The 144,179-nt window shown below is 42.3% G+C and overlaps 1 protein-coding gene across 5 annotated transcripts; it reads left to right on the forward strand.

The window, feature by feature from the left end:
* The first annotated feature begins 1,141 nt into the window (after positions 1 to 1,141).
* Positions 1,142 to 116,864, forward strand: SEMA6A (semaphorin 6A). 5 transcript variants are annotated; one of them, XM_064439178.1, is made up of 20 exons: positions 1,142 to 1,695; positions 51,994 to 52,131; positions 54,806 to 54,923; positions 60,066 to 60,126; positions 61,591 to 61,653; positions 62,509 to 62,610; positions 65,393 to 65,483; positions 68,437 to 68,556; positions 69,590 to 69,678; positions 70,583 to 70,800; positions 73,672 to 73,803; positions 76,627 to 76,782; positions 78,201 to 78,377; positions 79,093 to 79,233; positions 79,327 to 79,407; positions 81,125 to 81,183; positions 82,995 to 83,015; positions 83,146 to 83,196; positions 90,149 to 90,313; positions 112,774 to 116,864. In XM_064439178.1, the coding sequence occupies exons 2-20, from the start codon at positions 52,032 to 52,034 to the stop codon at positions 113,961 to 113,963; spliced, it is 3,135 nt and encodes a 1,044-aa protein (XP_064295248.1). In that variant the 5' UTR covers positions 1,142 to 1,695; positions 51,994 to 52,031; the 3' UTR covers positions 113,964 to 116,864. The 5 variants fall into 5 exon arrangements, with proteins under 5 accessions (XP_064295248.1, XP_064295251.1, XP_064295252.1 ...); XM_064439180.1 differs by lacking the exon at positions 1,142 to 1,695 and adding an exon at positions 2,578 to 2,596; XM_064439179.1 differs by lacking the exon at positions 1,142 to 1,695 and adding an exon at positions 3,340 to 3,431.
* Positions 116,865 to 144,179: the final 27,315 nt, after the last annotated feature.

Below are 144,179 nucleotides of genomic sequence, written 5' to 3' on the forward strand. Positions count from 1 at the left end.
TTGTCCGGCCGAACCCCCGGCGCTCCGAGAGGTCAGCGGGCGCGGGGGGCGCCCCACTGGCGATCGGGTGGGACCCCAGGGCGGCCGCGCCCGCCGGCAGGGGCTGAGCACCGGGGTCCCGTGAGCCCGGCGCCCCCGCAGCAACCCCCGCTCCCGGGGCCGCGGCGGCAGCGGGGCTGGGGTGGGGCGCGGGAGCCGGGTCGGGCGGCTCAGCCCCCGTGGGCAGCGGATGCGGAGCGGCCCCCGGCGCGGCCCCCGCATCGCCCCGCCGCGCCGGGGCCGGGGTACTACCGGCCACGGGGCCGGGTAGAGGGGGATTAATATATTAGCGCCGGTTGCTCCTTCCCTGCCTGGGCCCGCTCCGAGAGAGGGATTAGGGCAGCAAGCGACCACCGAATCGGGATTTGGGCGGAGGGAAGGGGGAAAGGAAGACAACGGGATGGCCGAGAGCTGCGCCAGCCGCCCGCCACAGCCCCAGTCCCCGCTGCCCCCGGGGACGCCCCCGGGGATGCGCCCGGTCTGTACGGCCCGGCCCTGCCGCGCGCCCTCTGCCAGGCGGCGGTGTGCGGGGCCCCCCCCGCCTCGGGCTCCGCAGCGGTCCCTGCTGCCGCGCCCGCAGCCGCCGGGGAGCCGCGCATCCCCCCGGGGCCGACGGCGGCTGCTCGGCACCGGCGGCTGCCCCGGCTGCTCAATCCGCTCTGGGGCTTTGCGACCCCCCGCCGCCTCCCCCGCGCCCCCGGGGCGCGGACCGGCTGTGACGGCTGGAGGCGGCCGTGGCGGCAGCAGCTCCGGGGGGCCGGGGCGGCGCATCCCCTCCGCTTGCACCTGCTCGGCATTAAGCCCGGTAAAGCTCAGCACCGGGCAGGCGCCGTCAGCAGGGAGCACCGGAACGAGAAGCTGCGCCCCCTCCCGCAAGGACGCGCGGCGCCCCGAGACCCCACCCCTCCCCGCCAGCACCGCCCCCCCCGAGGCACCGCCCGGCGGGGCGGGGCAGGGCGGGGCAAGGGGCGGTGCCCGAGGCGCGGCCGCCCGCCCGCCCGCCGCCGTCCAGTCCGGGCTTTGTCTCCGCCTTCCTCCGCCGGCGGAGCCGCGTCCCAGGGGCAGGGAGGCTGGCGGCGGGCGCCCAGGGGAGGCAGGCAGCGGCAGGCAGCGGCAGGCAGCGGCTCCCCAGTCCTCGCCGCGCACAGTCCAATGCCCGGCAGCTCGGGGCGAGGAGCGACTGCGGCTTCCTGCTGTGGCACGGCGAGTGCCTCCAGCCTAGGAGTTTTCCTGAAGCAGCCGTCACACCGGGAGCACTTTTGGTAGAGAGGGAGCAGGAGGAGACCCCGAAATGACTTACCTCCCGAGGCGCGACTGAAGGGGACTTAACTGGAGTGGAACCGTAGTGGAATTTGAGTCTGGAGAGGAGTTGCTTACGCTTTTTTTTTTAATTATTATTATTTTTTTTCCTTCTTCGCCCTGTTCCCTCCCCTCTTTTCGCCCATCATTGGAAATGAACAAATTGCATTTGCGATTCAGAAAGTAGAAATATTAAATATTCCATCCCCCGGGAAGCACACATGTAGTAATGACAAAGGATTGCAAAGGAGAGAGTGGCTCCAGTTTCCCAGAGAGATCCCCTTAAATGGATTACTAAATGGGACACTACATCAGCTAGTTCTGTCCTCTAGCTGCCTAGATACATGCACCGAAAAGGTACAGTACTCCCCCGTCCGTATCCCTATCTGATGTTTTGGGGTCGTTCGGAAAGGAAGGCTCCCGGGTCGCCCCGGCAGGCTCGGGAGGAGCGAGGATGGTGTGTCGTTTAAGGCTGGCTGCTGCTTTCTGTCTCGACAGCGTTCGCAGCGCCTCGGAAGAGGAGGAGAGCCGCCTGCAAGTGCACACGCAGGGCTTGCTGTTGCCACTTTCCAGGCATCTTGTGGCTTCGCCTTTCTTTTCTTTTTTCTTCTTTTTCTCCCCCGCACCCGCCTCAACTGCCTAACGTGCTAGCCTTCCTCCCGAGCCCCTTGGCACGGCTTGCATGCGCGGCGCTCGGGCTCACCTCCCCCTCCACACCCCCGAGCCCTGTTCGCAGCGGGCCGGCGGCAGGGGGTCGCGCCCGCCGGGGACAGGGGCCGCCGCCCGCTCACCCCGGGGCCGCCGGGCATCGTGTGGGGCTGGGGCGCGGGGGTGTCTTTGTTACAGGGACAATGTGGGCGCTCCGTGCAGAGGCGTAACCCTGCGGTCTCCGCTCTTCCATGCAGGGTAGTTGCGTTGCGGTTGATTTTTTTATTTTTATTATTTTTATTTTTTTCCAAGGCTGGGGTTGCGTTTTGGGGGAAGGGGCCAGGAACCCAGGAAACTTCTTCCGCCTCACAGCCGCTGCCTCGGGCTTTGTTCGCGATGGTGGGCTGGGGCCGCCGGTTCCCCTCCCCGCGGGCCGCAGCGGCTTTACCTCCGCCTCCCCTGCTCGGCGGAGCGGGGTCCCGCGGCCGTCCCGCAGCCCCCTGGGAGAAGGGCGGCTCTCGGGCAGGGCAGCTCCCCGCCCCCTTCTGCCGGGCGCCGTCAGCCTGTGCCCTGCGGGCTGGTGGCTCCAGCAGCCGCTTCGCGGCGGCCGGTGAGCGCAGGCAGGCGGGCCGGCCCCGCCGCCGAGCCTGGGGGAGACCGGACCCCTCAGGGCGGCCCGGCGGGCGGGAGGGGAGGCGGGGGGCACGTCGGCGCAGCCCAGCTCCTCTCCTTCCTCCCGCGCCCTCGCCCTGCCGCTCCTTCAGCCCCTCTCCTCCCCCCGGCCCAGGGGGGGAAAAAAGGAAAGTTTTTCTAAGGGGGAATAACAGGGCCGGCCGGCACAAAGGAGTTCTTGTTCGGGCAGCCTTCCCAGAGGGGCTGCGGGGAGCGCCGGGGCCGGGAAGGGGGTGCTTTCCCGCCGCTGGTGCCGAGCTGTGGAGGGATGCCGCGTAGGGGACAGGATGCTGAGGAGGGGAGGGATTTCCCCCTGAAGACGTACGCACCCGTCCCCGCGGGCAGGGAAGGCTCCCAGCTGAGGGCGAGGTGCTTTAGGAGCCGCGGCCGCCGCTCGGCACGAGCGGAATCCCGGACGCCCCCGGGCTGCGCTCCTCCGGCGGGGCCGAGGGGCGGCGGGGCTCGGGCAGACCCCGGGGCCGGCTGGGGGCCAGCGCCGCCCCGCGCTTCGAAAAGTTTGGGTCTCCTTCATCTATCACGCGTGGATAAAGTACCTGCTTCTTGCTAGGGCTCGGTTGTCCCACCGCCCCTTCCTTCCTTTTTTCCTTCCTTCCTTCCTTCCTTCCTTCCTCCTTCCTTCCTGCCCGCCCGAGGGAGGCGTTTCCCGGGGGTGGCTCCGGCCGGCGGGCGGGGGACGCGGGGCTGGAGGCCGGTCAGTCGCAGCGGAGATGCCCTTCTGCCCGCCGCCGCTGTCCTGCCCGGCTCTTCCCAGGGTGAGTCGCAAGGCGGTAATTGCTGGGGTTTTCCTTGGGCAATCGGCTCTTTCTCCATCCTTGGCTGCTTGTTCAGCGGGAAATTTGTTCTACCGTGCCTCTCCGGAGCTAATTGCTGCTTTTAGAAGTTTGCAAACATGCGCGTTTGTGCGGCGCGGATATCCAGCTGCTGTAGGCAGAAAATTATTTCACTAATAGAACGGCAGAAATAAAGGCTCTAGTTAGCTCTGTGATAAATTGTAAAAGGCGCCGATTCCTGACTCTGCAAGGTGAATGCTTGATCTTCCAAAGGGGCACACTCGGCTTGCAGGTGTTGTAAATAATGAAGAGCTAAATCCCCACAACCATTTTCTCTCACGGGGCTGCATGTGGTTGCTTGTTATTTCACATAGATTCTGCTAACTTTTGTGTAGTGTCGTCCAGCAACGATATTAATTATTACGCTGACCTCAAAGACAGTAGCTAGAGGCGTGATTTTCCCACATTCTTTGCAAAAATTCGTTCAGCGACTGCTTTTGGTTTGCATTCGTTTAATCTAAGTGTCATCCAGCGAGCCATTCTCATGCAAGTAATCTTTACTTGGCGGGCAAATCCTTTGGCCTCAATGTGAGAAAGTCCGGCAGAGACAGGCTCTTAATCACAGAACTCGTGGATATTTTGAGGAGGCTGTGCCATTTATCTCAGAGAAGTTTATGCAGCTGTTATCATGTTCCGTTGCGATTTGTTTTCATCTTGCTCTGGTTAACTTCTGGGTGTTTTGGGTTTTGGGTTTGTTTTTTTTTTCTGTAATGAGATGAATCTATTGTATTGTGAGGAAATTTGGGTCTGCTCCAGCAAACCCCTTTCTTCATGGAATTGCTTCATACGTGGTTGAAAGCAAATACTAGCTTCAGTAAGATCGGGAAGGTTTGTCACTCTTAAGAAAAAGAAAAAAGTACAGTTGCCAAGGTGTTTTACTGTCTAGGGTGTAATTTTATCCGAAAGGAACCCATTTTTAATATGGTATATTCTCATGAGGTATAAGACAAAGAGAATATATACTAACACTCTTTAAAGCCAAACAATTTCCTATGCATAGAAATGTTGATCTCTGTTCTCCACTGCTCTCTGCTGCAGAAAACCTCTGGCTTTCATGGAAGTTTTGTTCAGGAGCAGAACGCCCAGATGAAGTTTCTGTCTGAATGCTAAATGCATTTTAAAATATTAAGTAATACCATAAAGTATATTTGCAACATTTGCTTTTCATGTAGTAGGAATCAAATGGTTGAAGCATGGGTGAATATTTTCAGAGAAGATGAATCTTATGGTCCCAGATGTTCTATGTATTCTCAGTTAGTCTACATTAAATCTGTATCTTCTTACCTAATGGCAAAACCGACCTTATCAACTGAACTGATACTACTTGAACCAAAAAATAATTAGGCACAAAATCTGTGAGTTATCACGACTAGCTAACATCTCAAGCTACTTGAAGATGAAAGTGAATATTAGCCATAGTTCCCCCTTAATGTTTGTAAATAGAGGATCAAAGTTATTGGAGTTTAAGACTGAAGAAGGAGGTAGGTCCGGTAAGGATAAGGACTTGCCTTCATTGTATTTTTGAAAAGAAAAAAAAAAAAAAGGAAAGAGAAAAGGAGAGGGATCAAATTAATGACCTGTGATAAATCCAGACTAGAACTGTTTGCATCAAAAAGGAAGTAGGTGATTGTGAACTTGCTTGTGCATGTTTTGTGAAGGGAAGGGGAAATTTGTCATCTTGTTTTGAAGAGCCATACATAAATACACATGAAAGGAGTTCACATGGTTTACAGCAGGGGAGACATAAAATGTTTTAGGATTAAATTGACCTGAGCTAATACATGCCTCGCATCCAACTTGTTTGCAAGAACACATTGTTATACTACCCAAACAAATGTTTTGTGTATAGTACCTGATTCCCATACACTATAGTGGAGTGCTGAAAACAAACAACTGGGTAAATGCTGAAAAACAACATTTGACTCTATTAGATTTAGCATATGTTAGACAAAAGTTGAACTGTACTAAAACAGAAGTTTTCGCTATTCTAATTTGATCCAGGTGCCGCAGTATTTTACCTCCTACTCTTAATTTACTGAGGAGGTAAATCTTTAGCTCTTCTCCTTCCCAGTCTCTTTCACCCAAGTAAGTTTTGCTCACCCAGCAAAGCCTTGCTTGCCTGAGTAATTTTCTGAGAGTAAAGGCAGTTGTTGAAATATTACTCAAATGGGGACTTTTTTTCATGTTCAGGCCCCGATCTGAAAATACTTTTCTCTGTTGGAAATCAGTACTTGATGAGGATCTGAAGCTATGGTGCAAGTATATTTGCTGTGGACCAGCTTTCGGCATGAAGTCAGACCTCGGTCTCTGTGTTACGGAGCAAGTCGCAAATTGTGACAAGCTTTTGTCTTGATGGGGCAACAGAAAAATCACAGGAATAAGCAACGCTTTTTTTGCTGGTGACCTTTTGAGCATTTTATGCTCATTAATTCTGTGTATCGGGATTACTCTGAGGTGGGTGAGGCATACACAGAGAGCATTTTGGCAATAAGATGCGGACAGTAGTGGCATGGAGGCAGCTGCTGATCAACAGCATACTGCAGCCGTGAGCGTGTTCAAAGGCAGAAACAAGCAACTGGGGGAAAGCCTGGGCCTAAGCCTGACACCTCTCTATAGGAATGTTTTTATTTTTGGCCTGTCGCACCAGTCTCTTGAGTGAGGAACAGCTTAGATATGCGTAGGGTCAGTGAAGGCAGAACTTCTTCAGTTCAAGTGCAAACCTGGCAGACCAGAGTTTGCGTGTCTTAATTTTCTTTATATGCTGAATTGTGAAACAACTAAACTGTTACCTATGGCCATAGAAATAATGGAATGTTCACGTTTATACAGTGTTGAGGGATCTTTAATTGTCCGTGGTGAACAGTGCTTTGGTTTTGGGTCTCGACTGCAACATGGCAAGTATGGCAGCCCAGCTCCAAGGCACTGCTTTAGGATTTAAAGGGAAGAGTGCCACCTACTGTGTTGTAATGATACATATTGCATGTCCCGTGTGTCCTCTGGAGTTCCCGAGCTGCTCGTTTGCTTATCCTATTTTAGCACCTGGAAGGTGTGAAAGGATTCAAAATTAAATATGGTATGGGAACTGAGAGAGAAAAAAAACTGAAGAGGTATGCACCTACAACATCAGGGTATTCTGGAAGTCTTAAGAGGGGTTCATTGAAAGGCAGGCATAGAGGCATTTGCAGTTTTTGTTACTTCAGACTTATAAAGGCTTCTAACAGTTAATAATGGAGCCACTGGAAATAGGGAAGGGGTTGAGAGAGCTATGCCTCTCCCCATACAATAATCATATTCTCAGCTTTCATGCACCAGATGAACATAAATGGGGCTGCCAAAGTTATGCCCTCTAAAATCTAAAGTTTATCTCCAGCTATAGCTTAATAAAAAAAAGGAAGTAAGTATCACTTTTTTTAAAAAAATAAAAGCTTTCAAAAACAGAAGAGGAAAACGAGAAGAACCCAACATGAATTATCTCATAATTCACTGCAAAACCTCTTTGAGTCTTTCCCAGTATAGAACTGTAGTTATTTATCAGCCAAAAGGAGGGGTCTACTATGTTCCATATGAGCACAGAGTAATTTTTTGTATGAAAGGAATTTTTCCCCAAGCCCAAAGTGTTTCTTTAGTGGCTGAAATAGAGATGTAAAATGAAGTAGATAAACCAGCTATTAACAGAGCTGCCAGTTGCTGTATCTCTACAGTGAAGACATATGGTAATTCACTACATTCAGTGATGACCTTTCCTTTAAAAGTATTGTTAATAATAGGCATTTCTATATAAAGTATTTATGCTAGATACTTGAAATTCACATATCGTGGACTATCCCATGCCATTTTTTGGTGGTTTTTTTTTTTAGCTACTGACAAAACTGCTACCGAGGAACTTTCTGCAAATATATGGTTTTACAAGATTCATGCAATGCTGAAATTAAAGCGTTTTGGGGGGCAGATGCGCCGCATTGCAGCACATTGTGTGACATGGCAGCATGTGTGCTGTCCTTGGTATGGGGAGCCGTTGACTCCTTCTCTCTCACCCTCCCCAGGTAAAGCCGTGCCTTGACTGCACAGTAATACCCTTTGGGTGATACAGACAAAAAAAATTATACCTATGCTTTTATGATCTTTGTAGCCAGTTGTCTTTAGTGAAAACTTAATATTTGTGAAAGTGAAAAGAAAGAAATAATATTTTTATTATGCCCTTTCATTTTAGTCTGAGACCATCTAGTGGATGAGGATTATAATACTAATATTTTTGGTGGAGATAATAGCAGAAGTTTGATTATGCACTTAAAAAAAAAATATTCCTAACCCTCATCAATTTTGCAATGACCCTGACAGACTCACAGGGCCTTCTAGTAATGAAAACGTATAGAGTATACAATAGATTTGGTCAGGTGTTCCAGTTCATCACATGGGAAACGTCATTCTTATATGAATCCCCAACACAACAGGAAAAACTGTGTCCAAATATATTCCTGACTGCAGCAAACATTATTTTTACTTTCTCACCTCTGCCTGCTCATCTTCATTCAGATGTTCTATATATTGAGTATTCCTATGTATAGCTTTGATAGTCAGGTGGGAAATTTGCTATCTTGGTTCCTTCACCATTGTTCATGAACATTTATCCATTACTTGCACTAGAGACAGCTGTTGATTGAAATGTTAATGAGAATTTGAACAGTTTATAGTTCTATAGAATATTTAGTTTGAGCAGAAAAAAATGCCTGTTTTGTTGATGCCTTTCAAAATCTACTTTTTATTGGTAGATTGAGATGGATTCTATGCTAATTCCTCCTGCATTCCTGAATTATGGCCTAGCTAGGCACTGTCGCTGGGATCTTCATCTATTAATCATGGAAGCTGCTTTCTTATTCGGTTGCCATAGTTTCAGTGCCTCAGATAGTGTTGGGGTGCCTTGGGAAAGGGTTGAGATATACTTGGACTTGCAAGCCTAGCAGTTATTTTGGCAGTAGTAGAGCTCTGAAGGAACACAGAACAACATCCAACATTATTCAGAGTTGGATTAAAAGAGGAAACTTCTGGATATGTCTCTCTGGACCTTGTTATGTGAACATCCAGCTGATATTTACTCCCAAGATTTGCTTTTTGTTTGTCTTGCTGCTGAAATTGTACACTTCAGAGACTGATGGCTACCTTTACCCATTGCAAGGGCAAGAAAGGCTTTTCATTAGTTCTGCTGATAAATGGTTGGGTAAATTAGGGCATTTAGGGTTTCCTAAGCAATCCAGGTAATTTGCTTTACATTCTCTTTTAACCTAGCAACATAAAACATGACATCATGTTTGAGACTGAGTTAATGTTTATTGTTACCTTAAATTTAATAAAATGACAATAAATACCCTTTTGTTAGCAGCAGAGCAGCTTGAATTATGAAGTAGAAAAGGGGAAGTAAACTTTTTTTCAGACAGCACTAGTCCTCTTTCAGAACTGTGTTGGCATTGGCTATAGTTTTTTAATGTTTCAATATCTGTTCACAAATTCAGCATTAAAACATGCATACTTTCAGAAATGCAGAGCTGAGTAGTCAGAAATAGCTTTTTGACAAAGGAGAAAAATGGTAAAGTAGCAAATAGGTCTAACAGGAAGGTAGCTGGAAAACTGACTTGTCAATGTAGTTATGTGTAATATAAAATAATGCACAAACATCTTTCACTAAGCAAATCATGGTCTCCTTTTTCCTTTCCCATTGAGAAAAAAATTTCATCACTTCTGTGAGAGCAGAAGTAAGCCACATGTTTTAGTGGATATTTAAATCCCATTTCTTTTGCACTTTACATTACAGTGTCTCCAGAATTAAGTGATTTCCCTCCAGTTCTAATAAAGCAATTTGGTTCTTGCACAGATAAGCTTGATACATATCTTCTGTTCACAGAAAAAAAGGCCTTGAATATTCACATCAAGCAAAGAATCATGTTAAAAGCTGTGCAGTTTAGATTAAAGAATTCAGTATAATTGGAACTAATCTGGAAAATTAGTCACTTTTATACTTTCAGGTGGTTACCTTGCATTCAAAGATGAGTTTTAAAGCTTCAGCTCGGGACTTTACTACCCAATCTTTTCAATTTTTCAAGTGGGATTGACAAGCAGATTGAGAGCATGTGCCTGTTATTTGTAATCCACCCTTGGGAGCCCTACCAACTGAACAAATTAATGTCCAAAAATTTCACATGAATTTTAAAGATGACAAAGCTCTGTTTGCTGGTAGATGCACAGAAAATCCGCACTGTAATTTTATAATCTCACACAGTGTGGAAGTTTCTGGTTTATAGTTTGGCTTTTGCGCACTCAATTCTACGCACATAAATTACATGAAATTAATCCCAGCCTTTTTCCTGTCAAACTCACAGTGTGCTTGTATCTAGAAGATTGACAGTCTGATAGAAAAAAAAAATAATTTGCCCTGGTCATTTTGTAGTTCCCTTTGGAAGGGAGCTGGCAATTACATGAGAAAATTGTTACAGTGGAAAAGTTTCTTCAGTCAAAAGCTGTAGAGGTACAAATTCAGATGTCTTTTTCTTTTCAGAATTTATTGTACTTCATTTAGTTTCAGGTTAGGTATAGAATCGCTCTGTATAGAAACTAATTTAAGCAGTTCTGTAAGGTATGTTTATACTTTCTTTAACAATGATTTTTTACCGCTTATTATTTATTTTTTATCTCTAAGACACAGAGAGGTGAGTGATAAATGATTGTATAGTCACTACAGAGGCCGAGTCTTGTTCCTATTTGAGAGTAAAGATGACTTCACTTTCCTAAGTAAAGTAAGTAGGGGAAGTAGAAATCTACTGAACACCTCAGCAAGAAGTCCTTACTCAATTTATAGTTCAATATAATTCTTTCAGTTTATTTATGGTTGGTCACAAGAGTTCTGCACCCCGATGTAGCTGAATTTTAGCATCAAATGTACTAATATCATCAAGGAAAGTAAAGAATAATTTCTGGGAAAATAATTATTATATTTGTGTCCTTATATCAATGTTAGGGATTTTGCTTTGCAAGTCTTGCATATGTTGAGTAGCTTCTTACTGCCTGAATATTCCTGGAAGGCTAAAACTTGGCTGGGGCTGCATGCTTGAAAGCTGTCCCCCATTCAGCCGTACAGCTGCCTGGTCCCTGCGGCTGGTCCCCGCAGGTGGGCAGAGCGCACCCATGCCTGCTGGCCCTTCAGGGCGGGCAGATGGCGGGGTGCGATGGGAGGGCGGCCAGAGCCCTGGCCCCCCTCCACCTGGGTGTGTGTGGGAAATGCTGCAGTTGCAATTGGCACAGGCCAGGAGGATACTACTGCATCCTGTCCCAAAACGTCAGAGTAAGGAAAAAGATGAGGTGAGATGGCTTTGTGCCGCCTGGAGCTGCTTTTCTGCTGCTTGTCCTGCATGCAGAGTACAGCCTGGTGTCTGTCACCTGATGGCAAAGTAGAGGTTGAGTCCCATGGGATTATCTTTGAATAGTACTTAACTCCATGAACATGGCTAAATGCAGCCTGATATTTGATTCAAAATGCCTTTTTTACTGTATAGAGAGGATCACAGGCTGCTGAACCTCAGGTCATAGTCTTTATAGTGCTGGCTTCTCATCACAGCTCTCTAATGAAAGAAGGGCATCATGCATTAAAATCAACTTTTGAATTTAGTTTTCTGTATGAACAGAATTTAGTACTATGTGTATAAACTTCTAATAGCATTCAATGCATTTTGCTTCTGAATAACTTGTACTTATTAATTACAAACGTTCAGCTTTTGCAATTACAACTTACTGATCCTAACCATGTTAATCAGAAATTACTACAGTTAAATTAATTTTTTAAATTTGCTGTAATCTGTTGTAGGAAGGTGGTTATAAAAAAATACATTATAAGAACTGTGTCCATGCAGTAAGACTTTCTTTGACAGAAACACAATGTGCAGAACTTTTTTTCATTCTTGAAGAGAAATTAAAGTCTTTTCAGATTTTGTGAAGAAGATGATTAAATGTTTCTAGTGATTCTTTAGGATGCTTTTTCCTCAACCCCTCTCCCCTTCCACCCCCCACCCCCCCGATAAAATTGTCCTTGATTTTGAATAGGAATTTGTTTTTCTTCAAAAAGAAATTAAGAACTGAATCCTTGAAGAGCTGTTGTGGGAAGAGGAAAGATTTTTGCATGAGCTACTACACTTTTTCGTTATTATCTGCAAGGTGTTTCCTTTTAATTCTGTTGTAGGGAAGTTCAGCATGTTCAGATACACTGATTAATTCCGTCACGAGACGCGTATATTGTAGGGTGGTGTTGTCTTTTTGCTTTATCCTGTTCTAAGCATAAGACCTAGAGATACTGCCAGAACACTTCCTTTCCCAAGATAAAAAAAAAAAAAGATCCTGTTCTTGTTCAACACCATGTATAGTCCAAAAGGCAACTTTAGCCAACCTGGAGCCAGTAGCCTGAAGGTGTGAGATGAAGGCTTGTGACTGGCTGACTGAGAGAATAATGCAGTTCTGATTTGTCAGAACATTTTTCTTAGAGTACTACATGCATGTGTTAAAGTATCAGAGAAAAACTTTGAAAATAAAAGGCAAAGTGTGGAATAGAGTAAGTTCTCTGGCACATAAATTACAATTCCTTTTTGGTGCACCCTTTACATTTGTGACCAACTGTGTTCACCTGTGTTTATTGCATAAACTCTCTTGTGTAGCTGAAATCCTGGAGGTACCATCATTTGCAAAAAATAAACCCAAGTAGCACCCAACTCAAGTGTTGTTTATGTGGGAGAGTCAGTTCAGCCAGGCCCGTTCTGGTAATGTGTTGTTTCAGCTAAATGCTGATGATGTACTGCAGAAGGGTGGAAAATGTAGACTGTATAATGACTGCTAATGTCAGAGGAGGGGTCTCTAAGAACGCTTGTATTGATTTACCTTGAATAGCAAATCAGTACTTTAGACTTTTTTTTGGCCATAAATGGTCAGTAATCTGTTTCAGTCTGAAACAGATGAAAGAATTCATTGTTGTCACAGTCAAAGAACTAAAACAACTTCTCAAAACGTGGAGCACCTGCATGGATGCTTGTACCACTGTTTTTGAAGGACTAATCCTGAGCTGCTCCTTTGTGCCAGGCTCCCAAGATCCAAATATCTGCATTCCCAGGTGTAAAATTTATTCAAACAAATCACCCTACCTTACATGAATATGTCATCAGAACCAATTATATTGCTTACATAGATAACTGCAGAGGAGCTGGGCTGAGGCACAAAAATATTGGTTAGCAGGATCTAACTTTTGATCTGTTAACATCAAAAAGAAAAATGAGGGCACAGTTTTGCTTCAAATTGCATGTCTATATTTATTTCACCACGCATGGGATTTGTCTAGAAAAGCTAACCTTGGACTCATGTCACCAATATGAATAAATCTTGCTGACTTCAGTAGGTGTTGTTAATTACTAAAATACAAAATTCTTGGAGGAGATTAACTCATGAGCAAATGAATACCAAAACCATCAAGAAGGCATTGTACTGGAATAGCATCTGTACACTGAATTGATATTTTAGCTCCAAAGAGTCTAGTACTGGAAATTTTTCAACAGTAAACCAGCAGAGAACATGTTAGTAGGGGGGCTGGAGTGCTACTTCGCAGCTGCGCTGCCTACTTCTAGACAACCATCGTATGACAGCCTGCTGTAACAACTACCCGCACTTAAAAAACAGGGTTGCATAAGAATGAACACAACACATTTACCAAAATACATTTCTGGGGGGAGGGCCTTAAAGTTTTAAATGGATGGAACTTACTGAGAGAATCCATCGCATTTTCATTACATTGCTTGTCAAAGCCTGGAAGAGGGCAAGTAACTTTTCTTACCATTACATAGCCGCCTTAGAAACTGCTACAGATTTCAAGAGAGAAAGTCTTTTCACCTTTTGGCATAGTATCTAAATGCTGGGTACAGATATAACTAATTGTATACTGTCTAGAGGCACAGAAGAGGAGCTTGGTCACATTTTTGTGCTGAAAGTGAGAAATGCACGTTTTTCAAACTTTTCCAACAGCCTGTTCAACTGGGCTGTTTACATGGAGAAACCTAATAGGAAATGTTCTGTGCTTTTTCCTTTGCATGTAGCCTGCCCTCTTGTGTTTCCAAATCTCAGTGCAGACGTTTCAGGCGTCCAGATGATAACTACCGTAGTGGAAAATATGGAAGAAAAACAGGAAATGATGGACACAAGCCATGCTCTGATTTTGTGCGTGTGTGTGTGTTGTCTTGCTGTTTGCAGTATAAGAAGCAATATAGTTTTCAGCTTTCTTACACAGAGACAGAGGCATTAGAAAGTGGGTTAGCCAAACTGATGTGCAGGAAAGATCTAGGAGTGGATTCGCAGCAACGGGTAAAGGCCATAATGCATATGATTAAAGTGAGACATGCTGCCTACACAAGGAATCGCGAACAAGATTCTTTCACAGTTTTTATGTCTCAGCCATGCTTTTACAGAAAATAAATTCATGTTTAGTTTCAGTGGTTGCACAATTTTGCTCAGCCCTACAGGATAGATAAGACAATTAAACTATACAAGTGCAACTGGCTGAACACAAAATAATGCAATTTGCACTGAGCAGAAACTGTGGCTGTGCATATTAGCAAAATGGTGTCGCAGGTTAACATTCGCTTGGTCTGTCTTGAGCTCCAGTACTCTTACTGCTTAGTTCTTTAATAGTCACAGTGAAGGGAGGCTAAAAGCACAGATTAACTTAAGGCAAATTAGTTGGGTATTTTAGAGGGAAGGGAAGACAGAAAGAGATTCCATGGCCTTTAAACAATATTTTTTTTCTCCTGTTCAAACAAGAGAGTAGAAATTGCTTCAAGCAATTAAATAGTTTCTGGCAGTAGTCCTAGCACTTCCTCTTGCTTGTGTGAAGTATGTTTTCTGTAGCTCAAAAGAGTATTTAAATACTGTCTTATGTTTAAAGAACATCCAGAATTCAGAATTCTGTAAAGTTTTTGTAAGATGCAGAAAAATAGACCTCAGCAGCTGTATGTTGTCACAGTGTTTAAAAGAATAAAGAGTAATTCAAGTCATTCTTTATTTTAAAAGTGACTTAGAAATCAGCTAGAAATTGCTTTGACCCACAAATCTAAGGCCATTTTAATTTTCAATTTTTCATTCAATTTTTTTAACTTATTGAGAAATAGTGCGCATTGGGATTTGGATTTTGCCTCAGATCCGTCCCATGTGAACTCAGTGCTTATTTTAAACCGTTTCATTTGTGTCTTGCTTGAGACACTGCATCTGTCAGCCTTCATTTTCTTAACAATAGTCATGTTATGGATCTGGAACAGGTAAAATGCAGATTCTGGAATTGGTTCTGTTAGCCATTCAAGACAGACTCAGGCCCAAGTGCTCAAGTCTTAACAAAAAGAATTTGCCAGGGTTACAATGTTTCGGGTTTTTTCTTTGTGGTTTCTTTTTCAGTTTGGTTTTTTTGTTTGTTTTTGTCGTCTGTTTCTTGGGGTTTTGTTTTTTTTTTAACTTCCAAGCAAGACACCCACAGAGAGTTTTACCTGTTTTTGGTGTAATTTGGCCCCCACTCCTGCTGATCTCTGGAGATCCACACATGCTGAGAAATCATCAGAAGGGCACAGCTGGCTGATCAAGATGCCTATGCTCACATGCTGACTTTGGGCTTCTTGACTTCTCATGTGTCTTTAAATTTGTGCCTCCCCCAGATCCCTTTTACCAGGGTACAGTGGACTCCCATCTGGGGAAGACGTTTCTGAAAGGTGGTGTGTTTGTATTTGCATTTGCATCCTCTGACTGCGGTATGGACAGATTCTTGTTTCTGACCCCAGTTCACACCTTTGCCCTCTGCTCAATCCACACCTCAGCTCAGATCTGCAAGCCTGCAGGTGGTTTTAGGCAAAGCTTTGGGTAGAAAGCTGCTGTCAAGCAGCTGTCATTGTGTGTAGAAGAAAGGTGGTGTGTTCACAAAGCAAGGACCCAGTTCTTCAGTCTCGTGATCAGGACTCACTTTTTTTTAAAAAAAGTGAGTTGTGTGTGTTTAAAATGTGTCTTGGCTAAAATATAGAGAGACTTAGAACAGAAATAACACAAATGCATACTTAAATAAATCAGGCATGCCAAAATAATTATGGAAGACTCCAAGCTTTCTCTTTCCGGGTACATCATGAAGGTGATGCACTGGAAATGTATTGGTGACACATAGAAATTAATCTGCAAATAAAGATGTTGCCCAATTGCTTCACTCACACGTGTCAACTGCTGGTAAACCAGACTTTTCAGACCAGGCATTTGTTTATTTAGAATTCTACTCTGTGCAAGCTAGTTAACTTCAAGTTTGGAGAAGTTAAGACTGGAAGCCTCCAGTCCTTAGTACAAACCACAGACTCTGTAGGTATCTGTCTCGAGCCCATCTCAATACTCACTGAATAGCTTGGAAAACAGGGAGGTTGTACATTGGAGACAACGTTGGATTTTCAGTGTGACCAACACATGGTGTGAAGAGATGAAGACTGTGTTGTAGCACCAAGTCATCTTGTTGAGAGTGGTGTCTCAGCAGCCCTAGCGCTGTAGACACACTGCCAGCTCCAGCTCAAGTGTTGCTGATTCAGACAAGGAAAGGTGTTTTCTGCAACTCTGTGGTGAAATGAGTTAAGAAGAAACAGAGGTGCCACTGAGTGACAAAGCAGCTCATACTAACCACACAGATTATCTTTTAAGAAATAGGTGGGATAATCCATAAAATATTATGTAATGCTCTCATGGTGGAACCTGTGATCTCCTAGGAACATATGCAGTATTTCCATTGACATCAACAGGAGTGAAACAAGGACACTGACTTTGGCCACGGGCTTGGCTTGGAAAACGCTAAGACATCCTAAAGTCACTGCTGTCATTCTCTGCTTTCAACTCCACTGCAACCGTACAGTGTGAGACATAAAAAGATTAAACATTTTTCTGGAACCTGCAAGACTAAATGGAAAATTAAGATGTCTGCCATTAACTGCAGGAAAAAATCCTTACTTTTTATCAGTTTAAATGAAACCCTCTTCTTGAACTGAGTACTTCATACCTAATGCATACTTTTAATGTTAACTCAGCAAAGATTGGAAGCTGTGTTGTCCTGCTGAAGGATTCATTGGAGGAGAATAAGTAATAGACAATTTATCTACTTCAATATTTGTGGTGTCTTTGAAGCGTTAATAATATTTGGAAAAGTTTGTATGTCAGGTTAATGCCTGCTCTGTGAGCTTGTGAGAGAGATTGCAAGAAAGCTATGAATAATTTACAGGTTGTTGGGTTTGGTTTTTTGGTTGGTTTTTTTTTTTCCCCATAGCAAAACCACAAAGGTGGTCCAGGTTGAGGTATCACTTTATCTTGACCACATTTTTTTGACCGAAGCTTCTCTCAAAATATTTTAATGAAGATGTTTCTGATAGGTGTTCCCCAGTTAATTAAGTCGAAGTTAAAATTATGGAGGCATATTAGTGCCTTTGGTATGTGTAATCTATCAAAAACATTATCTTTGGAAAGATAACATCAAGACTGAGTGTGTCAATAAGAAACCTATAAACCTTGAAATCATGAGTGGATGCAGCTGTGGTATCATACTGCTCTTGCTGGACCACCACTGCCCCCACAAGTGGTGGGACAAACACAGATCTGCAGAGTAACTTTTGAGGAGAAAATGATTATAGGGAGCAAGACAAATAGCTGTATGGTTGATACTGAGGGGTGGATGGTTTCTAGAAACAGAGGGATTAGGAGAATAGTAGGTATGTATATCCGTACTGGTACAGAGGGAAAGCCAAAGCACTGAGGTATAGGAGGGGAGGGCAGGATGGAAGGGCTGTATTTCATTGCTCTCTCTACCTTATGAACTGGCAGTATGTTATGGGACAATTCCTTTGTGATGAGCTGTCACCATCTAAAGTATATAGGAAGCTTGGAGTGGAAAAAATAGATGGCACAGAGGAGATGCAAGTGACTTTGTTTGTGTCTCTGCCTGATTTCTTTACTGTTCTTACAGAATTTGGTAGGTGGGGGAGGAAAGAAGCCCAGTTGGGATTCTCCTGCTTACCCCTGGGAAACTTCACAAGATTCCTTTGACTTCTCTCACAGGCTATTGGTAGAGAAAAAGGTTTTCCATCACTGCCGAGTGTCTTGAGTGATTGACATGGAAAGGCATTTTTTTTTTTCTGTGGGGAGGAGAGATGGACACATAGCAGTGCAGAGAGAAGAGGCACAGAAAAGAAGTACAGTAAGCAATTTTGCTGTAATAAATCTTGGGCCAAGAGGTGGAAGGAGGCTTTACAGCCTGTGTATTTTGTGGGTAGCTGCTCATGGGCTGTATGATCATCTTGCCAGGCCAACGGTGAGTTGATGTATATGCAGACATGAGGGATGGGCATTGGCATTACCCCGTGCAGCTGGCTGGTCAGCTGTCTGAAACAAGTTCATGCCTCTTGGCCATTTTCCACTGAACTAGCAAAATTTTCTTTAAAGAAAAATCCCTGTACTGGGCACTGTTTAGGAAAATTGTTGGTAGCCTCAGTGGGGAAGCAAAAGCCTAGCTCAACACAGAAGTTAAAATCCCTAAAAGTTAGATTTTGATATATTATATCTTTTGAAAAAAAAATGGCAGCCTGTGTTTTTGAAGATGGGGGTTTTGTGGGTGGGAAAGGGAAAGGGAGAAGCTGGTGGCTCTGGAGGCAGGAGGCCCCCATGTCTCTGCTGGAGCCAAAACTCTTGGTGAGATGAGCAGGACTTGTCTTTGTGCAGGCAACAAGTATAGAGCTGGTCTTTGTAGTAGAGGAAGAATAACATGGGCACAAGAATCATAATTTTAAGGTGTGATTGTCACACTGTGGTTGTAATTACTGATGTGCCAGGAAGCGTGTGAAGTTCAAAGCTTCTTTTCCAGCTCCAGACCTGGATGTTGCAGAGGGAAAACCTGCCGAGCCGACTGCTCTGGACTGAGCCAGGAGTATGGCGTGCCAGGCCAATGGGTAGTACGAGGGGGCAGGGCAGTATGTGTGGCGGCTCTGGTTGCGTCGTGATGAACGTGAGCAATCTGGTGTTTGTCACAGGTCTTAAAACTAAAACCAAGTGTAAATAAAGAACTCTGCTGCAAGCAAGCAGGATTTTTATAGTGGTTTCCAGGAATGAAATCAAACCTAAACTGCTAGGGAAATATTCTCTGCCATAGTCAAAATTTGTGTACAGAACTTTTCAAATAAATGCTATGTAAAAATGATTTAATTCTGCTGTGATTATGAACTTTTTGCAAACATGCTGTTTCACGTTAGTCTCTTAAATAAATTTGATTAGTAACAGCTGTGACTCCTCAAGCCCCCCCCCCCCAAGAAATCATCAAATTATTTTGAATGGATTTTTTTTGTACTTAAAGCTAAAATGTGCTTGACAACAACCCAGCAATAATTAGGTGGACACGCTCCTGCTTGGAGAGGCTGCCATGAACTGCCTTTAGTTCAAACAGCCTTTTTAGTTCCTGGAACACTTCGTGACTATTAGTTGCTGCGTGCTGAACAAATATTAAAATCTAAGTAAGTATAAATGGTGCTGCTTAGTGGCAGCCTGTTTGAACCCAGAAGCAGGCTGCTGTGACTGCATTGTGAATTACCACCCCCCCACTCTGCGCAGACTAGACACAGATGCTAACCCCCTCCCACACACACATATTGTATATGTTTGCTGATGGTAGTGTTTGTTTACCAGCCATGTCTGTGTTGGTTTGTTTACAGTGCAGTGCTCTGGGGGACAAGACGGTGTTCAGATGCTGAGGACATGGGCTGTGTTTCCCACCCGCTCCTCCCTCACGCAGAAAATATACCAGGTTAACTGAGCAAGGATGTGCTTTGCTGGTCACCTCTGTGCTGTTGAATCCATTGTTTGGCTTCCCCCCAAATATGCCAAATTTCAGTTTATGGCACAGTGTGCTGCAGAGTTTCACCTTCATTAGGAGGACAGACTTCCCCGTCCCTAGTTCTGCTATACACTGCTCTTGCTGCCAGCGCTGGCGGCTTTCTGCATGTGTGACTGCAACCTACTTCTTCACAGTCCTTGATGTGAGCAAGGGCTGCAGGCATACTCTTTTATACAGCTCCGCTAATGAGCTTGTCTGCTAATTAAATAGAAAGACGAAGTTGGCAATGTCTTTGATATTTATTCTCAGCGTGGCCCTTTTGACTTGTTTAGAGTTTCAGGGTGGTCTTGAGGGAAGAGATTTGGTAAGCAATTGCTGAGTTTGTATTATGCTTTATCAACATTGAAATAAAGTTTGTAAAATATCGTTTTGTTCCATCTAAGCCAGATAATGCGATATAATTTAAAAAAGGTAAAGCTTAACCCAGGTCAAACTTAAAATTTAGAAGCAAAAAACGCCATGTCGGAAAGTCCTTTTGAAATTTATTAACGTTTTTTGTATATGCCACACATGTTCAGTGACATCCATGATGAATGACAGTCAGAGGTTAAATAGAATTTATTACACACTTTTGACCACCTTACTTGCACTGTGCTTCCTAATTCTGGCTCAAGATTACTTTAACCATTTCAGCCTTCTTGAACAGATTCAGGCAGCTGCCATTTTCTTAAAGGGCAAAAAAAGACCAAACCTGAAACCCAGCCCAGGATAGGAAGGTTGCCTTTTTACCCAGAAAATGAAGAGTGTCCTATCTAGAAGTACATTTGCCAAGGGTAAAACACATTTTTTCGGCTGAGGTAGGAAATATATTTAAAGCTGAGATGCTCTGATCTGGTAGGGTGAGAGGCAGATGGCTGGACCCCCAGGTGATTTGTATCTGCTCACTCACTGCTCCCTATCAAGCATCAGTGCTCTGCAGTATGGAGAGCAGGAGATTTCCATACCTCCAAGGAGAAACACGCTACTTGCCTCCTAGTTGTGTGACTTACATAGGTATCAGAGTGTAAAGCATTAATGTGCCTAAAAAACCACAGACCGGGTCATTCAGAGGTTTATAATTTTTAATTAGTTACTGTTTTTTCTTTCCTTCCCCTCTCTATCCACCTCTGCAGATAGATGCTAGGCAGCTAAAGCACTGAAGTTGGATATTCACAAAAACATGCGAAAATGGTACAAATCCATAAGACAGTTTAAATATGTGCAATGCTACAAGCATTCAGTAATGCTGCTTCTGCTCATGGCTCTTCTCTGGAGGTTTGTTCACGATTGATGCTAAAGATGGGATGCCAGAGTAGATCTACTTCTGGTCATAATGGCCGGTGTGTCCATTCCGATATTCTGATGGTGTGGAAAGTTTCAGACACGTGCCTTGCTCTGCTGTTCACCAAAGGAGTTACTGGTGGACATTTGTATGCAGATTGAAAAAAATTAGTGTTACGACTCCAGCTCTTTGCTGGGGTTAGGCCAACAAAATAATAAAGGAAAGGTTGAGGTAACTATATGCCACCTTCATGACATGGTATTTTTTACAAACTTTCCATACAGCAGAATGATTTGTGACTTCCCACAGTCCCTTCATGGTGCTAATTTCAAGCCCAAGAATTAAAGGAATGCAGGTCTACTGGTATCAAGTAATAGCTGAGAAAATAGATTTCTTCATAACCTTTTGGCAATCTTAGTAAGTGTTGTTGAATGTGTGGCAACCATCAGGCTAGATGCTAATTTCAGCTGCACTCATTAAATGGGAAGAAGTGCTGCTTAAGTTTGTCTTCTGTATAAGAAAATTGCAGGTTCAGAAATTGCATTAGGAACAGATTGTATGAAAAGATTATGAAAACCTGCAGACATTAAAATTTGTGTTCAGGTGAAAGGTGTTGAAGGATAGATGTATGTTACACAGGATGATCTTTCCAATTGGTTCTTGGTAGTTCATTAATATTCAGTATGTATGAGAACTGATACAGATATTGTAAAGTAAAATGGAAATATGGGTAAATAATTTTTCTTTGTACAATTATGTAGAAGAGGAATGTGAGTTAATTATCAGAGACCTATTTACAGACCGTACATGGGAGTGCTGGACTGTAGGTAGAGTTATTTTCATTACGATCCCTTCAGTGATCATGACTTGGTGCTAACCACTAAATATGCTGTCTAGTTTTTTCAAAATAGAAAAAAATATATTTTTTTATATAGGGACATGAAGACATGTAATATTAATTGCCTGCTGTATTTTTAGTGGAAATTCTAAGGAATGCTCAGTTTTATTATTTTGTTTATTAATAAAGGGTAATGCTTAAGGGAATGTTCTACTGAAGATGCATTTGATAATTTTTCCTCTTTTACAAATAAAGAGATTTTAATGTTTTATTTTCTCCAGGGGTTTGCTCTTAAAGTTTAGCGTTGCATTTGTGGAGGCTTAAGGGAGATGTCACAACTTTCAGAACTGCTGAATATTCAAGGCTTCCTGGTGCAGTCGGTGGCACTGGAAGGTCCAGCGTACTTTCAAAAGGCAGGCCACAGATCTGTACTTTTTGCTTACAAGAATAGGCAGCACAGGTCTTTTTTTAACCAGATCTGGCAGCTTCTCTTGATGCAAAATCCCTGTGGACCGCTGGCATTAGGTAGAATCAGCCCATCTGGTGCAGCCATCCTAGCCTGCTCTGCCCCTTGCCTGGGTCTGCTGGGGCGGGCTGAGCTCTGCCTGAGGGCCAGAACAAGCTCACCTCTGTCTGCAAGAAGCGGTACTCAAAAAGCTCATTTTTATTGGTGGTTTGAACTCCTTAACCTGGGTCTGACAAGTGGCAATAAAATACATCTTTGAGTCTTCTGTAACACTCATAGGAGAGGGCTGTTTTTCTAGAGTCTCTGCAAATCTGAAGAGACACAATGTTGCCAAGCTCCACTAATCAGGCCTTCAAAGGGATGAAATAGGGAAGCTTGCAACACATACTGAGGGACCAAAGAGGTCTCTTACTCCTGGAAATATATTTAAGATCGTGATTCCAGAAGCCAGAGCATCAAAGAAAATACCCAATGTTATATAGCCTTGTGATAAAAATTGTAGGAGTTAGCAACACTGGCACATAGGAAAACTTTTCTTCAGAGGTGTAAACATGCGTTACATTAGCTGGCAAGTGGTCTTCTGGTGATTCTTAAGCTAGCTTCAAAAAGGTGTATGTTTTTGTCAGCTGCCACTTAAAACAAAAGATGACTTGATGAATAAAGAAACAAAGAGTTTATAAACTTTAATGTTACTGTTCATTCATTGTCAGGTATGTCAGAGTAAACAAGGAGACATTCCCTGTGAGCAGACATCATGTGAAACTAACTGTGTGCTTTCAGACTCCAGGCCTGTTTAGTGATGGGTTTCTTGCAAAGCAGTCATTGGATTTAAGTCCTGTTTTAGACAGCATTATTAATAGACTATGGGACTGGAAAGCAAAGTAAGAGTAGAGTCCTCCTGTAGTTATTAAAGCAGATGGTTGAAAAATGCACAGACATCTGCATCTGCTTTGCATATTTAAATGCAAAATAAAAAAAGTATCTCAAGTTCTGTGGGTCTTTTAGGGAGCAAGTGTATATTTCTGAGCGGAACGTCAGAATAACTTTAAAAATTCAGGAGTGCTAGAGCAGCATGAGAAGGAAATTGGGAAGAGCATGACCTATGGGAAATAGTTTTTTACAACTTATGAAGAACATGGACAGCAGTGACATTGCAGTTTGGTTCTTGAGCCACATTCATATGTTCTTTCATACAAGAAATTTAGGCTGTCATCAGCAATCAGACTGTCACTGGGAAAAGAATATCGTCTGCAGTGAACCCTTTTTTTTTTTAAAAAAGAACAGATTTCAGAACTTGTATATGATTGTCAGTCCTATTGTACTTGAAGGTAGGAACCAAAGCTATTGAATCAGGGCTGACGGAGAAAAAAAAAAAGTGAAGGTCTCTCTGAATAGGCTGAGGGTAGTTCCGTAGTCACCAGCACATCTAGCGATGACCCTATTAAGAAAAAATCTGCTAAAGAGCTGGGAATGGGTCCAGTAAATTTGCTGCAAGTACATTCACTGTCTGGTGAATGGGTTTGCGGCAGCTCTGTGCCCATACCAGCTAGGTGCTCTTCGAGAATGAACTGACAAGGAACAGCATTTTTAACCCCCTGTATGTAGGCAATGGAGTGTAGAACAGGCAGAACATCACCATGGCTCAACGTGCAGAGGTTTACCAGTTGGCACTTGGTGATTTTGTGCAGAAGCCCTGTAGCTTTGTCAGCACAGGGCTCTGCCAGGGTGAATAAACTCTGCTTTTCACGGTCTTGTAATAAACTCACTCCCTTGTTTGATGTAGGCATACTGTTCTTTTACCTTATCAATATCTATGAAGCTCACACAAAGTAATACTTACTGTTCCTATGAAATATTTTGGGAAAAGAACTCATTTACTTGAGTATTTCTGTATAGGAAGCAAAAAGGAGTATAAAAACTGTAAACAGGTATATTTTCTGATGATGTTCACAGATCAGATGTTAAGGATGTTAAGATTTTGCACCCACTTTCAAAAACAGGATATAGGCTCCAGATAAAGTAGGTACATTAAATTGATGCTTAGTGGTACCTCTTTTCCTTACAGGAAGACCAGATATTTGATAATTACGTGTCATGAAACAAAACCTACTTCTTTACTTCATGTAGAAACCGTATTTGCATCCAGCCATTGTAGCGTATGAACACTTTTGAAATAAAGTCAGTTAGTGGGAATGAATTTCCTACTGGAATTCACAGTAGTTAGAAGGTATTATTCAACCCAGTCTCTCATAGCTAATTTGCAGCTCATTGAAACTCATTGCTTTAGAGAAGTAACAATACTGTAATTTTCAGGGTTTGAAAGGAGAGTGGGGAAGCTGTAGACCCTCACTGCAGACTCTGTAGAAGAAAGTTCCCATTGCCTTTAATAGCTTCTAAGATCCCCGAGAGTGGCAGAAACCTGCAGGAATCGTGCACGTGGCACGATGAGCCCTTAGAACAGCCCTGTTATGAGAGCCTGATTTGGGGATGTGCTGGGGAGAGATGTGTGAAAACCGTGTCACAGCCAGGGGCCGGCCGTGCTATTCCTGGAGATCGGTAGGACACAAAGACACGTTGTTCACAGCTTCTTTCCCTTCTTTATGTCCTACACAGTGGTGGTTTGAGAAGCAATAGTTAAGGACATAAGCTGCCAGCTCTGTGCCAACATCAGAGAACCCCCTTTCTGAAAAAGTCTTGTTGCAGCTTAGCTGTAGGGGTCTGTGTCCAGTTTACCCTCAGAGCCAGGATGGCAGCATGGATGGTCTGAACCAAAAAAACTTCTCCTATGAGCTGGCCAAAAAAGTGCTGTTCATGCTTGCAGTTCAAAAGCAGAAATAGTTCTTTATCGTGAAACAAGAAAGGATAAGGAAGTATTCCTTAGCTTTGTTTTCTTTTCAACCCCCTTTAATTTTAGAATGCATCTTTTATTTTTGTTACTCATCGCACATAAAACATACTAAACTGCCAGGCTTAATCTGCAGACTAATTACAGTAGACCTCAGCATTTCTGCGTGCCTTATGGAGTACAACACCTGGACTCCACAGGTCTGAATTCTCTGCTGACAGGGCCGAAGCCGTCTTCTACTGGGGTGAACAGAGCTACTCCACCTGAGGCAGTTGTTTGTACTAGCTTTATCCTTAACAGAGAATTCAACAACAGTTTCTTGAGAAAAGGTACTTTTATTTTATTTGTTCAGTGAGCTCTTGTAGTTTATAGTAAAAAAGGATCTCAGAAAACTTCTGTCTAAAAGAAGCAAGGGAAACAAACACCTTGTGTGTGCAGATGTCATATGGGTAGCTGGAAAGGAATAAGGGGAACTTGCAGACCACTGCTGGCAGGATTGAGGTGGGAAGTGAGTTCGTGTGTGAAGGAACAGTCTGATGTATGTCAAAGTCCTGCAGTCTTACTGCCTCAGCTAAATTTTTAAATAACAGGAACAAGGGAGGTGAAATACCCTGTGCTCTTACTTGAAATGCCTTTGCTGCTTTCATTATTTCCTGTAGTAATGCACAGGATATCCAGCTGATTAGCCACAGCAGGCTATGTGATGTTCACAACATCTACAGGAACCTTCTAGGATGTAATCTCTTGCTGAACCTGTAGGATAAACTTTTACAACTTACCAGCAATGCCAAATATTACTCCTACATGTAAGGGTTTTGGAGAACCTGAGTACAGATGAGGATGTCAAGGATCTGGTCAGCTAGGGTAAAGTTTTACCATTTTTTTGCCAAGCAAACTTTTTCATGTCTCTTCTTTTCTCTGTGTCTTTTAATCTTTTTATATCTTCTTTTTTGTATGTCACCATGTCCTTAGTCTCCAGGACATAGATAGGTAAGACTCATTATTTACAACTATGCTTTAATTAAAGGGCATTGATTCCTGTATGATTGATCTTATTCTGAGGTGGCCTTAGCTCAGCTTAACTCTGCATGCTTTGGAAGGTTAGTATGTTTTAAGAATTAACTTCGAATCCCCATCTTTCTTCAACTGTCTTGACTTTCCTCAGGATCCCAGTATTGACAAGCTCCTAATCTTGACTGCAATTCAACCAAATCTTGCGTCCTCTGAAGGATTCATATTTCAAGCCTTTCTCCTTTCTTCTTTGCAGCTGCCTTTCTCTCTACATCTTGATTGCAGTGGTGCCTGCTCCTCCATATTCTTCTTTCTTTTGCTTCGTTTCTGACTCTTTACCTCTTTTTTGTTTGCCTTTGTCTTCCAGTATGTGACAACATCTCAGGAGGTCTGATCTTCAGGCTCTTTGATGCGTTAGACCATCAGTCTTTGAGGAAGACCTGAATCATCTGAGATATAGGAGATCCCTGAGAAGCAGATAACTTTGTATTTGCTGATCCCCATGTTATTTTTATAAACATACTTTCTCTATAAAGAGTGAGCTTGTCATAGAGATGAGCATTATTTACGCAAATGTGAAGAAAATGTGGGTGGGGTTCAGGATTTGAGCTGGAGTTCCAGTTGCAGCTGGTTCTTAATTTTTCCCTGGACAGAAACAACTACAGCTAACTCAACAAAAAATTTAATGCTGTATGGAAGGAAAAGACTTGTGTTCATTTTTCTGTATCATTGAAAATACTTTGACCAATAACAACTTGCTAATATGAACAGAATCATGACTAGCAAAGCTGTTTTGGTAGTTAAATAATTTTTAATAGTGCATATTCTTGCACCAACAGAAAGTGTTAGCTATAGTGGGTGCTTGGGAACGAGCATCAGAGGAACCAGTCATCTGCAGGTCCATCTACATGATTAGCTGCAAAACTTGTACCTTTTTAAGCTTTTGTTTAGGTTATTAGGCAAAATAGGCAGAAATATCCACCAACATATCCCCATCTTAAAAGAATGGGTGCTTTCCTTTTCTTCATCTTCGTAATAAAAAATGTGTGCTTTCCTGTTGGTGTTAGAGTGAGTGTGAGCCTCACAGTGAGAGACGAATACTTGCTCTTGCGAGGTCAGTGGAAAAAATTCTCACAAACTGTCATTTTGTTCCAGGTTCTTGCCAGACTGCTCTGAACATGTGTGGATTTATCCAGGGATGAAACAGCTGGGGTGCCCTTCATTACTCGTTGTCAGAGTGGTCTGCGCTGTCAGCCCTCTGAACTGGTAGCAGTCAGAGCTGCCTCTGGTGCAGGTCTACCTCTTCTTGCTCGCATCTGGATCAAGGCTGCTTTCTCTCTTCTTCTGAAAGCTGGAATTCAGAAGAAGTACTAGTACACACATGGGGTGTGTCTGTCTAAGAGTTGTATATACTGCTTCCTGGTTTGGAAAGTCTGTAGTAGTTTAAGCATCTTTATATTAACCCTGGTGCGTACATAGCTTGCAGTTTGTTCTATTGATTCTAATAATGGATATAGGTGAAAATAGAGATGGAGGTAACCCTTCGATTGAAAATAGATTCTTGAAAGGGAAAGAGGAATGGAGGATGAGAAAAATGGGAAGTCAGATCACCTTTCATGCCCCCAATTCAGCTTGCAAGTGGATCCCAGACACAGTCCATCTGGAATCCCTAGTGATGGGGGTTGTTTCAGTACATTAACAAGGAGTGTATCCAAGATACAGTTGCACAGGTCTGGCCAGAAAAAAATAACGAGCACACCCTCTGGTACTCTTTAAAGTTGAGCCAGTTGCAGCTGGCACTTATTCAAACCTGTCATCACTTTCACTGCCTTTGAAAGAATGTTTTGTTAAAAGGTGAAGGCATATGCTTTTCCCCTTGTTTCATCTGCACAACTTTTTATAATCTTCAAGTAAATAGAAATGCCACTTAGGCGCAAACAGGTCTCTAGTCACAATGCTGGGATTTATGGAAACTCAGATTTATTAGCTTGTTTTAATATGTTGATTATGCATCACAAGTGGAGTCAACAAATGGGAGTGCATAAAGTCTTGAGGGAGCCTTGTAACTGGATAACTGAAGTTTTTAAGAAGCAAAGAATGGAGTTCAAAACCTTTCAGAAAAAAAAGTGAAATTAGACTATTCTTAAAGTTCCTTGACGTGGGAAATGCCATGACCTTCATGCGTGCAATTCTTGAAAAAATAATTCTTTATACTTGAACTTACGTATTCTTCTTAGTCATTTGTAAACCAGGCTTTCCAGTTCATTAGGCAAAGAGAAAAAAGCAAATGAATTGGAGTGTGAGGGCGATAGACAATGCGCATTGTATTATTTATTATTTCATGGGTAAAGGCCCCCAAAGCTGGCTTAGCAAAACACCATGTTATTAAGCACAGCAAAGCCTAAAAATATACGCTTTCTAATGAGAACCGTGGAGGTTAGCTGTCCATTGAATTCTAGTAAAAAGCATGTTGTACCTCATTTCACTCTCACAGCAGAGGAAGTCGGGAATTATACCGCCGAAGCCAATACCATTGTTGAGTATGAATCAACCTGGTGGCAGTTAGGTAAGAATCTTTTATTTCAGTGGGAACCTAACGTGGAATTTTCCTGCAGAGCAGAATTTAAACAGCAAGAATTCCTGCGTAGTTTTCACTACTGCTAGCATGGCATTCTTTGCAGGGACTAGGAGGATGCATATTTTTTCGGTAAATTGAAGCTTAAAGTACTCTGTTTTGTTCTGCTGAAAGAAGCACCGTGCTGGTGAGCAAATGTCCTTGAGGGCTGAGGTTGTCCTCAGAGTCTCTGAGCATTAAGAAGTGCTGTCTGCCGTCCTCCAGCATAGGGTCTGCTGTGCATTTTTGAATGCTCTTTTTGTGATTAAAGGGATTTTATGAAATCTGGCAGAGTGAAATAACTCACTGAAGTAAGGGAGCACTAATTTAGTAATGGGGGTCACAGAAAGCAAAAAACATGTGAACAAGGGCATGATACAGCTATGCAGGAGAATTCCCGTGTGGATAAATCGATCTTCTTTAAGGCTTACAGAACTTAGAGCTTTTTCCTGTCCTAGATACCCAGCCACGTGTAAGATAGTAGCAAGTGTGCTACAATTACTACAGTGTTTGAACCTGTAATGACAATAACATGTTAGGTACTGGCAGACAAAAGTTACATGGGTGGACTATATTTGTCAGTACATAATAATTAACCCATTCCTTGTCCATGGCAATCCCGTTTTTGGCAGTTACTTCAACTATATTTTTAGTGCGCCGTCTTGTATGATTTATTCATTCAGAACATCATGACTTTCAAATGAAATCTCTCTGCAGTTGTTCTTTGTCTTCTCAAAATGGACACCTTGTTTTTATAAGACTGATAAATGGAAGGACTCCACTGCCTGGTTTCACTTCGAACAAGTTCAGGATCTTTAGACTACACTAATTCCAGTTAAGTAGTAATTTGCTTCAGCAAGGCCAGCATGTAATTCAAGCTTTCCTTTACTGCTGGGCTTTTTCTCACTGCACCCTGCACCTGTCCCCCACCCCCAAATCAGTGCAAGTGTTCACAGGGATATTCAGCCTTCAGCCCATATGGCACAAAACCAACTGTTGACCTTCAAATGCTGTCATCTTTTAGAGAGCTCTATGAAAAGCTTTTGCAGCAGAGATGAGAGAACTGAATTTTTATGTTACTGACGGTGTAGCTTATTTTAATTCACATAGTTTACGCTAAAAACTCTGACACTGACTCAACTTTGCTGGTGGAAATTTATTTGCAAAGAGTTTTTGGCCTCAATTTAGAGATGGAGCAATAAACTGTAGCCCAAGGGCTGAGAGAGATTAAAATTAAGCAGGGAAAAGGGAGAATTGTGCCAGCTAGGAAAAGGGAGAATTTCCAGGGAACAATAACATTACCGTACACTTGCCTGGCATCCTTTATTTGATTATCTCGAAGGGCATTACAAGAATTAATGGAGCCTCATAACTTCCTTGTGAGGTAGGCACCGCTTTACAATACTGATTTGCAGATGAATAGACTAAGGTCTTGTGCAATCCTGGGACTCTCAGTGAACTCATAAATATTCTCAAGAGAAGATTGGGAAAGGGTGGTAAAGATGAGCTAACGTACCATGGACTGGTATCTACCAGTGAACCACCCATACAGTGCTCAAGCTTAATTTGGCATGGCTACCTGGCATCCCTCTCCTGGAGAAAACTGGCTTTGAATGTTAAGAGGAGGACGTTAAAGAGCCCCCTCCCCCAAAAAGAACAAGTTTGGAGACCTGGTATTTCAGCTGGCTACTAACTTGCCAGTTCGAACAGCCACTCTAGTCCTGCTCTGCCTTTCTCTCCTCATAATTAATTTTGTTTCTCTTCTTGTTCCTCCAGTGCAATTCAAATGAGTTCGAAGTGGCTTAACTGTCTCTGCTAACACGGGGTTTGACTTAGCAGTCTAAAACTAATTTCCCACCTCTCATTTATTTGGCTATAATTAATTCTTTGGGGAGAAAAGATTGGGAACTGTGAAAAATCATACACTTCCCAACCTTTATAAAGTAAGCTGCAAGACCACCAACAGGTGACAGCTTTATGTCTCCTGTGTGTGCCCCTACTGGGGAGCACAACTAGTGAGACGAAAATGCACCACTTACACCTCATCATGAAGAGCAGGCTTGAGTCGCACTGTGACTAGGTGCTTGATCCCTGCATGCCAAAATACATACCTTCTAATTGACATGAAAGCAGCTTCTGGCTTGGTATTTAGGATATAACACAGCTCCTAGCACAGGCTTCATTTCCAGAATAAAGCATGTTCTTTTCTACCGTGCATGTTAATGCATTGTCCTTCTTCCTTCTCCTAATAGCCCGTGAGATTTGAACTTGGAGTCAGCAAAGTAGAGGCTTTGTGAAGCACAAAAGAACACCAGGTTTTTATCACACCATGCCTGTATAAAGAGCTGTTGAACCATTCAGTTGCTGCTTGTATTGTGCAGCTGTTATTCTCTGCTGAGAACATCTTGCTGTCGACACTGAAGTAGTACCTGCAGGAAACATTGGCATACTGAGCTTTTCAGGAGGAACCCAGCTTGGGGATTTGCCAGATCCCTGCATGGGGAGCCAATGTATTTTCTCCCTCTGTGCCTTTCCTGCTCCAAAATCCTTGTAAATAAGTAACAAATTTTTGTCCACCTGCCAGCGTCTGTTCCAGGATTTTTGCATGATGATAGCTTCCTGATGTGATGAAGGTCCATGATTTTGTCTTCCAAACCCACCTCTCCAGAGCTGACAGTGGGGCTGTGATGGGCAATGGCAGCACTGTGCTGCCTGGGTCCCTGGTAGGGGGGATGCAGCTTTCGCGCACAACAGCCCTTTCTTTGCTGGACTGTTGGTCAGTATCTGGTCAGCCTCATCTATTTAAAGTCAGCCAAGCAGGGATCCCAGTGCTGGTGGAGAGGGTGCTTTGTTTGCTTATGAGTTAACAGGAAATTCAACAGTTTCCAATTAAGCACAAACAACTGTTTGAGGACAGGGTGAAGGAAGTGTCTGAAATCCACAGAAGGAGGGGGTGTCAGAGATAAGCTCAGCCTCATTCAGCTTGCAGGGCTAAATTTGGCTCTGTGCAACTGGGGGTACAATTCCCACTGTAGTTCAGGGCTGAAATTCTTCTGAGCCATTAATGCAAATGGCTATATTTTTAGCTTGGCATCCTATAGAAACAAGACTTGTGTAATTGTATTGTCTGTGTATACGCAGTTGTCAGCTCCCAGTAACTTGTGAGGTTTTGGGTTTACTTAGCCCATGCTGCAAGATAGAGTTTTCCGAAGTCCCTCCTAAAACCAGGCAAGCAGGTAAAAGAATATGGCTTTAGAGAGACAGAGGGCATTCAGGGAGCTCTGTCCTTTTAAAGGCGACAGCATCAGGACACAAATTCCTAACAACCAGGCTTCACTGGTTCCAGTGCTTGTTTAGTAGTAACGTTTCCATATAAATAAACAGAACGTTCCTGCTGTAGGGTTGTGTGAGCCTGAATTTGGTATGTTGCATTTCACAGTGCCTGACACATCCTATAACATAAACTAGCAGACTAGCTAGTACAGAATATTAATTTTGTAAGGTCTGACTTGCTGGCTACACTCCCATTGACTTCATTAAATTAAATGGCAGTTTTGTCTGCCTACGTTTTCCAGGATCCAGACCCATAGTTCGCATATTTTAAACAGTTTTAAAGTATAACAGTGCACAGCTCCTGATCTTTGCCATATGGGATAATAACCTTGTGTGCCTTGTGCAGGAGATGTAACCCCATTAAAATGAGACAGTATTAGAAAAAAAAATGCATGGAAAAATGCATGGAAATCAATGAATAACTGTATGCAAGCAGCAGCAATGTGTTGGATAACAGGATGGCAGGCCGCGAAGTGATATACCAATGTCAAACATCTATTGTATGTGCTCCGGACTTAAATGTTCTAATCTTAAATATTTGTGCTTTGTTTGTTGCTTTTTCATTTTTTTGGTTGTTTTTGAGAGGAAGAATGCTGAAGGCACATCATCTGTATTTCTGACTGGATCCTTTAAATCCAGGGGGAACCTTTCTTCTGACTCTACTGAGAGCTAAACTGACTCCTCATTTTAAAAATTAACTCAGTCTTTCTTTCATTTTGGAGTAGTGTAGAAAACACTTCAAACCCTTGAAAGTACAATTTCAGGCTGTAAAACGGAGCACTGTAGATCGCCGTCTCATGTGGAATTGATTTGATGTCTGGAACTGCCAAATTCCAGTCTGATACAAATTGCAACAGCTGAATTACAATTTTTAAATCAACCCTGAAGATGAAGGATTTATAATGGTTTCATGGGAAGGATGTTTATCTTTGCAGCTGTATGAAAACAGAGGTCTGTTCCATTTCGATTTATCTAGCCAGGTCCCATAAGGCAAGTTAGGTGCATGTAGTGTTGGGCTTTCTGTAGATATCCTTGCTCCCTCTTACTTTTTGCAAGTTCCCTTCCTACTGACTGTGCTTCTTGTGCTTCTCCCCAGCTCTGACCTTCCCATCTTGCTCTTCTTCCATTCTACCTTGAGGCTTAGAATTCTTTTCCTTTCCTTTTGGGCCATTTGTCAGTCCTCTTTGATGCAGCTGCTGACTGAGGTGTATGATGGTGCTCTACAGGAAGACATTTTCCTGTGCTTTTCTAAGAAGTCCCTGTGCTGTAGGCAACAGACACAATTACTATATAAATCAAGCCACACATGGATACACACAGGGAGCTGGGCCCAGAGTCCAAATCCTTCATCTCTGAAATGTAAGGACAGTTCTCATGCACAGGCAAAACTCCCTTGGCTCAGTAAGTCTCCAGTTTTTTTTAGTTTGGGTCTCACAAGAGTGGTATTTTTTGGAGGACCACCTGCCTTCCCACCCATGATCTAAAGCTGCTTTCCCTTTCTTTAAGATTGAAATGCATCTCTGAGACAACTACAGTGACTGCTGACATGGAAGAGTGCATTTAAGAAAGTATTTAGTGTATTTTAACGTATTTAGATGGTGCGTGACCAGAGAGGTGCTGACAGAAGTGATGGGGAATTGTATTTTCATCCAGTAGTGAACCATGAGACAGAAACTGTGAACCTGTGTTCAGATGTAGTCATAGTATTGGGACCTGCAGTCTTACTGTGAGGGAGCTGCTGGGAGGACAGCATCATTGCCTCCTTTAATACATGGCATCAGTCGATATGCACAAGACTTCCTTGCGTCCTTCCCTCTCCTTGAGTTATTTCTGTAAGATTAAAAAGTTGATGAGGTAGTAAAGGAAGAAAATAACACACCCCCATGAGACCCAATTTCAAAGCACACACTCCAAATGAAAATGAGTGTGATACACAACGGTAGCTTTAACGATGTGTTTTCTTACTCTTTCAGTTCCTTCCATCCAGCTGATGTCCTTCTCTTAGTTCCATTTTCTTATGAATCTCCTCTGAATCTTTTCCCTTTCTTCTTTTGCTTGTAATTGCCTTCCTTCTGAAGATTCCTTTATACATATCTGCATCTGTCCTTCTGCCTCACAGTCTTTTTGCAGCTGTATTAATTTTGAAATGTCCTTCTCATCTTTGTATTTTTAGCTCCATCTCCCACTCACTGATCATTTCTCTCGCTCCATGCCCAGATGCCACAACAGCTCTCTCTCACTTGCTGGCTTCATCTGTTTGAACCTCCATTACCCCGTTTTTACAGTCTTTGTTCTCTGCTTCGTTGTGCCTGTACTCAGGTCTGCTCCCTTTTGCCCCACTTTAACCTTGCTTTTCCATATTTCTATTCCAGGTTCTTCCATCCACTGTGTGTAAATATAACTACCTTCAGCCACTTCTGTTCTTTAGTGTGGGAAATTTTTGTAGGAATCTGAGAGTAGGATTTCATCTCAAGTATAAAATACATTTTGGAGGTTGTGGTGGTGATTCATGCCTCTTTCTCTCATGGGCCCACTCCTTGTGTTCACCTAGGAGTCCTAACAAATCCCTGGCACTGCAGGACATTGGACATTGGTTCTTCCGTTGATGGATGTTACTGGATCAGTATTGCCTGGAGAGCATCATAGTATGAGAACAGATTAAGGCAGCAGCCACACAGCAGTGGTGCGTGGAGAGATGCAGCCAGCGTCAGCAAAAGGGTTGTTGGAACGTGTAGCACTGCGCCATCTTTCTGCATCGTCACATATGCTCTGGTATATTCATACCTCTTCTGTGTCAGTCTTCACAGTAGTTTCCACAAGGCTTAAAACACAGTCCATGTAGGAGCACTGCTTGAATTGCATCTTTCGCTGTACCTACCACTTGATGCTATAGTGGCTTGTACAAATACCTTAATATCTGCTTCTGCAACTGCTCCACATAGTGAAGTAAATGGGATTTCTACATGAAGAATGAATGCCAAACTCCACTACGTTAGAGTATAAAAGCTTCCCAGGAGTAGGGGGCGCATCACTCTGTCTGTACAGTGCCGAGCACACAGCTGGTGCTCAATAAATAATATATGTATAGGCTTGGTAAGGAGTGACTGTTCATCTAGTGCAGCTGAGGTGAAACATCTTCTTGTAATAAGAGGCAATGTATTATCACTTTTACTGGTCTATTTTATAATTTAGGCTATAAATGATGAAAGTATATTAGCCAGCTAGTTTAGGGGAGACTCATTTACACCGCCTTCACACAACATGTCCCATGTTTCAGATGACAGGAAGGATAGCTAGTTCTCTGCCACCGAATGCATACTGATTAAACTGTCTGGGCACCAGCAGTAGGCAGCCATTGAACAGATCGTTATTAAGATGGCTATAATTACAGAGTCAAAGCAGCCCCTTGCAGGGCACTGATAATCTGCTTTGACAACTGGGGGCACAAAGGCATCTCTCCTTTATATGTTGAGTCCCAAGCTGTGCGAAGGAGGTGCAGATTTTTATGTTATGTCAGTTGTGTCTTAGGCTGTTAACTGCTTCTGTCTGCTGTTTGGAAGCTGGCCTGTTTTCCTGGCCAGGGGGATCTGAGATGGAAATAAGTGCTGAGCAAAGGACTGTTTAAAAATGTCATGTATAGCTATGACACCTCCACAAAAGCTCTCATGGTATTGCTTTAGTCATTAGCTGAGTGGATACTTGAGCTTAATCAGTATCAAAGCAACATACACAAAGTCATCTATTTCATTAAGCTAATTTGCATGACTCAGCTTACCAAGAATCAAATTTTCATGTATTGTCCATCTTGCTGTCAGCAAAATAAGGGGAGGGGGAGGATTAAATGGTAAGCAATGCAAGACTGAGATGTGGTGGTGTTTATTCTTTTTTTCAGAGATACCTGCTAGTCTCTCAGGAGCCTTCATTGCTTTTGGATACCAAAGATACAGACTAGTAAGGTTTATAAAGTTTATTTTTTAGTAACATCTGCTTAGAAATCAAACTTACAGGGCTTTATTAAGTGCCAGATCTTCAAAGCAGTGCGTAGTTAGGCTTTTAGCTGCCGCTGTGGTTGAAGAGGAAGGTAAGTTTTGGTTTGGGAGAAGGCGATGAGAGGATTAGAAGAGTTAGTGAAAATAGACCTTCAGCCTTCACTGGTCCCCAAGCGACATCGATGAAAGAGTTTTGTGTGTTGCTTCACACAACACTGCAGTCCCAAGGGAATTGCTGCTGCTGTTTATATCATACCAGATCTGGCTGTGGGTTTAACAGAAAGCTGTAATGTGCTGAGATGGCTGTTCTTGTTCTTCTGTTTTGTCCCTGGTGCTCATGACACTGTCCTCCTTCAATACTGAATTTTTGTCTTTCTTTCCTTCTTTCTTTAAAAAAGAAAGATATTTAACATGCTTTCTTTTCATTGCTGCTAGAATTGAAACTTAATGACTTGAGTGAAACCATATTCTTTTCATTCTATCATCTGGTAACTGTTTACATGTTAAACCTTCAATTTGTCCAAGACATTGTGACTGAGGTTTGCTTTTAAGTGTGAATTTGTTGTGATGATTAGATTACTTTGGTTAAGCCCAGCTGTTGGCGTCTAATAATTAAACATAATTTAACTTGATTGATTAGACAGAATGAAGGAAAACTTTCATAAGACAACTGAAAAAATGTGGGGCATATTTTCTCTCGTTATTGAACCAAGACTGAGTGGTGAATTCTGCAGTCTGTTCCCAGATCCTGCCCAGGGTTTTTTGACCATCAGTGTTCCTAAAGTCTCCTGTTTAGGAAAAAGGTTTTATAAGGAATCTTTTGTTATTTGGGTAACTTGTTAGGTATAGCTAGAAGAAAATGTAGCTCTGACTGACCAGTTGGTAACGATGGAAAAACTAAACAAATGTATGAGTTGAATATTCCTAGTGAGACAAATCATCATGTTTGTGCTCCTTAAATTGCAAAACTGTGCTCCAAAGCCATGTCCCTGCTAAAACAGAACTGCAAGCAATAGCTCATCTATCTTGAGGAATGCACCGTGTGTGTGTGTGTGTGCGAGCGGTTCAATTTTTAAGGACTTGGTGCTGGACTGGAGGGCAGCAATGGAGTGTATTTGTTCTAGCCCAAAACATTGATCTGAGTAGTTTGGGATGTTGGAAGTCAGTTATTACAGAGGCTGCTATGCTATAGAAATGCTGTCAACATTTTTACAGCTTGGTAAATAAAGTGTTTGCTTAAGGAAAGAAAAGGGCCAAAGAAGACTTGTGTGTTTGAATTGAGAACTGCAGGTGGGAACAGTTTTTCTTGTACCTGTAAAAACTGAAAAAAAAGCCTTTATCCACATATGTATGTGTTGTCTATGTGGACTCTAAACTTTTCAGGACAAGGCCTTTTTTTTAAAAAAAAAAATTGCACAACACCTAGTGTTCTTGGGATAAAATACAAGTTTAGGAAAAAATAACCAAAAGGAGCTCCAGTGCAGTAGTATCTTCTGCTGGTGAAGGTCCCGGTTTTTTTTTCTTTATGTTGGCAGTGCTACTTTAATCCCCAGCAGGATTTTGCTGCAGGAGTTGTAGCCCAAACTTTATAATCGTGCCAGTGACAGACAGAAACAAAGTTATAGTCTTCTAGTTTATAGTTGGGTCCAGCCAGCAATAGAAGTAATAGTGTGGACAGGACTGCTTAGTGCACTACTTTGTTCAGCTGATGCAGGACATTGATTGACTGTAGATAATGTGCAGCTGCTTTGTGACAAAGCAGTAATCAGTAATCAAATTGCTATTGTAGGAAACCATCAATTCATCTATTGTATAGCTTCGCAAACTCAAAAAGAAAAGGCTATAAGAGGGAGGAAAGGTTGAAGACTGCTTGCTGCTGAACAAGTTCAAAGGAGAGGTTTCTTAACCTTGTATTAAAACTGCTACCTCTGAAGTTGTATCTGGTTTTGCTAATTAGAGCTGCTTTATTTCAGGCCTGTCATAAAAAGGAACATACCTTTTTCTGTGTTTACATTAGAAATACCTTGAAAGTAGCATATTGGAAATTAAAGGTTTTTATAGATTTTGTCTGTGTTGATCCATGCAGTACAATTAATCCTACCTGAGAGAGACGTAGGCAGGAGGACCATATGGAGGATATGTGGCTTAGTACTTTTGTCCTAATGTGTTTGGTCTTGTGCATTGCTAAGCATACACGGCAAGAGAAGAGGCTGAAGTGGAAGTTGTTATGAAAAGATTTCTGTCCCTGTTTGCGTTTCCAGTCAGGCAAAATTCTTCTGGATGATGGTGTCCTGCTCCTGGGGGACACACAGCAGGGGTGACCTGCTTCATCCTTGGCAGAGGAAAATGGTTATCTTGGCTTGGTGGGTTAAGGAAAAAGAGGGTGTCTAGCTCTATCAACTGAGATGGAGCACGGCATTTCATCTATCTCTATGATGGAAAAAGAAGGAACGTGCCTGGTGAGCTCCAGAAGGAAGCAGTTCCACTCCATCTTCTTCATTGTCGAACCCCTGTGAGAAAGCTACCACATCTCTGTCCTGGTTTCTCTGCATAACACCTGCCTTCGGCACTTACCAGCATTCAGCTAAGAGAAGTAATGTCACAAGGCAGCTTTACTAAAATGTACATTAAGAGGTATATGCCAAGTTTACTCATCCTTTGATCATCAAGAGCTGTTTTTTTTATTTATGTGAAGCACTAGTGATCTTCTTAAAGCTGTCCAAAAAAGGAGGGAAGATACCATCTGTCCCCACGAGCTTGCAGCAGAAATAACGTTCTCAGCTTCTGGGGAACGTAACGGTGTGTGTGAGTAAAGGGAGTAATCTGTTCTGGTGTAAGGAAAGCCAAATCTGTTCTTGTGTGAGGAAAGCCAAGTCCTTTTACGAGAGAGAGTCCCTGTATGTAAGCGCCGAGAAGGGAGGAGATTGTGGGGAGGTTCTTAGGATTCAGAAAGGAAGTGTACAAGCATTTCTCACAGCCTGTACCAAGGAGGCATCAGAGTTTTCAGTCTCACAAACCAATTCTGTTCTTTATAAAAACACTTTATTGTAGCGCATTGCCAGTTTGCAACTTCGCCTTGCTAGTCATAGGTTTGTGTTGCATGTTGGCTGTGTGCTCCTCCATGCAGACCCTAGACAGGTTGTTCATACTGTCCCAGGCAGTAAGTAATTCTTTTGGGACAGCAGGGAAAGAAAATACAGTAATTTGCTGAGGGGAAAGAAGTTGGTTTCTAGCTGTAAATTAAGGAGGGGAGTTGTGGTAGGCACAGGTATTCAATGAGTTAATCGTAAATTATCAAAGAATTTCCACTTTTTTCCCTGTTTTTTAAATATGTAAGAATATACTCAATATTCAATTCATATTTTTTTTAATAAAAATGTTCTTCAGCATGTTCCAAGAGTGCCATTTGTTCTGTGACTGGACATGTTTCTGACTCCACGTGCAATAAGCATAGCTTGCTGGTAGGTGAACTAAATAAAGGTCTTTCTCCTTTCTGGAAGTTTTGTGAGAGTGTGGAGAAGCTCTGGGCTGCTTGTCCCACTGAGGTACCTCTATGGCTGGTGTCTAGGAAAAGCTATTGCTGACAACCGTGAGGTAAAGCATATGCCAGGTAACAGGGTCCCTCAGAGCTTCCAGAAAAGATTTTGTAGGTTAAGTGCTTTCTTTCAGAGTTACATCTTTCCATCAGAAGAGGGGAAGTCCCTGAAGGGATGTCCTTTGGATCTCCTTTTTGCTCCAAGTCATTGAGAGAGATCTTCCAGAAAGCTTTTTCACTGAGCCAGGTGTTCATCCTGTTGTTCAGGGTAGCAGAAATTGCCAATGTATATAGTCATTGCAAAATTGACATTTTCATGAGCACAGGTTGAATATGGGGTCATGCATATGCAAAGAATAGTCTCTTACTTAAAGCCAATGCAACGACATTTATCACAGAAGAATAAAACCCATAAGATTATGCTTTGAATTGCTCACAGGCAAATTTTAACAAGAAGAAATACAGCGTGGAAAATGACCAAAAACATCTAATTTGCTTATTCTAAGAAAACAAGAATTCAAACCAAAAGAAAAATTTTTTCTTTTAAAAGATTAAGTATAACCTCAAATTTCACAGGAAATTTGTATGTGGTATTTCCATTTTCTCACATTAGATGGGAGACTTTCCCCAAAAGCCATATAAAGTTAGAATTTAACTGAGTCTTTACGTAAGGATGTGTACTTTTATGAGGATGAAAGTATTAATAATATACAGTTCTTTATAAGTGGAAGGTTTATAAACAGGTAAAGCTACATCACCCATTAGCCAATGCAGGTGGTATGAGCTGCAGAGCAGCCACAGTTTTTTCTAAAGTCGGGTGGGAATCAATACTCCACAATCTAGCAGACGTCAGTTTCAGCATTTCCACTGGCATAAATGAAAGCAAGCCAATGCCCTTTAGTTGTAACTGCTAACTGTGTGACTGTGCTTCAGGCTGGAGAGTCACTGCTCTGTGGTGCAAGGAAGCATGATCTGTGAGCCATCATTCATACATGTAGGCAAGGCTTGACAAGGGGTTGCCAGACTGGAGTCCACTTGAGAAGTCACACCTTGATGCCAGCCCGGACCTCTTCAAGCTTTGCTACTGGGTTCAGCATGGTCTGTGCATACAGCCTTCAATCGCATTAAAAAGTAATTTGATTTTCTGGTCTAATGTCTTTTGTGCTTTTTTTCTCTTCTATCTGCTGGCACGAATTTGGGTCTTGGCTGTAGATCAGCTCCTGGCAGCTGATCAGCTGAATGTCCACGTTATTGAGGGCAACCCAAAGTTAGAGGAAACTCTCTTTGCAGCATTTGATATAAATCACATAAGCAGCAGAACTGCAGAGCAAGAAATAACAACAGTAGTTTGCCAGCTATGCTGTCTCCTTCTCTGTTCCTGCGCAGGAATTTTTCTTCTTTCAGGCAGGCTAGGAAAGATTCATTTGGGTTCAAACACACCTGGCAGACTTGTTATAAACCCGTAACTGTGTGTGCCTACTCATCAAGCAATCTTGCTGAATTCACATACATGCACTCAGCTAATGAACCATTACTTTTCCTGCATCCCCCACCTTTAAGGAGTTAAATTGCAGTGGGCGGGGAAGAAGAGGAGGTTTGGAAATAGGTCTTTGGTTGTCTGAGAAAGCCTTAGTGTTTTGGTTAGAGCCAAACTTTCTTCAGTGAACCCCAGGGCAGGAGTCTTACCATCCTGGTGATGGTGGATGTTATTTCATTGCTGGGATGATGCCTGCGTTCTGTCTCTTGCATGCTGTGTGGTTTTTTCAGCTCTGCAAAATTAGCTGGTATTTTAGTAATGATGTTTTTGGCATCAGTCATTAGCTGTGTGCTGATGCCGTGAAAACGACTTTTCTTCCCGTGTATTTCATTATTTGCAGTTGGAACCTGAATGCAGCCAATCATTCCTAAAATAGGAGTAGGAAGCACAAGCAATATAGAAACGTCTTTGTCTTGCTGCGGGGTTTTGGGCTGCATAACTGAGCCTGCCCTAGCACAAGACCTGGAAACAGGCTGCTCTCTCATCTGGGTGACAGTCTGGATTGTCCTTTGCAAAAACCCTGTGCGTGGTATCGAGGAGGCAGAGGATATATCCTGCAGAAGAAGAGAGCAACTTTGCCTTGCTCTACCAATGAGCCGGAGAACAGATTAGAGGCTTTTCCTATCCGCAAGGAAGCTCATCCATCATGCCCCATTCAGGCAGTCATACTCAGTGGGCTTGTTCTCTCTTGCTACACTGAACCTTTTTCTCCACAGCTTTTCCAAAGAAGTAGAGCACATAATAACAGAGCTATTGCTTTTGTAACTTGTACTACAGGCATTTGTCAATGCTGCTTTGACTTCCTTTTCTATGCTGCTCTAATTCCCTCATGCTGTGCAAAGAAGCAGGTGTGAACAGATGTGTAAGGATGCTTGTATTCTTCAGTATGTGGGTGAATGTGTGTCAGGGGAAGAGAGTACTGTATTTATGTGGTGCAGGGCCCCATCTCTCCTAACTGTAATCTTTTTTTTTTACTTTTTCTGACCCATGCCACCTCGATTTTAAGTTTGCCCTTGAAATCACATCAGCTAGTTCGTGTTTCCTCTCAGTAACAGACCCCCAGTAATTAGAATGATCTTGCACTGTTCTATTAATCACAGGAACTGTGATTTTTATATTCAGATGTTAATTGATGATATCTGCATATAGCATTTTCCCTTAAAATAAATTGAATTACAGTAATTAACCTTATGTCCAGGTTAAAAGAGAGGATCATTTATCTCAGCAGTATCCTGGAAGTAGGTTTTTTCTTAAGTATCTGTTGGCTGCTTGCTTTGCTTTCTGTTTTCTTCATAACCCTGAAGTGGTGGAATGAAAAGAGTGAAAAATGTGTCATGTTGGCGTATTGAGGTGATCCCTTTACTCAAAGGCATTCCTGAGGATAGGGTACTTTCTTGTATTAACTTGCCCATAAAGCTGTTTGGATTATATATGATGTAAAATTTGGGAATTTGTGGGGCATGAATCTAAGCAGAGCAAAGCTCAGAGTCTGCCACTTGCAGCTAGCAATTACTAGCAGACTGCAGGAACTGGATTATTGCAAGCATCATGCTCATCTCAGAGGAAAAGCAAACTACATAGATTTTCTGTCTCAGAGTCAGATTTATGCTACTCCTTTAAGGTTTCAAAAAACATTAGCAAAAAATATTGAGCAACAAAGAGGAATCATGAAAGATAGACATCTATGGAATTTCTCTGAAGTTTTAATAAAAAACCTTTCCTTTTAAATCTGGGTGAATGCCCATGAGTATATGGGCACATGTGAATGGATGGATGTCTGAGGGAGAGAGATGTCAGAGGTAGTGCTGAGAGACAACGTTCCCAGTTAATTTGATTGTTTTCTTAGCACACAGAGTCTTCTGGCTTTTTTGCCCTACCTGCTGGTGCTCATCCACCGGCATTTTTAAAACTTCCCTCAGCAATTATATTTGTTTTGCGGACGTTTTTCATTTTTGCAGTAATCTGTTCTGTACTCTTCTTCAAGGTGAAGAGAAACCTGAGAAACTGATTTCATAAACAAATTAAGGGATAAAACTACAAAATACATATTAAGTACTCTTTGCTTACCTGCATTTTTTTAACTGACAGGGACAAACATAACTTACCGTGATGAGTTTTCCTGATTTCCAGAGGGAAAAGCCTTGCCCTTTTTTCCGCCTGTAGAAGTCAGTTTGCCTGACCACAATATGTCTGCATGTCATTGTGCTGAGCAGCCTTCCCCAGAATACGATGCTGAGGTTTGCCCTGAATTTTCCTGCTGCCATGACTAGATCATTGCAGAATGGAACAAGTGGTGAGCTCTCCAGAGGTGGCTGTCAGGGTAAAGGATTTTCAAGTAGTATGGCATCCACAGCTGGAGTAATTAATAATGTAAATGGTAACGTCTGTTCTTAGCATTTGCAGTGGTACAGAAGATTTCATTCACGTTTTGAGGGTAGCTTGATATCGTATCAAGCCACTTCGTGCCAAAGTTGATTGGTGCCTTTTGAAAAAAATACTCTGACAAAACTTGCTGTTTCACTCAACGCAGATGAAACCCAGTTAATGAGTCGGTTTTTGCTTAAATGGATTTAGGGCCAGAACTGGCCAAATTACGTGAAAGCTAAGCAGTGTGCTCTTATTACTTATCAGCTGACTTAACTGTGAGGATTTGCATTTCTCTACTGTTTTATTATCTTAAAAAATGGACACTTATATTACAAATAACTGGGACAGGTTTCCTGGAGAATGTAGCAGGGATTCATGCATTAAATGCACAAACGTTTCTTGCATTAACAAAAAGCAAAGGGGAATTGTGATTATATTGAGCTTTAAACACAGTGGTATGTTCTATGGGATCCTAACTTTTACTTCCGAGTTAACCTATGCCCTCATATATCGATCTGATCTGTTACACAGACGTAAGAGCACTGGAAATGAGGTTTTTCTTCCTGGTTAGAGGGTGAAGAAGGACTGCAATCCATTTAAGTATGTACCAGCAGTGAAAGGAAGCAAATGCTAAGTATCTGAGGGAATCTGACCTGAAGAGTTGCCTGAATTGTAGAGATTGTTTTAGGATTACTGCTTGATCCTAATGTTATGTTTACAGCAGGCATGTGGCAGCTGAGACAATGCCTGCAGGGCTGTGTCAAACTTCTAATCAGTGACAATTGTCAATATTATTGTGAAAACATATCAGGCTTCAGATTTCACCTTTGTTATCTAAAATGAGAGAAAAACAAAGGGAGGCCACATTTCTTTCCTGTTATAGCTTTGGGTCACCTGCAGCTACATAATTTTTATTCCATCCATCAGATAAGAGAATAGAAGGTCAGTTGACTGGCACTGATATTTTCCAGGCAAAGTAAGGGATGGGGAGAGTAATGGTGTTGCTGGTAGTGTATCTGGTTTTTATTAGGCATGCTGAGATGAAACAGCAAAGTATATATTAGAGATGGCGTTCTTTCTTGTCAAAAGGCAGTGATTGCTACATTTAGCTCTTAAATCAATTCAGAATCTTGACAGAGGTTTGCTGAAGTCCCACAAATAATCAATAGAGCTATTTTTATCTCTCAAATGAGTAAGGCTTTTAAAAATAATAAAGGCATCTTTGTAATGACCAACAAAGCTGTTCCAGAGTTAGGTCTGTTGCTCTGTGTGGTTGGGGGTGGTGAGTGAAAGGCATTACTTAGGCATTGTCTTTGTTCCATTCTGCAGGTTTATAACCCCAAAATAAAACTGCAAATGTTTCTGGCAGTCATCCTCCAGGCACAGATGGCTTTCCTCCCAGTTTTGGCAAGCCCGATTTCAGTATAAAACTGAGCAATTATTAGAAAGTGAAATATTGCATGATATAATACCACTACCACCACCATCAACATGGTGACAAATGGAGCATTCATTGTTTCTGGTGCTGTGTGAGAGAGTTAGTGCCACTGCATTACCCCTTCCTCTAAAACCTGTACCTTTGCTGCTGTTGGTGATGCATAGACTGAGGGATGGAACAGAGCAGATGCTGTAGCAAGGAACTGTGGCCATTTTCTCATTTGCGTTGGCTCTATATTTCAATGCAAATATCACTGAACAGGTGGCTGATGAGGCCCCCGTGGACTGTTTACAGTAAAGGTTACAACCAAAATCGATAGGCCTGAGATGCTTCTAATTCCATCTGGGAGATGTTCATCTTCCATCTGACTGTTCCCTCTCTGAACAACAGCATCTTATTAACGCTGCAGTCATCAGGGATGTCTCACTCAGGTCAGCAGAAGGTTTCTCCTATTTAGGCCTCCATTTGTTCTTTAGATTTTCTTTTTGCACTACATCGGATCAAGCAGTAATGTTGATCTTGACAAGACAGGTTGCCAGCATTAAGCATGCTGAGTTTTGCCTACTGACTTGACACCTGCTACTACCATTCGGCAGGCCGAGGCTCATCAGTGCTGCCTGGGGTTGTCCAGATCTTTTCAGCTTATGGCTTGCTGAAGCAGGAGGTAGTGATGTTACATATCATAGCTGACATTATTGTACATGATGCATGGCCTTACAAAGTTGCAAACAAGAAGAGAGAAAAGCTGGTAAGGACTCACGTTTGCACAAACCTCAACAAAATAAGCAAGTACCCCTGAAACTTCCTTGAAAAGTACTTTGTATTTTGGCTGAAGTTTTATTTTAGACATGCATTTTTGCAGGTCTTAGTGGGAAGATCTGCATGGTCCATGTATCTGTGTTTCATCAAACTAGTAATGAAGTTTGTATTATTCTTTTTAATGAAGGTAGATGCTGTTGCTTACTACATGAGGCAAAATCGCTCTCACTGGTGTCTTTCCCTTGGGCCTAATCGTCATGTCTAGTGTGTGACCCACAGCAGCTGGGCAATGAGTAAGCACTACTGAATCCAATTAAAATGGTAGTAAAGTGTGCATAGCAGAGGGCATCCATGCATTCCTCTTACGGCCAGGGAGAACTTTTTGTTACACATGAAAGATGAGAGGGAGTATGCTTCCTACACATAATTTAGGGTCAACGGGGATGCCAGAGAGGTGGGGGCTTCCCTGGGGCACTGCCTCCCCCCCACCAGCATTCAGGAGCGACACCTTGCCCTTGTTACCGCATGATTTGAAGGTGTTCAGGTGATAACCCCAATGCATTCATGCACCACCCTCTCTGGCACAAGGGCCAGCTACCTGGAGTGCTATAGTGCTTTTTTGGCCACGGGAAATAAATGGCCAGCTGTAGAGACAACAGGAGCAGGACAGGAGGGTGAAGACAAATGATGGCTGCACCACCAGTCACAAAAGGATGTTGGAGATTGGTGGTGACGATGGGCACAGAGCTGGCATTAAGTGTCTGTGGCCACCTGCAACACCATTCAGGTGACTGAGCAGCAATCATTAGAGAAAGGACAACACAAGCAAAAGAGCTGGCCATCCTGGGCACCCTCCTGCCATGTGCCAATTCAGTTGTTATGTCTGGCACTCCGTGCTGTGTCTTGCTGATAGCCACTTGTGTCTCTTCTCTCTTGAGCTCCCCAAGCACCCGCTGAGCTTTTGTTCAATCACATCTGTCTGATCCCCTTGGCACCGTTCAGCCTGAGCATTTTGCACGATCCCTTCTGCTGCCAGGCGCAGCCACCCGAGGTGGCTGAGCAGGAGCTAGCCCACCACCCAAAAGGAGTAGACAAAGGATGCTCTCCTGAACAGCATTGCTGTGCTGGCCTAACTTTCCTCCTTTTCTGGAAGCTGCAGCCTGCAGGTTGTATTCCTCTCTTTTTGTTGTTGTTGTTGTTGTTGTTGCATTATTCCTAATTCCTTTTTCTGACTTGCACAGAACTCTTGTCTTTCACTTTCTAGGAACTGTGAATTTAAAGGGGTAAATAGCAGTAACAGCATCTTCCACTCAGAGATTTCCAAGGGCTTAGCCAAAGCAGATGAAGGATGCTTGCCAGCATCACATGGCAAATCTGTACCATAGTAGGGAACAGCAGTCAGGTTGGCCAACTGGTTTCTGTGCTCTGCCGTCAGCGAGGCAAAGCATGTGCTGTGTAGATCAATACATGCTTTTTTATGTATGAGTAGATAGGTCTTGCTCTCTAAGCCTCTTTCAGTGAGACACTGAAGTAGGACTTGGGTTTCTGATTCACTTGCTTGCCTTCTTTTACCTCAGGAGAATCTCAAATCTTTTTGTTACTTCTGTTACGCAACTCAAATCAGTTTCTTCCCTGCTTTCTTATGGTCCTTTTGTTTTCCCCAGGGTAAGAAATGCTGACTGTGATGAGAAAGGCTATTTGCTGAGTATTTCCAGGGTCAGTTCACAGATGCTGCTACTTTTTCTCGTCATGCATTTTTCCTTATGCAGTAGTTCAGATTTTTGGTTTCTTCACTGTGCGGTTAAATGCTGTTCCTTCTTACTAGACTTACTGTCTTATTGAAGAATAAGTTATTTCTACATGTTTGTAGAAGCAAAAGAATTTGTTTAAGACAGTCATGATTTTTTATGGCCATTAGGTTTTCTGATCTTGCTTCATGCATAACACAGACCATTGAATTTTGTCTGGTAATTCTCACATTAAGCTTAATAATTTGTGGATCGAAGGGCAGCTGTCGTGTATGAACACAGTCCATGATGGTATAAAGAACGTTTGTAATAAATGAATGTAACAAGATCTGTCCATTACTGGGCAGGCTTACTGTGCCATGGGAAAATTCTGACATGGTTACATACTTCGATATTTTACTTGGAGTTAACACTGGGGTTAGCTGAACATGCAGTGAGGCCAAAGCAATAAGATGGGAGGTATTCTAACATGGAAGAGCATCCCTTTCAGTAGTTATTTACAGATGTGTCTCCACAGTCATTGCAGTTGCTGTTGAGTTTGTGCTCAAGATCAAATCTGGCCTTACAGTTTTATGGAATTTACCAGGAAGTTAGCTCTTCTGTTCAGGATTTTTAATGTGATTTGTGTAACCTTTCTGGAGCTTACAAGCTTTAGAGACAATAACCTGCTTACTAGGGTATTATGGCAGCAGCCATGTAATCATTTCCTTAGCCAAGCATCTAGTCTATATGCGTTTCCACTCAGACTGTCATTTCCTAAATGACTAAAATATCAGACAGCAAAAAGCAGAGCTCATCATGGTGGCTTCTTGTTGTTCACATAGCCAAGGATAGCCATAGTGGAGGGCTCTCGGCACAGGAAAATCAGACTTTTCTCCTTGATTTGGAATGATCATTAATTTCTTAGCTTCAGAATCTCCGTCATGCCAGCAGCATGATTTTTACAAAATTAAATGCCCAAATGTCAAGCATCTGAGGAGTGCCTGTGTATATGAATATGTATACTTATATGTACACACAGGCTTTGAGTGAGTAAATATAATAGTCATAGTGACTATTGCACTAGTATCCAAATGCCCTACTTAGGTGTGGTTCACCTTTGAGCTGCAGTGTACAAACAAAAACTTACTCCATCTAGGAAGACAAAACTCTGATTCCTATATACATTAAGAGATCATATGGTTTATTTATAATTAATCATATTTCAAAAAGGAAGGAACAGAGAAGTAACCAGAACAAGTCATCTTACATAGGTATTTGAAAACATCAACTTCAGAAAGATGAAACAGCACCAAAGGATCTTGCATAAAGTTATATTTGCATTGGTCTTAGGCATGCACGAAGCAGACTAGTTGGGACTTTTTGAAGCTTGAAAGAAATCTGATATACTCCACCAACTCAATGGCTACAAGTCATTGCATGAGACAGAGATTATAATACATGCTCTTAAATATTTGCAGGGCTGTATTTTATTAGTATGTGTGCTAATAAAAAATACCATCAAAACTCACTCTTCTTGTCATCACTAGCTTCCTTCAACAGGATCAGTAATCATGTTTTGAACAGGGAGAACTGGCGTTCTCAGAGCCAGTTCGCTCTCAGTGGTATGGCTTAATGCAGGCCAGACTGAACTGCAGTGGTCTGCATTGGCTGAAGAGCTCTCCACTGATGTTTGCAAAACTTTTATTTGGAGGCAGTGCCTGTACTTGCTCGGCATCACCGTCTAGCTGCTCATGCTCCATCGGACACTGCGTTCACAAGCACTTTTGATTAGAAAGTAGTTTCAGCACAGTTGCAAGTGAGAACATTTGCATCACTCCCAGGAGCCCAACCAGAGCTGAGTATTTGCTGAAAAGGAAATTTGTACTAAAAATAAGTTGACCTTCTCAAATCAGCACTTTTCTGAAATTCCACTGAAACAGTACAGCTCTTTTCACCATTGTAAAAACAGCAAAAGTAATGTTATGTTTAACTAATTACCTCCTAGTAAAATGCTGCCTTTAGATGCAACTTGAGGCCTACTTGATGTCACTTTATTGGCACAGGCATTGATACAGATGTGTAGTCCACTCGAATCTTTGACAGATCAAATTAGACCTTTTGCATTTACTTCCTATGAATTTGAACAACTATTTTAGCACTAAAACAACAGAGGATTATGCTTTTTTTCTCTCTCCCTCTTTTCTTCTCCAGAAGCTACCCTTAAGAATGGCATGCATATGAATAAATTTCGTATACTTAAAAACCTACTAATCCAGTCTTTGTTAGAAGGCAGTATGTCAGTTCATTTGTCAGTTAATTCTTTTCAGGTAAAAGAAAAAAGATCTGGCCCGATAACACGTACATAAAATGACAAAGCAAGCATGCTGGGTGTTGTTCGTTTTCCTGGAAGCTGTCTCCTGTATATATTTACATGGAGCAGTACACATGTCTGAATGAGAAGTATGGAATGACAGTGCAGAATCACCCATGGGAAAAGTTTTTCAGGCTCTAAAGTGGAGTGGCAGCAATATGTCTGCAGTACCGTAATGCTTTCCTCATAGCGTGCCCACATTTTTAGATAGTGGGTGATGTGCTGATAGGGAGTATAGAAAGCAGCTATTCTTATGCTCCAGAGAGTCTCACTGTGAGCCAGGTGGTTTGAATTGTCAGTCTGCAAACTGATACCATGGATGAATAAAGTTTAAGTAGAAGAATTGGATTGCTTGATAAGTTTCTTCCCATTAAACTGTTGCTCCTTGATTGTGTTTCAGAAAAGACTTCTGCATTGGACTGCAACAATTTTAAGAAGGAAAGAATGTAATTCTATTTGTGTATTAAGATAAGGCACTTTGTTTTGTCACTTTGCATTGTAGTTACAGGGTCAAAATTTTTAAAGCAGCAAAATTACATTTTGAAAAATTGTGTAGAGAGAAAGGAATTAATCCCTTTAATGTGTATGTTTTACTTTTAAATTCATACCTTTTGAGGGAAGCTGCATTTCCAAGTATTGTATTTACTTCTGCTGCTTATTTCTACTTTGGGCATTCCTAAGGGCCCCAAATGATGTTTAGCTGGGCATGGAAACAAATAAAAAGAAACAGTTCCTGCCCCAGAGAGCTAACATTCAAGTGAAAATGTAGGAGGTGATTAAAGAGACAAATGGTGGAAACAGGTAAAGAAAGTGTCTGCAGGCAGACATCGCTGTGTCAGTAATCATACACAGCTATCGGCCTAACCGGTGCTAGATGGAAATGCTTCTCTTGGGGCTTGTATGTACTATCTTCTAGTATGCATTCTCACATAAGGTATCATAGACAGACAGTGTCTGCATTGTGTTGCATTTATTCTTGCTATTTTTATTGTTTGCCATCCAACACTTTATTCAGTTAAGGTGTCGGTCATTGCCTTACATTAAATTTTATTTTTTTCTAGACTCAGTCTAACTTGATGTATCAGTTATTTTGCTTATTGAACTAGAGAATCAGCCAAGTTTCCAATCTGTGTGTTAGAATAATAGGCAAACATAGGGTATAAAGATTGTTAGTCCTTATGGACTGTATCACCCTGCAACACAGTCCCTATTCCAATCCAGTTATAGGGGCTAGAATTTTATTTGAAAGTAAATATCTGATAAGGCATATTAATTATTGTGGCATTTTTCAATTGGGTAAAAGATAAGGAATCAGCTGTGTCTGTGAAATTACAAAGGAAAATGAAAGACTCCAGACTTCTTAATGGTTTTTTTTTTGGCATCAAGAAAGGATACATAGGTATCTAATATTAAATGGTGTTGCAGAAGGGCAAGTTAGCACTTTGCCAAATTAAGTTTCAAAGACTATGTAGGTTATGAAGTTTGACTTTCTGACCATAAATCTTGAATGACTGACAGACTACTGTAAAACAGCTTTGTTCAAAAGGAATCTTTGGCAGGTGGCATCAAAGGTTTGAAACTCTGGAAGGGATGAAAAGAAAACCCCACTTTTACACTGATTTCCCCTGCAGATCAACGTCTGTGTGAAATTTGCCTGGGAATTATGAGCTATTTACTGTATTATGTGCTGTTTTCTTTCAGTGTATCCAAAGGCCCCTGTGGTTCCTTTTATCTTCAAGATTTAGGGATATTTTTGTACATGAAATGTGAATGCGTGAATGCATCAGTGGAACACAGGGAATAAACACTGGTTTTAGACAGTTCTGTTCTCCTTTATTTTATTACAAGTTGGGGTATTGGTTTTATGGCACCTAAATTTATGGGTACATATTTTCATGCTAAAGCCCAATGACATGTTCTGCATGCTCCATCAAGCTCTCTCTGTGTTTCTTCACTTGATTCACAACTCTGCAGGGTACGAATCAGTGCCATAGTATAACCCTTAATCTCTTTAACCAGAATAATGTAGTGTGGTGGTTTTTTATTTATGATGTGTGTCATTGTGTCATCATCTAATTATGTAAACCAAAGGGGAGAACAAAATATTTCCTGAAAAACTCTTTATCAGCTGTTGATCAGTCCAGAAGACAAAGTTTCTTTATTGCCTATAGCAGCTGAGGTAGAAAATTCTTTTTAACTCACAGATACTTAAGTCTGTCCTCAAGCAATATGTGGCACTGCTGGGATGTGGGCTAAAGGGAAACTGGCCTGGTAGGGCAGTTTCTGCTTAGAAACACAACATTCCTTCTCAGGTACGGTGAGAGCTTGAGGAAAAGGAAAGCTCCCTCTACTCTCCATTGACTATTTTTAGCCTTCTGTATGCAGTGGTTAAAATTGAATCGACAGAAGGCACTTAAGCCCTTGTTTGTCTTCCACAGGGTGAAGTGAAGAAGTGAAGCCTCCCAGCTGAACTACTATGAGGTCAGAAGCCTTGCTGCTATATTTCACACTGCTACACTTTGCTGGGGCTGGTTTCCCAGAAGATTCTGAGCCGATCAGTATTTCGCATGGCAACTGTAAGTATAAGAAGCCAGAGGACTTAATTTGTTTAATATTTATCAGAGGACTTCGAATCAACAGTATTTTGTTACAGTTGCAATGAATAAAGTTGTTTTTCTTGGTATAACCCAGATCAGCCAATTTATATTCTCACATACTAGTATAGGAATAGGACTTTTTCACATTGACTTAGTGACTGCTGGATGGTAAACTGCTTCATCTTCCAAAACCATAGCCTTTCTCCTTCTCAAACAGAGACACTTCAGTAGCATAATTGAACGAAATATCTTGCTCTAGCCAGCAGTAAAGGAATGAAACCTTCTCCCTGCCCCACCCCAGAATCAAGGTGTCCCTCACCTGACTTGTGAAAATGTTGTTCTGGATAACCAGTGAAGTACCTCAGATATCAAGCATAGCACACTAAAGTAAATGAGCTCTGAAAACATAATTTGTTGTTCTAATGCAAATAGTTGAACTTACTTCTTTAAGCTCTGATGGATTCTACTTTAGCATTACGCATTTTTTTCTAAGCTGGAAAAGTAGCTAAAAACCAAATAGTGACAAAGAATCTTTTGTAACAGGATGTCTCTTACCAGCATTAACTGGCAAACTCTCCCAAATCTAGGGTAACACAGACAGCTGCAAGTCAGTATTAGGATTTGCTGGCTAAACAGGTGAATAGCTTTCTGTGTATTTCACCATGCAAGTCAGTCCTTAGCATAACTGATTCTTTCACATTTACCTCAACTCAATTAAGATTCCTGCAAAGAAAAGTCTTCTGAGGTCCCAAAGGTTCAGATGTTTAAAAAGAAGCCTTTAGTGCCTGGGTCTGTAGAAGTATGCTCAGGACTAGCAAGCCAGCAATGAGTAGGCTTATGTTTAAGCCTACTTTGGGTCAGGAATTTGAATTCCAAGTTCATCTCTTTTGGGCTGCTTGCTGTGCTTTGGGGTGGCCTTGGCACCCGTAAACTTGTCTGTCTTGGGTAAGACCAAGCTGAAAAACAGACTCCAGGGGAGCATGTGATGCGCTCCAAATGCTGATAGGGATACAAGAACAGGGCAGAACTGCTCTAAAGCAAACCCTGCTGAAACATGTCTAGTGTGAACACTAGATCTTCAGCACAAACATTTTCACCCTCCAGAAGGGTGACACTAATCATCCTTGCTAATGCAGAAATAGCCAGTCGTGATCCTTTTGGAGAAATAGAACATGGGATAACTTCTTCCCCTGTGGCATGGCATGCTGAAATACACATGAATGTACAAGCCCCAAGCTGGTGCTAGATCCGTTAGTTACAGAGGAAACAGTACTGGAGAGAGAACAGCTTGACAGTTAAACTTGGCATTTTGCATGTAGGACTTGGTCAGAAGGATTAAGCTTCTGAACATAAATCCTGCCTGGGCTATCTTAATTTGCTTCTCCAAGAGTTCTCAGCATCTGATTCGCAGGGAAGTTCCTGTTTCTGTACAGTTCTATCACAAGGCTTTTTGATGTGTGGCGCTCTCAAGAGCTTTGCTGAAACCATGATGTGAGTCAATACTTCGGCCAAGCTTAATAGGGAAAATATGTTTAGGGGACAGTAGCTGAAAGCACTACAGCAGTAGCTGACTTGCTGAAGAAACAGACTCCCTCAAACAGCTCCAGGTTTCTGGGAACGCATATTGATGGGGAAAAGGCTCAGGCATAGCAAGGTGCTAGTCAGCTCTGTAAAACACGAACAAGCAGCAGTTCTGCCTTCATGATGATGCTCATCAGAGGTTTATCATCCTCCTGTCTTCTAAGTTAATTTTGTTTACTTAATTACCTCCCTAGTTAGCGCATCTAGATGTCACGATCACGTATATATATGAAGTCTGACAGCAAGGTGGCTCTTGGTGAGAAGCGTTCACTGTTGTTATAGGGAGTACAAACAGATCACCTGGGGAGCAGCAGCACACCCCATGTATGCTGAAGTCTCACCAAAAAAATCATGGGAAGAGTGAAAAAATACTTTTGCTGACTGATAGGGTGAGGGGAACGCTACTTGTTGATAGCATAAACTCAGTAAGGGGCCTCTGGTCAGTATGTTGTCCAGTTCCCAGAAGAACTGGAGTATCAGACTGGTTGCCAAAATAATATGCAGTGACTTTCATTTTATAAAGTTCAGGTAGTGATTTCCCACCATTTCTCAGAAATCCCCACAACTGTTCTACGATGGCAGTCCAATCCTGTAGAAAACCTGGGGAGCTGGCACTTTGAACCAAGGAGGGCCAAGTCTTTCGCTTTAACCACTACCAGTCCAGTCATTGTGGTGATTGATGGGCCACTGTGAAACAGCTTTGTCCTGCTAGACACCCTTTGGCAGCCAGGAATGAACATTTAAGCTCTGCAAGCAGTGGAAGAAAAACTGTGAGAAAGTGCCACGTACCTATGTGCCAAGAACTCCAGAACAGCTTTACGCTCTAAAAAAACTCACAATTTTTGTCTTCTACAAAGGTGATGACTTTCTCCTTTGCAGCTGCAAAGACTGTAACCTTGAAGAACTCCGCAGCACCCTGTGCTCATGCCTTCCAAACTGAGGCTGTGGTGCCGGGGCAGAATGGAAACCACTGGTTTTGTCCATAGCTGGGCCCCATAGTGCTCCCTGTTAGCATGGTTTCAGTTTGTGGTTCTCTTTTGACCCTGGGTTTTTTTTTTTTCCCTTCCTGCAGATACAAGACAGTATCCGGTGTTTGTGGGTCACAAACCAGGGCGGAACACCACGCAGAGGCATCGGCTGGACATCCAGCTCGTCATGGTCATGAACAGGACCCTCTACGTTGCTGCTAGGTCGGTAGTCCCCTGGTTGGCTGCTCCTTCCTTGCTGCTTTCAGAGGGGGAAGGTGAAGATGAGGGACATTCTGAGTTCTTCTATGCCAGACACATATTATTTTTAGGATTCTCTCACGCTCAGAGCTTTGCAGCCTGTTAATAAGACATATAGGAAACCTTGGTATTCAGTCAAGTAAGGTTCAGTTTTGCGAGATGCTGAGACAGTCCTTTCAGGACTACACATCTGCCTTCCTTTGAGTCCGGTAAGAAGGAAGTTGCCAGAGAAATTGTTCAACCCCATGGAGGAGAGAGTCCATCCTCATCCTGTAATTTTATTTGTGTACACAATTAATGGCATATTACAGAGAATGATTCTGCTGGTGCACAAATGCATGTTCGGATAAGAGTTATTAAAATATAACATTGCTGGTTTAGGCATGTTTTTAATACTTAAGACAAAAAAGAGGCAAACATGTTTGCTGCTGTTCTTTTGATGTACTCAGCAAGGTTAATTGAATTTGGTGTCTCTATTTTTTTGGAGAGCTATACTGTGCAGATACAAGCACATGCCTTTTTATAAAAATTGCATATAGAGCCACATATTATGTTTGCATAGCTCAGCATGGCACCATCAGCTTCAGTGGAGCTACACAGATTTATACAGCTGCCAACCTGGCACAGATCAGTTATTAACACTTCCTCTCCCTTCCTGTTGTTAGCAAAGGAGATTGATAATCTTAGAGTGGATATTACTTGATGGATGCAGGATAAATGCAAGAAGGGTCCAGATTAGCATGGGTGGGTAGTCCATCTCAGGAGCTCTTTGGCCTAGATCCTGTTTGGGACTTCCCCACAAGCTGCCCGTCTGGTAGCATCTTGTTTCCTGCCAGTTTTCTGGGCCTTCTCCTCCATCAGAGAAATACATGCCCTTCTGCATGTGCCACAGAGAGGCTGTTGCTGCAGATGGGAAAAGTGGTGGGTAGGATGGCAAGGAAGTGAGGGGGAACAGCTGCTGAACAGGCAGCCTCTCGCCACCAGCCCTGTCCTCAAAGCCCTGGGCAGCCTCCGGGAGCTGCCTGGCTTCCTTCTCAAACAGCGATTCCCCATCTTTTGGGTGGTCGGTTGTGTCCTGTGGTGGAAATCAGCCTCTTGATCTCCACTCAGCACCAAGTAATTAGTTGTGTCACACTAGCAGAGACACTGAGTGCCATTTTTACAGAGCCAAGTCCCTGGCTGCAGGAGGACCACATTCTACCTGTTGACTTACCCAGGCATTGCCCCTAAGTGCAGCTTCTTTGGGCTTCTCACTTATGCCAGTTTGTACAGGATCTAGGCATCACAGCTCTGGGTTCTTACTCGTGCCAAGCCCTTGCGTCAAGTCTGGGCAAAGAGCATGCATCTTTCCATGGGGAGCTGTGGCAGCGCTGGTTATAGTGCACAAAGAGTGGGCAGCCCCACAGCAAGGCCTCTGTGTGCTTTGCCTGAGGTCAGGGCTTAGGTTTTTTTCTGCATTTAGTGTGATAATGAGCGGGGTGGGGGAGCAGGCTGAAGGGGTTTGAAAGGTGGTGGCAGGATTTCCTGCTTTTCATGGCCGAGTTCCCTTTGCTTTCCTTATTTGTTTTCCTTTAAATTAGGAAATCATTTGCAGTGAGAAGGTGGTAAATCTGCTTTGTGGATTTTGCTCTGCTGTATTCATAGTTTGTTCCCAGACTGAGATTGACGCAATTAGACTGTCGCAGTGCCCAAGCAACTGGTATTACAGCAGGAAAACCCAACGAAACATTTTAGGATGTGAAACCACTGTGTGCACGAATAGTATAAAGAATGCTAATATTCAGGGAATATGTATGTGTACTGGTATGTGAATATGCATTCTTACATGTTATGTGGCTATATATTTGTATAAAAGTGTTTACTACAATGAGAGTGCTTATATACCACTAGGATCTAGTGACCTACAAAAAAGAATAAAGACCTGGTCTGTTTTGTACGTACACAAGCCCAAAAAATCTTACACTTTTTTTCCTGTAGTAACTCAAAAACTCTTTGACATATTCTTTTCCCCCTCCACTTGTTACTGAATAAAATCCCTGCTGGGCTGAGAAGCCTATGTGATACAAGTTAAAATTCAAAGGTCATTTTTATCTTTAAGTAATAAATTTCAGAAGATGACTCATCCTTTGATAACTAGTGTGAATGAAAGTTTATAACTGCAGTACCACATCTCCTTTAAAAGTAGTAGTAAATCTAGAGACTGAAGCAAATGTGTACACAATCAAAGGGGTTTCTCAAAGAGTTTTGAGACAACATTTATTGAAAACTGTAGCTAACATAAATCCTGTAGCTACCATGAGATGTTGCTTTCATGCTGGATTTTTTTAGGCATTGAAATATAGCAATGCTAAGTTTACATTTGTACCAAATTATCTGAAAAGCAATCAAAGCAAATGATTAAACATTGAGAGTTTTTATTTTGAGGTTTTTAGGTTTGGATTAAGCTTTTTGTTTGTTTGCTTGTTTTGGAAAATCCAGCACTTTGCAGGCAGTTTCCTTGCACAGGAGAGGACTTACTCAGATGTGACAACCACTAACACTTTATTATTGAGCGACTGGCATAGAACAAAATTTCTGTCTGTCAGTTGCTTATTTGGTCATAGGGGATATGTGACTCTTTCATTACCTATTGCCAAATAAAATTTTGTGTCACTTTGGAAAGGCTTTTTTTCATATCATCAGGTAGAGAGATCCAGCCAGTATAAATTAGAATAACTCAGCTGAAGCCCTTGAAGCCGTGCTGTCCAAATATCTGGCTTGCAGTCTGTAAAGGACCAGCTCTGTTTTCTTTTTTCTCGTGGGAAGGGAACTCCCTCGCTCTCTCTCTCACAGTCGCCCACACCCGCGTGCAGGCACCATTTTCTAAGTTTGCCATGTCTCCTCCTCCCATTGTCTTGTGTGGTGGCAGCTTTTGTTCACATTATCTGTCACCCCTCATGTGTATGTACAAAACGGTTTACTGAGCCTGCGAAGCATCGGGATAGCTCCCTCCTCATTTGCAGTTACACATTTCCAGACGGTGCACTGAGTGGCCAAGGGTCATGCACAGCCGGTGGCGTTATTTAAATTCCCTTCCTCCACAAGATTATGCCATGGCAACAAAACGAGGTTCTGCTGGCTGGAGGTGGGAAAAACGGAAGCTCTAGGATTAAGTCGATTTGTGTTAGAATAACTTAATTAGCAGTGAGCTGTACACATACCACAGCTAGTAGATCGTAGGAGTTGGGCAGCAGTGGGAAAAGGAGGGCAAGGACAATCACACATTGTGGTTAGAGAGCCCTCCCCTGAATTTTACGTCTTTCGCTTTCTGCAGACATTGTCAGCGACTACGTTTCACGTACAGCATGAGAAAATGATACGTAATTTGCCTGATACTAACCCCTTTCAGATGATCCCGTAACTTAGCACATGAGTTTTCTTTGAACTGTTTCTTGAACCAGAAAGTAAGTCTCCTGACAGCCGTTTTATTGAGAGCGGAACTAAATAACCCAAGGATCATTCTGAATACCACCACTGTGTTTTCCAATTGTCTTGTTTAAAAAGAAATAAGCATAACTACTGGAAAGTAAGACTGATGATTAAAATCAGGAGCTGTGCTGGAAGAAGGTGTTCAGAGCTCCAGCCACACCTAATTTACAATTCAAGAGATTTTGTTCCCACTTTTATGTAGTAGGAGTGACAGCACCAAAGATTGATGTACATAAAAAGGGAACTGTGCAGTAATCTTTGAAGCTGGTATCATGCTAATAGGTAATTTTAGTCCAGCACCAACCGTGACCACTGCTCTGCCAGTAAAGTCAGGCAAATAATAAACTGAAGCATTAAACTAATCTTGGAAGTAAATGACAGCTCTGGTTTTACGGAGTCTGGAGGAGAAGAAAACCCACAGCTCTTCAGTTTGGCATCTTACAAAGCAAACAGCTTTAAGCACCGTAGCAGACAGTGGATTTTTCAAAGCCAGTTCCCCACAACAATGCTACCTCTTTTCTCCACGTGAGAGAAGTGTTGCTTATTCCTTTTATAGCAGTGTTTTGTGTTTGCTTTATTGAAGAGACTAACACTGTTTCCCCAAAACCCAATAAAATGAAGCTAACCTTGAGAGCAAGGATTTCTAAAATGGGAACAGTCTGTATCTACTTTCAGCAGAGCCGTCCAGTGCTGTGGATCAGGCTCCAGCTACACAGGTTCCTGCATTTTGAAAAAGCCAATGTTATTTCAAGGATAAATGAGACGGTCAGTCCCAATTTGATGTGGCAGTTACTACAGCATTGTGGGTTGGTGGTTTTTTTTCAAATTTTAGGGGTTCCATTCAGAGATGTCCTTTTTCTCAGCTTACACAGAGGGAAACGTTCAAAAATATCTCTTCACCTGGGTAGCTGAGTCTATTTCATCTTTCCAAGGAGAAAATGACAGCTAACTGTAGAGGGGGACAGGTTCTCAGGAAAACAGGAAAGTAAATCCAAGCAAGAAATGTGAACTTTTTTTCAGAGGAGTATTTTACAGTTTAGTCTGGCCACCAGTGTGTGAAGAAAAGAATGATTTCTGGGAATAGTTTCGTGGCTGTCAGGCTTTTGCCTACCATAATGTCAATCAAATTATTGCAGCTGAGGTTAGACACATAACTTAAAAAAAGAAAGAAGCATTAACCTCTTTTTAACCCTGAATGGCTAAATGTGTCACAGTGACCGCTAGCCCAGAAATCTGGCAAAGTCTGCCTAAGAACGATTGTAGCTGATTTCAGAATACTCAAAAACATCTGCATGCTAGATCATGGCATCTGCTGAAGGATCTGTAGAGCAGAAATGATACAAGGCTCAACTCCTTTCCAAAATATCATTTGTTCAAATAACTGCTTTTGGGAAAGAATCTTGCTTTGGAGTTTTGTAGCATTTTTCTTTTTTTTTTCTTAATGGGAAGGAAGATAGTTTATATATGAAAGTGCTTTTCTGGGAGAAGCAGGTGATGCTGTCAGTAACGTTCCCTGGTAAGACCTGTGATTTTTTTTTAATGGATTATGGATTATCTTGTGATAGATAGCTCTCTTCATAGAAAATGAACTGTCTGAGTACTCCATTTGACTTTGCATTTATTTGCCTTTGTTTACAGGGACCATATTTATACTGTTGATATGGACACATCACATACAGAAGAAATTTATTTTAGCAAAGTAAGTAGCTTTTATCATCATCCAGAAACCAAGGACACTATAGCAAGCTTCAAATAAATAGGAGGATGGCACAGTTTCAAACAACTTGCCAGCGCTGCTGTAAAAACTGTAATAAGCAAGTAAGATGGCATTGGTAATCATATTTGGGGAAAGCTAGAATAATAATCATGTCCTCTGTGAATTTCTGATAGGTGATTTAGCTGGGCCGATAAGCAATCCGTACTGAAATACAGTGAGGTCCCTCATGGAACATCTGTCAAAAATATATTCATTTATATTCAGCAGTTTTCTGTAATAGCTATACTATCCCAATTAAGTATACCGAAACTTTCATCATAAAAAGCAAGTGATATTTACATATTTTCACACACAAAAATTTTATTCACTCATGCAAGTACTCACTAAACAAAATCTTATTATAACATCACTTTGTAGATGTATTCACATTATCTCCATGGGAAGTTACATTCAAACTAAAAGCTTTGCCTGCATTACCATATTATATATTAGCATAACCATAGTAGAAATAATCTCCCTTCAGCTCCTTTGCATTGCATACACGTTTTGTAATATGGGCCAAGCACAGCCTTGGTCCAGCAGAAGTTCATACAAATTTGGACATTGGATGAATTCCACTGTAGGAGTGGAGAGTGTTTCATTATAACTATGAATGATGCTGAAGAGGAGCTTATGACCAATTACTCATCAAAAAGTGAGGGCACGGGCTTGTAATGGAAATAAACATTCACGGTTACTCTTTCAACTTGGGGCCCTTCATGAATGCTCAGTGCCTCAGTTTACTGATAGAAAACAGGACTGCCATGGCTATAGAGTCTAAGGGGTTACTATGTTAGGCTATATGTTTTTAATAAAGTTTTATTTTAATTAATCAGCCTACCACATTTCACCACTTCTGAAACTCACAGCAAAAAAGTCCAGGCTGGGATTTACCTGTAAATGTTCTGGAGGAAGAGTATTAGCAGATAAAATCAGCAGTGTGTTGATAGGTGGAGGGCTTTCTGAGACTGTTAGCTAATAAGAATTTGATTTCCTAATCTAAAATGTCATCTTTCAGAATACATATTTCATTTAGAATTCAGTTAGGGTTTATCATCCATAAATGTTTATTCTGATTTGCAGAACAATATCAAATTAAAAGAAGAGATCATCTAGTACTTTTAAGAAAAGTGCATGTTTTTGAAAGCTGGGCTATTACTGAATTCTGTTGGTTTAGGCTTTAAAAAAATGGGATAGGTTTCTAGTCTAATGAATAGATGACAATAAAAAATTAAGTGAATGCTCCACATCACTGATCTTTCATTGTTGTGGTGAATTAATCATGGAGAAAGGGTGCAGAAAGCTTTCAATAAGTACATGTTCAACAGCTAGTCTCCCTGAAGGGACTTGTGAAATCAGATGCAACAACCTCTGGGCTCTAATTGATTTTTTTCTTGATCCTTGCAGAAATTGACATGGAAATCTAGACAAGCTGATGTAGACACATGCAGAATGAAGGGAAAACATAAGGTATGCAATTTTCTTTTCTTCTGCATCTGCCACTTTAGTTTAGCTGCTTCACTATTATCTCAAGCTGCTGTCTGTGATGTGGAATGGATCATGCCATTCACTTCTTGCCAGTAATTGCTTTTTCCATCAACTTACTGAAGGCTTTAATTTGCAAAAATAGTTTACTTTTAATGTGATACAACATTACGACAGGAGCCACAGCAATATCCTGAAATACTTAAAGCACTGGGGATTTTGGGCATAATGCTTAGTGTACTGATTTTTCTTACCATTGCCTCAAAAGCTAAATGCTGCTGTCCATCCTCCTGCAGGAATTTACTGAGAAGTTTCCGTCATCAGAAAGCATAAATGTGTACAGTTGTAGAAAGACTGTTTCTCACACCAATTTTACCCTACTGTAACCTATAACTAGCACAACTGGTATCAGAATTAGATGCAGACTCTTTGATTGTTTACACCTGCTTCCCCATCTAGTTACAGATGCTTTATGCCAATATATTGTGTTGGTGATGCTACTGTCTTACAGCAACATAGATAAAAAGGTGATCAGATTTTTCACTCTGGAGAAAAGCAGCAGCATTCAAACAAAATTCACCTATGCAAACAATAGCAAAATCTGAGCTATAATATGAATATCGTATCTTCACTTCTTTGTAACCATTTTTAAACTACTAGAACATAAATCAATTGCGTCTTGCTCATTGTCAGTTAAACATAGTTGAAGTAAAGCCCAGAATATCACAGTGGCTACCAGCCAATTTCATTTTAGACTTGACAATGAAATATCATGGCATAAAAATAAACCCAGACACCCAAAATGAAGTAGCTGAAATACTTTTTATTATTTTTCTTCAGGATGAATGTCATAATTTTATTAAGGTTCTCCTGAAAAGAAATGAGGATACATTGTTTATCTGTGGAACAAATGCATTCAACCCTTCTTGCAGGAACTACAAGGTATGTGATCTGTTTGTGGGATTTCATTTATGCCTTGTCTTTCTGTTGGATTTATTGTGACTATGCTGGCAACAGCATGAGGTTGTCATTCAGCAGCGCATCATTTAACGCTATTGCATTTATCCTGACTTGTTTCAATGCTACAGAGCTCAATGTTCATCAGATTTCCGAGGATTGCTCGGGTTGATTACCTACTTCTTTGCAACTCCTGCACATCAGAGTTTATTGCCACTTTTCGTTGCCCTCCATAGGTGCAGAGTCCTTCAGATCCCTGCTTTGGGGATGTGTCACTCCTCAGAAAGTTCCTCAGCTTGTCCGTGACACCCATATCAAGTCATAGACTAATGCTGAGGGTTACCTCTGGGGCAGCACATTTTAAATGTCTCTGTTGTACTGTTCTCAATCCCAGAGCCAGTTCTCAAGACACTTGAGGGTTTAGCACAGTAAAACCTGGGAAGATCAGTGTTGGGAACCCAGCGGACATGGAAGCTGTGGAGATCCTATGGCATTGTGTGCTGTAAAAGTGATTGACAGCAGGTCTCCACAGGGAAAGGTACAGGAGGGTGATGTATTCCTCACTCGCTGGGGATCTGCAAAGCCAAAACAGTATCTAGAGCTGTGTAGAAAATATGTTGGTCCATGGTTACTCAACATTAATTCCTTGACCCCATTTTCTTCCTTTGGGATAGTGTGACCCCATCACTTGCATTTTAACAGGGCCCATTCATTCAAATATTTCCCATTTTCTCAGGCCTGCACCAGTATAATCAGATAGGTCCCGCAACAGTGGATGTCTCTGGAGTAGCTCTGAAATTAATTCACTTAGGCCCTTGTTATCCAGACTCTGCTTTTCCAGGCACTGCTGTGTCCCACAGCTCATTTCTCATCCTTCCTCAGGAAAAAGCAAGGTCAGCTTTGCTAATGCTGCTTTTGATAAAGTAACAGCACAATTCTCATTCATTTCATGGGGTTCAGAGTAACTGTAAAAAACAGAGTAAAAACATTAACATCCAGAAAAACTTCTTCCTTAGTGGTATTCGTTGTGACTCCTGCTCTTCCTTGCTTTTTCTGCAGTGCTGTGTTACCTTGTTTAGCTACTGTGATGGCTATAGTCTAGGAAACATATGAGAGGAGCTCAGCATAGTCTTTTCTTTCAGTCTGTGGAAGAGGAATCAAAATTGAATGAAAATACAAGCCAGCGTCATGGTAACTGTGGTACAGGTAGCTGCTCTGTTAACAGCCATTTCATCTTTTCTTCCTTTTCTTGCATCCTGCTCCTAGCATGCAACGAAGCTTCTCAGACTCAGCGCTGTACTTGGTCTTCCAGCACAGTTTGTCATTTTTTAGGTCTCAATGCCTTTAATGTTGCTAACAAATCTCAACCAGCTGAAAAGCTGTCTTCTAATACAAATACAGATTTCCTTGGCATCCTGATGTGAGGGATACAAATGGCCCTCCTTACCCTTGCTGCAGGTGTTTCACTCCCTGTGATGCAGACTTTGCCTCACCTGTTGCTGAGCTAGGGGGGCTGGATGGTGATACCTCTGGGAGTCAGCAGAAGGTCCCTCCAAAACCTGCCGTGGCTTTTTCTCCAGGGAAAAAGAGAGAGAGAGCACTAAAGATGTGCCAAACAGAAAACAGGTCTGTCCCTCCACACTGCCAAAGGGAGTCTGGATGAAACTGCGCTGTGGGGCTCGTTGCAGGGAAAGTTGCTCAGGACTGTAACTTGCTTCCTCTCACTATCATGTGAAATGCTTTTCAACCCTTGAGTAAACACAACTAATTCCCTTCAGAATGGATTTTGACAGGAAGGATACATGACAGAAAACAAATGATGACAAATAGTCCACTGGAGGACTTGGGTGCTATAACATATGAGCTAAAAGTTGATTGGAGTAGTTGATGGTGCCAGGTGGGTTATTTTTCATGCTCTGTGAATCTGTACTTTATGTGATTTGTACAGTATGAGCTGCTCATGTTACTTGAATATGCTAGAAAGGTCCTTATTCCCAAAATACAGTAGTATAAAATCTTAAAGAAGTAGGAGCTGTACCTTTCCCCTGTAGCTCACTAAACCCTCTTGAACTTAGCATAAAGTTGATCTGTATATTTGTATCATTATCAGTGCCTGTGGTGAATTTATTTCCCAGGAGTTACACTTAAGCCTCAGATTTTAAAATTCCTGCAGAGATTAATTCTTGCCTGATGGTAAGAGGATTTCTCCGTGACACAGACTCAACTGATAGAGTAAGACTTGGAGAGCATCCTTCTGGGTATGCAAATCAAGGACGAGAGCACCACTGTTGAGACTAGAGCAGAAGGATCTCTGGACTTTGGGGGGAAAAATGCACACACAGATAATTGTCCTAGTGTTGTTTCTTCTGACTACTGTGGCTTGCGGTCTTTTCTGTGTATAAGAGCGCTTCTGTTGGATCACTGTTGAGGATAAATTTTGAATCCTTGCCAGAACCACAGACCACATAGCCTGCTACAGTTCAGCAGGAAGCTTGTGTGCAGATAAAATATAGACTGAAGACTTTTGTAGAACGTGTCGGGGTAAAAGTGATTAGCTCCAAAAGAATGCCTGACTTATTGGATGCATTTTCTTCAGAATGATTTTATTTAACACCGTGATTTTCATCAGTTTCTTAATTCATAGTCAGAAGCACAGTTAGAGAAAGGACCTTCCTCCCTGCCCAGAAAAGAAGAAACGCTGTCATAAGCCTCATCCTGGGTAAGGAGTTTTGTTTCTCTCTCTGAGGAGCTCCCTTTCTTTTTTCAGATGGATACCCTGGAGTTCCTGGGAGATGAATTCAGTGGAATGGCCAGGTGCCCCTACGATGCAAAACATGCCAACGTTGCATTGTTTGCAGGTAAAGTGATGGAGATAAACTTTTTTCTTTCTGTCCTGCAGCCTTGGCTTGCCATAGCACTCTTGAATACCAAAATCTAAAAGCTGGCAAAGGGAGTGAATAATGAGTGAAAATAGGGGGCATAAGGAAATCACTAGCGTGGAAGCCTTCCCTTCTCTGGGATTAACTTCGCTACCATAAACATTGCCTGAAGCCTGTTTCCTGGTTCAGTATTTCAGTATTTCCTGGATTCGTGATAATATGATACCAGACCAGTGTGAGGGACCGTTTGTGGCTGCATCCACCTTCCATGAAAGTCAAGAAGAGTCAAGGCTCATGTGAACTTTAATGAGGAGCAGGCAGGATGTGCCATTAACAACTCTAAGCCTAAGTTCATAATAAAAGGAAGTTAGGGAACATACTGTGGTGTCCCCTTTTCTAGCTCTAGAAGGAAAGGGAAGGTGATTTTATTTTAAAGCAGAAAACATCTCGATGTGGTGTTACCAGCTATTGTAGACACAGGAGGGAAGTGTGCTGGTTAATAATGATTTATGCTCTATACAGCAGAATACAGTTAACTCTGATTTCTACTACAATAGTTTAAAAAAAGTGAGTGCTTATTAACAGGGTTAATTTGGGCTGTTGATTGTGAAATGGTATTTTTGTACCTCTCTTCATGAATTCCTGATTAAATTGTTTCTGTATTGAACTTCTCTTAGTGTGAACCCTGCTCATCTTTTCTTAGATTTGGCTGTAAAATAGATGGTAAAAAAAATACAGAAGTCACCCGTGATAATGTAAGTCCTCTTCAGCAGGTGTGATGCTAGCAAGCAGAGCCTTGATGCTCATGGGGAAATACTTTAGCTATTCCTATGAAGATTTAAGAGTGTGCAAATATTCCAGCCACTCTCAGCTGAGTCTGTGATTGAAGGGCTGTATTAAGCACTACTGTGTTTGAGGTGATATCATCTGCCTTGCAAAGGAGAGATTTTATAGCAGGTTGCATTTTTTGTTTACTCTCTATAGTGGAAATAAATGGGTCCTTTTGCTTAAAAAATAATGGTGATGATAATGGTGGTAGTATGTAATTTCTTAATTACTGTCAAAAGAACATAACATAGAAATTCTGTGATTATAGCAAGGAATTCATAAACGATGGAAAGAGAGAGACATGAGACACCTTCAGAGAAAGATTTATCCCATGTGTCTCAGATTCCCTATCCTTAGGGCAGTCTGAATCACCTTTCAGAAGGCCCCTTCTAACTATACTGGACAAGAAATCATTTTTGACCAACTTCATGTAAATGTTTACCTTATATGCCACTGAGGTTTGGTAAGATGACTCCCACTGTGTCACTGAAGAAGTCCTCATTTTATTTGAAAATAAGAAGCATATTTATAGAAATTTTCATACTCTTTCATGATGATTCAGAATGAATTTGATACTGTTCACATAAATTCTTGTAGCATATACTCTGTAAATCTGCTACCTTCAGAAAATCATTGTTTGATATGCCATACCTACTGATACCCATGGTAACTTTTCAGAGTGCAGTGAAAAGCAGTTTCAGAGCAGTTTGGGGCACTAATCCAGCTTATCAGAGCCTGTTGGGTGCACTTAGATGAATATGGCTTTTCGTGCAGCCTATAGCTATTATAGCTGATATGTGTAAACTGTAATTGGTCACATGGTCTTCAGGAACTTGGCAGAAAATAAAACAGATGTGTGATTGTATTAACATGAGTTCAGACATCCATATCTAAACAAACCAGCTTTTTATTCTATTTTAAACTTGGTATTAGTATCTGCGTTCTTTGTAATTATTTCTTCTGGTTTTCCCAAGAAAAAAAATCCCATTTTTAAATAACCAAATAATGATGGGAAATGTAGAGCTCAGAACAAAGAGTACAGTCCTGCTCATAAAAAACAGTCTGATCTTTAAATCTTGAGCTGAAATTAAATGCTGTCTGTAAATGCAGTGAGGAGAGCATGACCAACAGAAGCCTTTTTGCCTTGTCCTGGATATGTCCTCAGTACTGGTGCCTTCAAGGCACAGGACCCAACATAATCTCTGTTAAAGGAGACATAGGCCTTTCTGATTTTTACATAGACATAACAGAGACACAAGTTGCTGTCCTTGTGCTTCAATGCTTTTACTTCTATCAAACGTCAAGTTCACATCATCTGCCTCACACATGGAAACAGCCCTGTACAGTTACTGTGACCTGCAAACAGATTAGACAACAAATATAATTTAAAAGTGTTGCTGGAGCTCATGCTTTTACCTCCTGATAGTTTTGCATCTTTTGGTTGTCCTTGGGGTGCCATTTTGTAGACCTTTTCTTATTGCTTGTCCTCCAGACTTTAAAAGAGAGGAATGTATAATTCATGCAGGAAATGCCTAAAACACATTTTAGAAAAGAAAGATAGGCAATCCTTCTCCATCTCTTTGCATCCCTGTTTTGCCTGGGCTCCCTGCACACTATTTAATTTTTGCTAGTGATCTTTGGCAGAGGTGAAGTGCTCTCAAAGGGAGAAGTTTGCATAAGTGTCAATTAACTGACACTCCCTAAGACCTGTCTGGTTTGCCCTCCCACTTAAAACTAACAGTTCTGCTGTGGGTTCCCCATATTTATTTTGCTCACACATGTAGACAGAATTTATGAGCATTGAACCAGAGACATGTTCAGGAAAACTGGATAGGGTAGTTCAGTATGACTTACCTGAACTGGATAAGAATTACTCCATAAGGTTTCTTTACCCATAGCATTCCTCTGAAATTATCGTTTTGAAAACTAGTGACTTTCTTGTTCAGTGCTCAGACTCTTTAACCTAGCTTGTTTTTTTCCTTTCAGTGTTTCTAAGGAGATTGTGATGATTTCATTTGTCCCATCTCACTTGACTGACAGAAGAAAGCAATCACATTATTTCTAATGCTCCTCCCCTCTTGTTTCTTCTTTCCTTCCTCCCCAGAGGGAAAACTGTATTCTGCCACAGTGACCGACTTCCTTGCAATAGATGCAGTCATATACCGGAGCCTTGGAGACAGCCCAACTCTGCGGACAGTTAAACATGACTCAAAGTGGTTGAAAGGTAGATAAACAAAGAAAATGAAAAAAGCAGCATCTCTGATGAGAGTCTTGCATTCCTGACAGACCTCTCTGTCATTTCATTTCACCAATGCTTTCTGGCAGAAAGAAGGAACTAAATTATATCTCTTTCTTACACTGATCTGTTTATCTCTTTCCCTCTTCTCCTGATCCCAAGTTACTGGACCTGACAGATGCTGTGAGCATGGTAGATCAGAGTGAGCTTTCCAAGCTCAAATCCATCAGTTTACAGCTGTTGGATGTAAAGGCTGGAACTTGCAGGCCTTGGTGTGCTTGGGCTGTGTTTGAAAATATTCCTGCCCCAGGACTATGTTAGGTAACAGTCAAGGCTTCATGAGGTATAGAGGGTTTGTCCTGTAACATTAAGATTCATTAATGAAAATAAAATTATGGGAATATTGCACAAAGCCTTTCTCTTACGGTTCTTAGGGACTGTACAGCTGCAATTGAATTAGGCAATTTCTGTGGTCTAAATGCCTTCATTGTTAAGAACAGTACTGTTTAGCTTCATGTAGGCGTTATGAATAGTTAGCATTTGGAGTGATTTTAACAGGGAGCAAAGCCATGGTTTGAAGTCTTTTTCTGCATGCAGAAATGTTTTGCCAGGTGTCGACTTTAGCTGTCCCACTTTGCTTGCTGCTACAGACACGTGTGGGCAGAAACAGTTACATGGTTTGTTATTCCCTCCACACACAGCCTGCATGTCATAAAGAGCACTGCTTGGACCCCTCAGGCATACCATTATATATTGCCTCTTGTACAACACACAGGGCAAACGCATTAGTGGCAAACACTTAACTGCCCTGCAGTGATGTTGCGCAGATTTGTCCCTGGCTGTCCTATCCCCAGACAGCAATTCTTCTGCAGTGGTGGTGATGTTAGTTCCGAAAACTGAGCAAGTTTGCCTAATGTGGGCATTTCATCTTTGGATGTTTACTGTGAATGTATTTGGCTTTTCTTTGCATGCTCTATGCTCTACATGGTGCATAAATAGGATGTCTTGGGTTTTCTTCTAGAACCATACTTTGTCCAGGCAGTGGACTATGGCAATTACATTTACTTCTTCTTCCGGGAAATAGCAGTGGAGTACAACAGCATGGGAAAGGTAAGGGCAAAAGCATTGCCTTGAATGACTTTCTCAGGTTCAGGAGGAGGAAAACCTATGCTATTCTTGGACCAATGCTGTTACGAGTGACCTTGAAATGAGAACCATAAATCATTATGACAAGGTCATCATTTTGAGAAGATTCCTATCACTCAAGCCAAAAGATTGGTTGGAGTGAAAAAATTCACTCCCTCGAAAGGAAACAGGGTGGGTTCTTGCAGCGATGGTGTATGCTGGAATCTCTTTTCTCAAATCGTAAAAAGCACAAGGCAAATATAATTAGTTCAGCATAGTAACTAATTATTAAAAATGGATTCCAAAGCAGGGAGATGTCTTTCTTTAAGAAATCTGAACTGGAGTGCTGACTAAACGGGCAGGAATTATGTACTCTGCCATTCTGCAAAGAATAATTAAAGACTTTCTGCATTTTTGCTAATTTCACAATAGCTTTCTGACTAAGCAGTCAGAAAAGCTGACCAAGGTCACAAAGGTGGAGGGCAGGAATAAAAGCCCAGCAATTTTTGCATAGTTTTTAAGTGCTGAAAACACAAGAGTCAGAGCAGGCAGCATGGTTTGCAGGGATTGTGAATGTAAAATGTGGTTTTGTTTGGGGAAATAGAAAGCTAAGCAGTCTGTATGGAAATCAGTTTTATATGGATTGAGAACAGATCTCTGAAGGATTTGTGGCTGTATAGCGAATGCCACAGTCTTATCTTTTATAGCACACTGTTCCAAAGCGGAGTTTTTCTCTGTTTCTTGTTTGTCACAGATTATGAAAATCTGGGATTAAATTAAGCACCTTGCTGTGTTATTCCAAATGTTTTAAAAGTGGAATCCCAGCACAGTCTTTTAGTTCAAACAAACATTTTAATTTTCTCCATTGTTTCTGCTTTTCTCTTTCCAGGTAGTTTTCCCAAGGGTGGCTCAGGTTTGCAAAAATGACATGGGAGGATCTCAGAGAGTGCTGGAAAAACAGTGGACTTCCTTTCTCAAGGCTCGTTTGAACTGCTCAGTTCCTGGTGATTCACACTTCTACTTCAACATACTGCAGGCAGTTACAGATGTTATCCATTTCAATGGCCGGGATGTTGTTTTAGCAACCTTCTCCACTCCATATAATAGGTAATAGGCACAATAACGTTTTACCTTCTGTTCCCTTTATGTTTTGCTTTTCACTGCAGTTTCTTTTTACTTTATGAAGGTACAAGAAGTGATTGCTCATACAATGTAACTATTATGTACCACATGCTTACTGATAGTTTTTCATTTTAAGATACCCTGGTATTGCTTCCTGCATTTTATATCTGATAATTTAGAGCATCTTTCAGTCATTTACTATCTGGACATGTTCCTTGAATATAGTTGTCTCTACATGGGAGTAATTCAGATCGGCCACCAAGAAGTTTTGCAGCACGTAACTTGCAGAAAGCTATTCCAGAGAGAAAATATTATTTTTCTTTTTCTCACAGAGGCAGACTTGGTCTGTCTTGTTTACATCTAAACCCCCAAGAACCATGTTAGTACTCCTTCTATTTCATGCATCCCTACTGACTCTTGCATTTTCTCCTGGGAGAGCCAAGGTCCTATGCTGTTCTGCTGGCTGGGGAGGAGGGTCCCCAGAACACCTGTATTTCATTGTTTGTGTGGTTTTCCAAAAGCATCAGTTCATCTGCAAAGAATTTATTACCATTACACATTATAACATGTTTCTCCAGAAGTTATTAGAAGGGTAACTGTGTCTAATTATTGAGGTCTCCCAGAGAAGTTAAAAAAATAGTAGCATTCTAATTAAAAAATACATTGCTGTTTCACAGCAATGTCTGAGCTGAAAGGGGAACTTTATTGCGGAAATTCATCTGGTTTTGCTGTACAGTCGCACCTCTTGTCAAAACCTGACCTCAGTGAGATCACGCACAGAAGTACTTCAAATGAGAGTTAGCCGAGGCATATAATGTGTAATATCTGCTTTTGACATCAAAACAATAGGAACTGCAATAGAATAATTATACCACCTATAGGGAATACAAGCTTAAATTAAGATGTACTCTTTTTAAACTCACCTAGTAAGAACAAGTAAATAAACAGAGATTCAGCATCAGAAAATAGGTTGTATCTTGAGACTATCATGAAATTGAGATTTTCCTCCTGCTTTGCTAGTATTTCCTGTGGTGTGTCATGAATAATACTTTTTCTTAAACCCTGCATTTTAAAATCTAGGTACTTGGTGTTAAAATTAGGGTACTATTTTATAGGCCACATTTTTCGCCAGACGTTGAAGATGATAGGAGGGTATGTAGGCTCGGAGACACCTCATTAACAGACCTACCTCTGACATAGACACATCTTTTTCATTCCTCCCCCACTGAAGAAAAGATGCAACAAATACCTTTGATCTCTGGAACAAAGCTTCCCTCTAGAGTGAGCTGGAAGAGATTCCCCAGTCTAACCTGAGGTCACCCAGGGGGAGGAGCTGGTGATGGGTTGTAGTTCAGTGGTTGGGGAGATGGCTTGGCTGTTGGGCCACAGTACTCCATCTGTGTGGCTTTATCACACTGCAGATGCACAAATTGCCATCTTCAAGAGTAAAAGCTATTGTAATCTTCTCATTGCAGCAACTCCTCCATCACTGTGGAGTTCTGTGTTGAGCACAGTCCTCAGCACTTTTAGTTCTGTATAGTACACCTCAAGATTTTAGGGCTGTTTTTTCTTTAGGCTTAATTCAGCAAAGTGCAAAATCTTCTAGCTAGAGTGGTTCCTGAGGTGTCTTTTAGGGTGAGGTCCCGTATGTGGCCAGATACACCCTTGACCAACTCTTATATTGACATAGGTCTGGCTGCCTCCATTTAAAACTCTTGCTTTGTTGTGTCACATTAATATAGAGCTTTGAAGTTTCCTTCCATACAGAAACACAATCTGTGGAGATGAAAGTAAGAGTAATGTCTTACCTGCAGTAAGACAACTGTCTCCCTACTTGTTTTTTCCTTCAGTAACAAGCACTGTGAAACCTTTTAATATTCAAACAATTTTTTTCCTATCAATTTCTATACCTTTAAGAGTTTAGTTTTAGTCTCTGTAACAGTATTATAGTTCCTACATTTTTTCTTCAGTGTATAATAACCTACCAGCTAAAAGCAGAACTGAAAGCCTCAGACAGCTGGATTGATGCTATTTACTTGATAAAATCAAGCAGTGAAAGTCAGACATGAATACAGTAGTTAGTGTGTAAAAAAAGGAAATGTGGATAAATGAATAATTCATGCTTCCAAGTGACTGACCATGGGAAACCCCTAAGCCTTTCAGAAAGTATGTAGGTAAGGCTATAATTACGTTTAGACAATGCTATCGTGCAGTTGCATGCAGATAATCAAAAATTGAAATTTACAACTTTATAATCTAAAAATAAAATTGAATTTGCTTCTACAAGCTCTTTACACCTCATTGAGCTAAGCAAATTCCTGAGCGTAGTTAAATCCTTTCCGTTGAGAAAAATTGGTGGAGATCAGTCTGTGGGAAGAGGGAATAATAATGTGTAAATGCCAGGTCAGTGGCACATTGCAGTATGCTTCCAGTTTGATCAGCACCAACTTCTGAACTGTCTGCAGTGTATTTTTGAGGCATGACAGCGACTGTGAGATGCTGTGACTTACAAGAACTTAGATTTCCAAATAATGGGCTCTAAATGAGACTGGCTATTACTCCTTATGCATCGCAGTTGTACACAAGAGTTTCCCAGATTCTTTCCCTATTGAAGATTATTGCAATTACTTCTTTCTATAGAGGCTTTGAAACAAATTGTGCTGGCAGGAGCGTCTGCTGATTGGTATATTTCAGGCTTTTCCATGGGGCTGGCTTTTCCTGTCAATACTCAGAGGTTACAAAGTTCAGGATTGAGTAGCCTGTGACAGGAAGACTTCTATACAGCATGTTTTTCACACAAGATTTTATGCATAACTGTAGAATGAGTAACAATTTCTGGAAAATGTCACTTTGCAGCATCCCTGGCTCTGCAGTCTGTGCCTATGACATGCTTGACATTGCCAATGTATTTACTGGGAGATTCAAAGAACAAAAGTCTCCAGATTCCACATGGACACCAGTTCCTGATGAACGAGTGCCCAAGCCCAGGTACGTTTTATGTATAGAGTTATAGTTCTGTTCCTGCATGAAGCACAGAGGTTTTGACAATTTGAACAGCCTTGTAAGGTGCAGATACAATTGAAGATACATGTTATAACAGTAAAATAGAAACTGAGTTGCATTTGGAACTAAGGTACACAAATGAGAATTTTTCCACTTACACAAGATTTGTGTAACATATTTCAGGCCAGCGTCAGATCTACTTGGTCTGAATAACCTATCACTTAAGAGTGGTGTGAGTTACACACCTGTTGCAAATTGGTTCAGTAATGGATATATCTCATTACAAAGCTTGCACCAGTTCTGCAGTTTGCTGTACTGCAGTTAACATGCAATTTATGTGACACAGAGGATGCATCATGGGGAGGAAAAAAAGCATTCCATCAAAATGGAGGTTCAGTTTACTTTATTCTTCCTATGAGTTGTTTTCCCTGCTTCCGCTTCCCTCTTGTTCGCATGTGGCTCCTCTATTACACTCTCTTCATTTTTCCTTTCGTTTCCGTTTCATTTCATACAAGTTGCTGTTGACAGCCACTTGTTAACTCATTTACGCCGGTGGTATTTTGCTCTGAGAATATGATATGAATGTAGATAAAGCAAATTCATTTATCTCAGTCAAGCTCTACGACTTTAAAGTATGTTTTACTTTGCCTGTGATATCTTGCATAACTTCAAAAGAAAAACACATCCATAGCTCTGTGGTGGCAACTGAGCTTCTACCTCAGTCCAAAGACGGACCATCATGTTTTAGAGTTGCCAAGTATACTGTTCCTGTGCTGCTTTGTTCTGAGATTGCTACTCAAGAGAAGAGCCTGGAGGTGACTGGAGGATCTGATAAATTCTGTGTCTTTTTTCGGCCTGAGCCTTAGGAAGGCCCCTGCTGGCACTGGTGCTTGATTTTCTTCTCCTTTTTGCAGTGTTTCAACAACTTGTTGACATGATGGGCTACCTTGGTAGTGCAAGGCTGCATGAGGGCTCCAAGGTCATTTGTTTGGAACTTACTCAGATAAAGAGTACTGGCAGGGAAGGGGGAAAAGAGAAAGAGAAATCTTCCCTTTCAGTAGGAAGGAAGAAGAGAAAATTGCATTGTAAGTTTGTGGGATGAGCCAATAGCAGGCTAACAGTTATGATGAAGGCAATACTGCTCTTTCTAAGCTAGTAGGAGATAATATGAACTGAATTGGTGAACACTGTTTCATGTAACATTTGGCCATCAATCTGCTTAATAGAAATAATTGTTACTTCTAACTCATGTTGAAATGCGTGAGAGGTACAAGATGCCTTTCAAATAATGCCATTTTTGTTTGGATATCTCAGTATGATGCAGAAACGTTAGTGTTCCTATTGATCCTAACATTTCCCAGAAACATACTGGAGCTGTTCAGGGGCCTCGCTTCCCTTTTTGGCTGAGATGCACAGCAGGGTTTACTAGGTTTTATGTTTACTTGATTAAATCAGTTTTGAGATTAAAACAGGATTAATCCAATCATGTGATTAGGGTTTAGGAAGAAATAGGCCTCCAGATTAGACATACAGAAACCCTAGGCAAAATGGTGCAGAAGTCTGCTCCCTAGAGTTCTCTGGGGATGCCACCTCATGAATCAGTGCCCTTGCAAAGGCCTGGGAGACTGGTAATGCCCTTGGTTTCTCCTTCCCTCCCTCTACTGCTAATTCTATATGCAGTTACAAGACAATCAAAATATTTTGGATACAAAGAGGCAGAGTCTCTGCGTATATTGTTCATTGTGCAGCTGTGTGGGACCAGACTCATTGACCCAGCTAGTCGCCTCCAGGCCTGTGCTACCCTCCCACATAGCATTTAGTTAACTAGGGTTTGAATATTAATCTAAATCTGAGCAACAGATATGATAGGACCAGCACTATATTTTGTTCAAGTTAGCTTTAGTCCATTGATGTCAGTGGCTCTACCCACATCTGAGCAGATGAAAATTGGACACTGCAGCATGTTTATGAGCAGGTGGTCCATCTGTCATCTTCCCATCTCACAGTGGCTCAAAGGCTTGAGGAATCATAGTGCTTTTGGAAGTGGATCAAATGGACCTTTTGTTGGAGAAAATAACACGCAAGACATTAATAACAGGCAAAGTCTTTTGCTGCTTCCTGTGTAGAGATGACCTGTCCAGGCAGGAAGGTTAAATTACCTCTGAGGAGCAAGGTAGATTTTAGGAATAGGGTGAGCAGATTTGCATTTAAGTTGTCGAAGAATGATTAGATAACATTTTGGTGGAAGTCCTCAATGTGCTACCATACTTAAATAGTCTCATCCAAATTGAAAAAAGGGTAAAACCAATGCTTACATGGATGCTTGCTGGGTTGTCTTCTCCAATAGTCCACTTTCTACGAGACAGGACTGAAAGCATTGTTCTTTCACATATGGTAAAAAAATCTGCTTCCTTCTATATGTTAGGGCATGCTTTTATTCCTGGAAAGAGCAGCCAACTAGGCAAGTAAAGATCAGAAAGCACCTCTGCCCAGTGGGCGGCATCAAGCCAAATGCACACATGGAGTGATTAGGTTCCGTGTGAGTGGGTGAACTACAAACTGCACGTGTCACACTCCTGCTGAAGAAATGTCTTTGTGCTTTTAGGTGACATGTTAAGTCCATTTGCGTGGAGGATAGAGCAGGATTTTAGGCTTTCCCCGAGGGGCTGAATAAGTCCACCAGACTTCTCAGTCCTCCATTTAAGCCCTTGTAATGCACATCAGATTTCACTAAGGGCCTCATTGCAAAAGGAGATTTGCACTAGGCATCAAGTATGTGTTCTGGCTTTACCTTCTTGGTTTTTTTAGGCCTGGTTGCTGTGCTGGCTCTACGTCATTAGAAAAATATGTAACCTCTAACGACTTCCCGGATGATACTCTGAACTTCATCAAAACACACCCACTGATGGACGAGGCTGTGCCTTCCATTGTCAATCGACCCTGGTTCCTGAGAACAATGGTCAGGTACGTACCTCCAGGTGGACTTTTGTCCTCTTCGTAGCTGTCAGGTTGTTCTAATAGTCTTGCTCAGAGTACTCTAAAACTCTGTAAACATCCTCAGTGTGCTGGGCATGAATCCAGCTAGGGATGATGGCAGCACTGAGCAAATGCTGCAAAACTCCCTGAGCAGCTTTCAAGATAGGAAAAAACCTCAGTCCTTTCCAACCACGCTGTGCTGAAGGGGGATCTTGGAGGAAATGCTGTTCAGGGAAGGTTGACCCTCCTGTTGGCTTACGGGTCTGTGTTTGAGACAGCTCTGTAGAAGACTTTGGGCAAGGATCACAGGCAGCCCAGGGATATGTACACAGGATACAAACATGCCTGCCAGGATATGTTCACAGGATATGAAGATGTCTGTTGGGATATGTACTGGTATGTTTTAAAGTTTACAGAAGTGTACAAGCAGAAGTAATCATCTGTATCCTTTCTATGGGAACAAGAGAAAAATAATAATGAAGAGATTTGAACAAAGACTCATAAATCAGCAAGCCTCAGATACGCCATCCTCTTCATATGAAAATGTGTTCCCACTCTCTGCTGTTGTCACTGTACTACTTATCTGCCCTCCAGTTGTGAACAGAATAATGTGACTAATTTTTGCTGTATTTTCTGCTCTTCCTCCATACAAGGGTAGAGTTTTGTGCTGGACAATGTTTAGCTCTGGAAAGGTTTGACTTAGTTGTAGTAATGTATCTTTTGTCACGTTTTTATGTCAGGTTCTGTACCTCCAACCAAGACAAGAGCAGCAAACTCTGCAGAGCACTTTCCTTTGATCTCCAGTAACAGATAATTGGTAGCAAATCACCAATACTCATTTTCAATAAATTGTGTCATCCCAAGATTCAGTATCATCTCACCACTGAACTCACTGAGTGGCGGTTGTGTAATTATTTTTAGTGAGGTAAAATGGTGTTTAGCATCTCGCTATTGCACTTACACAGCTTTTCCTGCCAAAATGTTGAATGTAGATCAGTTATCATTATTGCTGCTTTCAATGTGATGGAGCTTGAAATTAATAAAAAATTTTACTGTGCTGATTTTCTGTCCCTGCCTGAAGTCACCAGGCTCGTACTTTGCTTTTGGTTGGAAGGATAATTCCTAAATGGCCTCAGACTCTTAGTACCCCTTCAGGTTTCTACAAACACTTCTGCTAGCTATTGGACATGTGGACATGCAGACAAACACGAAAATTCCCCACCGTTTGGGGAGGCAAACTGGTACAGTCTGTGTTGATTTATAGGATTATTCAGCTAGGAAAAGTGCTTAACCATATGTTATATCGTTGCTAGAAGGCTACCACACAGTTATCTGAAGTGGAAAAAGTGATAAAATAAATGGCAATCTAATCCCAAGTGATGCAACATGCTGCATTGTTTTTCTAGATACCGCCTGACCAAAATTGCTGTGGACTCTGCTGCTGGGCCATATCAGAACTACACTGTGGTTTTCTTGGGATCAGAGAAGGGAATCATCCTGAAGTTCTTGGCACGGACAGGAAACAGTGGTTTCCTAAATGATAGCCTTTTCCTGGAGGAGATGAACATTTACAATCCTGAAAAGTGTGTATCTGATTCTTTGTACTCATGTATGGGCAACTTTGAACTTCCGATTTCCCAGAGAGAAGGTTGTTCCATGAAAAGGGAAGTGGTTATAGAAGCCAAGTTTTTTGAGTAATTTTAAATTGCTTGGGGAAGGGATGTCTGCTTATCAGTCTCTACATTGCAAAAAGATATTTTTTATTCAGTATGTGTAGAAAATAGCCCATCCTATGCAGCATTTGATGACTAATTAAAAGTAAAATTCTGCAAAGGAAGATTAATTTTCTAATCCTATAAAAAACCTGTTCCTCTCCAAATAACTCAACAACCAGCAAGCCGCTCTCCAAAGCGAATTTCCCACATTTCAGCCTTCCTCAAATATGCCTAAGGGGGCTTTGAAGTAGGCCATAATCATGCAGAAATTTCAGCTACTTTGAGTGCTGGAGAAGAATAAACACAAAAAGTGAAGGGCCCTCAGAAAGCTTGCCTGGTGTGCTGTCTCTCTCCACTTCTTATTCCCCTTTCCTATGCATTTTTAATACTCACATGTCTATCTGTGTTTTTAGTGGCTTTTGTGTGTTTTTTCCTTGGCTTGTTCAATTCTACCTTTCTCAGGGGTTATTTTGTGGGAGTTTTTTGGTTAGGGGTTTTTTTTTCAGCTTGAGAAATGAAGTTTCCGTCTGGTTTCCCAGCAGAACTCATTTTTAATCTCATGTCACTTTTTTTTTCAAATCAGGTGCAGCTATGACGGTGTGGAGGACAAGCGGATAGTGGGCATGCTGCTTGACAAGTCCAGCAGCGCCTTGTATGTCGCCTTCTCCACCTGTGTCATCAAGGTTCCCCTGGGACGTTGTGAGCGTCATGGCAAATGCAAAAAGTATGTATTTTCTGGTGGCTGTCAGAAGCCCACACTGGGCATGGGGAAGGCAGAAGCACTCACAAATGCAACCTTGTGCTCTTCTTTCTCAAGGGCCTGCATAGCATCCAGAGACCCCTACTGTGGATGGGTGAAGGAGAGTGGGGTGTGCATGCAGCTGGTCCTTGGCTCCAAGTGAGTAAAAGCTATGTCTGGATGGGCTGTGAAGCTCTGGGGGTGGCGCCGGGCAGTCTTGGGCAGAGCTGTTTGAAACATGGGGCTCTTAGGGAAGGAAAAATGTGGGAAGTGTTTGTTTCTGCCTTATTTGCATTCACCTCTGAAATGTCTCACAAGTTTTTTTGATGTGAACTCAGCTGATTGGTAACTGCTGAAAGAGGAGGAAGAAGAAAATGAAAGAACTGTACTAAGGTCCGCGTGTTGTTGAAAGGAGGGAACTGGATGGGTATGTCTGGACCAGCCCACACTGGAGCCATCACAGCTGATTAAAGAGGCAATAGAATCCAAATTAAATTACTGAAGCCATTTGTCCACTGAAAACAAAACCAGTCCTTCTAATTTACTGTGCATTACTAAGAGAAATCACAGAGCACAGTAAGAGCTTAAAGTAGATTCAGAGAAGTGCTGGATCTCCCCTTGCCTAACAGTAGAATTTAATTATTTTATAATAATGAAGGTCTGTGAAAGTTTGTTTAAATGTGGTTACTAAAACCTCCCTGCAGGAAGCAGACCCACTTCAGACCTCTCATTTCTTAGCCACATCTGACACACCCTGCACTTGCCCACGCTGAGGTACAGCTGTGCTTCCTCCAGGTAGTGGTGTAAGTGTAGCACAAACATCACACAACCTCAATAACCCCGCAGCCGTCCCTGATAACCCTGCTTCTGTATAGGTCTTCAATATATAATGGATAAATTACCATCCCTGTGCTTGTGTCATGTTCTTAATTTGCTATTTCAATTCAAATTGTTTGTCCACTGAAGATGCTATAACTATATCTGTCTGTATATTCTTTGCTACAAGACTGTAGACTATTCCTGACTGGATATTTGGTAGAATAATGTTAAAACGTTAAGATGTTAGGTGCCCTCCTGGAGTAGGTGACAGTTGAGCAGGAGTCTTGAGAACATGGAGTTAGGAACAAGATGCCCGCAAGGGTAGTTATGCCTCAAGGGCGGGAACCTAACTAATACAGACAAGGGCTTGTGCTGGTGTATTCCCAAGGCTCATCGTTCACCTTTGACCATACAGGAGCTTGGAGGAACAGCTTCACTAGTTACAGGCAGGGGTTAGGGACTAAATCACAGGCAGGGGTTAGGGACATAATAGACGCATGTCAGCTAGAAAAGCCTCTTGAGTGTTTTTCAGTAGAGCCCCTTGAGTTCAGTGGAATGCCTTCTGTGGACTGGACCTTACTCTTTGCAGCCTCAGCTGGTGGAGCACATAAATGATTACTGAAATGCAGGTTATCTTTCCCCAGCATAATATCTACCCAATGGGTTAGCTTCCTTCTCACATCAAAGTGTCAATGCACCTTGTCTACTGTATGGACAAGTTAAGGTAGGATCATAATTGCTCCTGATAATGTCGTATATTTTGAGTTAACAGTTTAAAAAATGTTCATTTATTTGCTTCCCTTGACAATGAGGCATGAGTGGATTTTAAAAAAGTAATAACAAAAATGCAAAGCATCATCAGAAGCCAAGAAATCATTAAGCAATGATGAATAACTTGGATGTCTGTGTTGCAGTTTTTCAGCCTTTGTGTGGAAGTTCCAAAGAAATGGTCAGTTTCTTGGTGGGACTTTATTTCAGTTGCACATCTGATAATTCCTTTCTGGTAGTACCTGTGACTGTTGTTATTCATACTGTTTTATTTCTTTCTATTATTTAGACTGGCATTTGAACAGGACATAGAACATGGCAATACAGATGGCCTGGGTGACTGCCAAAGTAAGCAAAGCTTTTACCCTCTATTTACCACGTGTCACAGCATCCTTCTGAATGCCTCAAATCACCATTACCTGTTGGGCGTTCTTTTGTAGCAATGTAAGCCACAACAGGGGCAGCAACTGCAGCTAGCAATGCAGGTTCAGAAGAGGAATGGTTGTTTAAATGTATTTAAAGAAAATAGCCTAGCTGGTGTGACTTATACAAACACCAGACTTCAAAGCAGTTATATAGTGAGAAAACCTCAGTTCCAGAGGATATTGATTATAGCAATGACGTAATGCATTGGGTGTTCATTGTCTTTATTAGCCATGGTGGTTCGTTGTTTACGTAGATGTACAGAAGTGGCTTGGTTTCTTGGTGTAGACTGTGACTTGGACTACATTCCCATGCAGGACAGGGAGACAGTGAAATGTATCTTCAGCTTTGGGTCCGAATCAAGAAGTGAGAACTACTTAGTCTGTGAATCTTAGTGGATTTTATACACAGGCTGGACAGTATAGTGGTATTAAGGGTCAGGCACTACTGACCCTGCCTAAGAAATTTTAATGATAAACCTTAGGTACTGACAGCATGAGTTGGGTGCTTAAACTTCTATGTTTTGCACTGAGGTGCTTAAAAGTGCACAGCTTGCACTACATGCAAAGAAACCTTGCATGCCGATTTCTGAGTCTTCAGGAATACCAACATCTGTGTTCAGGACAGCTCTTGTTCCGAACGTTCTTGCCAAGGTTGGTTTCATTCTGAACCCCAAATATTGTTTATAAACCTTAAGAAATCAAGAATCACATTCTTTTTGGTGCAATTTGCACTGGTGCCTGTAGATTCAATAAAACTGCTGAAGCTGAGGAAGTGATGTACAGTGAGGAAGTCATTACTTCTGGAATACAGAACAAACTAACAGTGTGCTGTGGGGTACAGTGCAGGCCAGCTGCTCTGGAGAAAGCCAGAGCCTTCCTCTGCCTTGTGCACCCTTGTTCAAGAGCCATTTATTATTGTGATCACTGTGCTTGAGGGACTACAAAGATTTTACCCTCTGCATGCCCTCCATCTCAGCTACACCTCCCTCTGCCTCTGCCCTAAGATAGGGTTACGTAGGCTGTCTCAAAGTTTTTTGAAGGAGGTGTACACATAGACCCTCCTGTGCTCCCCGTAAAATGGGTTAGCAACAAAATCAGGTCAGTTCCCAGTTGGTGCAACTTTGCCCTTTTCAGCCAGTTCTGCTCTCCTTGAGCAAGTATGTTAGACAGGAATGGACTGTACTTGATATCAGTCAAATATAAAAGAAGGGTAGAAATTATTCAGAAACAGCACATTGTGCTCATGGGGAGAGATCAGCTCCTGTGCAGAGAGCAGCAAAGTCCATACCCTGCTTAAATCCCTCTTTAGCCCTGAATGATGCATCAAACATTGACATTGCACAGGGGTAGATTTCACCCCCTGCTAACCCAGCTGGTCGTACTACTTCATGTGGTATTGGGTCATGTGAGTTTTGTCCTCATTGACTCACATTGCTGGCTGTATCACTTGTAGTGCCTTGCGTTAGATTAGGACTTGATCTTGCAAAGAAAGCCATGGCAGGGAGGACACTGGCCTTCCCACTTTATATCCCTTGCACTGGGCTGGTCATTAACACTTTCAAAGCCAGACATTGTTTTGGGGTATGTCTGAATATTTGTGTTTCCTGGGTCCTTAGGGCTTTAATCACGTACTTTCAAATATCAGCTGAAGCATAGAACCTTGCTAGCAGCAGACTATTAAAAAGAAAAAATGAGAGAGAAATAATGATTTTTCCCCTGTTATTTGTCTTTCAGATTCCTTCGTAGCCCTGAATGGTAAGGAAGTTCTTAGTTTCATTATTTACTGACAGCAAATCCATTTGGAGGAATCACTTTTTGCTAAACTCTTAAGTATTTTCGTACGTTGTTTTATTTAATGTTTCTTCCTAATTTATTTTGTTCATAGACATTTCAACTGCCTCACCTGATCATGAAATGTCTTACGACACAGTGTATGGTCAGTTCATGGGTGTTTTTAAAAATTCTCCCCAAATCCTTGTGTTAGCTAGTAGTTCCTGTACTCAGTAGTCATTACCCTTTTTCACTTGTTTTGTCTGTTTTTGAGGGCCTGATTCACTAATCACAACTAAGATTAAGTCATACCTCTTGATTTTCAATGCCTCTTTTCTAGTCGTCCCTCAAAATTGTCTCCATTGAATTAAAGTCAGATATGGCCTATTTTAATGGCATGCTAGCAGACATGATTAAGAGCGTCCTTCATCTGAACACTCAGACAAAGGAACACTTGGGTATAGTGATGCATCTTATCTGTTTGCCAGGAAAAACAAGATAGCAGCTCACATCCCACTCATGAGTTGTCCAGGCTCGTGTCATGAGTGCTACAGCAGCCAGTCAGAGATATCTTCGGAAAAGGAGCAGAACTGTCCCTGGGTTGCAGAAAGATCTCTCATAAGGAAAATTAACCTGTTACCCATGTCAGCTGAGTCTGGCTTATGCCTTGAGTCCTGAAAGTCCTCATCACTTCTAGGGTGACTTCTAGGGCTAGCAGTATTTTAATGCCTAAATGGTGACTGGTCTGTAAAGAACAGGGATTCATATAGTGCATTAAGTAACCTGAGCTGAAGAGGACCATTTCTGCAAGCCTAGAATAGCGGATTCCCATGAAGCAGCTGTTAGTCTCTGCTTACAGTACTTTCCACCACTTTGTTCTGTATATGGGGAAGTGGATTATGCTGATACTTGGAGTGCAGAATAAATGCCTTTGTGAGAAATTACTGCAGAATAAATAATCACTTCAAATTCAAACCTAGACTTAAGATTGGAATAGTTTCTCCGTACAGATATACTGAACAAAGACAAGTACTCACAAGCTAAAAGGATGTGTAGTACTGTTCTCAGTGAAGTCAATGGCGAATTTCCATGTGGGATGGGAGCTTGCTTGTGAAGTTGCTTTCAGGCTGTACAAGACTAGCAGTTCATCAGAGCTAGGGCAAATTCACTGTATGTTTAGCTGAATGTAGCAAGAGGTAGGTTAGTGTGCAGTTGTGGTGAACATTTAATTGATCCCTTCATCTTGTGCCTGCAAAATATGTAGGTACAAAGCAGAACCAATGACAGCTCAGTAGAGCAGAATATAAATAACTGGAGGTGCAGTAATACTGTTCAACATTTGTAAAAATAAAATCAAATTCCCCATGTTGTTTATTACTAGGAAATGGAAAATGTGCAGGTGAAACTTGTTTGGAAGTATGATAATGAAAACCAGTGAAGGGAATATACAAAACCAAAGACAAGTTGAGGCTTTGTAATGTATAGAAGACTCATGGTTTCATCTGCATATACAGCTTGTACTTTCTTTCTTTTGAAAATTACTATATTTCCAAGGCACAGAGTAGTAATTAAAGAACAGTAATAGTAAAATCTGTACTGCTGAATGTGGAGAAAAAGAAAATGGCCTCGGGCATAGTGCTGATGCACCAGAGATGTCCTAGGTTTCTTGTTTCTAAGTGCATTTGTAGGCTGAACAGTTATAGCTGTGAGGCTGGTTCTCAGTCCCATCAGCTACCATATTAGTAGGGACATTATCCAAAGCTGGTATTTTAATCTGACCAAGAAAGCATAAAAATCATTCACGTGAGCAGCAGAGTGAAAAAAGCTGCAGTCCCAGGGAGTACAAGTTGCAAAAGGGGTCCATTCTACTGTCCCAGCATGTCAAGCCCAAAGACAGACTCCATGAATTAACCCAGCTCCTCAAATAGGATCCTACTGCCTAATGTTGACCAAGCCAACATTAACATTGGTTCCCATTCATGCACTGGTTTCTGCAGATTATTTCATAGACCCTCCTCAGGTACATCCTGATAACATGGTCTCTAGGCAAGCCAGCTCTTCCTTTCATGGTTTAGTTAAAACACCCATTCTGATATACCCAGTGTTTCTTTTCACCTATCATAGCAAAATAAAAAAGGAAATGAACTAGTCACGTCTACTGATTTTCCACATGAGGAATGTAAAGACTTCCAGCACGAGGTAGTAAACCATTCTCAGTAAACAAGCTTATGTATGTTTGTTAACTGTAGCGACTGTTTCCTTAAGAAAACTAAAATTTTATAAATGGTGCATTTTAATGTTACTGAGTACAGTTAAATGCAGAACTAAATGGTATTTAATAATAAATTAAATCTCAGAACACTGGGATATACCAAAATGTCAACCAAGTGAATGCTCAGGGTGCTTTTGGATTCAGTGGGCTGAAATTCCAGCTGCAGAAGAGGTCTTAAGGCCTGATTTCCTTGATTTACTCCACTATAAATCAGCTCACTGCAATGAACTTACTGCCAATCTGTAGCAGCGTGAATGAGAAGAGAACCAAGCCCTTAATCTTCATATTCTTGGTATCAGCCTCCTTTTCAATTTGGCAGGTGGACTTCCTTTTCTGGGGCAGTCTCACATGATCAGCTGTAAACAAGTAAAGTGCAATGTCCACACAGGTTCAGATGCATCCCTTTGACACCCAAGAAGATAGCAGGCTGAAGCTCTGGCTGCAGGTCAGAGAGAAGTGATGCAAGAGCCACATATTTAAACATGGAGATTAGGCTAGATTCCTCTGCAAAATTGTAAGCAGCTTCAATTACCTTTAGAAACATCAATTCTTAGTGAATTGGGCCCTTATTTTACCCCCTAGCCATAGTCCTTTCTCCCTTTGTAGTATTGATTTAGTTTTTCCCTCTAATTGTCTAATTAGGTTGCTATAGCTGTTAATAGGATAGTGGGCAGACATCTTAACCTCTGAGATCCTAATGACTTGGGCATATTAGAGAAACTATCAAATACGTATTGAATCCCTGTCTTTGTTTTAAACCTGAAAAAAACTTCCTTATATTTTACAAGTGCACTTCAGAACAAGCTGTAGTTACAGAATTGCAGCCCTTCTGAATCATTACCCACGCCCGTAGACAGCAAGTGCTTTTACTCTACTTCTGTCGCTTGATTATAGCACTCCAAATGAAAAGTTTTTGCAAATAATGGAAACACCTAAGACAGATTTTTTAAAAGTGTGCGTATTTTGGTATTTACATGTTTGCTTTAAACAAAGAAGTTTGAAAAGCACTGTGTCTGCAGTTTTTCAACTGGGTTGTTTTAAAACAAAGGCAGTATTGTCTTTTTAGCTGTTTAGGTATTAACTGATATTAACATAGATGTAGTGGCCACATCTCAGATACGCTAAAGTCTCTTTAAATTGCAGTGAAGCCTATTTACAGAGTCAGAGTGGTAAAAATGCTGTAATGGAAAAAAAAGGCCCACTACGTGTTGCAAACTACACAGCACATTGTAAAAGTTTAATAATGGCTGCGTGTGACAGGGCCAGGACTGGATTGCCTGCCACTTCAGTCTTTTCTCTGTTTATGAGAGAAATTTAACTAGCTCATACGTTTGTGGTGCCACTCTGCTCAGAGGTGAAATTCGCCCAGCGGGACTGGCTATTTAGGCACTTACAGGACACAGTGGCTGCTCTGCTTACAGGAGCAGCCGCTGCCCGGCAGTAAGTGTTTGCAGAATAGAGCTCTAACGCAAGTGGGACACCCTATTAAGGTCTAATCTGCTCCTGCCCTGCTTCCTGAAAATTAAATGGAAGAAAGTTTATCTCACTTATGTGTGGAAGGTTGTTTCTCAGTATGTACTAGACTAACGCATTAGTAACAGAGCGAATAGACTGATTTCTTGCATTTGTGTGAAACCCTTCTCTACCTAACAACCATCTGGTACACATTAATATCTTCACAAAGCCCTAGCTTTCCATTACGAAGAAGTTCTCTATGTATTTGCAGCATATGGTTCAGGAAATCTTTTTTCAGAAAATGTGTCCCTTAGGCACATATTTCCTCTAGATTACTGTATTAAGAAATGTTTTTCTTTAACCATACTTATGGCTTTTCCGTAGAATTCCCCCTTTAAGCACACCTAAAGTGCAAGTGTCTGGACAGAGATATGGGCATATAAATGCATATCATACACAGGCATAAAATATGATTGCTACTTGGCAAGATGTTCTTCTCTTTTACCTCCTTATCAAGCTATGACTAATTGCTTTCTTATGTTGAGTGCAGCACTATTTGTAGGCTGACCAAATATTGTACACATTACTGCGGTTGCTGAATGGGGTATTAACTTGGAGACTGGAACCCCATGAATGCTGGCACTGTGGTTTAGTCCTTAGGGAAAATAAGACGTGGAAATCTCATAATTTCAATTTTCTGGCCTGTTCTCAGTCCTGTTGTTTCTCTTATTTCTTGGGGATGAGCACACGAGTTGACAAATGTAAAATGGTATAAGGGTGAAAGTTTTCATGTTCCAGCATATTCTTGTTTCAGGACGGCATGTATTTTCAGTCACTGGACCTCTACCTGTTGTTTTGGAAACACACAGTCCTGCTGGAAGACTGCTGCGGAGCAGGCAGCATATTTGGATCGGAGTCCATCATCCATATAACTGTGTGTTACCAATGCCCCTAGCCATTCTGTGGCTTAAGGAAACTTTTTAGAAGTGGATAATATTTGGCTTTTCTTTTCTATTTGAGTGACGTTAAAAGCTCTGTCTTCAACAAAATACAGCCTCTAATTCACTGTGTTAAAGAAAGATGGCTGGGGGAAACCACACTTCCTATCATGAGAAGTAAAAAATAATACAGTGCCCTTGTCAGTGTAAGCCTTCAGCATGAGGTCCAGAGCTAAACTGTGTTAATGATTAGCTGTAGTAGCTGAAGGATGGCTGCATGGTGAGAATGCTGTGAACCTGAACAATTTTCCCTGCTAAGCATACCAGTCACAGGAGTTAGTTGTGTCCATGTCCTATGCAAAACACTGTCCAAAGTGCTGCTATATATAACCCTGTGCAGTAAATCAAAAAGGCTCCTCAAAAATATACAGAGGAGCACAGACATTTTCTTCCTCTATAAGGTGATTAATATTGAGCAGGACTTCTTTAAATCATAGCAGCATCTTAATAGAAGCTGCAGCTTTTTTGCTGAGTTCATCGGTAGTTCACCCCCATGAAGCTGGTGAAAGGGCTGGATAAAATGTAACACAGGGGTGCATCGAAAACCTTGGGAGCATTGGTGGCCAGTATTTAGATTTTTGATTGCTAGAGTGAAATTGGGGACCTAGGTTCATCAGATCTCTGTGCGCTTCTGAGAGCTGGGGCTGGATGGCTTTAGAAGTCACCTAACGCAGTCTTTTTGAGATAAAGCTTCCAAAAGCTTTATGCTTATCCAGTCACTGTTTAAAATAACATACAGAAGCACAGTCTCTACCTGCCCAGACCCGTGCCTTTGCTGTGAGGCTCTAAATTTGGGCTCCCTGTGTTGCTCTATCTCTGCTCCAGTAAGCCTCAAATTATTTTTCTGAGCAGTGAAACAACATCAAGGGAAGGAGCGAACAGAGGGTCCCTGCTAGGGCAGTCTGTAGCCTGGTGGCTGGTCTCCCCTCCAAGGGAGACTCACATCTAAGGAAGGAGAATTAATTTGCAGGGATGTTAAAAAGGAAAAAGCAGAAAGGAGGGCTGCTGTCACTCTGTCCGGCGGTATCTGAAGAGAAAGCATTATCTGCCATTCTGTCTGTGAATAATCTGATTCTGTTAGTTTGTGTTTGAGCATGTTTCAAAAACCACTCTTTGGATGAGCTCTTTCAAGAAAGTAGGTAAATAGAATTACTCCACATCAAATTACCCAGGCCCAGAGCTGCCTAAGCCCTGCTGAAAATAACTCAGTTTTGGTTCATATGCCAAAAGGGAACTTTCAGAGACGTGTGCATTTTTAAGGTCAAAATGTTGTAGTGTGGATGGATTTGCAGTGCCCCCTCCCCAGCAGCAACAGAACAGCCTGAGCCACTAGGAAGTCCAGGTTGGAGCCATCCTCCAGAGACCATAGACTCCAAGAATTTTCGGTGCTGCTGTACTTCTCAGGATCTAGCTGAAAAGGATGTATGAATCTACAAATACATCTCTGTCACAGCCAAACTGCTGTTAAAATTGTGCGGTGTTTTCAGCAGGACATGTCTTGTGAACATGCTGTTTGTTGGGGTGTATTTGATCCGTGAGGAGTGCGTCAGCCTTATTCAGAACAGCAGTAACCCTATCCAGACCAGTTATAATGGAAAAAGGGCGTACAAGACCTCCATCCTAAGAGGAGGCTGTGGCAGCAGTCATGGATTCTTGGGCAGATCCATGTAGTAAGGCGTTGTCTTCACTGTCACTCTGAGCAGAAATGATGTTCAGTTTCATGCTTGCCTCAGATCCATTTTGGACCATCAGCTCAGACAGGACTGATGGCGAGGGTGCAAGTGGGTGTGAGCAGCTGACAGGCCCAGCATGTTTCCCATCTAGAGGGCGGTGCCGTGGTGTGAGCAAGCCAGTGCTGGGCAGTCCTTCGTTCCACCAAGGGCATGGGGCAGAGAGCCACTAACATAGCCATTTTGTAGCTCTGTTGGAGTTCCCCTTCAGTTTCGGTCATATTAGGAGTTGTTCCATTTTAAATTGTTTTTAAAATTGCTTTTCAAATAAGCCAGTACCAGATAGCAGGGGCTGATGCTTTAGTGTCTGTCAGGTATGTGTACTGAATCCAGCCAAAGGACGCTTGGCTCAGATGAAGTGTGCTCACACTCTTCCACATGCATTTAACTCTGTTGAGTAAAAGCATGTAAACACGAGCTCAGTGGCAGCCCGAGGTGTGTGCACACCTCTTAACACCCTCTGCCTGACTGATCTGGAAGTTTCAAAATCTCTGTTTCCTTGGGGCAATGCTTTGAAGGACTTTTGAAACATTGCTCAGCCTAAGACAAGATGTTTGCCCATCACAGAAGGAAAGCAGTGCGTGCATTCCTGAGCGTGGTGAGGTAGCATGGTAAGTGACTAATGAGACTTGTCTTCCCTACCTGTATTTATAATGTAAACAGGACACTCCAGTTCCCTAGTCCCAAGCACCACCACTTCTGACTCTCGCGCTCGACAGGGTTATGATGCTAGGGGACGCATGCTGGATTGGAAGGATCCGCTTGGTTCATCTGAAAATACAGATCCATATGTGGCAGTTTCATCCCATAATCATCAAGACAAGAAGGGTAAGGCCTTGGAAATGATGTCCTGTCGTGGGGGAGGGGGAGGAGAACTAAAGTGTAACTGCTTCCAGCTGGTTCGGAGTAACATGTAATAAAACTCCTGTGCTATAATTAAAAGCTTATCGTAAAGCCTGAAACTAAACAGCCAATCTCAGACTCAGTCCTAGATAATTCACTGCCTGAGGAAACCACACAAAACAAACAGAAGTGTGTGCCTTTGCAGTGTGTGTTATGCATATGTATGGGAAGGAGGGAAACAGTGGGGATATAGCTCCCTTTAAACTTGATCTCCCTCGTTGTCTGGCAGAGGAAGATCCATTGTTCTTATGGGTGCACTTGTATATTGCCTTGTTGTCTGAATTCCCAGGGCAGCACAGCAGATCTCGGATGATTTCACATTATTTCTGTCTCTCAATGACAGGCAGAGGTACTGAAGGTCTGCTTTAGTTTAACCATTAAAGTAAAACTGACAGTAGTCCTAGCCACTAGGCCTAAGTTCCACTGTCTTCAGTGAGACCTGAGCATCAAATACCTTTTGAGAGTCAGGGCTGAGGAGGTCATTAGTGTATTTTAAAAGACACGAAGGTGACTGTTGGTGGAGCAAGATCCATGTTGCATTTTTAAAGCACCAAAAGGTTAGTTAGGATTTAGGTGTTGCTTCACAGTGTTCAGCCCTGTGCTGAAGCATACTTGGGTCTAATACAAGCGACAGCTCTGTAATTTGGCCTCCAGGCCTTGCTGCTGTACATACAGAGGATTAGGCAGAGAATTACCTAAACTTGCCACTTGAATGTGCTTAGAGAAGGAGAGGCTTTTCTCCACTGTAAAGATGGCAGTGCCTTCTCATTCCATCTTGGCCCTCCATCATTCTTCCAGCTCCTTTTAATCTGTGTCTCAAAGAGGTTAAAATGGTTCCTTTGTAAATAGGGGACTTAGGTTCACATAGCTCCACTGCCTAGAGAGATCTGAGTCCTTGTTATTCTTCTCCAGGGTGTTCTTAGATCACTTCTTTCAATCTCTTCTCTGTTGAAGATGTTTCGCTCTCTGTATGGACTAATTAAGTACCCAGTGGACCAGGAGGAGGATGGGTATGAGCAAAACCCACTTGCTGAGTGGTTAGGGCACTCACCAGGGGCAAGAACACACATGAGCTTCAGACCTTTCTGCTATGAATACTTGATATAAAACACTTAAAATATTAATTGAAATGTGGATCCAATCTCTATTGTTCATGCATTTTACATTAAAAACTCATTAGATAAAAGCATCAGCTGTTCTGGAGAAGCTACTGACATGCCAGACCTGCTGCTTTGCATTGTCTGCCCAAACTAGTAGGTTACTAAATCATACTCCATCCCCTCTCTCTGACCCAGTGAATCTTGAATTCTCTGCATTGGCTGTGGAGACTGCAAGCAGCGGGTAATGAGCATGTTAACATTGCAGAACAGTCCTCAGCAGGGCTGCGTGAACAGCTGGTGGCGGTCTGGACCCAGACTGTGAATTCAATGCCTGTTATTCACAAAAGCCCCAGACACAGTGCCTCCCACAGTCCTGGGATATCCTGGATTTCTCACTGAACTCCCCAGGATTGACCTCAAAGAGCCTTCCTGGTTCATAGTCATGAAAGCAATGGGCATCACCTGGCTGGCCCAGCACAGAGAAAGCCTAAAGTGCTTTTGCAGCTGAGGAGGCCGGTCAAATTAGGCAGGAGATGCAGTAAAATTTCCTGAGATGCCATGGCAAACGTTAATCTAGTAGCCTTGGCTTTTAGACTTGGTGGCAGGAAATGCAATATGAAAGTCTGAATCCCCTCAGGCAGAGGATGCAAACTTGTCTCCCACCTCCTAGCAATGAGCAAGGAAAACCTGCCATTTGCTCTTCTTCCTTCAACTGGCTTCTAGAAGCATCCCCTGTTTGAACAGTTTTTTTCAAAGCTTGGTCCTATAGACATTCTGGAAGAATAACTGCAAGTCTAAAGCAAAAAAGTTAATTTCTAGAACCTGATCAGGCTTACATGTGAGTTAAGCACAGAGCTCCTCTGCACCCTGCAGACCGGTGGGCTGCTGAACCTCGGCAGAGGAAGAATTTCAGGCAGCTGCAATGCTCAAACTCAAAACCATAACTTAAGATGCAGGGGACTGGGGGTGCTAAAGACAGAAACTCAGATTCCTAACTCCTGCTTAAGCTCAGTTGGAGTTATCGACCTCATTTTTTTAATTCCTCAGTCCTTGCTCTTCAGCTGTAGAAGGGCAATTCAGAGGAAGTGATTTCTGGGTATCACGTATGTAGAGGAGGGAGGCAGATAAGCCTGCATGCTCTTCTAAAGATTGCATGTGATTTACCTAGCACTTGTCTTTCCTCTCAGGAATAAATCGGTGATAATGCTGACAGCCAAATAATACGGCTTTTCTCTTTTTTTTGTCCAGCCTGTTAGTAACATCTGGTATTCAAAATGCTTGAGGTGAGGGGATATTTCTTAGAAAATTCAGTGTTCCCTCTTCTGAAAGCAAGTGGTGTCTTTCTCTCCTCCACCCTGAGAGGAGGGGATATCATTAACCAGATTTGATGAGGAAGGAAGGAAGAGATCCTTGAACCAGTCTCTTCTGCTGGCATCAGACAGGGGAGCGGTGTCAGAAACCACAGATAGTGGAAGATCTGGCCTTTTATGTACCCAGAGGAATGCAGAGACATGTATGCATTTTAATGGCACTATTTGTTATGTGTGGGTCCCTACTTCACAAATCTTTTGAGAAGCAATGCTTAATAGATGGAAATCTAGCTCTTAAAAGCATCTTGTATGCCAGTAGCAGCTTCCAGAAGAGCATGCAGTGAAAATATTAATAAATGTGTAGCTGTTGGATTCTAATCATTTTCGCTTCAATTCACTGACTGATGAGGTGGCTTACATTCAATAGTTTCCTCCCCAGGGAGTGATGGTTACCAGAGAGCCTTATTAGCACTTGACAGGGTCATTTAAATATCATGCATTCTTTGGTGCCTAATTATGAATATTGACAAAGCTGGAAGCAGTCTACATGCAATCAAAACAATGGCGGCAGAGGTGACCGCATGGTTGTTTACCATTACCATCTACTTGTGTGTTGTTACTCCTTGCCTTGCCCAGTCAGAGCTGGTTGGCTCCAAAATTACTATTGATTTGTTGTTTTAAAAGGGCAAAGGAAAGAGTTCTTACACAAAATTAAATCAGAAAATGTTACGCTTACTATCCTTTTATCAAGATTTTGTTTTCACTTTTGCTGTAATTTCTTTTATTTTCACACATTCACAGAGAAAATTTTTTTTTTTTTAACATTTTCTCTTTGTTTTGCAAGGTGCTTTGTGGTGTTCTTCATCGGTTGTGTCTAATCCTTTGGACAGTTTTCTTTCTTTTCCTGTGCTCACAAATGACTTCTTACTGATTGTACTAATTGTACAGAATCCACTTGCTGCTTTCTCTTCTGTAACACGGGTGCTTTGATGATGTCACATCCATCCATATGCTTCACTTTTAATTCGGTGCAGGCATCTTGGGGAATATCTGTGGGGGCGTGAAGAGGGGGGTTCTTTAAAAGGGTTGACTCATGGGAATGTGACATTTGTGTGCCACAGCTTTAGTAGCTAAATATACTCTGGGATTGTTGTTTCTGAGCTACATCACATTTCTTGCCAAGATGAAAATGTGTAGTGCAACCCATAGAGTGGGAACTATGTGTTGCCATCCCACTGGCATTTTCAATTTGGCTGTTAAGGAATCTGCCCTTCCTATTACAGAACAAAAAAGAAAAAAATTCAGCTCTGATTGGGCAAACTGCACCCCTCTTTCCTGCATCTCCTACCCAGGGGAAAAAAAAAAAATAACCCCATTCTGGGGTATGTTTATGTTTTGTTTCATTTCTTGCTTGTTTTAATGTTAATTTAATCGTGTGTTTCTCACCTTTGTCAAAACAGTTTCCCTAACCTTGCGGTCTAACCTTCCCCCCTGCTGCCATTGTACTTGGTCTCCCTCCCTCCACAGCGATGAAGCTCCTCCTGTGGAGTACTCCAAGGCTTTACCCTCTACACCCCAGTAGTGCTGTAGCGCTGTGTCTCTCTGCAGTCATTCCACTAACGAAGGGGGGAGTAGACACATACCACTCATAGAGAGGCCTTCGTGAAGAAAACAAAGTGATTTTCTTCAGGAGTAGCTGGCCTTGCCCCTCATTACCCTGCTGCCCTTCTCTGCTGCCTCCTGTCCTTCCTGCCTCCCTTCAGAAATGCCTCATGTTTTTCAAGTCCTGGGTTCATTAGCACAAATGCGGCCAGTTTTCTCACTGCTCAGTTTTCTCACTTGCCTCCTAAATGCCTGAAGCTTGCCTTTTAATCGTGGTGTTGATAAATTGGTTGCAGACTCAGCTGATGATTTTGTGGGCCTGCTACAGCTTCTTCTCTGCAGCATTCAGGTAGACATGGCTGAGCTGGGCACTGAATGATGAAAGCGTAATGTTGCTGTTAGTAGGCTTAATGTTTGTATTCTTACTTGTCTCAATGCTCATTAAGTGAAGAGTATGAGGTGGTATCTGCTTTCCTTAACAAGCCTGTTGTCACTATCCAAGTAACAATGGGAAAAAGCTGATCAGAAGCGGGATGTGGTGGACACAGTTTACAGAGTTAAGAGTTGCTGGTGTATTTGGATCTCAAGAATGCTCCTGCAGATATACTACCTGGTAGAACCTATTATGGTATAGATTGTAGAATCTAAATTGTTATTATTAATAACTGCAGCCCTTTCTTTGGTACAGAAATCATTAGCAACAGTCAACTCCTCCATTTGGAGAGGGCTGAGCTCTTGGGAAACCCAAGGGCTGTTCATTTCAAAACCTGACTCCAGAAGGTATTTCATATTGTATACAAGTGGCAGCGTTACTAAATTTTACTGTGATTATCGCTACTTGAAAGATTTGCCAAGTGCTGACAATGCGTGTCTCTGGAGAGTCTGCAAATGTTCAGGCAAATTCTGCTGCAGTGAGACAGAATTATATGAAACTTCAGGTACAGCAATGATAAAGAACATAAAGTGCTGATTTAACAACATAGTTTACAAGGAGACATGAAATGAGAGGAAAAAAACAAACTGTGGCAAAGCAAAGGTTTGGACTCTTTTTTGCATAAATTAAACAACTGGTGTTCATCATGGGGGGGCTGAGTTTTTTACCAGGAATTATGTTTGCAGAGTATGCTTTTACACAAAAATGATGTTTTATGGTAATATGTGCAAGGATCTAAAAGATTCAAAGTGTGTTTTATCAGAGGCTGCAGGGGGAAGCTGTTGTTATCTTGCTGGCACTTTGTAATAATTCTGAAGAGGATTTAAAGTGGCACAAAATTTGTCAAAACTTATTCTTTGAGTCAGTGTTGCATATCTGGCGGGGGGCAGGGGGGAGGCTTGGATTTTCAAGATGAAGCAAATACTATGTATTTGATCCATGTTGTCCTGAAGGAACATCTGTCAGAAGGAACTGACTGACTGTAAAAAAAGTGTTAGGCTAATGGGAGAAGGAGTTGGACTGTAGTCAGTGCTGCCTGGACAGGGCTTGGGAAGACTATAAACTCAAAGCATGTGGCCTGGAGGAAAGTACACAAACATGGCTATTCTTTCCTGTGTCTCAAACCATTGTGTGCACAAACATAAAAGCAGATTGAAGTGCTCTGCAGTTCACTAACAGCTTCAAGTGCTGAGGAAACAATGAAGATTGAACGGGACTGGATCCTTTGCTTACTATACTTTTAAGTCTTTTGCTCACAGTCTAGTAAGAGTGCTGTGAGAAAGGGGGCAGGGAATTTGCCCTTATTCTGTCTATGGTTCTGTAGCATTTGGCTGAGATTTGAAGTGAGAGGTGTAGTTACTTGAAGCTGTAGTGCTTCACAAAGGGACTTTACCTACCCAAGACAAGATGACAAGGGACTTAGTCCATTTAAACTTTTATAGATCCACATCTAGATTAAAACCTGCTTACTTTTCCCATTAGGATTTAAACAGAGGTTGGCTGGATGAATCTGTGCTAAACAAAGCCCTATAGATTATTTTTTTTCTAAAACGTTCTTAGGTAAATTAGCATCAGCTTACTGTAAACATCCTGTTTCTAGAGGTGGGACTTATTTATATTTGTCACATATACTAGCTGCTTGGGTGGAATACTAAAAAAAATATTTTTAAAACAAACAAGCAACCTTATATGCATCTAGAATGGCTCTAATGAGTAGCTCATCCAGGAACTGAATGTCTCAGAGACTTAGCATGGCATACCTGCTGTGGAGTGCCATTTTAGCACTGTACCAGATAAATATCAGAAAGCCACTGTTAGCAGCTAAATGGGACCAAATTTCTCAGCAGAGTTTTTAATGGCTAGATACCTGTGTCATCAGACCAGGCTAATAACTAGCAAACATGCCAGAAGACTGACGACCTCACCGTGCTAGAGTCACTGCTATCCTGTGACATGCACCAGAGGGCTGTGCAGTCAGGATTAAGGGAACACACCAGACTCATCCAGAGGAATGACACTGATCCTTCCTCTGTTCTGTCTTTCATGTCTAAACTGTCTGCTCCCAGGGCTAGAGACAGCTAATCATCTCAGATTGCATCCTCAAGTTCAAACAGTGGCAGTAGAAAACTAGATGCTAATTAATAAAATGGAAATGTTGTATAAAATTGATGAAAGAAGAATGCTGGGAGAGTGTTTCTAACAACACACTTTCTTCAAACTTGTTTTCATTGTATTTTTGTACATTTCTATAAGAACAAGAGTGAAGAGACCGAGAAGAGAAAAGGCATGCAGAAAATATGATAGAAACTAAGTCCCTGGGCAGGGCCACATCCTTAAGCCTATTTTAATAAAAAATGGGGATTGTAATAGAATACAGGGCAGTGATTTAGTGTGTCTTCCCTGTGACTAAATCTTCCTTTCAAACCTTACATAAAAAACCCAGCTCATTTAGTCACAGATTTTCTATAGTAACCTTCTGAAAATGTAAGGAGAGGAACAGTTTTCACTGAAAAAGATAGGCAAGGGTAAGGAAATAAAAATAATTGAGAGGGTATACTCCAACACACACCAACTTCCTGTGCCACACCTAAAGAAAGTCTATATTTCAGCACTGGCACTAACTTAAAATTTGCAGAAATCAAAATGTTTCTACGTTTCACTAACAGTACGGATATGAGATTTAACTAGAAGAAGTGGAAAAGTGAGTAGCAAGATTAGAACGAAGAGACGTTTTTTATTTAGAAGGCAAAAAAAAGACATCATTGTTAGTAGAAGAGGTTGGGGCGATGTGCAACTCCTGGTTATGAAAACTATCAACAGCGCTTCTTTCTAAATGTCCCCAAATTACTGCATCCTACAAATAAAAGAAGGGTGAAGTTTAAAATAGGGCTTATCAAATGTCAAATGTGGCTGCAGGAAACAGCAGGTGTCCTTGACCTGTAATTGTCTGTTTGCATAGATTTAAAGTCAGGCTATCCATTTCCAGGCTACAATGAGCAGTAGAAGCCTGTCTTACTAAAGCAGGGGAAAACTGTCATTGCCCCAGGACCTTGATCTGCTTTTTCAATAAAAGAGGCCACGTCTAATTTGTCAAGGCAGCTGCTCAGGGTTCAGGGCATTAGAGCTATTGTGTGATGGGCTAGATCCCCAGCTGCATTCATCTACAGTCACCCGGTGAGGACAGCTCGGTGGAGGAACACAGACTGCCTCGTGCTCTTGTTTGACCCTTGTAGCACTGGCATATTTATCAAGAGCTGGGAATTTGCTGTAGGGTATGCTGGCCACACAGGGCCACTACTCTATCTGGAAATAGCAAAGCATAATTGATGGACAGCATGTTAAGTAACCCCAAGTTTCGTTTCTGTGATGTTTATATTGAGTGCAGGGAGACATTGTGCCATACAACTGTGCTGAACTGGGAGGACAACCTAGCCGTTTAAATAAGAGATTTCTGAAACTGCTTTGAAATTTGAAGGGAATTAAGAGCAGAAAAGCAAGTAGCTGAAAGACCCTTAAAGTGCCTTTTGGTGTTAATGCCAGTGTACAATTAAAATGTCAAAATGCTATTAAAGATATTTGAACAATTAATTTTTCTCATATAGAATGTGCCTAGTTTCAATAATTGTATTAATTAATAGGTAAGATGTCTTGTAGTAATTTTACATTGACCTAAACATCGGCAGTCCTGGTTCAGAGCACTTCTAATGCAATCTGTGGACTGCAAACTGTTTAATTACATGTCTCTGTACAAAACACCACCTACATTCTTCTCATCTAGATAACCTTTTAGTGAATGGTATCAACATCTCTTTTCAGTATGTAAGAAGGATCTAGACTGACTCTCTTCCTTTTTTGTTTAGTTTTCTTTAAGACTGTAAAAAAGGCGAGCTCAATTCTTTGTCAGGATGGACTGGTGCTTACTGATTAACAGCATGCTGTTAATTAAAAAAAAAACCTGGAGAGGGCATAATTTAGATTTGCCATGTTAATTTTTTTTGAACATTAAATACAGATAATAAATGTCAATGTGTTTGGAAAGGAGTCATTCCTAAGAATATCCCTAATTTAGTCCGGTGTTACTTCGAGCTCTTTGATAGTCATTTAGTGAGACAATATAGTCTCCGGTATATGATTACTGTAGCTATGACTTTTGCTGCATATTAATCCTGTGTTCTAAGATTTTCTGTTCTGGTAGCTGAGAAAGAGGATAGGGAAAAATATGGTGTTATTCTCATGCTACAAAAAAGAGTCTTAAGGGCATTTTATTGAGAGGTTTTGAAGCAGATAGTGCAAATTTACCATTATATCAAAAACGTGCATCCTGACATCCCCATGAGGGGAAAAAAGAGCTTCATTGGCCAAGCTGTAAGTTTTTGAAAAATCTCAGTCCCTCATACCCAGAAGACACTTGTCACAGTTAGGCAACTAAATACACAGACAACTCTGTGTACGTTGAGCATTAGTGCTGTGACTGATATGCACTTTAACCATCAGCAGATAGTCTGACAGCTCTCCCTGCCCCAGTGGATCAGAATAAGCCAGAGTCCCTGCTGAAGTAGATTTCAAGAGCTCCATTGGCATTAGAATTGCTTAGGGCAGTTTATAGAGAAGTTGCTCAAGAAGCATTAAGAGGCATTTCTGGCACAGCTGTACAATGCAACAAACATTTGGTAATGGCTAACGGCATATTCATCACCAACTTTGTGTTGGCCGGGAAGAATACCTGTAATAGTCTGAAATAGTGAGTCCCAGTGGATAGCCTCCAGATCACTTCCAGCCTCCCACATCTACCAAAGTGGTTAGCCCTGGATATTAAACTGTAGTTCTCCCACCAGCAACCAAAGATTGCTATCTTCTGTGAAATAAAATCTCAGATGAAGTTGCAGCTTAATAGCATTGTCACAACTGGGCATAAACTAGACAGTTCTTTTATATGCCCAACAAGAGTTTTTTTAATTGGAAAATAACACCAGCTGCATGCTGTCAATAATATGCCATCTTGTTCATGCTCCATCCCATCTTACCCACAATTGTGACAGAAAATAAAAGAACAGCTGTTAAAAAAAAGGGGGGGAAGACAGCACATTTTTAAAGCCCTGCAAAGCTACTGATATTCACTATCATGTTCTTGTAGAAAGAAACAGAGGGGTTTTTTTGGAGGGCCTGAAAGGTCTGCAGTTACTAAACACAAACAGAATCAGCACAGACAGGGAATTTAAGGATGCACAGAAACACCTCCTGAACAGCAGCATACTGAAGTCTTCATTAAAATCATTCCAAAAGTCTTTTGAGAAGCACATATTTTCCAGGTGTTTCCTTATTCATTAAATCAGAAAACTATACTGAACTCCTGTTTGGAAGAAAGCAGGGTGAGTGAGACAGAAGCCATAATGCTGGGTAATCACTGAGTACCGCTTGTTTTTAAAGAAGCTAACAGAAATGTTCTTGTCGTGTCGTGCAGAAAAGGCCGTTGGTAGTTTCTTTGAATCTGTGGTCAGCACTGGACAAATTCAATTCCTGCCACCAGCTTATAGCTCCCATCAAACAGTTCAACAATTCTCCAAGTGTATTCATCACTGAATGAGTCCCAATCAGTGGCTCTCAAAGGAAAGCACAGAGCAGGAGTGCCCTCTGTCCCTTCTTCTGCCTGCTCTCCCCACTGAACCTCTTGCATTCACCACAGAGCCTGCCCAGAGGTTTGGGCAATCACAGCTCATAATAAAGAACATAAAGAGCACTGCTCTTTTTTTGCAGATAGCGTTCATCTTTATCTCTACAAAACACTAGTCTCTATTCAATGTCTTAAAGAGGTCTTACAGTCCTGCAGCACTTTATATGTTTTTTGTCTAAATATGACCAAGCTACAGGAATGCCCTGAGGCACTCATCCAGTAAGACCAATTAATTTTCCATACCCAGGGGGATTTGTATATCTCAGTGCACAGTTCTCACTTATTGAACTAAGTTACTAATAACAAATCGGTGAGTACTTTCATATACCCAGCATCAAGACCCGGAAAGAAAATACAGTTTACCTCTTCTTAATCTTGGCAAGACATCTTGATAACATCAGCTGTACTTCCACAAAAGGTTTGGTCTCACCTACACTGTGTTTAGAAAGGAGGGAAGAGAATAAATATATATTACTGAGAGAAAAGAGATTGTGATAAAATTTGTTAGGGTCCCAATGCTAGGAAAAAATGAGGCTTTAACCTCTCACATGGAAACTTGTATATCTGTAGATCAGTAAATATATTTTGAGAACTAGTCTACAGATACAAAAAAAAAGCCAGTTATGTTCCTTGCTATAGCATCTACCTTCATGTTGATTAACTAGCAGTGCAAGCTGCCTAGTTTGTCTGCAGCAGTGGAAAATACTGGCTTAAAGAAAGAGCATGAGCAGAAACTGAACAGACAGTACAGTAAATCCAGAAAATGGAGATTTGATCCAGTACCAGAACTGAGTGGAAGGCTGGGGACTTTGTATTGCATAAAGACTTCTGCTTGTGAGATGTGTGATAAAGCAAATATACAGGTACATCTGCCTGGCCTGCTGCTGGACAGTCGGTGTCTGGATGGGCTTTGAATGTATATCAGAGAAGACAGTAATTTGCACACACTACTGTGGCTAGATTGCTGCTAGCCCCAGAGCAGCTTTCTTGGAGCTGGGCCAGGTACCTGCTTGCTAAAGTATGTCCTCTGAGATGAAGCTACAGGTTCACTTCATCCAGGGAAGCAGACTGGCCAGAGTAATCACTGAGGACGTTAAAAAAAATGCACAGACGGGAAAGATCAATGAAGTTATGGCATCAAAGTGTAAATATATATGCAGCGCCTGCAAGGTGGGGAGGTGATAAAAGAAATTAGGTCAAAAGTTGCAGAGAACTATAAATTTGACAGAAAATGCATGAAGGAAGCCACCACCACTGGCGACAGAAAATTAAGTAGGTGAGATAGAGATGATAGCCGCACCAGGACAGGAAGTCCATCAGGGAAATGCTGTCTTTTACCTCGGGATGTGGCTGGAGTAACCCTGCTTGCTTTACGGGAGATACTGTGGATTTGAGTGAATCTGAGAGGAAAGAAGGCTTCTGATTTTTATTCTGATTTTTATTGGAAGACTAGTGAGATAGAGAAAAAGATCTAGCAGTAAAATTAGTCTTGCTGACTGTTATGGCCAGTGTTTCAAACTCATTGCAATTCCTCAGTCACTTAGTGTGTTGAAAGGCAGATGAGTTTATGGGACTGCAGTGTGGAGGGAAATGACAAAACTAACATCAGAAATGTATAAGCTATTTTTCGCCTACAGCACCAGCCCTGCAAATATTTCTAGAACAAGCAGTCTTGTCTTTTACTGATCACTGGGGCATGTTTTAATTCTTAAGTCCAGGTCTTTTGACTACACTTGCAGTGTTCATAAATGTAGGAGAAATGAAGAGTTAATCCACAGTGTTTGCTTTCTGTCACAAAATATACAGTTTAATGACAGAAGGGGTTTCATCCTCCCTCTGTGTAAGACCAGACATAACATGGGGTCCAGGCATGATCCTAACATGCACCATCAACCCAGCTGTGAGCAGATGGACTATCCCTAAGAAATACAGTGTGTGTGCATGAGTAAACATTGTTGGCCTGGTCACATAGTTGTTCAACAGTTTAATAGTCATTCCCAGGGACCTCATGGAATAGGAGATACAGGGTACAGTCTTATTATTTAAATGTCTTAGATGTTTAATAGATGCCTCCTTCGTTAGTTTAGCTGTAATATGTTTAGTCACACTAGCTGCTCAAAACTAACATTCCCATTTTTGTGTCTTTAAAAAAGATCAGAGCTGATGAGGAAACAATTTTTGCTTTTAGGTCATATGCAGTGTTTGAAATTTAGCCCCAATTCTTCCATAAGGCTGCTTTGAGCTTCAGCCGTCTAAGCAGAGCTGCTTATGTTGACATTCAGCAAACTTCACTTTTCCATGTTTGCAGAAAGGCCATAGTTCAAAACAGGCTGTAAAAAAGAGGAGGAAAAGCCACAGAATTTCTCAGTGACAGCTTCTCTTTCCTTGACACTGTTCATAAAAACTGCTTCCAGAAAGGCACTGGGCTGCCCAGAATACGTAATGCCCACAGCAGAGGGAAAAAAAAAATACAGCATTTGTACTGTGCCGTCAGAGGAGCTTCATGCAGTGAAATGGGAGCTGTGAAGAAGAGAGATTCGCTTTGTAGGCTACGACAACTTCTCTGGAGCCCTGAAATCATGCTGGGTGGAGAATGGACTGAGAGCAGCCCTGAGGAGAAGGACTTGTGGGTGTGGGTTGATGAGCAGCTCAACATGACCCCTGCAATGTGCACTGGCAGCCCAGAAAGCCAACCATATCATGGACCGCATGAAAAGAAGCATGGCCAGCAGGATAAGGGAGGTGATTCTGCCCCTCTACTTCACTCTCATGGGACCTGACCTGGAGTACTGCATTCAGCTCTGGGGCCCCCAACATAAGGGCATGGATCTGTCAGAGGGAGTCCAGAGAAGGACCACAAAAATTGTCAGAGGGCTGGAGAGGGATTTTTTACAAGGGCATGTAGCAACAAGGACAAGGGACAGCAGTTTTAAACTGGAAGAGGGTAGATTTAGATTGGATGTAAGGAAGAAATTCTTCCCTGTGAGGGTGGTGAGGCACTGGAACAGGTTGCCCAGAGAAGTTGTGGATGCCCCAACGCTGGAAGTGTTCAAGGCCAGATTGAATGGGGCTTTGAACAACCTGATCTAGTGGAAGGTGTTCCTGTGCATGGCAGGGGAGTTGGAACTAGATCTTTAAGGTTCCATCTGACCCAAACCGTTCTATAATTCTATGATTCTACAATTCATATTCAGCCAAACATACATAAATCTGTTTTAACCCAGCTATGAAAGATCCCCTGAAGTAAATTAATAAAGAGCAGCTGGATATGTTTAAGCTCATCCCAGGCAGAGTAGAAAGGTCCCAGAATGTGCACTGAGCTTTTTTTTTTTAATGCCATTAGAAGAAATGCAGAGGACTTTAAAGGAAACTTGTGTTTTAAGATGCACAGTAGCATAAAGTTTGCCTCTGCCGAGACAAGCTACAAAAGAATTAATTTTCTTTGACATTTCAATTTTGTACAGCTTGTTTTAACTACTGTGAATGCCTGCGTTTTACTTTTTAAAGGACCTGCTTATTCTCTGCTTATTCTCTATCACACAGGGGCATCTAGAATTATCATTGCTCACTGGGAAAGAGTGAGAGGTGAAGGCAAGTACTGAAACCAGGAAAGTTCAAAATGATCAGCCACTGCATACCACCTGCCAGTGGGAGGAAGGTTGTCAAGCACTTTCTAGTGCAAGAACTGGCCTTGAGCCTAGCCACTGGGACAAATAAAATTGGTCTGGCATCAGAACTATAATGACTTTCATCATTACATTAGAGATCCAGGAGGCTGTGTATCTTAGACCTTCTCCCATACCTTCAAACCTAATAAACTGGTTTATTTACAGAGATACTGCTTAGAAGTAACACAATTAAAAAAGCTTTAAGGGCTTGCTATTCCAGTCCTTTTCAGGTCTGCTTCCCCTTTGTTTCAGTGGGGGTGGGAATTGTCTGAGCATGGATTTGCTGGTTCAGATGTTGTAATTTCCATCTATAACAATCCCTTTCAAAACAGAATGGCTTGTTTCTACTTTCTGAAAATTCACAAGTGTAGCCATGGTGTAGGTTTTGTATGGCTACTGTGGCATGCAGAAAAATTGGACTGCAGACTCATAATTAAACTAAAAACAGATAATTGAAATCCATTCTGAAAATGTAGCTTCAAGACTTACAGGTTGTCTCATGTGGACATGGTGGAGTCATTTGTCTCACCTTTCTTGCTTAATTTATCCAGCTTTAAAAACATACAAGATTGAAAATTCTCCGTCTTCCCATTGAGAGCAAAGCCACCTGTTGATCTCCCCTCTTTTAGTAAGTTACAACCATCTTTCTTCTACAGACAGTCATGTCGACAGTCATTCATCAAAAGTAGAGAGAAGTGATATAATTTGGACCATGCGAAAGGAAAAATAAAACCACCCTTAGAGATCAATAGATGAACCTATCCTGGAGGGATTCCTGCTGAAATAGGTCTGATTAAAGGGCCAAAAAAACCTTACAGAGGCCACTGTGGCTGATCTGATTGTTTAGAACCTTTTCAAGGCTGTGTTATGTGTTACTTCAGGCACGTTATATATTGATTTTCTTTTCATAGTTCTGAAGTACGGTTTCTCCTCATACTTCTAATGATCTCCAGGTCTCTTGCAACTGAAGTTTTTTTCTTTAGCAGAATCATTCTTTTCTTCAAGTGCTTGCATCCTCTTTCTGTTTGCAGGATATCTCAGACTGCTAGCTTGGGCAACTGGCTTTGAGAGCTGTAGGACAGAATCTGGGGGGAGATGGGTCGCTCTTCTCAGCACAGTCATGCAAAACTTAGAGTTGCAGACTGTTACAAATCAACAATACAGCTTTACTGTGAGGGAAGGGGGGGGAAAGCATTCTCCAGCAGCCTTAACTATGAATGTTTGAGCTGTTTTTTTTCTAGCTGCTGACATGGAGGGGCCAGAAAAACGAATACTGGGTAGAATGGCACTGAGTCAGCAGAACAAGTCCTTGCAGCCAGGAAGAAGATAAAGGAAAAAGCTTACTGTTTTCAAGAAAGCAGTTCCAATAAAATGACAAACATCAAATCATTGAGATTATAGTGTGGTTGGTTTATGTCAAACTTTGAAATTATTCCTTCAAGAAAAACAATGAGATAAGATCACAGAAATGCATGGTAGACTCTGGTCATTCCTGAATGTGTTATCACACTAAATCTGGGTGTCCAGTCTGAATTCATCTGAATTTTTTTATTCCTGTTGCTGGTTAAAAAGGAGGAAGAAAGCTTGTTAATACCTGCAGGGATTTTCCAGGCTGAAAGAGTCTTTTAGCAGCATGAGACTGCCTGTAAACACAGTTCTAACACCTGGAGACACATGTTGAAAACCTATTCAGTGGTATTTAAAAAAGATATTCTGAAGCCCGTAAAAACGTCCATTCATAGTGAGTCTATACCAGTGTTTCTTACAAGTGTAAGCATAGGGAGATGTGCATTAGACAGAGAAGTTTGCACTGAAGAGTGAAATTAACGGCAAGGTTTCCTCCTTAAATAACAACAGTAAAGAAATCGCTGTGCCTTTCTGGAACAGTGGCTTGTTCTGTGCAAAGTCTCAACTGACTTTGTAGGTGTTGGAGATGGAAGCGCTCTCATTCCCGTTTAGCTACAAAGGTGAAGTTTAAGATGGCAATGACACTCGCTTTCTTATGGCTGTTATGTGTGGTATAGACATGAATATTACCTTATTCCTTGATAGTTATTCCCTCACTTTCCTGCCAAAACATTATTCTTCATTTCCCACCTCTGTGTTTCAGTTTTGTGTGTGCCACCATTTTCGGTTATTACTTTACCATCTGTTGCAAGCAACTTTGGAAAGCTAGACAATGACAGCTCCCTGTGGAGGTGATCACAGAGCATTCTTGGTGCACATGTCATGTGGTCGTGGTACACCTCTCATGGCCATACACCATTTCTGGGGCAGAGGTGTCTTTGTGTCCACTACAGCTAACTGTAGTGCTCGAACTGAAAGGCATTGGTTTTGGTGACAGGTAACTAGGTTATTCACACACAGGAACTTGTAGTTATAGAAGCGAGTATTGCTCTGCCCTGTTCTTGTTATTCTTACTGACTTCTGCTTGGCTGTGAAAGAAGGCAGCATCCAGGCTATTGTATCACTAAAACAGCCTCACATTAAGCCATTCAAACTGGGAAGTAGTTTGTTGTTTGTACATGCTAAAAGGACACAGCTCTTTTGCTGTGCCTCTGGACTTGAGGTCTCCTTTCTGCAGATGCCTGGTAATTGCTGTTCTCCCGAGACAGACACCTTGCTTCAGATCTCTTTCCAGGTAGACCTTTGATCAATACTTTTCAATTGCAACTTTTCAGCAGGTTTTAGCTCACTTTCATTTGCTTCTGAGAAAATAAGTCAAAAGACTTTTCAGAAGCCGAAAGGTATCATACTTAATGTTTCCCCATAAAAATTAAGCCATTTATCCTGCCAAAAAAAGAAGTTTGTCCAGTTTAATGTAACTTATTCTTGGCAAATTTGCTTTGTCTGTTTTTTTTTTTTGTTTGGGTTTTGTTGTTGTTGTTTTTTATAATTACGTCATCATCCTTTGGATGCTAATAAAATAGATTGTTTAATCACTTGTAGTGTCATTCCCATTCTAAAAATTAGGCTGGCAGTTCTGTCGTTTGTTAGGTCCTCCATTTCGCTCATCTCAAAGGCATCCAGAGCTTTTTGCTTTTCCAGAGCTCTTGATGCCCATATTTTCTCCAGCATTCTCCAAGATACTGCACAGTTCTTATGCAGTCAAGGACAAATCCCTTTAGGCAACTTGAAAACACCTACCTTATCGAAATATTTTTACATCTTTTCTCTCTTCTGGTCTGCATTTATTCCCTGACTTTGTTACATTTCTGATCACAGATCAGAGTGGGGATTTTTCCTGAAAAGTGAAGCAGGAAAAGGAGTAAATTCTTCAGTCTCCATGTCTTTCCTTATCTGTCTTCTTTTACTGAAGTTTGTTGTACTTATAGTCATTATTCCTATTAAATTATGCTCATGCCATGTATTCTTTAGAATTATGAACTCTATTCCTTTGTGATTATTTCATCCTAATTATACTTCTGCCCTCAGAAGTTCTTTCCTGTTAGAATTACAAGGAGCAGAACTTCATCAGCATTTTTGTACAATAATACTCTCAGCATGGTGCGCGCCTTGCTTTTTAACTTGTTTTTTAGCATATATAGAGGTACAGTCCTAACCCTTGAATACTTTTGTTAATGGGTGAAAAGAAGAAGCCTCATCCCCTTCCTGCTTACATTGATGTAGTATACTGTAGATGTGTACTATGGTATCACCTCTGATCTTTTCTCTCTTTCACTCGAAGACATTCAACAAGTCTGCTTCTCACCTTTTCCAGAACTTCAGAAAAAGTATATGTATTATTGACATAAAATTTAACATCTCCTTGCCTTTTTACCCAACTACCTTTAGTGAACAAGCTAGATCAATACTCTACTCATGTGATTTATCCAAGCACTAGCTCATTTCAGAATTGAAACTCTTCAAAGGTTTGGAAACATTTTTCTCAATGTCCTCTTAACCAACCAGCCAGCCAACACTGTGTACCTTACCTACAAGCTCTGCTGGAAGAAAGAATGAATTATGTATAGCAGAATAATACAGTACCATATCAGGTCTTGCCTCTCATTAGATGAGTAAGAAGAGGTGATTTTGCATGTTCCAGACTGTTACAGTACAGGGCATACTGACTGAGAAAATGAATGGGGATGTTAGGAGATGCAGACAAAAGGACATGGGATGAAATTACAGAAAGTTAGTGGGGGAGGAAGGATCAGGTTGTCTATGGGAATCAGAATGGCCATGAAAAGTGGAGGATATCAGGTGACCAGCCTGGCTCTTTTAGTAGCCAGAAATAATAGCACATCATGTGGGAAGACCCTGAAGTCATAAGTCTGGTTGTGATTTGCAAGGGACAGAGCTTGACTTAACTTGAAGACTTCAGGGAGATAGATAAGTGTCAGCACGTTTGTGGCATTAGCAACATTTAAGGTCTGGTCCTTGAAGGAGCAAATATTTAACTTTGTCTATGTCTTTGAAGCTTTTTGAGTTTTACTACTACTTTTACAACCATGCCTCTCCCAAGTATAAATTAATACAGGTAATTCTGTCAACAATATGTGATTATGTGATCCTGTGACTCTGTGAATATCCCTTTGCAAAGAATAGCTGGTTATTAACCATGGTAATATGTCTCCATGTACTACAGAAAACAGTCAAGAATATGGACCACATAAAATGAAATAAGCAATGTATTTTCACATTTGAAAAGATCATATTGTAAACAAACAGGGAAGTGCTAGCCATAATATTTTAAAAGTAAGATTTTATTTAGAATAATTGTTTTATTATTAAAAATAATATAAAAATAATACAGGGATATTTTATCAATCATATTTTACAGTCTGCTTCCATAGCATTTTATGCAGCCACCCCAGTCATAACGTCTTAGTGCATAATGTCTTAGAAGGATGTTAGATAATACATAAGACTTTTCTATAGCAGATATTTTCTCAAAGCTGGGAGTCTGAATACTTTACTTGACTTTAAAAATTTAAGCCCTACATTTTTCTGATTATTTTCTCTATTTATTTTAATTCATTGAATAATGAGTGCTAGTGAATGATGCTGGACTGAGCCTTGGGGAACATGTTCTGTAAGAACAACAGGATAGGTAAAAGCACACACAATGCAGTCTGTAAAATGGCACAAACACTGTCCTATCTGTTTGGTTCAAACTGGCTTGTTTTGGGGACACAGTTGGGATCACACACATGCTTATTCCTCCCATTCTGTGGGTGCAGTTACTACTGATGCTAGGGGCTTGAGATGTTGATTGACAATGACTGCAATCATCAGCCTACTTCATATTAGATTTTTCTCCCCTGTGGTCATGACAGTAGGAGGCTGAACATTCCTTGTACTTTTTCATTACTTGATTGTATCTATTCCATAAACATTAATGCAGCGTCAAATCTTGCCCATCTTATTTCATTTAAGTTAAAGTTGTTGAGATTGCTTGCATAACTAAAGACACATGGATGTGATCCATGATAAAAAATAAATTATGTCATTAATCTGACATTGTGTCCAGAGAAGATCCACCTCCCTAGAGCAAAGCCACAAATGTTAAATATCCTTTAACTCTAATATAGAAAACATAATAAACATCAGGAAGGTTTTAGCTCAAGAGGAACTAGCTGGAATCAGACTGGTCTGAGACCCTCATAAATTTCTGCTGATAAAACACCTGCAGCATGAGTGACATCATTTCAGCTACCCCTTTCTTGAACACGCATGGTCATTCAGTCTGAACTGTGTGGTAATTCTGTAACATGAGTTGTAATGATTCAAGATCCATTGGTAATGTAAAATTGAACATTTCATGTTGCTTTTGTATGCAGTGATGCAGGTTTGTGCTTAAGGCTATCATTTGCAGAGTAGGGCTCTGCAGAAGGCTAAGGATGGAGAACAACCTCACTTAGCCAGTAGAAAATGTCAGACATGGATGTGAGCTATAAGCCATTCCCTCACATCCTATCACCGGACACGTGAGGGAGATCAGCACTTCCCTCTCCACTATCCATCATAATGAAGTTTTAGGTAGCAAAGAGGTCTCGTGTTCTCTAAGCTGAACAAACCAAGTCTCTTCAGCCCCTCCTCATCAGTCATGCCCTTTATTCTTCTCACTGTCTTTGTTGCCCTCCTTTAGACACATTCTAATATTTTTATATAGTTGGCCCTTTTGGCCACCAGGGCATGTTGTTGACCCATATTGAGATTTACATCAACCAAAACTGCCAGATCCCTTTCCGCAAGGCTGCACTCCAGCATTGTCCCCTGCTCTGTACATAAAATGATATTAACATTAAGCTAATAAAGCATGACTTTCCCTTCATGAACCTGTGCTGGCTTCACCATTAGGTGCTTACACCTTCAGGCAGGGAACTGAGCAGGGATTTTGAGCATTTTTCATGCAATAAACATTGGACTTAAGTGCTCAAAGGGGCATATCTCTGAGAAGTTTGTGCGTGAAAGGTGTCCATGAAAATTAGGCTTTTTAGGTTGAAGCTTTCCTTAACTTCACACCCAGCAATGCATTTCTGGATAAGACCTAGCACTTCCCTGACCATCCTTCCCACCCATTTAAGGCTCTCTATTTCTGATTCTCCAGTTAATGACCACAGACAGTTTTACAAGTGTCTCAAAATGCTGCAGAGTCTAGCTTGTAAATATCACCAGGTGTAAGGTCCACAGCAGACCAACACATTTGCAGTGAAATGTAGTTAACTGCTGACTGTGCCATAACCACTAGCCTGTGCTTCTGGTCTATATACTGCAATTTTGTATGTGGATTTAAATTACAGAGGTAGGTTCTACCGCCTCTTGTTAAGTACTGATGACAAAGAATAGAAAAAACTGCCTCTTAAAAAGCTGCTGGGCTTGAAAAGAGGGTTCTTTTAGAAACACTTAATTTGAAGATTGTTTCTAATTATATATTGTTTTCTGAGATTTACTTTCCTCCCCTTACTCTTTTTACTATTAAGACATTTATATGAATGCAGGATCTTGTTTTCTTAAGCAATCATCCACTCTCGCTATTTATTCTCCTCATGAAATCATAATCCTCTGTTTGTTATAGCACAATAACTTTTGTGGCAGCCAGCTGTGATGTCACACACAGGCGCTTATGATTTCAAGAGCTGTTTTGATTTTAAATATAAAGTTCCTATGTTGTAAGCAAATATCCCTTGTCCATGTAAATGCTGTGATTAAATGGGAACAGAAAAATATATGCTATGGAAGCAATACTATACCTAGCCAGAATACTTGTTAAAGGTTTCTGTGACAGAGCAGCAACTTCTTCAGTGCTCTTTTAACATAGTTTGCTGAGGAGTATTTTGCATTTGGTTCTAATTCTGGGTCACTAATACCTTGTCTGCCAAATACAAGAACAGGCATTATTGTAGAAGCAGTTGATTTATGGCATGAAAGTTTGTATCTTCACAAAGTCTCAGGGGAGCTGTGGAGGTACATTTTCTGTCTTGCTGCCTCTCCTGTAATAAGGACAAAGATTATATTTTGTTAGAGATTGTGGAGCTTTTAATGCCCTGGCACTTGGACCCTCTCTGGAGAAAGAGGTGGGAGAGATGTTCCTTCAGCTCCTTGTCAGGCTGTGGCTGCTCCTTGTTAAGCACTAAGAACAAAACCAGAAATGACAAAAAAAAGGCAAACTAGAGGCTCTGTGCTTGTGTTTCATTAGTGTTGCTGGCTTGGTGCCCAACTATGTCAGAAAAAACATGCTTTCTTCAGAAATTCAGGGTATTGATTAATGCTGTATTAGGGACTTCAGATGGAGGAGGTGAACTCTGCCACAGATGCCTTCTCTGACAGCGGGCACTTGGAGGGCCAAGTGAGATTTGACAGTGATTTCTGACCTCAGCACAGGACCGAAAGATGAGGCCCTCAGAGTCAGGGCTTTCAGCTGAGAAAGCATAGGCTTCAGCACAGACTTCGACCTGTTCACGTGTTCAGAACAAGAGAGCTTTTAAAATTAAAATAGCAAGGACAGTCATCTATCAGGCTCAATAGATTTCAACACTCTGGTCTATCTTTCATAGTTATTTAAGCATCCTTCTGTAGCTCAGGCATGTGACACTGACTTTTAAAATACATGACAAAGATAACAGAATTACGAGCAGAGAAAGAAGCATTAAACAGTGTGGGATGCACTTGTCTGATATTTGCAGAGCTTCTGTCTCCTCTCTTCCTTTTAAAGGTTTTTCAATGTGAATGGTTTACTGTAGTAAAAATGAGATAGTATTAGCTGAGGAGAGATCAGATGGAGGGACAGGAGGAATGAGCACTATGTCAGAGGAGGAGAAATAATAGCTCTGACCTGCTGAAGTCAGTGTGAGTTGCCCAGGGCCAGGATTTCAAACCACTTGCACTTGCTGTGCGAGTAAATTCTCTCTCCCCTCCTGAACTTTGTAGTCTTCAACTCAAGATCTTAAAGCTGTACTGACAGCCTAATGCTGCACATGCAATAGGTGGCTGGCAGGTACAGTATGTCTCCAAATTTAGGCAAGCTGACCAAAAACCACCTTGCAAAACACAAAAAAACCTTCCAGGTTTGTCTGCCTTTGAACAAAGTAGTTAATGATAAGTAGCTTTTCCCCATTCTTAGTTTGTTTAACCACTGTATGCTGTTTATTGCAGGAGTGATTCGTGAGAGTTACCTGAAGGGTCATGATCAGCTGGTGCCGGTCACCCTGTTGGCCATTGCTGTTATTCTGGCGTTTGTCATGGGGGCCGTCTTTTCAGGAATCGTAGTGTACTGCATCTGCGACCACCGCCGCAGAGACGTAGCTGTTGTGCAGAGGAAGGAGAAGGAACTGACCCACTCCCGCCGCGGCTCCATGAGCAGTGTTACCAAGCTCAGTGGCCTCTTTGGGGACGCTCAGTCCAAGGAGCCAAAGCCTGAAGCTATTCTCACGCCTCTGATGCACAATGGCAAGCTGGCTACCCCAGGCAGCACTGCCAAGATGCTAATCAAAGCTGACCAGCACCATCTGGACCTGGCCGCTCTGCCAACCCCTGAGTCCACCCCAACCCTGCAACAGAAGAGAAAGCCCAGCCGTGGCAGCAGGGAATGGGAGAGAAACCAGAACCTCATCAATGCCTGCACAAAAGATATCCCCCCGATGGCCTCGCCTGTTATCCCAACTGATCTGCCACTCAGGGCTTCTCCTAGCCACATTCCCAGTGTCGTGGTCCTGCCCATAGCCCAACAAGGCTACCAGCATGAGTATGTTGACCAGCCAAAAATGAGCGATGGGGCTCAGATGTCTGTGGAGGACCAGAATGCCACCCTTGAGTACAAAACTATCAAGGACCATCTCAGTAGCAAAAGCCCCAGCCACGGGGTTAACCTGGTGGAAAATCTTGACAGCATGCCACCAAAAGTACCCCAGCGGGAAGCTTCCCTTGGCCCTCCGAGCACCTCGCTGTCACAGAGTGGCTTGAGCAAGCGGCTAGAGATGCACTCTTCAGCTTACAATGTGGACTACAAAAGAAGCTACCCTACAAACTCGCTCACAAGAAGTCACCAGACGTCAACCCTCAAAAGAAACAACACTAACTCCTCTAACTCATCCCACCTTTCCCGCAATCAGAGCTTCAGCCGGGGTGACAACCCACCACCGGCCCCACAGCGAGTGGACTCAATACAAGTCCATGCTGCTCAGGCACAGGCTGTGACTGTATCTCGGCAGCCAAGTCTCACCACCTACAACTCACTGACGAGGTCAGGGTTGAAACGCACGCCCTCGCTAAAGCCAGATGTACCTCCCAAACCTTCCTTTGCTCCACTCTCCACGTCCATGAAGCCCAATGATGCATGTACATAATCAGAGTGGTGTGGGGGGGGAGGACAGTAGGCAGAGGTTGCCCTTGAAAGCCAGTGTTCTGCAACTGTTATCAGTCGCTCCTCTGAGAAGATGGTTGTTGCAAGCTGAAGATGTGTTGGATTTCTGCTCTCTGGGAAAAGTGGAATATTTTTTTAAACCCGAGCCATATGACCCATGGTTGAAGGTTTGCAATTGCAGGACTCGCCCCCACAACCTGCCAGTTCTTGCTCAAAAGTCTAACCCTCCATCATAAATGTTGAGCCAAAAGCACACAGGTGAAAGATGACTGTGACATTTCACCCTGCCCCACAGCTGCACAGCGCATTCCTGAACTGGGAAGGAGTGCTCTGAAAAGCAAAACAAATAATTACAAAAACAAACAAATTTCAAAAAGAAAAAAAAAAGAAAAAAGAATCCATTGATAAAGCTAACTCTGACTTAACAATGGCAGAAGTTTACTACGTGCAGGTACTGTGAAATGATGCCCATCAGTGTTACAGCCTTTTGGTTACAGCAGTTAAATGCCGTGTTGGGCAAACTATGTCATAGATTTCTGCTACCCTTCTCTTTTAATGAATAACACATGACTGTTAACGCAAATAACTCCTCTTATTTATTGTTCAACTTTTGTTTTTCCTAAGGAAATGACTTCTGCATATCATCCTGTGAGCAGCTCTTCAGAAGTACCTTGAAAGTTATACCTATTTAAACGTGAAACCCATTAACTGGAGTAGTTAAAACTCTTTTATTTTTCCAATGAATTCACTGAGTTAGATAAGTTGGAGCTGGAATTCTGAACTTTGTGCCTGGGCTGCCTGGTTAGCTGAAAAAAAAAGGGGATATCTATTTAAGTCTCTCAGCTAATTAGCTGGCTGGGCCTCTGACCTAAGACAGCAACAAACAAATACCACAAGTTCGTAACTTCTAACGCAACTGCAAGAAAAACTCTTAAAAGATGCACATTTGTGCACCATTGCTATCAACATGGCTTTGTCAGTAGCTAATACTTTCTGTGAAGGCACCAGCTTGTGATGTGCCATCTCATTTCACCTTGCATGTGAGACGGCAAACAAAATCCTCAAACAGTGTGAACTAGTTAATATGCCGGCTGTTACCATGCATAAATTATGGTCTTATCACACGGGTTTTTCGTGGGAATATATCTGTGAATAGCCTGTTTTCTTCCACATGTAAATTTGTGCCTTACACCCTCAGTTGTGTATACTTGTGAGCTGTAGTATGTAAAACCTTTTTCTTTTTCCCCTTCGAGTAATGCAAATATTTATTGATCCTTCCTCCTTCAAGCCCCTTCAAGAACTGGAGTAAAAACATTCAAGGAAGAACACAGTGGTTATTGTCATAACCCCGTGTTCCTCAGGAAATCAGGCTAGCACCATAGCCTTCATTTCAATTTTACTTTCTAGCTGTGCCAACTCCTCTCTCAAAACCACCGACAAGCGGCAATGCTCCCAACACACCATGCCAGGGGTTCTGCCTTCCCCTGCCCTCCGCTCCCCCTTTACCACACATCAGCATAGGGATCATTCTCACCGGGCAGCAGGGAAATGACCAGCACCCTTGTCCACAGGGTTGGTGTGTCCTCTGGCTGGGGATGAGCGCTGGTGAAAGGGGCCAAGCCCCGCAGAAAGCCCGGCTGCACATCCCACAGCACACGGGGCACACGGAGCTAGGACAGGCAGGCAGGCTCCTGCTGTAGCTACCTGCTGCTCCAGAAGGATGCTGCATATACTTCTTTGGGGAAAAAAATTTTTTTTCCTTTGTTTCCTTTGTGTGACTGTGCATGTAGCTAGCGTGGGAGTGTGCGTGCGCACAGGTGTGTGCGTGTGTGTGTGCGCGCGCAGGTGTGTAAGTTCCTTTCCAGTCTTTCAGTTTATGCAAAAACATAGATGTGTTTTTAATCTGTTACAATAACTGTGTCAACATACTGTAGAAAAACGATGGGGATCGCTTCTAAGCTTTTTATATATATATATATATCTACTGAACAGTATGTTTGAGTAAGGTGGTTGTTTCTGTTTCAATTTTGTTTTTTAAAATTTTATACTTCCATTTGTTTTTCAGGGTTTTGGTTTTGTTTCTGAATGACTGAAAAGACAAATTTTAAGTCCATTAGCTTATAGATGGTATATATAAAGTCTGGATGGTCTAGACCAAAGTGTGTAACAAGGGTGCTTGCATGTTCTTTCATTTCATCATGGCTTCTTTTATGAAACAGTTTTGTTCACCCTTAGTGAACTATGCAGACTGGAGTAGATAGTTCTGTATCTAAAGCAATGTTGTTGTTTTAATAAAAACAAACAGAAAACCCTGTGAAAACAGTAGGTAGCAAGGTCATTTTTTTAAAAGTACCAACTCGCAACCTTTTTTCCAAGCTCCAAACCCCTGGAGGACCAAATGCGCAGGTCCTGTTGACATTACCCCACAAAGCGTTCTCCCAAAAACGTAGAGATGAATAATCACAGCCACAGCTTGTGTAGCGATCTGCCTTCGTGATGTACACCGCACCAGTTACCAGGCTGACCTTGAAACATGCATTTTGTACTCGGTGGGTCTTCTGTTTTTGTCTTTTCCCACTCACAGTTCCCTTCCACCCTTTGTTTTGAGGGGTTCATGAACCTATGTGTGCCTTTGCTTTCCACCCTTGCTATACACTGGTAGATGCAACAAATTCAGACTCTCATTTGTTGTAAAGTTGTAAAGTATTGTGATGTCACGAGTTTCCCTTCATTTCCACATCCCCCTAACATCTGATTCACAACTTAATGTATGTTGTACAAAAAAAAAAAAAAAAAAAAAAAAAAGGAAAGAAAGAAGGAGGAGAAAAGAGGAAATAAAAGCTCTTGATTACATATGGTAATAAAACCAGACTGTTCTACCTTATTTCTTGTGTCCTGGTTCTTATGTTTCTACAATGACTTATCCTTAAAAAATACAAATAAATGCAACACTGATTATTTAGATCAGATTATGGTAGAAAAAGAAATTTGTTACTTTCTGTCTCTCACAGAAGATGAACTTGACTTTAGAGTAAGGTGATGGTAATTAAAAATTGAATCACGCATTTGCTCTTGATCTATTCATATTCTGCATTTTCTTTTTATGAGCTTGTTCATCATCAAATATTTATGGCAGACGTGATAGTTTAAAAGATCAAGGCTGGGATTTAAGCACGTGTGGTCCACCAAAATAGATCATCATACAGATGTGACTTCATCTCTAGGCTTTACATATTAATAACGGAGAAGCCTGTGTTTTCTTTTAGCAGACATAAATCTATTGTGCTTCGCAGGCCTGCTTTAGAGGATGTTGCCTGAGACTTTAACTCTGCAAGAAAATGGCAGTAAACAGATAAATTACAAAAGACTATATAATATCCCTACTCCTGGGAGTCATTAAAACATGCCTGCGTTCTCCACATTAGTTTTGTATAAATGTGGATCACCTACACTCAGCCATTACAGTACAGGTAAATGCTTAGTTATTAGCTACTGGGCTTAGTGATTTTGTTTTATGACATGAGTTTTGTGTGACCCTGTAGAAATGAGGGATCCAATCCAGTAATTTGCCCTTGCTCAGGTCATACTGGGCTCTGCTGCCCTGCCAGGACACCCTGTTCTGGACCTAGAACCTTACCGATATGTGCCAGTCCCCCACCTCGCATCACAGACAGCCCTAACACTGGCTCAGCAGAAAGCGATGAAGTACTAGCTTTCCTCAAGGAGCGGGAGATGACGGATTTAAAAAGAGAAGTGACAAAGCCTTGGCATGCTCTTCTCAGTAGAAAGTGGGAGGCTCCTCTGCCCTCAAGAACACCAGGTCTCCAAGATCGTGACCTTGGCATAGCAGTGACACGCAAGAGCAGAGCATTGCAAAGATGTTTTTTCAGTGCCTTGCCCACAGACACATCTCTCTTTTTATCTCGGGTGCAAGCTTCTTTTGAGCCAGGCACACTGGCATGCAGATGTGCAGCGTGGACCTGGGTATGATGCCTGCCATGGCTGAGACCTGCCAGGCTGCCCCCAGTGATGCTGAGGAACCCGTAGCCTGGGCTCCAGGCACAGTGTATGGTCACATGGTGCTCCACTGCTGCATTTGATCTGTGTGCTCCCAGAGTCACAGCAGAAGGCAAAGTGAATGCTCTCTGGGAACTTGGAGACGTGTATCAGTTTCAGTCCTGCAGCCAGTCCTCTGTGAAGTTCATCCAGCTTTGTTTGAAATACTTCATATAAGCAGAACCTAGGGAAGCTATCAAAGATTAATGTACCTCTATTTTAAAATTAGTATTCATATTCCTCTATAAACAATTGCAGGCTGGTGCCTGGAGGGCAGGGCCCAAGAACACCTACAGCACTCACTGCCACCTTCACAGAGCTCCTCCGTCTGTTGCCAGTAAAAGAAAGCTCCATTTAAAGTATGAACATGAAGGCGGGAGGGCAGAAAGGGGGATGCCCTGATGCACGAGCTGTATGGGGTCTGTAACCACTGTGCTTGTGTGGCCAGAAACTACTAGCCCCTTAAAACAATTTTCCCTTGCAGCACCTCCCCAAATGTGCACCTCTGTGCTAGCATGCACGTAGTCTCTGACAGAGGCCTGTCTTACTATGCTGCTCTGCAGAAATGACCAGGAGAGGAACTGAAGGAAATGAGGTGCATCAGACCTACTGCCCTGGTGGGGTGTTGGCCAGCCAGGTGCAGCACAGGCACCCACAGCAGGACCCCACCAAGGAAAAGTCCCAACACTGAGCTCCCCCAGAAGAAGAGGCAGTGCCTTCAGCCTCCAATATGGTGGCTTTTGTCAAGGGAGGAGACCTCTGAGCTATGCACTGTCTATTTGAATCATGACATCTGTCCCCTGCAGGGATGACCGAAACTACCTGGGGTGGAACAGGGAAAAGAAGATACCCAGGAGAAAGCATGGGTACTTGAGCACTTCAGTCAAGTCAATGTCGCCGTATTCATCATAATAATGGTATTCAAGTTGACTTCATTTAATATGTCATCGAGAATGCGTCGAAGTTCCTTTCCAGTCAACATTAATTTGCATAAATATTTTTACACAAAATAGAACCTAGCTGAATGACTCAAAACAACAGGTCTCCATAAACAAATTCTGGTCCACTGCCCTGTTCCTCCCTTCTCCCTCCAATAGGCATACCTTTTCAAACTACACAAGAGTGTTGATTTAAAGATAATTGCAAATCCTACCCCACTGTAGCCTCTACAGCAGGAAATAGTTTGTACCTGAAAGCTCCTCACATGAAAAAAACATAGACAGACAGAAAAACATGGGCAGTTCAGTGCACTTACTGCCAGCAGGATGGCAATACACAGGGCTGATCTTGCATGAAAGAGGGTTCCAGAAAAAAGCGCCAGAACAGTAATGCTTTGACACTAGGAACAAGACAGTGGCCCAACCGATGGCCAGAGTAATTTCTGGGATACAATTCCAAATCATTCTTCTGTCACAGAATTAGTGTGGCAGGGTTACCGTGGGCTCTCTCCCTGGGCTGGACATGGATTCTTGCTCACTAAAGCTTGCTTATAAAGCTTGTTTAAAGCAAAGTGGAGGACCTCAAGTGGCAGTTTTTTCTACCCCACTGCACTGAGGCAGGATCAAGCAGACTTAACCCATTCTTGATGGCTGATTGTATAACCTCTTCTTGTAAATGTGATTTACTCTGGGAAGAAGCGGAACTCACCCAAGGGATCAACATCAATCATTTCAGAGTAGCTAAAGAAAATAATAAGCTAAGAAAGTGGGTTGGACTGGCTTGGTTAAGGCCAGTTTTCTATTTATCCAATTAAACTTAATTTCCCAGAAGTATGGCACCTGCTCCAACCAACTAGTGTTAAGAGAAACACACTCTGTGTGCAATATTCATATGCTTCCTGCTGATGTGTGTGTCTGCTAATGAGTCTCTAAGTAGTCTTTTTATTACTTTTTCTCTTTTTTTAAAGAGTGCAGATACTTTTCTTTTCAGAATAAGTACTAAGACCATCATCACAAAACTTGTGGAGAACAATGATGTGTTCGACTTCTTTGCATGAATACAAACAGGTAAATAGTCATCTATCCCCTGACTTTGTAATTTAAACAGTGTAAGTCAGTAGGGAAAGGCTATAATTGGAGTCAGAGTAACTGAGGTGAAAATTGCTAGGTGGCAGTACCATCTGCATCTCGTTTTAATTAGTCAAGTTTATTATCAGAATATAAAACTTCCTGCTATTCAAGTCCTTGGCTTATTTCAACCATCAGTCCAAAGCGATTGCCACATGTCTAGGTAAGCACAATTACTGATCAGCAAAGGAGAATTATCCTCCCCACTGATCTGGCTAACGGTTACCATGTCTGGGAGTAGGGACAAAAATATAACTAACCAAGATCATTGTCACATCTGCTTAGTGTTTCATGACAAACTCTATTAAGGCTAACAGCACCACTGTTAATTCAATTAGGTCAGTGTTTTCCTTTGCTGGCCATGATGCATTTGGAAGACCGGCAACTGTATGCAGAGCGTGGCTGGCAGTCCGCTGCAAGGAATAATAGCATCATAAATAATATATTAAGATGAAGACAAATCTAGCAGGCTGCAGTCAGAGCACATCAGCCATATAGCTGAACCCTGCAATATCACAAGGTGGGGGAGGAAAAAAGAAGCTATGACAGGAAATTATAACAACTATAAATGACAGGGACTACAGGAGGGAACAAAACTCATTAGGTCAGCTCTTTAAGCAAAGTGCAGGGGAAGCACAGGCCAGCCTGCCGGCAGTGGTGCAGGCACCACTTGCCCTCACGTTCATCCTCCTTAAGATGAAATAGTAGACATCCAGTGCTGGATTTAAAGGAAAATTATGAATAACAAAAGGTAACTGGCAAAGAGCTCAGTGGAAACCCACCCCTTTCTCTGGCCTGCAAGCTCTGCCCTAGCATTCAGCCGCACAGAGCACTTTTCCCCTGTCTGCAGCCCTAGACCAAGATGGCCGCACCCTTCAGGGCAGTCACGCTGCCAGGCCAGGCTGCCCACCATGCGGCAAAACTGGCGGAGGAACTGACCGGTTTTGGGGAAGCACCTTGCACAGCCAGGGGCCTCAGCCCGTGGGAGTGAAGGACACAGGTAACCCAGGGCAGACAAGTCCTTCTTTCCGACCCGCTGGATTTGGGCTAGCAGGTGGCACACATCAGCATGTGGGCACAGACACACAATAGCTAACACCAGGGAGTAGGTACCTTTGCCTCAGCCAACATGCTAGTAAAAAGGTGCCAATACTTGCTTCCCAAAGCAATTTCTGCCTTTTATTTTAATACTGCTTTGCTGTGTAGAGAAAGGCTTTCCATACTGGAAAAGAAAAAATAAAAAAATCAGAAAACAAGATTTTATTTCTCCGACGTTTAGAAATTATGACATAATCTTATCAATTCTCAACAAATACAATCTAAAGTTTTCAGGCTGCTGATAAAGATATTGCTTCTGATGGTGCAGCAAACTGCAGATTGAGCTTTTTTTTAATGCTGCTTAAATTGCCTGTGAAGCAATGTTTTATGAGATACGGTGGTTCAAACAATTTTGCAAAGAGCAGGAGACAAAGAGTTCCTTTTACACTAAAATGGTTTCCTAGGAAACACTGAAAAATGTAATGTGATATCTCTTTGTGGAAGTTCAAGGACTTCTGTGTGCAAGCGTGTTTCTCCTGACCCTTTTTTTTCTCCTTTTTTTTTTTTTTTTTTTTTTGGTGTGGTGTATGGTATCACTGGCCAATTTTACCTTTTGATGGTATCACAGGAACAGAACAAGCCCATACCACAGCAACCTACAATCTGAAGGACATTTTTCTTTTTGACAATCAAATGCCTTCTCTAAACAGTGAAGAAAAATTTTGTAAAAACCAAGTCATTTCATCTGTAGCACCATGGTTTCAGAATAAGGAAAAAACAATGACTGAAAATTCTCAGAGCCAACTTTCAAGTTTCAGACAGTCCTCATGCCTGACCTAGTGTATTTTCTGATCTGTATGGAGCCTATGCTACAGAACATAAATTAGTGCAACACCCTGCAATGCTAATCAGAGATCTGGACATGTGTGTTACAGGAAGATCAGACACATGTCCAGATCTTCCTTTTAATTAAAGCCTAATAATCTGCCCATCTGAAAGAAGCACTTTGACCTTCCCTATTTGCAAGCAGTGTGTCTCCAGAAATGCAAAGTTTCTAACTAGAACAACTCAGCTGTTTAGCCAAACAAGATAACAATGTCTGAATTTACCCAACTGCATGCCTTTTTCATCAGAAGTACTACTTTCATAGATGATAATGGTGACATAGCATTAGGCACATTTCCTATGCATGTTAAAAGACAGCAGAAATATTGATGTATAAAACGCTTTCCCCCAGCCCTGACTATTCTGAAGGCCTCAATACACTGAAGCCCTTAGGTGGACAATACATGACCCTATTCAGTGCTGCTAATATGTCCTTCATCCTCCCATCTGCAACCTGGGCACCCAGACCCCTGCAGTTCTGCCCAGCATTATGTCAAATTAAAAAGCATGCCGGCCCAACTGCAGAAGCAGTATTACAGTGCATACAAGGCAACAGAGCCAGACTGACAAGACCCAACCCTCAGCATGGCTAGCAGTGAGGGCACACCTAATTTCTCGCAAGATATTTTACAAGAAGTTGCTCTGCAATAGACCATCACTGGATAAAAGATTTGAACAAGGCTGGGGATAGGAACTGGATCTTAGGACTTCCTTTGCCTGGTTTGGAGAAAGAGCGAGCCAGTATTTCAGCAATAACAGCATTTAGTTTATGCAGAGTGTCATTCACAGATGACAGAGGCAGCACTGGCTCTTCCAGGCAGCCTCAGCCAGCGAACCTCCCCAAGTTAACTGGACTGTGCCTTTGAGAAGCACACACCCAATGTTCTGATCCCTAGTGCTGCCTTCCCACCCCAACTGCTAAATTTTACCACCTTGATGCAGTGGATGGTCCTTCGTGCCTTGAGCGGAGCCTGGGACAGTGGAAAACTGAAACGTTCATGGTGATGTGTCTGGATCTTGTCCTGGGAAAGGTCCCTGGAATGTTTCTGTGCGGCAGGTTACTGACAAATGGGAAAAAATCATAAAGTCCTGAGATGCTAGCTCATCTTTATAAGTACATCATAGCCCAAGCAGCAGGTGGATTAAGGGCTGATGTTTACTGTCAGTGCAGAAATGTGAACTTTGGGGAACTACCGAATTTGGCAGGGTGAGCACCGTGAGAAAGCTGGAGTGTGTTCCTGCCAGCAGCACAGGTGCTGACTCAGAGAAACACTTAACTTTAAGCACAATTTCATCAAGTGAGCTCCTGGTTTTAAAACTGGGCCTGAATGACTACTTTTCTGGGCAGGGCCCCAGTGCCTCTCCTGAAGAAAACATGCTAGCCACGTTAAGAATGGTGCTGACCTTCTTCCAAACAAATCCAGAGCAGACAGCCATGCATCCTCCGTAAGAGCAACTGCCCTTCAAGCCAGGAAACCTCAAGGAGTTACCTGACAGAGATGAACGGGCATGAAGCAGTGCTGTGCCAATGAAGGTAAATTGCAGACTTGGGATTTGCTTACGCTCTCCTTGCTCATGTCCCACTAACTCTGTGTGGACATATCAGTTACCTTGTGTGGTACTACTGGCTGTCCTTGTGAGCACGTCGGAAGCAGCAAGGCAAGAGGAATAGGGCTTGGCTGTGTCAGCCTGTAATACTCTTTTGTTCATCCTCTGCTGTACTGGCTCTGCTGTACTAATAGGACTAAAATGCATTTAAATGAGATTTCATCTTTAAGATCAGCAGGTAATCAAGCCCACAGAGATGTGCTATGGTTATATAAACACTTTCTGAGTAGAACTGCATCCCACTTCCCCACTGTCCTAAAGTGTTTATTCTGGATACCCAGTTACTGAAGATTTAAATAATTCATGTCTACATTCAGACAGCTCTCCTTTAGTGTAACCTGTATGTTTAAATACCTCCTAACTGCAGTACATCTGCATTTAGAGAGTAAAAACCTGATACAGATAAACACATTTACTGATGTGAGTAATTCAAACTAAATATTAGTCGATACAGGGAAACCTGATTTTCAGGCAGGGGCTTTCTGAGATGAGTAATGAGTTAGCCAGCCAACGATGCCAGGGCTTTGGCTTTGTCTTCCAGTGTAACCAGCTCACCACGTAGTTTATTTAGACTGTCCAGAAGCCAATCTCACCCATAATCACAGGTGATACAATATCTTACCTGATACTTGAACACAGAATGTGAAATGCATTAGGCTGACTGGCAGAAAGCTAAATAGTCTCCAGAGTATTTGCTTTTACATGAACATGCCATTTTGTATGACAAATGCAAATCAGTAGGGGTTTTTTGTTCGTCTTAATTTTTCAATGAAAGTAAGAAGAACAAGTCTACCTGAAGATTGAATTACTTGCTGCTACAACGCTGGGAGGGACTTTACTTATAATTAGAATTGTTCTAAAAGCAATAAAAAACAATGTATCCTCTTTGGATTCTGTGACTACATCATATAACAGAAAGGATAAACTACGCCCTGGTCTAGATAAAGATGTATGTGGCCTTTCCCCATTGCTTTAAAAATGGAAATGAAAAGCCGTCTCATTCGCACTGATCACCCAGGCAGTGCTCTAGTGTGATGTCTTTCCCGACTTACATGCATTGCCAGTACTGCAGTCATGACCAACAGGGTTTGGCATGTCAGTGGGACCTTTACCCCATGGGGCAGGGAAGGCTTGAGAGTCACCACTGCTCCTGTGGCTGGCACTGCAAAACATGAGTGCTGTGAGCACTGCAGGGAGGGGGATGGCTGTGGGTGCAAGGATCAGCCACCAGCAAGGATGCTCACAGTCCTCTGTGGTGGTTGCACAGAAGTGGCTCTTGCTCTGTTCCAGCTTGGAAGTCTGCAGGCATCCACAGGTGCTTTCAGCTTGATTTGGAGAATGCAGGGAACCTTCATGTAGTTCAAAATGGGTTTGATTCAGACTATTCATTTTTAAAGTATTTCTTTTCTCTCCTTTCCCCCTTATCTTGCTGCCTGGCCAGCTGGGACTAATTTGATGCAGGATAGGCTGAATCACCCATTTTATGAGAAGGCAACGTGAGGACTGAAGCCAGTTTGTCCTAAGCTACCTGCAAACCAGCAGCAGGGACAAGGGGCCGTCACAAGGTCACTCCCATCCACGTTCTCCTCTGAATTGCCTCGTTTAACTGGCAGCTTTGAGGAAAGGCACAGCTCCAGACCACACAGAGTCAGGTGTCAGAAACAGAAAAAAAGAAGAAGTGGGTCTGAAAGATAAAGAATTATCTTTTCTCAAGAATTTCCAAATAGGGCAGGCATGCCGGGAATCCTGTTTCAAGCAAAAGGAGCCAGGAACAAAAAAATGTCCCTTCCCACAGGATGGAAGAATAAAACAGAAGTTACTGGTGTGAGAGCAGGGAAGGAAAGCAGCATGCTGCCCTGGGGGGCAAGGGCTGTAGGTCATTCCAGGGGGGTCTCCACAGAGCACCTCATTGCCTTGCCTGGAGAGCTGCATTTCCATCCACAGGTGATGGGCTGAATCGCCAGCTCAACACCAGCCCATGTGTGCCCCGTGGCGCCTGCCCTGCCCTCAGCGCTGCCTGGATGCTCACGGCACAGCCAGCTGACAAGGGACAGGCAAGCAAAGGGGAGCCGCCAGCACCATGGGATTTGTGCTTGCAGAAACTGTCCTGCAGCAATTTGACCATAAAACTTCAATTATACTGATATATATATATAAATAATAATGCAGATATAAATACATAATTTACATAGATTATATATGACATATAAGATATATTATAATATATTACATATACATTATGTATATTTCATATGTATCAAAAAACAATACTCAGCTTGATAGTATACAACAAATTAACTGCATATATTCAGTCCTTGGTACAGCAACTTTTTCACAGCAGTGGTAATATTTGTGAAGTTTATTTTCAAGAGCTGACGATCACCAATCCTTTCTCCCTCTTCTCTTTGTCCCTTCAAAAGGAAGGTTTGATAGCTACGGATAATCTGGCAGAAAGTAGTCCTTTGCACCTTTTTTAGCTCCATATATCTTTCTTGGGAAAGCAAAGGGGTGCCTGGGGGGCAGAGCAACCTGCCCCAGTGCTGCAGCCCAGGGGTGGCAGGAGGACAGTGAGGGGTCCCTCCCCAGGGAGCAGCATTGCCGCTGGGATGAGGCACAGCAAGGTGCCCAGGGGGCTTGGAACCCTCACCTCTCCCCCACAAATGAAGTGTGAAGATCATGGACACTGAAGGACATAATGTCAGGGGGAGGGGACGTAGCAGCAGGCTCTTCCATGAGGAGGGTAGGAGTAGATGGGGCTGAAAAACCTGCTAGCTTCCCACAAAAGAATTAACCTTATGAAGTTAGAATTTAAGTCATTTGAGAGAGATGGTGTGGTCTTACTCATGCAGCTAATTAAAGGTTGCCTCACATAAAGGAAAAAAAAATGTAACATTTACAGCAATGAAAATGATGAGTGATTTGTTTCCAAATTGTGCCAAAGACAAAAACCCACAGAGCCAGCAAAGTTTTTTCTCTTCTCCTCCAGGGTATGAGGACTGCAGGCAGCCAGCTGCCTCCTGCCCAGGGGGCTGGCACTGGCCAGGAGCAATTAAACACTAGATTATAATTGGGCTTCGGTGAGCTACCTCTCTAATCAGCCATCAGCTGTACTGCTGCTGTCAAAGTAGCTTGGAAGGTCTTCACTTGGCCTTTCTCTCTGTTTATTTATGGGTAGTTTGTATCGGTTTATTTTTATTTTAAGTGGAAGCTAGTGCCAGAATGGAAGAGCTACCTACCATGCACAGCTATTTCGGCTGCTGTCCCTTTCCCAGGGCTGTTCTGTGCTCCCAGCTAGAGGGAGCTGGGAAGGTTCTGCAGATGAAGTGCCAGCCAGCTGTCTGCATGACCGGCACAATGCATATGGCAATGTTTTTATTTTCCTGCTCTCCTTTGCTGCTGTGCATACTGGTGAGTGCCATGCCTCAGCACCAGGGTGGGAGAGAGAAGGCTGCCTGCCATCCCCTACTGGCAGCTCTGCCAAGGAGGTCTGGAAGATCTTCAGTCCCAGCAGCTTGGAAGTGGACCACATCCTTTTCCTCCTTCCTGTCATCTCAGGATGGTTTTGGTCCCTTCTGTGATGCTGACTGTGCCAGAAAGGAAGTGCTGGAAAGCTGTAATATCCCTGCACGGACTGGGCAAGCTCCACCGGGCAGTGGTGTGGGCTGGTATAGATAAGGCCAGGTCCCCTGACCACATCATGAAGTCATCATTTTTTGACGTATATTTGTGCATGTGTCAGAATCCAGATGCATTCACAGGCTCACAGAACATCTGAGGCTGGCAGGCACCTCCAGAGGCCATCCCATCCAACCCCCCTTGCTCAAGCACTGTCAGCTAGTGCAGGCTGCCCAGGACTGTGTCCACTTGGGTTTCAAGTATCTTCACGGATGGAGACACGACAGCCTCTCTCAGCAAGCTGTTCCAGTGTTAGATTGTCTCCACAGAAATACAAGGTTTTTCTTATGTTTAAACAGAATTTTCTGTATTTCAGTGGGTGCCCATTGCCACTTGTCCTGTCACTGCATACCACTGAGATGAGCCTGGCTCCCTCCTATCAGGTATTTGTATATTAATATGTATTTTTTTAATACTCTCTGCTTAATGGAAAAATAAAAGAAGGCTTCTGTAACTGTTGCAAAGCATGTCTGAAAATCCAAAACGAGAAGGCATTAAAGGCATTCAGATGGGGCATGGAGAAGCTGCCTCACTGTGGCTGCACAAACCACTGCCCTTGGCACTTCAGAAGCAACATAGGTTTGAAACAGCCACCTAGCTAAGGCCCCTGCATTCCTGCCGGACAAAGCCTGGTGATACTATAAATGGCAGCAAACAGCTTCTTGCAGTGGAAAATATTGGACAGCCTTAAGTACAAGTACACATTCACCTACATCCTGCCATGTCCATTAATGCAGGTAATGTTACTGTAATTAAAACCCATGCATTTTCCAAGAAACCATGGTCAACCCATCTGCTTAGAATAGCTTATCAGAATAACATCTCAGATGCCACTATGTGGTAAGCACTGGCAAATAACGATGTTTTTAATGGTAAGTACTGAATGTAACATTCTCACTTGAAGACCTTTGTGCATTCCTTCTGAATAGATCCATTTAATTTCTGCATTTGCATTTAATTTAATGTGCAGTACAGTCAGGTGGTTTTTATTATCCTGTGCTTAGGGTAAAGAATTACACTAAAACAGTCTCAAAATCTCACAGAAGGTCATTTGGATATTTTTAGACCTTTTCTGAACTCACTTCCATAGCTACATCCACCACATTGCTGCTTGATGAACTGCTGCTGTACTTGCCATCAGCTCAGGATATTTCTATAGGATACAGCAGCACCAGCTGAATGAGACCAGTCGCTCTGGGTAGTGCATGCTACTGGGCAGTACCATGCACTGAGCCTCAGCCTTCTTCCCTCTGTGTTGTTTTATGCCTTATTAAAGCCTAAACTCCTGTCCATTAGTTTAAAAACCTGTTGGAAATGTTGGCTTCAAAACCTCAAACACTTGCCCTTATATACTTTAGATGATGGAGGGAAATACTGCAATCTTTAAAACAAACCTAAACTCTATGGGAGATTGAGGTTATGGTGGCTCTGGTTTTCATAGCCATCTATCACCTGTTTTGCATTTGGGGGAAAAAGACTTTACAGACAGTATCTTATTTATCTGTAACATATAAAAGAAAATATTTGCAGATGAGCCTAATCACAGAGACAGAGGCTTCACGTTGCTGCTTTATGCAGAGGTAAAACCCTTTCTGCTGGCAGGCTACCAAGCAGGAGGGCAAACATCCACCACTTGTAGGAGGCCTCACAAACACCGTGGATAATAAATGCCAGTCAAACAGGTATTTTTGGTAAAGTATGAAATAATTCTTCTGCTTAAAGCTATGAATTGCCTCAAAAAGTTTACAAGGAAGAGATGGAAACAAAGATTTCTTCTTTAATGTCCCACTTTCTTACAGACACCCTTTTTTGGTTATAGATAAAACAATTCATCTTACTAGGAATGCATTTTCTTCCTGTTTATGGACATGAAAAATGGCTTTATTATAATAAGATGTTATTATGTTTGTATCATTTATTGACATCTCTGAAGATTTTTAAGAACCATGGATGAAAGGTGCTATACAAGTGCCAAGTACATCATAAATTATTAAATGTTTCTTCAAAATCTGCTTGCTCGGTCTTCGTTTCATCTACTGATACCAGATTTCAGAGCAAGATATACAAAAGGCCTTTATGAAACTTTACCCTCCTCGCCATTGTGCCTGTGCTGTGCAGGATGAGGCAGAATCAGAATAAATCAGAGTACATGCCATTTTCTGCAAGGCGCAGCAGAGACACTTCCCAGGTGACCTGAAGATGTCCTATACCTGAGAAACTTTACAGTCCTCTCAGTTCTCTCAAATTAAAAAAAATTTAAAAAAAATAAAAAAATATTTATATGTTGATTATTTGCAGTTACACCACTAAGTTTTTGTCTTTCAGAGCATCCCTGCAAGGAAGGGATCCTGAGGGCAGTGAGGTTAAAAGTAAGTGGCAGCCACATACAGCCCTGCCGTGCCACTGTTAACAGGGTACAGCATATTATGCAGCTGCTGCTGGGCATTTAAAATGTATATGAACAAGCTGTCAGTCCAAGATCTAAAACTTATTCAGTTATTCAAACTAATTCAGTTCCATCACCCAGCTCTGACACCCCCGGCACTTGCTGCAGACCATTTTAATGGGAAGTGATATGTAAGTGCAAACACCCAGGAGGCGGGCGGTGGGGGGATTTTTCTGATACAACAGTCATCACTGTGGTTGTTAACAGCGCTGGCATTTATGTGATCCTAATTAAGCCTTAAGTGTAAGACAGGAGAGGAAGGTTCACACTCCTCTTCCTGTGCTGCTCTCACACTGTCTGCAGGCTCCTGCTGCACCCGTGAGTGCCCCCACCATGCCGCGCATCCCCCCCCACCCTGTACATCCCCCCACCACTTCATATGTCCCTCACAGCCTCCACTGACCATCACAGCCAGCTGTGCAGCCTCACTTGCCCTGTCCACAGACACAAGCAACACATTTTGTGTCTTGAATGTCCCTGGTAGGACTTATATCAGTATCGCTGAAGCCTTCAGCATCTCTTAGGTCAGAGCAAGATACCAAAGAAAAGCCTGAAAGAAAACAACTGTTTGCAAGAAAATGTTAGAAGAACTTTCCCCACTGTTTGTTACCCTTCATTTAAGCACAGCACAGATCATTGTGACTGTTAGAAGGCCTGATATGGCCACTTGTCATATTTACATTCAGATCTCTTTGTGAGAGTGATAAGAGCATGGAAGGAGGTCTTGCCTTGAGACCAAGTTCCGATTTATGCAGAAGTTCCCATCTGCAGATGTTGTCCTCCAGGATTTTCGAACACCAATAAAGTCTAGACATGGACATTTTTGTTCCAAAACAATATTGCATTAATTGTGCATGAAGATAAATTACAAATTGGCTCTCTGGTAGAACCTAATGTATGGTTCCTAATAGGGCTTGATCCAGCAGGGTTTTCACAGGGCTGAGTCTTGGGCCAACGTTATTTAATTTGTTTTTAATCAATATTCCAAAAGATTACACAAAATATTCAATGGCAGTGTCTGCAGATGCTGTACTGTTTGCCCAGCAGTGAGCAGGATAGGTTGTGTCTGTTCATTGAGCTGAGCTGAATGCCACATTTCAATCATTTTTTGGGTGTGCAGGAATCTATTGCCCCAATGGGATAGGTTGGGTGGGATGCAGGGAAAGGCTGGCGCCCATGTGCCATACAGGCTCCGTGCCCACCCCACTTTGAAGGGAGGTAGTGGGAGCCATGCCTCTGCAGGAAAACACAGCAGTGATCATGGTCAGTGCATGTGGGAGAGGGAGCAGGGTTATTTTGGCCTTGCCAAAGGACATGGTCCAGCTGCCAGGTGTGTCACAGCAGTGTCCCAACACCTTTGTGTTGTGCGCAGCCTGGGCTGCATGCTACTTGGCTGCTGGAATGTGGCCTTTGGGGTGTGACATGGCTCAGCCCAGCTAAAACCTCTGCCTGCAGGATGCACAGGGGTGTCACCAGACAACTTAACAGCCTGTGATTTACCAGGGGCCAGGCTGAGATTACTTAATGCTCATTACTTAAACTCTTTGGGGCTCTGCTGAGATGCTGTCGCTTATATCAAAGCTGCACCCACCAAGGTCAGAAATGCAAGGAGGTGAAAGGCAAAACAGAGATGAAGGGACTTAGTTCAAGTTTTATATCCCATTAGTGGCCAAGCCAAGAACAGAACTCACTTCCCCTGCTCCCAGCCTTGCACCCAGCTGAGCCTTTGACCTTGCCCTTGCAGCAGTGGCACTGGAACAGAAAACCAGCTTTTAATGAAGTTTATGCAATCAAGTGGGTTTCTTAAATGCAATGGTAGTTTTCAGCAACTTGCAAAGCAATCCTGCATTTGCTAGTCAATGTTACATTTGCCATTAACAGGGTTGTTGCTGATATTTTCTTTCTTTCTTTTTTTTTTTTTTTTTTTAATACAGAAAGCTTTAAATTTGCAGCTTCTTCTTCCACACAGGCCTACTGTGCCAGGTCATTTAAAGTAAGGTGGAGATCCAGCCTTCTGTCTTGGACCGGAGGAGCTCCTCCAAACACAGAAAGCAGTGCCTGCCAAAGGGACCAAGAGTGCACCAGGGCATTTCAGTCACAGAGGAGCAACGTTATTCATGTTCACTCTTCCCAAAACACACAGCTGAAAAAGGGAAAAAAAAAAGGAAAGAAAAAAGAAAAGAATGGCATGCTTTAGAATACATTTTGACAGCACTGATATGCAGGTTAACCTGGATTTTGTTTCATCACATGAACATAAGGCAATAAATCGCACAGCAATGCAAATACCAGTCTCCACTGCTTTCACCACGTAGGCTTTCCCCCACAGGGAACAATGCTGAAAGGATCCCAAGGTGGGACAGCTGCATCCTTCTGACACACCATACATTTTGTGTGGTGGACAAGCAATGCTATATGTCAAAGCAGTAGGTGAAAGTGCTCTTGATCTTTTCTTTTTTTTGTATCAAGCATGAGTACAGTGATTGTGGTCAAAAGATTAGATACTGCAGATCCCTCATCAGGAATTTTCCTGATTAAAAATTACTTTATTCTGGCATTTGTTGTGCATCTCAAATGAACAAGTTATCAGAACAGAAAAAATGCTCCTGCTTGTTTTCAAAACAACAGTATTTTCACTTACCATTAACATCTTGTAGCTGCGCAAAAAAAAAAACCCAAGAAACATGACCATGGGGCTTGTTTATTTTACCTTTCAGAGGTAAAACCCGTACATATCTAAAATATTCTCAGATTCCTTTGCCAAACTCACTGAAAGAGCACAAGTCACTTCAAACATTGATGTAATTATAATTTTCTCACATTAAAGGACTTTGTTTGCTTAGGTCTTTTTGAATGATCGTGTTGCATGTAATAGGAAGAATAAGCATCATTAATTCATTATCTTATTACTATTTAATATGTAAATTCCAGTAGAGCATGAAGGGCCTTATAATGCAAACATCAGCCCTTCAGAAATGCAAAGCATACAATTAGCACATGACTCCCAGCACAGGGACACCTGGGACCACTGAAGAGAGTGGGGACTACCCAAGCAGAGAAGGATGAGGCCCCAGCAGTCTCCTATCTGGTTCCTTTCATCTTTCCTTGTCTTTGCACATTGGGAGAAAACACCTATGGCCTGAATATCCCTGGGACAGATACGAGGAAGAAGTGTCCCTTTGGCTTTTCTCCCCCAGCCAGCCTGCGTAGATGGCCTTGAATTTAGATAGTGCTTGACAGAATGCTGCACAATGGTGCAAGCCAAACTAATAGTGTAGGACCAATCTTGAAACAATAATACCTCTCTCGATATGGGTGTAGGTGAGGAGATAAATCCAAGGTTTATGTTTCAGGCCACTTTGGGGAAGGGAGGGAAAATGCAGGTTGTGATCACATCTGGTTTTGCCTGCTCTCTCAGTAAATGAGGGGTATGGGTAGGAATAGCTGGTAACAGCGAAGTTTCACTTAAAATAGCAGTAGGTCACACTCACACGATGCTTTTTGAAGAGGGCAAGGTCTGGTGCTAGCTATAAATGGGGAGAGCAGCATGTGGGAAGCAACTCAATTGACAGGCAAGGACCTGAGAGGTCATGTAATAGGGTTCAAAGTCTGTTTAACCATGCAAAGCCGAGCTGGGAAAGTGCCTAATAAAGCATCAGCTAGGTGAGGCACAGCTTTCTGCATCAAATAACACTGTCTGGGCTAAATCACTGGAAAAGCAAGCCCTCTGCACAGCAGCCGCTCTGTTAATGGGTTTCATCCTTGCACTGCCCCCCACCATCACACGCATGGGCAGCCACATGCAGGCTCGCAGGCCCCCACCACCCTGCTTAAAAACCACCCTTCCCCACATCCACGGGGAGAGGGGAATGGTGAGAGCAGGCACAGGCAGCTGTGGCCAGGCTCCTGACAAGAAAACCTGGGGATTTTTGTGGTTCTTGTAACCAGATCTCTGGTCCCCCGAGGGCTTGAATGCATTTTGCTGGGTGCGTTTTATCACCTGCCTGGACAGGCTTGCAGCCTGTCCTCTCCTTGCAGGCTGCGATGGAAGGAAATGCTTTTTATGGCTGCTCACTGTGAGCACTGGAGGGATGGCAGAAGTCAAGTGCTGCAAAGCCCACAGGGGAGCCCCTGCCAAGCAGACGTGGTCATGAGAAGGCTCATCATCTTCCTTTTGGGGTTTCCCAGTGTAAGGAGGAAAACCAAGCAGAAGACAGGTGGGAGGAGAATGTCTCAACATTTGTGGTGGCAGTGGTCAAAGCTCCATGACAATGGCAGTGGCTTGTACAAAGTGCCAGGACACAGTCCTCCCCTGTCCTGGGGGACCGGGACCCAAGGGTGGTGGGGACAGGGCGCAGGTCGAGGGGAAACTCTTGTGCCTCAGTCCCACCAGATGATCTCACCAGCTTTCCTGGCTGGGAAGCAACAAGGCATTTTTCATCCACTGGGAGGGATTATTTAAAGGATAAAATACCTGAGGGACTCCAGGCTTGGAAGGACAGAAAGCATTTGTCTAAGCTTATTTCAGTGAAAATAATATATTTCCAGCACAGTTAGATGTGAATGCAGACAGCTTTTAACCTATAAAAGCACACAAACAAACCACACAGCCAGAACAGTTCAAAGACATCTCATTTACTTAGAAGCAGAAACTGCATCCATTCAAAGACATGACAGTAAAAACCATGGGGATGGAGAGCTTTAAAAGGGACATTTTAAACAATGTTTAACCTAGTCCTGAAATATTTCAGCCAGCATTCAGATAAAAGTTGAAGAGAAGGAATAAAAAAATACTCATTCCTCTGAAAACTTCGATGAAACAGCCCTACTTTTATTCCTAGTTTGTTACATTTCACAACTATCTTGAATTAGCCCTTTGTTAAATCAAATGAGTCTTTCCTGTTAGACCAAAACTATGGGTCAGATAGGAATTACCCACCCTTTTGTTTTGCAAAACAGACTATTTTCCAAATGCTGTTGTGTTTAGCAGTCTTAATTTTATTTCAGCATATTATTTTACTTTGACCGTTAAGCTTAGTCCAAATAAACCTCAGGTAACCTAGATTTTAGAAAAATTAAAATGGTCATTATTTGAATTGTAGAAATGAATTCTTTGGTCTTCTGCCGTTCAGTTTATGTTTCAGGGCCTGTGTGCATGGTTTGTGTGCATCGTTTATATGCATGTCTACACACTCCCAACACCAGCTCAAGTGTTCCCCCGTCTTTGCAACTTGAGCTGCTGCATTCACATCATCTGCTAAGCTGTTAGAGACTGGAGCAAAGAGACCAGAGCAAGCAGTGCTCTTCTGGGTACCACTCCCAACAATGAGACTGCACCTTGGGGAAAGGAGAGACTCAGTGGGAGGAGGTTTTCTGCCCTAAATTGCATCTCTTATTCAAGGATTCTCTTTTATATCCTGCTCTGCTCTGAAATCTCTTAAGCTGCTTCTGGTCCTGCACAACCCCAGGAAGTACAGTGTTGTGGGATGACTGCTTGCATCCTGGCTACAGTCCAGGACTCCAGGTGGTTTTGATACTCTATAGCCTAAAGGTGAAACTCTAGTAACTGGTAAAGTCCTTCTGGAGCACAAGTTCCTTTATGAAGATTAAAGAATATATTTATATGCTGTATTGACTCCCCGTATCTTTTCAAATCTCATCTGAAAACATGTATTTTCTTCTTCACCTGTACCTCTTAATATCTCACTCACTCAGATATTATTTATTTTTCTCCTTTACAGCTGCATTATTTTACTGTATAGAAATCTGTAATTTTAGCTTGCACAGAAGATTATACATAAAATAAACCAGTATTATATACGCTACACTAGGGAACTATATTAAAGATGAGGACATAAAATACAGCTCCAAATGTACTACACAGCCAACTCACTTGTGGTGTTCTTGGTCCTTGTGAGTAGCAACATCCTGGGCTCCTGGAGTACTCACGGGTTTGGCGAGCAGCTCAGGGGTGTGCAAAAAGCTGGGCCCAGGCTTGAGGCGTAACTCCAGGTATAACCTCTCCGCAGGTAAAAGGACTGTCTTCCGGTTTTCCACCAGAAGGATACCTTTGGGACCAAATTCCTCATTATTGCTTACGCTGAACTGATTACAGCCAAGCATGAACAGTGTGCTATACCGTTGAAGAGTGGCTGAATTAGGCCTTCAGCAAACACAAGAGACAAAGTATTAATGGGTAATTTTTAATTAAAGAAAAAGGTGGAGTGGCTAACTATCCAGACATTCAGCTTTCCTTAGGGTTATAGTTTATGAATATATGGCTCCCATAGTAATTTGGGATCTGTGTGTTTGAAACTTCTATGAACATTAATTATATACCAGAAGCCATATCCTTACACTTCAGCCTACAGAAGTTATAACTAACCCTCTGATACCCAGCAACAACTTCCAATAGATTCACATTAGATAATTAAATGGTTTCTTTGCTCATGACACCAAATCACTTCATGATTTTTTTAATGGACTGACCCTTAACAGTAGCTTTTGGGGCACGAAAATGCTACCCTATTACATGGCAAGGGGAGCAAGCCAGAAAGAAACCTAAAGAAAGGGCAGTGCTGGAGGGGGAGCTGGAGGCAGGACACAGCCCTAACCTGCCACCAGCTTTTCCTACCGCTGAAAAAACTGCTGAGCTCACAGAGTCATAAGGGATGCAGCAGGATCTGACCCGTGTGTGCATTAGCTAATGCAGCCGGCATAACTTGGCACACCTCTGCTGGCTTCAGCGGTGTTCTGTCAGCCTACACCCGCCAAGGCTTTTGGACCTATGTCTAAAAAGTATATATTTCATCTACCTTTGATAGTTCTTGTAACAAAATACATAAAGTGCATTGCTGGAACCAAATCTGCCCCAGCAGGACACTGGAGTGGAAAACCTAAGATTCTTTTCTGTCTCTCTGATAACTACTCTCACTCACAAATGTGGTAACATATACCAAATGTTTTTTGCATACCTATGCATTTCTCTGAAGGACAGAAAAATTTTGCAATTCATTTCTATTGCTACTATTCATTATGCTATTAAATTACATTAAGTGCCCTAATTACTTATTTACAAAGGGTTAGTAACTCTGTACTTTGTACCCAATATATGTACTAAGCCTGGAGGCAAGAAACACTTTTATGCCTTCATCTCCTGCTAGTAGCAGTTTTCAGTAGCCCTTTCTTTCCCACAAGACATCAGGTGGGCAAAGTTTTAGAGGGACGGCATGACTTTTGGCTGATGGTGAGCCCAGACCTGGGTGAGCCTGGGAGTTTGGTGCTTTCCTGCGCTATATTTACTGTGTTCCATACATATCTGCTGGTGAAGGCAGGGACACCTGACTTGTGTTCCCAGCAATGGCATGAGTAGACTGGAGGATGTGACCTCCTCAAGATGTCCACAGAGGACAATAGGCTGTGAGGGAAGTTGTGCACCAGGGCCATTGCTGGGAGATACCTGCCTGGTGGCACCAGCCCTGGGGCACTGGAGACCCCACCAGCCACGTGGGAGGATAGCTTGCCCCATGCATGGCCTCACCTGTCTTCTTGTTTCCATTCCCTCTAAGGTTTAGCCTTGTGGCAACAAAGTTCTTCCTGCCTGTCCAAGAACATAAAGTGCAAACAGTCCCTTCACCACAACTTGTTTTGGACTCAGGACTATCCTACCTCCAGCTGGGCTTTTCTCCTCTGGCTAAAGAACACAGTTTGTCCATTTTTTTCATGTTTTCCAGTCTACTGTACTACTCCCACTGTCCTCTTGGCTCTAATCAAGTAAGATACCCTGGTTTTGAGGTGCAGTGTCCAAAGTTGAACCCAGTAGTTCAAGGAACTATTTCTTGTGTCAAGCAGATATGTCACGTGCCTTGCCTCCTTACATTCCTGTTCACGTACTGTAGGCAGGTGGGTTGTCACTTAATACTATGTCTGCATACTGTCTCTTTCTATTGAAAGCCATATTTTCCCCCACTGTTGTTTGTACAGCTAGTTTATTCCTTATTTGTTATACCTTACACTCATCCCTGTTGAGTTATATCCTTTTTTTTTTTTTTTGTTCCATATCTCTAATTTGTCAACATTATGTGGAATTCTAATCCAGACTTTCAACTTCCTTGCGGCAACACTGATAAGCATGATCACTACTCCAATATTCAGGTAATCAGTGAATTACTGAATAGTACCAGTGTTCAGAGCTGCTGAACAGGTAGCTCAACAGATGCAAGGCTGCTGCTGCTCTGTGTCTCCAGACCCAGCCAGCAACAAGGCTGAGCATGTATTCCCGGCAGGCACAGAATGCTCATCCAAATGGGAAGTGTGCAGATAGCCTGATCGTGGTCCTCCTCTCCTTCCTGTAAGTGGCCTTAGACATGCAGGCTCTGCAGTAGCTGGTCCTGCTTCCCCAGCCTCCCTGGCTGCCTTACATGCCACAGCCCCACTCCTCCTTGTATTCAGAGCCCTTCATGCACAGGTAAGGTGCACACACCCTGGTCTCCCCAGGTGCCAGCATCCCACCTGTGCAGGTGACCGTTTGACCATGGTCTGACTCCCACAGCCAGCACTCACAGCCCATGCATGCACATACATGCAGAATGGAGTCAATCACCATGGAAAATTGTGGTCACTGTTACTGTTCACACACACTTGGGCCTTTTCATCCCTTCATCCCTGTTTTCCCACACTAGTTCCTTCTCAATCCACCTTGATCCCTCCTTTTCTCTGCCTCTGGTCATTCCCAATTATAAGGCTTGCACATCCTTGCAGCCACCCTAAAAATATCCCATAGCAAGTGTTGCACAATCGCCAGATACTCTTCCCCAACACCCTATAATCCCCAGGCAGCAACTCCTGAGGCTGTTGAGTGCTCCAGGGAGCCTCTCCCACCTACCCAGGGGGTCTCACCCCACAACCTGGGCCCATCACCTGCTAGATGCTTTTCTAACTATGGTTTCATCCACTCCACAGTAGACCATGATTTTAGCTTGTCAATGAAAACTACTAGGTGACATAGGAAATACCATACATACTGAGACACATTTGTGAAAGGAAAATGAACCAGATGATACATTCCTCAGACCAAATTATGACCCCTTCTCTGCTGAAGCTGGTGCAGATTTTGCCTTTACCCCATGATGAATAAAATCAGCCTCTCAGCTCCCCGCATGGTGACAGGAGCCTCATGTGGGCCCATGCACCTCCCCAGGGATAGCCAAATAGGAGGGCAGACATTCCCACAGCAAGGGTCTCCTGTACATTTCTGGGAGTCAGTGTGAGACACAGGCATGACATCTAGCTACAAGCTTAAATTTCTGCTAGGCTTGGCTGCTTTGGGGCTGCCAGCCCAAGAAAATCACTGTTTCTTCTAAGTTACCACACTCAAGGAAGGATTTCTTCTCTCCTGAGCCTGGCTAACATGAAGGGTACCAAGCTAAAGCCACACAGAGGGGAGATGGACACTTGCTACTGTGTCCCACTATGGATTTGGCAGCCCTTTGGTGGAAGACAGCTTGTTGTCCAATTATTCTCAAATCACCCTTAAATCAAGCTCTGTTAATACAGGAACATTTAATCACAACCTTCAAAATAGATGGGGCAGTTTATTCTTTTGAGGATGGAGGGAAAATATGCTTAACATACAGCTAGTAAAAAATGAAAGGTCTCTCTGTTTCTCCCTCTTTTCTGGACTTTCTCCAGAGCTGAATGCAGAGTACCCAACCTTGGTAGAGCACAGGAGCTCCTACAGTTAATCTCTTCCAAGGGAGTCTAACCTTCCTTTTGATATATCTGTGCCTCTTTCCTCCTCCCTCTGACGTGTTCCTGAGACAGTCCTGCCACCCTTTAATGAAAACAAACGCTGTTCAGCTCCTTGGAGACGGAAACAGCATTTTGCAATGGCAAGCATTGTATCTGGGACTTGGCCAGTTCATCAGCTACTCCTGTAGGGAAAGAAGGGGGCACTCACTGGTCCCAGAGCATTCACCTCTCAGCTCGAGGAATCTCTCCCCAGTTTCACCTTAAATTTGAAACTAGTCCATATGTCTGCAAATGTACTCAAACATCAATATTCATATGGGATAGACGTGTAGAGCACAATGCTGGCTTGCAGCCTGCCACAGCTGTAATCAGCCACTCAGCAGTGTGAGCTTACCCTCCCACAGCAGCTTTCTTTGGGCTAAAACAAGGCAAGAGGATGAATGAACATTTGTGCCTCTGTAGCATAAACATGCACAAGGCTTAAAAAGCTGGAAAGTCCCCTTCTTGCTGGAGCACTGGATAAAATTTGGAGGGCAGAGCATAAAGTGCCGGAGGGTAGAAGCTAGAGCCAGCAGGAAGCCCATCCTAATGCACGTGGTGAGAGCACTGGCTGCAGCTTTCACATCTCTGTAAATATTGCTCTAAACAGAAAGTCAGTTTATTTCCACAAGCATAGGCTGTTTTGAAGTTATTACCCAGCATGTGGTAGGTGAACCGAGAGTACAGATCCTCCTGTGACACGTCTGTGAAGTTCCCTAAAACAATAACACATGTTGTTGGGAGCGTGGAAGTGAGAATATGGAAAATAAGGGCATGAAGTGCGACACTTAAGCACCACAGAAATATTAAGGCATTCTAGAAATGCTAATGCTAATTTTAACCTAAATTTATTGAAAAGGCCATTATTTTATTATGAAGTTTTGTGCTGTGAAAAGGATTTGATTGGTGTAAGAATTACTTTGAGATGTATTTAAACCCCGTATACAGAGTGAAGCAAATTAAGACCTATCCAAAGGGTAATACATTTACATGAGAAGACACCTTCCCCCCTACACATCCATGCATACCAAAGTGAATATCACCAGCTAGCAAAATCCTTCAAACTGTGTACATTTTACTTGCTGAAAATAAATCCACGCAAAGGGACACAATGGCATACACCTAAATGTAACATTTAACCATCTTAGTTATAAAAATAAGTATCAACAGAATTCTAATTCATACCCGATGCTACAGAAAATGCTAATTTGAGAAATGTCGGATACCAGATTACAACATACTTAAAAGGTCTGCTTCAACATGCAGTGGAGAGGTGTGGAAAATTCAGAGCAAACTGACAACAGGTTTGATTTATTTTTCAGAAATCTTTGGAGCTCTGTCAACTTATCACAATTAATTCCAAATGCAAAAAGAGCTTAATATGGTGTGAGAGGAAAGAACTGGATGCCATCTCTGACTGCCTTCTGACAGGAGAGAGAGAGAGACACTATTTCATACAACTGTTTGAGGTATTCCAGTTTTGTTCCTCTGTTATGACAGGAGAGCACAGAAAAAGCATCTTGGGGTGGTGGGTTGGCTTGTTTTATACCACTAGCAAAGTGAAAAAGAAATCAGAAATATTTTTGCCTTCTCATCATCAACAGTGACAGCTTAAGAAAAAGCAGGAGCAACTCCTCCAAAAGCTCTGTGCACCGTTACTCCATCACGCCAGCAGGCTTACACACGTACAGATTCACAGCTCACTCATGCTGCACGAAACACACTTGCATTCTTGAATAATTTAGACAAAATATGTAGACACACTGGGCTTTTCACTGTAATAATTCAATGCTGATGTTATCCCTTCCAGAAATCTCAGAAATGTTGGTGAGGTGTACTGGGAGTTTGGGTGAGGCAGAAACATATAAATAAAGGAACTGGCCCAAAGAAGTTGCTCGTACTTGCATTATACAAATTGCCTGCATCCTTTGTGGGCAGAGAACATCCTGGATGTGTACAGTAAAGCAGTCAATAGATTTAGCTGGCCTGACTGGCACTCAGATAGCAAATCACCGCAGACCTTGACAGTATAACAGAGGTCATTAAGAAATAGAAGAAACAGAAAGAAAACTCTTTCCCAGCATATTCAGCATAAGCAAGCACTTTCCTCAGAGCAGGTGGGTAGGTCAACCTTTTCTACTCTCATTTTGCATCAGGGGAAACACACCGCAAGCACAGCAGTGAGAGTCTCTGGGTTGCTGGTGTGTTGCGATTCATCTTAGGACAAGCAGGGCAGCGAGGAAGTTCAAGGATTACTCCTGCCTCTCTTGAGCCTCCAGTACTCTAATGTTACAGAATGTGCTTCTCATACTATGCCGCTACCGTGGGGAGAATTGCTATTGATCTTCTCCATCCTCACATGCAAAAATCTGTATTATTATTGCGTTGGGTGTCTCCAGAGGGGGAAGTGGGACCAGGAGCAGATGGTAAGGGGGTAGAATCCTTCTGAAAATCAAAGGTGGCAGGTTTGCATGACTGAAATGCTTAGAGAGATTTCTAGCCTGCACCTCTCCTACAAATGCAAATTATTCCCAATGCTGGGCTGGCTTCTCTGTGGGTAAAGTGAATCCAGAGAGCTGCGGGTGACAGCACCTGGCCCCTGCATGTATGGGGGCAAGGCAAGCAAGCCTGTGGCCTTGGCCAGCTCTCTGCACTGAAAGCATTTGAAGGAGATTCTCCCCTTCGGGTAACTGAGCACAATTAGCTCAAATCTTTCAAATTTCCTTATGTGGAAGAGATTGCCAGCAGGTCCAACTGCTCAGCAGTGTTGGACAGTACAGGCAGAGGGACTGCTCAAAGAGCTCATCCGCAGGGGTCTCCCCATATGCACTCATCCTCCCCAGTGCCGACTCCTGCAGGTACCTTGCTAAGAACTGCGTACATCTGCTATCAGCTCTGCTGCAGCTTGAGCAGCACAAGGGCTTGAAAAGTTTCCTTTCTGTTCAAGGGCACTAACAAATTCAGATGGCCAGCTGGTCACCAGCTGCACCTGGAGCAGCCAGCCAGTGCCAAACACCTCGATGTGGACGTTCCAAAACTCCTCTTGACACCCTCCTCCCTGCACTGCCTTGGGGGTTCCCTGGTCCCCCAGCCAAACTCCATCCAGATTTGGCCATGCTATGGGATGGTTCCTGCCCACTGCACAGACACCACCACCTCCCACCAGCTCAGGGGGTAGAGGGTCTTCACCACCTTCCTCCCCCCACCAGCCCTGTCCCTGCCCCTGCCCTGGGCACTGCATCACCTGCACAGCCACCTTCCACCCCTTCAGCTGGAAAGCATTGGACAGAGAACCATCATCCCCCTGCCCCCATCATCCCTCACCCCCCAATCATTACGATCACAGCCAGATAACACCCAAATGTTTGTTCCCAGAAAATGACTTTGGAAACACAGTCCTCAAAACATGTCCTTCAGCAGCAGGAACACGCTTGCCTTCCCTTTGCTGCCTGTCTGTTTACGTACCAACCATCCTCACAAAATATGGAACTGTGACTGTGCCACTGATGTCTGTCAAGATTATGTGATTACACTATCCACCTTAATATGTATTTCTTTACATAACAGCTAAGCAGACCCCTACACCCCAGCAAGCATTCAGCAGAGATGAGGATCTTAGTATCAAGGCAGATTAAACCCAGAGCGCCACAGAAAAACATCTTGTAATTGGTGCAAATCAACCAGTTTCGATAGAAATTATCTCTGGCCTGTAAGATACAGTGAAGCTGTGAAATGGATTAGCTGAGACAAGGGAGGAGAGGCACAGAAAGAGAGAGGAACAAACACGAGCACAGACTAAACTAGGCAGGAGAGCTGAGACAGAGTACAGATGTGTTTTCAAGGGCGCCAAGCGCGCTTTGGCAGTAGTCCTTGCCTTTTCCCACAGTGAGCTGTTATCTGCAGGGAAAAAAACACAACAAAGCAGGCATAAATGTGCAGCTCCTATTGAGTGCCAAAGCTGGTTATCAGCAACGAGGCCCCATGTCCCACGGAGTACTTGTAAATTTACTGTCGGCTTTACCTGATGTGCAGATAGGTTCATTGTGCAGTTATCTCGGTAAAGACTGCCAGTGGTTTGGGGGCTTTATGCTATTGACTAAGGCTATGTAAATAAAATAAAGGTCCTGAGATTGAAAATATTAACCCTTTATGATCCAGAGGGACGACTTTTTCTTTCTGTGTAGGTTCTAGTGCAGAATAAAAATGACGTGATCCATGAAGAGGGATTAATTTATGTAAAACAGTTAAAGGTCTGAGCCTGGGATGTGGAGGGGACCTGGCTGCTTCTATTAACACATGTCATCAGCAGTGGTTGTGCAACGAGTGGGATTGGCCCCATGAACACCCACAGCCTGCTACAGAGATGACTTCCCACTGTCGGGCATGGCATTTCCTGCAGCTGAAAGCACCAGAGGTATTAAATGCCACAATAGCCATCAGAAAGACCCAGAGCTTCAGAAGAGACCCACCACCTTCTCTGCTTCTCCCCTCACAGAAGCACAGAGGGAGCCAGCAGCTGGGTGAAGCCCCTAACCTACCATACCACAAGAGGACCAGGCAGTCCCCAAGCCCCAGAGCCAGCCTCCCTTCCCCAGAGCTGCCCAGCTCCTGCCTGGGTCAGCTGCTCCTACTCCCT

This window comes from Phalacrocorax carbo, chromosome Z, assembly GCF_963921805.1.
Source record: "Phalacrocorax carbo chromosome Z, bPhaCar2.1, whole genome shotgun sequence".
Classification (NCBI taxonomy): Eukaryota; Metazoa; Chordata; class Aves; order Suliformes; family Phalacrocoracidae; genus Phalacrocorax; species Phalacrocorax carbo.

Coding starts and splice junctions, on each gene's coding strand:
- SEMA6A (XM_064439178.1), top strand. CDS start 52,032: ATGAGGTCAGAAGCCTTGCTGCTATATTTCACACTGCTACACTTTGCT. Junction 60,127..61,590: donor AAGAAATTTATTTTAGCAAA/GTAAGTAGCTTT, acceptor TGATCCTTGCAG/AAATTGACATGGAAATCTAG. Junction 70,801..73,671: donor TTCTCCACTCCATATAATAG/GTAATAGGCACA, acceptor GTCACTTTGCAG/CATCCCTGGCTCTGCAGTCT.